The sequence below is a fragment of the Eleginops maclovinus genome, chromosome 5, assembly GCF_036324505.1.
Source record: "Eleginops maclovinus isolate JMC-PN-2008 ecotype Puerto Natales chromosome 5, JC_Emac_rtc_rv5, whole genome shotgun sequence".
In the NCBI taxonomy this organism is placed as follows: Eukaryota; Metazoa; Chordata; class Actinopteri; order Perciformes; family Eleginopidae; genus Eleginops; species Eleginops maclovinus.
In genome coordinates, this window is record NC_086353.1 from 24,964,544 (window position 1) to 25,082,322 (window position 117,779).

The 117,779-nt window shown below is 40.2% G+C and overlaps 8 protein-coding genes across 13 annotated transcripts; 6 read left to right on the plus strand and 2 right to left on the minus strand.

Moving 5' to 3' along the window:
* Window positions 1-5,080: 5,080 nt before the first annotated feature.
* Window positions 5,081-20,031, plus strand: rasal3 (RAS protein activator like 3). Of its 2 annotated transcripts, XM_063883288.1 has the most exons (19): window positions 5,081-5,940; window positions 9,172-9,290; window positions 9,442-9,520; window positions 11,187-11,254; window positions 11,364-11,449; window positions 12,089-12,218; window positions 12,359-12,457; window positions 12,538-13,212; window positions 13,314-13,458; window positions 13,545-13,689; window positions 13,822-14,058; window positions 14,147-14,348; window positions 15,138-15,229; window positions 15,999-16,112; window positions 16,621-16,807; window positions 17,277-17,387; window positions 18,119-18,309; window positions 18,709-18,793; window positions 19,697-20,031. In XM_063883288.1, the coding sequence occupies exons 1-19, from the start codon at window positions 5,337-5,339 to the stop codon at window positions 19,808-19,810; spliced, it is 3,483 nt and encodes a 1,160-aa protein (XP_063739358.1). In that variant the 5' UTR covers window positions 5,081-5,336; the 3' UTR covers window positions 19,811-20,031. The 2 variants fall into 2 exon arrangements, with proteins under 2 accessions (XP_063739358.1, XP_063739359.1); XM_063883289.1 differs by lacking the exons at window positions 5,081-5,940; window positions 9,172-9,290; window positions 9,442-9,520 and adding an exon at window positions 10,409-10,658.
* A 1,468-nt stretch (window positions 20,032-21,499) lies between these two features.
* LOC134864368 (THO complex subunit 4-like) lies at window positions 21,500-24,849 on the plus strand. The gene is made up of 6 exons (XM_063883290.1): window positions 21,500-21,817; window positions 22,571-22,729; window positions 22,812-22,959; window positions 23,042-23,108; window positions 24,076-24,286; window positions 24,399-24,849. Exons 1-6 carry the CDS (start codon window positions 21,617-21,619, stop codon window positions 24,411-24,413), a joined length of 801 nt encoding a protein of 266 aa, XP_063739360.1. The 5' UTR covers window positions 21,500-21,616; the 3' UTR covers window positions 24,414-24,849.
* Window positions 24,850-26,999: 2,150 nt separating this feature from the next.
* LOC134864363 (rho GDP-dissociation inhibitor 1-like) lies at window positions 27,000-41,709 on the plus strand. Of its 2 annotated transcripts, XM_063883280.1 has the most exons (6): window positions 27,000-27,133; window positions 31,570-31,758; window positions 33,422-33,505; window positions 37,333-37,409; window positions 39,052-39,115; window positions 40,032-41,709. In XM_063883280.1, exons 2-6 carry the CDS (start codon window positions 31,572-31,574, stop codon window positions 40,229-40,231), a joined length of 612 nt encoding a protein of 203 aa, XP_063739350.1. In that variant the 5' UTR covers window positions 27,000-27,133; window positions 31,570-31,571; the 3' UTR covers window positions 40,232-41,709. The 2 variants fall into 2 exon arrangements, with proteins under 2 accessions (XP_063739350.1, XP_063739351.1); XM_063883281.1 differs by lacking the exon at window positions 33,422-33,505.
* Window positions 41,710-42,037: 328 nt separating this feature from the next.
* On the minus strand, window positions 42,038-58,243 carry ppp1r12c (protein phosphatase 1, regulatory subunit 12C). 2 transcript variants are annotated; one of them, XM_063883277.1, is made up of 20 exons: window positions 57,893-58,241; window positions 54,848-55,022; window positions 54,622-54,752; window positions 54,201-54,319; window positions 53,918-54,077; window positions 53,661-53,805; window positions 53,433-53,507; window positions 53,284-53,348; window positions 52,417-52,529; window positions 52,264-52,325; window positions 51,735-51,865; window positions 50,819-50,906; window positions 49,641-49,758; window positions 48,272-48,387; window positions 47,166-47,206; window positions 46,812-46,851; window positions 46,118-46,222; window positions 45,324-45,374; window positions 44,439-44,489; window positions 42,038-43,170 (listed from the first exon to the last, which is right to left on the minus strand). In XM_063883277.1, the coding sequence occupies exons 1-20, from the start codon at window positions 58,099-58,101 to the stop codon at window positions 43,084-43,086; spliced, it is 2,082 nt and encodes a 693-aa protein (XP_063739347.1). In that variant the 5' UTR covers window positions 58,102-58,241; the 3' UTR covers window positions 42,038-43,083. The 2 variants fall into 2 exon arrangements, with proteins under 2 accessions (XP_063739347.1, XP_063739348.1); XM_063883278.1 differs by lacking the exons at window positions 42,038-43,170; window positions 44,439-44,489; window positions 45,324-45,374; window positions 46,118-46,222; window positions 46,812-46,851 and adding an exon at window positions 46,554-46,788 and having other exon boundaries at window positions 57,893-58,243.
* A 6,577-nt stretch (window positions 58,244-64,820) lies between these two features.
* LOC134865063 (nicotinate-nucleotide pyrophosphorylase [carboxylating]-like) lies at window positions 64,821-75,132 on the plus strand. The gene is made up of 5 exons (XM_063884456.1): window positions 64,821-64,855; window positions 66,208-66,461; window positions 67,898-68,208; window positions 74,648-74,779; window positions 74,894-75,132. The coding sequence occupies exons 2-5, from the start codon at window positions 66,209-66,211 to the stop codon at window positions 75,104-75,106; spliced, it is 909 nt and encodes a 302-aa protein (XP_063740526.1). The 5' UTR covers window positions 64,821-64,855; window position 66,208; the 3' UTR covers window positions 75,107-75,132.
* A 1,294-nt stretch (window positions 75,133-76,426) lies between these two features.
* On the plus strand, window positions 76,427-95,067 carry zmp:0000001082 (integrin alpha-D). Its single transcript, XM_063884329.1, has 31 exons — window positions 76,427-76,543; window positions 80,582-80,699; window positions 80,898-80,989; window positions 81,149-81,225; window positions 81,304-81,418; window positions 81,546-81,676; window positions 81,784-81,926; window positions 82,070-82,217; window positions 82,945-83,080; window positions 83,160-83,233; window positions 84,207-84,324; window positions 84,678-84,820; window positions 85,355-85,501; window positions 85,596-85,793; window positions 86,031-86,161; window positions 87,288-87,445; window positions 87,539-87,705; window positions 88,727-88,843; window positions 89,329-89,399; window positions 89,483-89,630; window positions 90,989-91,087; window positions 91,256-91,335; window positions 91,455-91,535; window positions 91,690-91,765; window positions 92,293-92,400; window positions 92,485-92,526; window positions 92,620-92,745; window positions 92,830-92,943; window positions 93,036-93,068; window positions 93,570-93,680; window positions 93,879-95,067. Exons 1-31 carry the CDS (start codon window positions 76,498-76,500, stop codon window positions 94,089-94,091), a joined length of 3,561 nt encoding a protein of 1,186 aa, XP_063740399.1. The 5' UTR covers window positions 76,427-76,497; the 3' UTR covers window positions 94,092-95,067.
* A 911-nt stretch (window positions 95,068-95,978) lies between these two features.
* Window positions 95,979-106,091, minus strand: LOC134864969 (zinc finger CCCH domain-containing protein 6-like). 3 transcript variants are annotated; one of them, XR_010165883.1, is made up of 11 exons: window positions 105,607-106,090; window positions 105,414-105,492; window positions 104,564-104,887; window positions 102,579-102,692; window positions 102,298-102,413; window positions 102,070-102,178; window positions 101,266-101,393; window positions 99,732-101,140; window positions 98,138-98,223; window positions 97,957-98,025; window positions 95,979-96,311 (listed from the first exon to the last, which is right to left on the minus strand). XR_010165883.1 is itself a non-coding variant. In XM_063884330.1 (11 exons), the coding sequence occupies exons 1-10, from the start codon at window positions 105,687-105,689 to the stop codon at window positions 98,017-98,019; spliced, it is 2,457 nt and encodes an 818-aa protein (XP_063740400.1). In that variant the 5' UTR covers window positions 105,690-106,090; the 3' UTR covers window positions 95,979-96,311; window positions 97,993-98,016. The 3 variants fall into 3 exon arrangements, 2 of the variants coding, with proteins under 2 accessions (XP_063740400.1, XP_063740401.1); XM_063884330.1 differs by having other exon boundaries at window positions 97,993-98,025; XM_063884331.1 differs by lacking the exons at window positions 95,979-96,311; window positions 97,957-98,025; window positions 98,138-98,223 and having other exon boundaries at window positions 99,779-100,112; window positions 100,744-101,140; window positions 105,607-106,091.
* Window positions 106,092-107,647: 1,556 nt separating this feature from the next.
* LOC134864232 (group XIIB secretory phospholipase A2-like protein) lies at window positions 107,648-112,347 on the plus strand. The gene is made up of 4 exons (XM_063883054.1): window positions 107,648-108,036; window positions 108,892-108,980; window positions 109,821-109,986; window positions 111,897-112,347. Exons 1-4 carry the CDS (start codon window positions 107,757-107,759, stop codon window positions 112,013-112,015), a joined length of 654 nt encoding a protein of 217 aa, XP_063739124.1. The 5' UTR covers window positions 107,648-107,756; the 3' UTR covers window positions 112,016-112,347.
* Window positions 112,348-117,779: the final 5,432 nt, after the last annotated feature.

Sequence of the window (117,779 nt, forward strand, 5' to 3'; positions counted from 1 at the left end):
TTATATCACTGCTTTTTTATTTTGTTTTTATTCGTGGTTATAAAGTATTTATATAAGAGGGTTTTTCTGAGAAATGTCAAATGCTGATGTTTTGGTTAGTGTCAATGTATGCTTGTACTTTGTTTTACAGAGAGCTTGCGTGGGTGTCAGTTGCAGGAATTGCAGTGTGAGTTTGTGTGTGGGAGCGTGTGTGTGTATTCTGTGAGATGCTGCAGGGTCATGTGCATGGTCCGGTGATGTGATGATGTCATGTGGCTTTTTTGTTTCTCTGCTCTTTTCTCTGCTCTTTTCTCTGCTCGGTCAACCCGCTGGCAACCATTTGAGATGTCTATTCATTTTATTACTGCAAAAACTAGTACAATAGGTGGCTTTCTGTGAAAGAGAACTTGCCCAAGGAACAGTGTGGCATGTTAAAATTCTATATTTGCTTTTTTTCCCCTGTCTTTCGTTTTCACTGTGTTTCTTGGATAATGCATATTGAATGCTGTTTCCTGTATTGGCTGTAACAGGACTATTCAGACAAATGACAACTTATCTTTTCATTATCTATTCTGTAGGAAGGAGGAAAAATAACAGAGAGGGACTACTGTACACTTAAAAACAGAGGTTTCTTCCAATACGAAGATTGTTACAGATTTGTAAAGTTTCCTTAAAACGATCCTCCTCTCAAATGTATGCACATAAGATATTCAGCGGATGCTGTTTATTTTAAGGGTCTGATTCAAGGACATCACCCCTGCGTGTCCCCGCGAACACGGCTTCAATCTACGGCAAGCCTTCAATCCGGCTCAAAACCTCCCTCAACATCACTGGCTCTGCACTGTCCTGGCTACAGTCTTACCTCACAAACCGACAGCAATTCATCAACAACAACAACTGCACCTCCCCCCCCGCTCCCCTGCCCCAAGGTGTCCCCCAGGGTTTGGTGCTTGGTCCTCTCCTCTTCATCCTCTACCTCCTTCCCCTCGGTAACATCATACGCCGCCACGGCCTCCACTTCCACTGCTACACTGATGATGTGCAACTTTACATCTCAACTAAATCCATCACCACTTCAACCATCTCAACTCTCACCAACTGCCTCACTGACATAAAATCCTGGATGCAGAACAACTACCTCAAACTCAATTGTGAGAAATCTGACATGGTCATCATCGGTCCCAAATCCCTCACCAAAAAACAATAACAACCTATCCCTCACCATCGACAATACAACGCTGACTGCCTCCCCTCACATCCAAAACCTTGGACTCATCTCCAACAGCAACCTCTCCTTTGAGAACCACATCAAAGCACATCACCAAAACTGCCTTCTTCCACCTCAAAAATATATCCCGTCTCCACCCATCACTCTCCTTTTCTGCTGCCGAAACCCTGATCCATGCCTTCATCTCATCCAGACTAGACTACTGCAACAGCATCCTCTATGGTACACCATCCAGACTCCTCAATAAACTCCAGTACATCCAGAACTCAGCCGCCTGTCTCCTCACACACACCCGCTCCCATGACCACATCACCCCTGTCCTGCAGAACCTCCACTGGCTCCCCGTCCCACAACGCATCCACTTCAAGATCCTTCTCCTCACCCACAAAGCCCTCCAGTACCAGGCCCCCTCCTACCTCACAGACCTGGTCCAGCACCACACTCCTTCCCGCAGCCTCCGCTCGTCAGATGCAAATCTCCTCTCCCATCCTCCCAGGACCAAACTCCGGACCTGGGGGGACAGAGCTGCCCCCTCCCTCTGGAACTCACTACCCAAAAGCATCCGTGACTGCCCCGACCTCACCCTGTTTAAATCCCAGATCAAAACTCACCTTTTCAAAACTGCTTTTAAACTGTAAATGAATATTGTGTTTTAAATATATTAAGTGTGTGGTTTTACTTATGTTTTTATGAATTGTATCTCTGTAAAGTGTCTTTATAAATAAAATGTATTATCATTATTATTATTATTACTATTATTATAGTCTTTGTCCTTCAACTCAGACTCCATTCTTGTCTATGTTGCTAATTGGATTGTAACATTTAGCAGAGCAAGGAAAGCTAGCTACACCAGAACCCCCAACTTCTTGAAGTCAAGTCCATTCAATGGCACCAAGTCATAACTGGCTGTACTATATCATTTTCAGAGATCCAACATAGAATTCCTCCATTAACGCCAGAGAAAACTCCCCTTCAACGGGCAGAAACCTCCAACAGAACTTTACAAAGGGTTGGCCTCAGTCTTTCTGGACCGGTTACGCTGACAACTACCTCATGCTACCCTCAACCATTTGAAATCATTGGATATTTTCCAAAAGTGTTCAAATGTTAACATGAATAAAGTGTGTGCCGGTTCAGCTCTTCCTTAGTAGTAAGTGAAAACATATCATACATCATCAAGGCAAATACGATGGTACCCTAACAAAGCATTACGTGTTCAAACCTCCAACTTTCTTGTGTTCCTTCTCACTTCACTACCTGCACTCTCAACACTACAATCATGAAATAGTAATCTCATGCATTGTGTAATAACGCACGTGTGACCTATTTATTTGCCCTTTATCTGTCCTTGTCCTGTAGTCTTTTCCTTGTTGTTTGTGTTGGAAATAGCTCATAGACTATGACGTCACAGTTACAAGCAGATATTGCTCTAATGAATTATTAACACTTTTTCATTTAGAATCTTAGGGAACAAAAACTGTTTATAGTTGTATATTTTTTCAAAGGATATGTACACAGTGTGATCAAGAGAAGGTTTAACATGCAGTGCCCTCTACTGGCCAGTAGCTGCAGTTACAGCAGATTGCAACTGCTTTGCTGCTGAGACTCTTTTATATTTACATGTTCTCTCCACACAGCAAAATAATAAAGGAAACTATACCCAACTGACATTATACTGTGTTATCAGCCTATTTTCAAGAAAGTATAATTAATATTAAATATGATTTCTCATTTATTGTCACACTGATGTTCCACCGTACCTGTTTTGTTACACTCTGCTTTAATTGTAGTGTTTTTCTCAGCTTTGCCCCTCTACCACCTCAACTCCAGCACTGTCATGACCCTATCCATGCACTCCCTAGCATCTCAGATTGGCTGCTGTATATGTGACTTGCTCTAGATCTATTTAATTAAGGGTCAGCACCAGCTTATGATCATATACAGTTTCTGCATTCAACCAAAACATGGTCTGTCTTTCGTGCTGTTTATCATTAACCTTATGGACCAATTTCTGGATTTAGCTCCACTTAGGTCCAGACATGGTTAAGAGTAAATTGTTAGTACAACTATCGAATGGTATGTCATGACATTAAGTACATATAAAAGTACAGAAAAAAGCTGGGAAACTGTTGAAATTCCCAAGAACTTCTGCTGCAGGCTATGTAAGGTGCTAATAAGTATTACAGAACTAAGGGCTAAAACATGAGGACACCAGGTACATGTTGCTGTTTCAAAATATTACTTCATTCTCACAAAGCCCTGAGAGGCCTCAACCAGATTTATTGAACAAACCTCATATTGCTCTTGGTACCTTCTATAGCTGAGAGGCTATAGAGTTGCTAAAAAGTTGCTCTTCGCTGTGACGCACTCCAAAGAATCCGTAGTCAGATTAAGTTCATGGCGTTTAATGAAGAAACAATACAAACAGTATCCAATTCAACCTCTCTTCTGTGTCATCAACCAAAACTGGAATCAAACAGGTGACCTAAATACCAATAACAACAACCATGTGACAATTACCAGAGGTGTAACCGATAGGAATGAAACGAGGGTTCACCTGAAATGAAGATAATATAAATAGTGAGCTATGGCAAACAAGGATTTTTGGCTCCTACACCTTCCTTAAGATTTCTGGGAGACCAAAACTGTAAACTTCGCCTTTAAAATAAATGTTGAATAGTCTAAACCCGGTTACAAGGTGCTACACAGTAAAGCTGGAACACAAAGAGAATACAAATATAAGGTTCTGTATAAATAAATAGAATTATTATGGTTGTTATTATTATCATTATTATTAATATTGTTGCTCTTCAGTCCCTGCACATTTGCTATAAATGTCATAACTGTTATACCAAAACACAGCCACCAGAGGGCCTCCATAAAACAAGACACAATGAATCTTACAGTGCCTTCCAACAACTGATTCTTCCAAAATTAAATTAAATTAAATAAATAATATTTTTGCATGCATGAATGTTGTCAGAGAAGTTTGTGGACAATACTTTGAAGCTCATTTAAATTAAATTTTGAGCCACATTTTGGCACAAAAAGCAGTTTCAAAGTCTGCAGTAAACAAGTTTACCTATACATTTGAAAATGTAAATGTTGACACAATATAAAGAGTGCTGCAGTCGTATCAATAACTTGCTGCCCACTTTAAATTTCCCAGTCAGGCCACATGACTGTGATGGTGACACAGAAGCATCCTGCAGGTGTGTAAGATCAGAGAGCAGCCTGAGAGCAGGAAGTGGTTTTCACAGTCTGACAAACCCAGAGCACAGGAAGCACAGCCTCTCCTCAACAGGAAACTGATATTAACAGTCAACAGTCCATACACCCACAGGTATCTGATTGCAAATGCACTGTTATTCTATTACTTATGGACTTTCATATTAATCTGGGAATCAGGACAAATCTGAGACGATATTTGTTTTCTATCATGCATAACAAAAATCCCCCCAAAAAACATGTTACATATGAAAAATGTTATCCAGGGTTATGTATGCAATTCAAATTACTTCCCGTATATTTCTGAACACATGAAGTTGCTTTCTCCATCACTCAGGATGTAAAACCACATTTCTCATACTCATAGTGAGACTCGAAAACGGACAGACAAGCACCTTCGTGGTGGAGTCCTACCTCTATCAAATCGCACTTTAACAATCACTCTTAAAGTTTGGTGTCTTTACCAAAGAAGGACTGACATCTGTGCGTTTAAAAAGACATGACAGTTGTATTAGGAAGGAGACCTTAGACATAAAAGCAGAACAGGAAGTGAGGAAGTAGGGAAGTATTGGGTGAAAGCATAAAGCACATAAATAAATTGTGATATTCCTTTTTAAAGGTGAACTTCTCAGTTGCATGTGATGAGGAAGCAAGCGTGTGTGTGAGTGAGATGCGTTGGGCGCTGCAGCAAAGCACACGGAGCAGCGAAGCGCATGTTTACTCCGAATTGTGCAAGACAGGAAACGAGACGCAGAGACATAGAACCAGTGAAGGCACTTAGTCATCCTTAGCTCTCACAACATAGCAGTCAAAAAGAGAGGAAACAGGTGAGGTCTCCTATGAAGGGATTGTGATTTTGATTGATGCATCATAGAGAGAAGAGACAAAAGCTGAATGTGAAATGGGCACAGAGGAGAAAGATTTAGAGCCTGCAGCTCAACAACCACCGAAAGAACCGGGCTCACCAGAGAAGGAAAAGGAATCTCCCTCGGAGGGACAGAACCCTGAGACCCCTGATCCCTTGAACACGTACAAGTGGCACACTGGCTCAAAGGGAACGCTGGATGAAGTGAAAGAAGATGGAGAAGGAGCAGCAGCTTCGTCCACATCTACACTAGACAAGATTCAGAAGGCCTCTACCAACAAATGGAGCAAGATGCAAAACTGGCGCAAGGCCCTGAGTGAAGACCCCGGAGAAAAACAAGGGGGGAAAGGTGGAGAGGCGGCCAAGCCAGAGAAAGGCCCCAGGAAGAACCCCTTTAGAAGAGCTCTGTCCGAGCCCCCGGGGTCACTGTTCGCTGCCTTGTCCGCCTCGTCCACTTCTAGCACCCAACCTCATGCAACTTCATCATCTGCTGCAGCAGAGAGCTCAGGGGCCACTTCAACTGATCCTGCACAGAGAGCAGGCGGGGGGGCCCTCCTGAAAAAGTACCTGAGGACTGTGTCCCAGAAGCTCAAGAGGCCCAGGCTGCAGAGTCGGAACAGCACCCCGACATTACTGCAAGGTAACGCCACCTAATCTGCTAAATTAATTTAACAGTGTAATGTTTGAGATCAGCACGGACGTCAGAATGACAAATCTTGATACATAAAGTGATGTAAAGTACATTTACTCAAGTACTGTAGAGGAGTAACATTTTGAGAAATGTGTACTTTACTTGAGTATTTCAATTTTTGCTCCGTTTACTTATACCCCACTACACTTACATGTATTAAATCCCTTTAGGTACTTTGCAGATCTGGATTAATGATGGGAAAAATAATCAACACTTAAATCTGACTTTAGTTCCACCTGGAGTAAACTCATTAAAACTAGCTGCACTTTTACCAGCTTTGAAAACAGTTTAATGATCAATAATTTTAATCAGAAAATATAATTTATATAAACAAATCTCTGTACTTTTGGTACTTTAAGTATTTTTATTTGAGTAACATTTTAAATGCAGGACTTTTAATTGTTACAGAGTATTCCTACACCCTGGTACTTACTTTTACTCTCCCACCTCTGTTAGCACATCAAATAACGGTACAATGTGATTCATGCAACAAAATGGTTTAACCATGTGGTTAAAGTATGATTTCCTTTTACTGTATGTAGTATCATTCAGTAACATACTAACAGTGGGTGCCGTACGTGTGACTTTTTTCACAACGACACGTGATTCATAAAGTCGTATTACTGTAAACAGTATTTCAGCCTGTGACAGATGTAAGAGAAAAACACAACACACCTTTAAAAAAGCTGACCATCTTTAAAAAGTTATCACAAAAACTCAAATGGAACTACAAGACCTTTTGCAATTAGTTATATACTCCTGGAATTAAATTCTAAGAGACATATTTGACAAATGGAAAAATGACTTTGAATTATTTATTTAAATACTTTCACACAGAAGAGTGTTTGTAGAGTTTAGGTGATACAAGGGTGTCTTAAACAACATACACCAGTCAATGCATTGTTACCTAAAAGAGCTACTTTTTGCTATATAAAGATTTACAGACATGGGTAATATTAAGCTGTCTTTGGCTCTTTTCTTGCTGTAACACATGCAAATGTCCCCTTGGTATGACAAATAAAGATATTCTGATTCTGATATGGGAAATTACATTTCAAAATCAGAGTTCTGTGTAAGTGTGAAGCAAGAGTAGAAGAGACAGGCCAAATTCACATTCAGAATACTTTATTGTCCATCAATTGTACCTATAATGGAAATGTTTTTTTGGCACTGGCATTTAAAACAGCCCTCACCATACAATTCAAACAAACAAAAAGAGGGAAATTGCATCTTAAAGGGACTAAGTGGCAGAGTGGTTTGTTCTTCCTTGGCTTGGATCCATTAAAATAACAGTTGTATTAAAAATAGATAATTTACTATTTATGCATTCAAATTAGTTGATACTGTCCTAACAAGGATCCTTCAGGCCTGGAAAGCGGGCTTAATGCACTGCACTACCATTTTCCATTTCATATACATTTTAAACAGAGAAATCAAAAGTCTTTATGAAGCAGATCATCTTTATAATTGGGTTTTGTTTATGATCTCATTTTATTATAACCAAAGTAACAACTATTTTTCATCAGCTCCACATAACACACAGTACAAGCCATTTAAACATCGCAATCCATGGCCATTTTCTCTCCCACTGAAACAGACTTGAGCAGAACTCAGACTTTCTAAATGACTACTGTCAGACCTTCAAGGTGACATGACAAAAAAACTAAAAATCACTTTCCAAAAAAGGTTAAAACTGCTGAGAAAGGACCCATAATTTACCAACCACTCACAGGAAACATCCTCTCTGCTGAGAAGAGATCAGAGCGTTTAGAAAAACGATATAAGTGAACCACTTGCACTGGTTATGAGGTGTGTGGCTCTATATGGAATCTATGGTGGCTCCTTATTTTAAAAATGGTGGAGAAATCTAACCCTACAGACAAAGAAAATGCATGGTTGAATTAGGTCAATATACCTTTTCCCTAGTGCCAATAACATATTTATCTAAGCCTACAGCCAAACTTATGCTAGAACCCTACCTGCTGTTCATCACAGTAGTGAAAAATAATGTTGACCTTCCCTTTAGTGACATCTGGAATCTCAACTGACGTCGGGATAACTTCAGAAAAATGACACCTTGTCAAATTATACAACAAAATAGAAACACACCACACACAGCTTTAGGTTTAACTGTTATAGAAATGTAATCTTTATTTACATTTTGATTGTATTTAATCTCATCCATTTTTGAACATTCTTCATCTGTCATTTTAAAGTAATGAATGTTGCATTTGCAAACAGTCTTACTTTGACCATAGCTTAAATTTAATTGTGAATTTCCCCTTCCTGTTGTGTCTTATATAGATTTGCGTGCATGTAAATGGTCTGCAAAGGCTAAATACCAAAGTTCTCTCTTCAGGGAGTTTCTCTCCCACTCGCTCCCCTGAAAAGCCTCCATTGGAAACTTTTTCACTTCCTGAAACCTAGCGACATCACTACGTAACACTTGTGCTTCTATTGGCTAGTGCTCAAACACATTGAACGTAATAGGCTAAGGGGGACATCTCTTAGCGGTTGACCACAGAGCCGGCCAGCTAACTAATCAGAGCAGACTGGGCTCTGGTTTCAGACAGAGGGTGAAAAGAGGTGCTGCAGCACAGGCAGTATGAGAACAATAAAGAGCTTTAACATTAAAGCATGGAGACATGTCCCAGTAGAGACACTGAAAAGTAATATGAACCTGAAAATGTGTATGATTGGGCCACTTTAATCTATAGGCTACTAAGTAAAACATCATACCAGTTAAGCGCATTATAAAAGAGAACATTTAAACCTAAAATGCAACTAAAATATATGTTGAAGGACAAAAAAAAAACGTCAGTGGAACCACAGGATGTGCGCAGGCCTCTCATCCTGGTGTGTCATGAAAAGAGAGCGATAGCATCAGTTACCCCGGCAACTTCACTAATGGGAGTGACCGAGTGGGAGATAAGTACCATCATACCATAATTACCAAAAAACACAGAAAAAACAAGAGCCAGCGTGTGCCAGCAATTAAGTCCCTGTGATGTCCTCATTTGATTTTACTGTAGAGTTGGTTTTCCAAAGTGTGAGGAATTATATTCATTTATTAAGGAGAATGGGTCCAGAATGAGATTACAGGGTGTGGGTAAACAACATGCAACTGTGTCAATTTCTATTGTGAAGTACTGTATATCAATGTGTCTGTTTGTGTGCCAGATGTGGGTGAGGTTGAACTCCAAAGACAACCATGGGCCCCGCCTCAGGAGGTGCCCTTATGGGACATTAGCGGCTGTATTCTTGAAGATGGACACATCATCATATCCCCAGAGGAAGAGGTACCAACACACACATACACACATACACACATGATTCACCAAAACTCACTCAACCTGTAGAAAACATGAACATTTAGGGCTAACAGAGAGGTGAAAGCACACACACACTTGCTAACAAATATGTGTATGCACGTGTGTGTGTCTTTGTCAGCCAACGATGTGGACCCGAAACCGTGTCAGCAGCTTCCTGTCGGCACACAGCATGCAGAACCTCGCAGATATGGAAACAGGTGAATACATCACCCCCCCCCCCCACACACACACAAATATTTACAGATTAAAAGCTACTACAAGGTATTCTTATTTGGTGTCGATTTTGGAGGCACCTTTGGAAAAAAGACTGCAACTCCCATGAGCCTTGTGTCCTAAGAATCTGGATCTAGCAGGACAGTCATTTTTTCTTGGAAGTGAGTGAAAAACTTGGGTAGTTGATAGGTTTACTCACTTCAATGGTCTGGCCTCTAAACTTCATACAAATTACTGTCAATATACTCAAATGTAGCTACCGTAAGCTTAATTCAAATAATGTTAGCCTGCCTTGCTTTAGCAGCCAACTTAAATTAATGTATTTTATCTTACGTAGATCATACTTCAGTATCAGCCATAACCACCGAATGTATGACTTAACATTTACATTTTTGGCTTCCTTACTACTCAATAGGAGACTTGACCTGTGGAAATGTAGACAAAGGAAAAGCCTTTGTTTACATTTCCACAGGTCAATACCTTAAATCATGGCATTTGATAAATTCCTGTCGCAGGGAATCAAACCTTAAAGTTTGGTATTAAATATTAATAGCCAATCTTCTAACTGATATCCTTGTTAGCTTATGAAGGTCATATACAGTTTTAAGCATTACATTAAAATGGTTTAATAACCAAGAAATAAACACATTTCAAAAACTTTAAGCAAATTACACAATAATCTTGCATTTTAAAATTTTACATAAGTCAACTATTTGGAATTTGGAAAGGTATGAGCAGCATAACAGCTACTGACATCAGAGCAACACTAAGTATGATGCTGCAGAGGAAATAGCGGAATGTTTATGCGTGCGAGTGACTGTCAAATTACTTCCTCTACGTTTTTTGGGGAAGATAACATCTCACTGGGTGTTGTAGCAGTCCAATGGGCAGCCATTATCAGCTTCCACTGTACTCTGGCTTCTTGATAAGAAGAGTCCACACGGTAGAAGAGACTGATGCTGTATTGTTTTGGGTTAGTTAGCTTGGTGTCCCCATCAATATGTGTTAATTAAAAAAGGAGGGCAATGTTAAAGGGACAGGGATCGAAGTAACAAGACCGTGGCACACCTCTGGACTAAATGATGGGATTTAGACGCTGGATTGTTTGTGGTGGGGCTTTCGGTAAGAAAACTGTCTTGAAATCTGTCTTACAAAACTCTCCATTGTTAACTTCTTTATTGACATTGTTGACTTAAAAGATATACTAACCTTATAAGAGAAGGGTTGCAAAATTAAAGGGAAAATCATGGCAGTCTTTCATTTTCTTATTTCATCTTATTTTACTGCTTTAAATTGGTTTCAATAATAAGAATGTAGAGCCACATAATTCATCTTACTAAGATTGCTGCCGGTCCAGCAGAATACCACATCCTCTATGGCTTAATCTGAATGTGTTTGCTAAGCTTTGAGTAATGTTTTGAGGGTTTAGTCTTTCTCAGTTGAAGTGCAGAAGTGAATACTGGCATTGGTGTTGGGGGAATGACCAAACAGGATTTTGAGAAAAGGGTTTGAACCCAAAGAGTGCCAGTATTGATCATTATCTTCAATTTGGAACTGTATGCATATGTGTATTATTGCCTTGGTCAAACTATAACATGTCGCCAGGAATTAAAAAAAAAGACATACAAATGATCTCTTTCCAATACTCAGAATGTAGCCCTGACCACGTGGGGTCACCAGGTGGCCCTCGACCCAAGAACCAAGATGGTGGTGTCAAGGTGAGTAATGTACACAGATGAGATGCCAATCTTTCTACATCTTATGCATATCCTGTTGATGTTAAACATAATTGCCGTGGTTCATCGTGCTTGCCTTATCTGCCCTCAGGGGATGATCAAGCGACGTCTTGAGAACAGGGCCAAGAGGAATAGCACCACCCAACTGAACCGGATAGGTCTAAACAAAGGAAGCAGGTAATATGCACTGTAATGATTGTGAAAGCAAATAAAGTGAAGTGCTTGGACATTCAAACGTTTTTTATGCCGTGTTGGCTCTGTACTATTAAACTTTATATTTCCAAATTCAAGTGCATAATATTTTGACATTTATTTGTTTTTTACATCAATGTTGGGTTACAGTGAAGTAACTGTAACCTCTTCATTGTGCTCTTGTACTGTCCAAAACCTGACAGGGGAAAAAACAAGAGCCACAGTATACTATCTGTAAGGCTAAGCTTGATGCTAACAACAGCAAGCTAACATGGTCACAGTGTTTAGAAGATATCATGTTTACCATGTCAGTATGCAACAACCTCTGGGGACCATGAATGTCTTCACAAAATATAAGAACTAGCAATGTCATCTCTACTAGGTCTTTTCTTAGCCTAACAGTCTCACGGAGACAAGAGAGACAAGATTCTAATCTATCATTACACACTGTATATCACATAATATATATTCATGTAAACGTTATAGTACCAGCATTTTGTGACAGTTGTAGATAGAGCTAGAGTCCGTTGGCTATTGAAAGGTTAATAAACATTTATTAGCCTTGACAAGTCATGGTATTTGACTCCATTCTGACTGACTTTTTGTACTCTGATTATCTCTAAGGATCTATGGTTCTCGAGAGTCTGTGTCAATTCCAGTAAGCGCATTGGGGACTCTAGATCTGAGTGCAGACACCAGCACTGTCATCAGGCCGGTCCACAGCTCCATTTTGGGGGAGAAGTACTGCTTTGAGGTACACGTTCACTTCTGCATTGTATATTATACTGCTTAAGTATTTTAGGGAGCACCTACAGTGCCTCCAGTGTGTCGATAAAATAAACGTTCTATTCAAGTAAGGCTAACATGGTCTTTATGGCTTTAATGTACTCATAGGTGATAAACTCTGAGAACACCCACTGCTTTGGCTGCTCCTCAGCTGCCGAACGTGATCGTTGGATTGAAGACCTGAGAAGGGTTGCCCAGCCAAACAAGGTAAGGAGTTTGCCTTTGGTTCAGAAATGGTGTCATGATAAATCATAATCCTAAAAAAAACCCTGCATCTTTGTTCACAGGATAACATCGAGCGCACAGAGAACTCCCTGTGTCTTTGGGTAAATGAAGCTAAGGATCTGCCACCCAAACGGAGTTATTACTGTGAGTTGCACCTAGACGGTACCCTGTTCGCCCAGACGAGCACCCGGGTTGTTGATAAACCATCTCAACGCTCCAGCGTAGCAGCGGACAACACTCCTGGGTCTTCAGGAGGCATCGGGGCAAGTGGAGGTGCAGCTGGAGGGTGTCAGTTATTCTGGGGGGAATTCTTTGAGCTAGACAACCTGCCATGTGTCTCCCAAATCACCCTGCACCTCTTCAGAGAAGAAGACCCCAAGAAAAAGCGCCACTCTCGAGACGAAGCCAGCCTGCACCCACTGGGCAGTGTGGCCATACCTCTACCTGAGATCCGAGGGAGGACCTATCAGGAGAAGTGGTATTCCATTACTCCATACAAGTCCTCCGGCACAGCTGGGACCAAAGAACAGCTGGGCCCACAGGCTTCACTCCGCATCAAGGCCCGTTTTCAGAACTTGCAAGTGCTGCCCATGGAGAAATACAAAGAGTTTGCTGAGTATGTGACGGTGGATTATGTTGAGATGTGCCGAAACCTGGAGCCACTTCTGAATGTGAAGGAGAAGGAAGAGCTGGCAGGCGCACTGGTTCATGTACTGCAGAGCATTGGCAAAGCTAAGGTACAGTCTCAAAGAAAATGCATATGACAAATGGCCGCAAAGTTCAATTTAAAAATAATACAGCAAAAAGGTTTAATCAGACGTGTTTTCTTATGTTTCAGGAGTTCCTGCTTGATCTGGGCAGTGCAGAGGTTGAGCGTCTTGGAGAGAAGGAGGCATTGATCTTCAGAGAGAACACATTGGCCACCAAAGCCATAGATGAATACATGAAGTTGGTTGGCCAGAAGTACCTGATCGTCACACTCGGTAGGGTAGCTCAGTGACTTCTCGTATTCGGTACTGATTGGTGTTTTGTTTTTTCCCTGAACTCTGTGCTTTATTTTTCAATGCAGGGGACTTCATCAACCGTCTTTGCACCTCTGTGGAGAACTGTGAAGTTGACCCTCGTAAATGCTCTGCCTCTGAATTGCCTAACAACCAGAAACACTTGATGGAAACCTGTGAGGAGGTGGTGCAGAAGATTGTGGAGACCCATGGGTAAGATAACAGAACTCTTAATAGAAAACGACACAAAATACTGAATATTGAATGTTTAGGCCAGAAGTAGTGTTGGATCTGATGAAAAGTCAAATTCAAAAAGCTGATGCTTGATATGTTTCTTTCCTACAGACCCTTTCCCGAAGAGCTAAACAAGATCTTCTCCAGCTGGGTTGAGCTGTGTGAAGACCAGGGCAGACCAGAGATTGGGCAGCGTCTCATCTCTGCTTCCCTTTTCCTTCGATTCTTATGTCCTGCTATCCTAAGTCCTTCTCTGTTTGGGCTGACACAGGCTTATCCAGAGCCAAACACTTTGCGTACCCTCACCTTAACGGCCAAAGTCATCCAAAATCTGGCCAACTTCACCCTGTGAGTGGCAATAAAAATATAATGATAAAGAATCTTCTTGGTTTACCTGAAGTGGCTCCAATGTATGAAACATGTGTTTCTGATTTAGATTTGGAGAGAAGGAGGAGTACATGCTCTTTATGAATGAATTCCTGCAGCAGCACTGGGATGGAATGAGGGGTTTTCTACAAACAGTGTCGAATCAAGACACAGAAATCCCAATGACTTCCTTCGATGGCTATGTGGATCTGCCTCTGCGCTTGGCTGTGCTCCATGGCCTTCTGGTGGACATCATCTACCAGAAAGACCAGGTAGGACAGAAAACAGATTCATCGAATTGTGTACCTCTTTGTAAATGGCAAAGTATTTCACTTTTTGTGTACAAACTTTGGTTTGGATTGGACCAGAAGCTTTTTCATTATACGCTTTTGTTTCCATAAGAAAATTCTGAGACTCACATACATATTTAGTACTTTAATATAATGGGATGGAAGTCCCAAATTGGCTGCTTAAAAGCTTTATTCAATAATAATATCAATGGTTAGAACAGATTAGGGTAGACCTAAATGCAGACGGACTAATGTTCAACAGAAAAATACTGTAAATCGGTAGCACATGATAAGGCAAGGCAAACAAAAGTCACTAAAGCCTACATAACACTGATCACTTCAACAAAAGACAAACAAGTATCTGACAAGAACTAACAGAAAAGCAGATCTTAAATACATATACGACTAAGACCACAACAAGACACAGCTGGGGAGGGCAGGAAAACACAAGGACAGCAGGTGAATCAGGTAATCAAACAGGAGGGAAAACACCGAGACAGGAAGTAAAAGACATAACACAGGGGTGAAGATTTTTCAAAATAAAACAGGAAACTGTTGTAACCTATCGTGACACAGGATAGTAAGAATGTGATCTGTATCCAACACTTTTTGGATATGGGCTACGTTTTGAACATTTTGTAATTATTTACTTTCAATCAGCCAGATTAGTTGTTGATTGATGTTTGCATAGAGCTTGCTTTACTTTTTCTGTTCCATACAACTGTTCAGAGTACTGTATATGGGACCTAACAAAGCTTCTTTCTTCTTTAGAACACAATAGAAAAGCTGCACCCACTGCCTTCCATTTTGAACCATATAACAGATTCACTGGGTCCAGATGCACATCGGATCATAATTAGCAGGTATGTATAAGGCCTTCATCCAGATTCAGATTATTAGGTAATACAACATGTAAATCCACTAATAATTGGTCCGGCGGTGGATCAGTCAATAGGGACTTGGACTAAAATATGGAGTGTGGACTGCTACTTGAAGAGGTCCCAGTTCACATCCTGGGCCCTGCCGTGATGCCCTTGAGCAAGACACCTGACACCCCCCACTTCCCATTGTTCCCCGGACGATGTACAATAGCTGCCCACTGCTCCTAGTACTAGGTTGGGTTAAATGCAGCGATCAAAATTCACTGGTGTGCTCTGTATGTTTGACAATAAAGAGGGTTTCATCCTCCGATTCTATTCTTCTAAATAACTATTGACATACAACCATAGGGTAATTTATATACAGCTGGATTATGTAAAGAAATTAAAAGAAGTTCCACAGCTCTATTGAACACTTTAATGCATCAATGTTAAAATCCAGGTATTCAAATATATGATCTGAAATGGGTCCTTACGCTTCAAACTTGTAACAGAGTACTTTTATTTAAGTATACAATTTGAGTGATTCTCCTGACTTTTCCAAAAATGTGCCATCTCTTATCAATCCCCCATCTTTGGATTTGTGTTCTTAGGCCCTAAAATACTAAACTACAGATAGCCTAATTTGCTAAAGTTGTTCATGGTGTTTTTAATATATTTACAGCAGCCATGCTTTGTGATGTTGGGTTATAATACATGTTCTTTTTGTAATTTTTATGTTTAATGTTAATTAAGCATGCTTTTTTTCTTGCAGCCAAATGGGACAAATCAAGCCAGTGTATGTTCCTCCTAAAGACTTGGGCAAGTACAGCCCTCACCAATCCTCCCTCCAGCAGCTTGCTGTGGACCCCAAAAGCCCACGAGACGGGTATGTCTGTTCCGAAGCTCAGCCAATATTTATTTTAAGATGTCGATAACTATGAAGGCAGAGGCAGAAGAAGTATTCAGATGCTCTACCTGAGTAAAAGTACTACTACATGACTGTCAGAATACTTAATTATAATCAAAATTGCTTCATTCAAATCCTAATTAAGTAAAAGTAAAAAAGTATTATCAGCTAAATGTATAATTTGTAAAAAGTAAAAGTGATCATTGTGCAGAAAAATGACGACAATGTAACATTTCTAGATGATATTGTTGCATCAAGTAACATCTTAATGTGACTTAAAGAGTTTAATTTTTAGTGATGCATTTTGTTAAAAATATCTATCTATCTATTTACTATATCAGTAACAACAGTGACTGGCAAGTATTCTTTACTCCATTTGATGCATACATTCAGATAAGTTCAGATATACTGTAGATGATTTAACTGCTTAAATTATTTGGAGATTTCATCATCAAATGTCATCATCAGTAATTTATGAATTCAACAGGGAGGGCAGGAGTCGGAGGAGTATGAGAGAGAGGAAGCCGGTCACCAGAACTCAGAGTGCTCCACACAGACGGCCTGGTCAGGCCAAACAAACCCTGAAGAGGCAGACGAGCTCTGAAGCTCTGCCCACAGCTGACAATGAACAGGAAATGGAGACCAACCAGCTGCTTATTTCATCCCCAAAAACTGTGAGTGCAAACAGGGACTGGGAGCCTAGCTCGGCCAATTTGGTCAGCAGGCAGAGGTGGAGAAGTACTCAGATCTTGTACTTGAGGAAAAGTAGAAGTACCAGAGTGTAGGAATACTCTGTCACAGTAAAAGTCTACAAAAAGCATACAAATATTCAAGATAAAGTAGAAATTACGCAATTTACTAAATACATATCCAGTACGGTTAAAGTTATGAGACAGCAGCCATGTGATAGTATTAAAGGTAATACATAAATGTAGTGGAGTAAAAGTACAAGATTTACTTCTGAGTTGTAGTGGGGTAAAATTAAAAGTAGCAACAATTTTAAATACTCAAGTAAAGGAGAAGTCTCATAACATTGAACTCAGGCACTCAGTACTGGAGTAAATGTACTTACAGAGTTACTTTACACTTCTGTCAGCAGTTCATATACTAAATTGAATTGCACTATCTCTCCTCTTGTTTCAGAGTGACAGTATCAAACGCACCCCTGCACCAGTTCCATGGATCAAAGTCATGCACAACAGGGAGTCCAGTGAGATGAAGACTGAGACTGAGCACTTCAACTTGCTGGATAGGGTAATTCGAAGCTTAAGAGATTTTACCGCCTTTTCTGCAACATAAAACACATCAGTAAATACCCCACACCTGAAATTCTGAAGCTTCCATGTCATGTCATATTAATGAAGGATGCTCACAAGTGACTAAATGCCATCACATTAAACATGAACCGCCTTTAGTTTAGCAGCATTGATGTGAAGCCATGCAACTGTGATGTGGTTTGTTTATAGCCTAACATTAGCAATACCTATTGCATTATTGCTTTAACATATCAAATGCAATGAAAAAAATGCTTCAGGGAACAAGTGATGGGTGTATAAAAAAATAAACAGGATGGTTGCTCAGGGGCGCATGAAATCAAAATGGGCAAACTCTCGTGTATAGAAAATAACTTTGAGGAAGCAATGATTTAAATAAGAGCTATTTAAGTGTTTGCAATGAGTATAACCTAGAAAAGAAGTATCCGCAGATATAGAGCCGTGTCTTTCCCAATTAGTCTATTTGCCAGCAGTGTGAACCCTGATATTTTGAGTACTCCAAAGTTTTTTGCTAGCACGTACAAACTGCTATATGCGTACTTCCATATGTTGGCTGATTTGCACAATTGGCATTAGCATTTCTAAGATAAAATATGGCACTTTTGAGTGGGCATTAGTTACACAAGATAGATAGCCCTGTTCCTAAGGATAAGCAGGTGTAGCTAATGGAATGAAATGTTATAACATGTCAAACTGTTATTCACATACCAGCATGCTGAGGAGCTCTCTGAGCTTCGCCTGGGGATAGAGCAGGTGACAGAGAGTGAGCTGGACATGGCAAAGCGCTTGGAGGACTTCATCATCCAAAGCCAGGACCAGAATGCAATGCTGCTGGCTGAGGTGACCAAGCTTCAGAATCAGCTGGCAATGCAAGATGAGCAGCTGGCCAGCGCCGCCTTCAGGTGAGATAGTAGAGCTAAACAGAGATGATGCATGCTTGTTCCATTTTACAGCAAATATATTCAGCTTTTAAGCCAGTGTAGGAATACTCTGTTCCAAGTAAAAGTCCTTTATTCAAAATGTTGCTCAAGCTAAAACCTGAAATACTCAAGTAAAGTATGAGTACCTCAAAATTGTAGTGTGTTTTCAATTTGCATGTATATATAGCCTGCACGCTGTATTTCACAGAAAAGCAGCATGCTGTTGTTATTATTAGTTAATGACTCAAGCATTACAACCCTTGTGTGTGTGTGTGTGTGTGTGTGTGTGTGTGTGTGTGTGTGTGTGTGTGTGTGTGTGTGTGTGTGTGTGTGTGTGTGTGTGTGTGTGTGTGTGTGTGTGTGTGTGTGTGTGTGTCACAGGCTGGGTGTGATTGAGGAGGAGAGGGAGGAGGATGAGAGGAAGCTGAGTGTTGCAATGGCTGCAGCCGAGCGAGTCAACATTCTGGTAAGCAAGACAAAAAAAAAAGCCTTCTTAAAGGAACAGTTCACAAAATAATTCACTTAATCTATTTAACCCCATGTCCGTCCAGCTGCACAAAACACTGCAGCATTATGTAGTTCATTTCTAAACTTTACTTTGAGACAATTTTTGGAGCTTTAAGGTTAAGTGTTGTGAAGCTGAAAATATGTTTAGTGTCTTAGTCGATAGGGACTTGGCTCTGGAACTGAAGGGTTGCCGATTCAAATCAGATCAAAAGTACGGTGTGTGTCCATGAGCAAGGAACAGAATCCCCCAACTGGTGCCAAAAGGCATGTGCACATCTAATCTGTATCAGTCCTCAGCATGTGTGTATTTGGAATCTATGCAACAACAGATTGGAATTGGGGATTAATTAAGGGTCATGTTATCTAATTATTCAAACCCATATAGTGACTGATTTAATCATTCAGGTTCTATTAAGAGCTTTCTCCATTCAGGGACAAGTACTGCTAAAGCATAGAGCGTGATAAGAGACAAAACTCCACCCAACCTACAACACCCAAACATTCTGTTCTTAATGATATACATGGTATAAATATATATATATATATATATATATTCATGTACAAATATAAATAAAAAAAGTGATTGTAAATATCACACATTAAATATGATTATTTACAGCTGCTCAGATTTAGCTTTTGGACTGATTGTGTGATATGATCCCTATTTGTAGTCCTAAAATTGAAATTAAATTTCATTTTATGTCATTAAATGTTTACACTGACATGTGGTGGAATAGAAGAAAAAAAATCTTAATTTTTTTGCATCTTTTTAGCACAATACTAATGTGTTTACTGTGAAGGTATTGTGGAGATTGACAGTATGCAGCACTTGGATTGATGGCTGTTTTCTACGTGTTCACAGGAGGAGCAGTTTGCAGACCTGCTGAAGGACCTCCACCAGCTCAGCGAGGCCAACAACAGTAGCGGGCAAAAAAAAATACAGAATCCTGAAAAGCCACACATCAACAGCAACTGAAAAGATTAAAAGCTGCAATGTCTCATTTTTTGGAAGTGGCTGTTTAGAGTCAGAGTTATGGGTTCTTGATGAGATGTTAGTTTACTTTATGACCTTATTTAGAATAAGTGGGCAACCTTATGTGAAAATTAAACTGTTTCTTGGATTTTACTGTACCCCACTCACAGATTGTATTGATTTGTAAACGTTTCTGATAAATAAACGTAATCTCTCTGAACATACTGCAGTGCCAGTTCAACAGTGGTGGAACACGACTAACAAAGTCTCAAATATCCTAGAAGCAGAGTTTAGTTTGATGGCTCATGACAATCCATCTGTGTCTTGATCACAGGTTTTCAATGTGGTTCAGGTAATTCAAATGTCACGTAACAACAGTAAGATGACACGTCAACGATGAGGATGGTGGAATAAGGATCCCCAGGAAAAGGCTGGAATTATGCAAATGTCTATATCCACGAGCAGGAAAAGTTACTTTAAAAACATATATTGTTACAATTACTAGTTACCTCAGAAAACATGTAAGCAGTAACATTATGTGAGTATCAAAATTTAAAAGTAATGTAACCTGATTACTTTCTGTTACTTTTGGATTACCTCAATATCAAATGCAATGCAAATAAACACAAGATAAAATAAATATCAATATGATGTTTTACATTAAGTGTATTATGTAAGAAAACAGACGACCTAAGAAAAGAAGAAACCAAGATATTTCATATCAAAAATGATTTTATTGATAGGAAAACCTGCCTTTCATTAAGCATATTCAGGAAGTAGCCTGATACACCAACACTGAAACACGTGAGCACATACTACAGTTTAAAAAAGCAGAATAAAATCTGAGAGCTGACAGAAAACGCCCAGTTTTAGTTTAATACATACACACACTATTTTATGAACATATAGATTCCCCTTCTAAATCACGACGCCCCAGAATGCACCATGGTTCTCAATCCCTATATATCATTATCAAGTAGATGAAGGTTTATATACCATACAGTATACTTTTACTTAATTACTGTGACATTTTGGAGTGCTTAAGCCTTCATGTCAGAGTGCAGGTAGATTAAGCTCTGTGGAGAATGTTCAGGTACCCAAAACAATATTCCCCAAATAATTAAAGGTGAATGTTTCAAGTTAATTGTCCATAGTTTGAAGTGAATTACAAGTTTTAAAAAAGTCTAACCAAAGTACATAGTTTTGCAATCTACATAAAACTGAAATACAACAATTGAAAGTACTTATTTCAGAATTAAATATATATAGATATATAAATATATATTATAATTAGAGATACATATTGTGAAGGTATAGCTACTTTTAACTAATTTAATATACTGTCTGGTATTTAAGCTCATAAATGTATTTCTACTGAATTGTTCATTTGTATTTTGTATTAATCTGTGTTTTCAAAGTAATAACTAATGTTAAAAAAATAATGGAGTAAAAAGTATAAAATAGGCTTTTAAAAAGTACTGCAGTATAAAGTTAAATAAAATGGAGATATTTTAGCAAAATATTTTATTATTTTATCCTTTGTCATGGGAAAAGGCACCAACTGTTCAAAAGGTTTTCCTGCTTTCAATCAAAACGTACAGCTGCTGTGAACGTTACTGTTTTAAATAAAGTTTTTTCTTTTGTAAATAAAAGAGGCGGGACTTCTGGTGTATCGTCAGTTCTGCAAAGTATTTGCGTCATTTCCGTTAGTTCTAACACCGCGCCACCCGAGGAAGCAAGCAGATAAACAACAGCGTCTCGACAACGAAAGTTCTTTGTTCATCTTCAGCTCAAACCTTAAACTCCACGATGTCCGACAAGATGAGTATGTCTCTGGACGATATTATCAAGTTAAATAAGAAAGGTGGTGGAGGTGGCGGAGGCGGCGGAGGAAGATCATCCGGGCAGGGTGGAAGTTCTGGTCGGGCCGGTGGCTCTTCAAGGCCGGCGAGGAGTCGACAGAATAACTTCAACCACGAGAGAAATAACAGAACCACACCGTACACCAGGGTAAGAGAGAGATATTATTGAAATGTGGACCGAAATTTAAAATGAAAGCAGCGTGGTGAGGCTTTTCAAAATGCGTACATCGTGGCTGCTTATCGGTCGTTGTTAGCATTACACCGAATGGACTTCCCTTACTAGTGTAGCTAACTTGTAAAATTATCCAAAATGTTCTAAACAACTGACCACAAATGACTTCTAGTGTCTACATTACATTTATCAGGTCGTTCAATTTTAATTTCCAGAAATAATTAAGATGAATGAAGTCAGCGCCATTAAATCGTGTCCCCGTGGTTATTTGCCCAACATGGCTGCTTTGTTTCTGAAGCTGTTTTTTTAGAGGCTATAATCTGATATCTCAGTGAGGAGGAACATTATTTCACTTTGCCCGCTAGAAATTTCTCTTCCACCAACTTCATGATGTTTGTTTTACCTGGAATAAAAAGCTATTATACCGTTTTTGGTTACACTTTTTGGGTATTAACTGGACAAAACCCCTGGCCTGGTTCTTCAGATGTGTAGGGGGAAATCATTTAAAGGTCCAGTGCTTAAGATTTGGTTGAATCTACAAGTTGAACTGGTTAAAACATAATAATAATAATAATAATAATAGTATTTTTATTGCGATCATCTGAAACTAAGATTCACACTGGATTTACGTTGGGAGTAATTTAAATGTACCATGTTTTAGAAATCATTTGCTTTTTGCCATTACATTTGGATCCTAAAGACATTGTATTCTTCGGTTTCTCTCAACAGCCCAGAGAGTTACCAGACAAATGGCAGCATGATATGTTTGAGGAGCATACTGGTGGACGCAGAGGACAACAGAGCGCCGTAGCAGAAAGAAGTGTAGAATGTAACGGCAAGCTGCTGGTGTCCAATCTGGACTTCGGCGTCTCTGACTCTGATGTCAAGGTAACTTAATAAATCCCATCACTCCACTTTCATAGCGTCAACATGTTGTGAACAGTACTGATGTTTCTACTTTGCTCCCCAGGAGTTGTTTGCAGAGTTTGGAGACTTGTTGAAGGCGTCTGTACACTACGACCGCTCTGGTCGCAGTAAAGGAACAGCAGATGTTCACTTTGAAACTAACGCAGCAGCACTCAAAGCCATGAAGCACTATAACGGGGTCCCACTTGACGGTGAGGATTCCATTATCAAGTTGAATAAATATTGTGGTTGTGGCTTTTCAGAATTAAGTACTAAAAGTCATTCTTTTGATAGGCCGTCCTATGAAAATCCAGCAGCTGACCTCAGACATCGACACACAGAGTCGACCATTTACACAAAGGTATGTCATATGGGAATGGATCTGCAGTTTGAGATCAGCTTTTGGGAAGTATTTGGGAGTACCAGAAAATATTCACAATGTCCCAACATGTATGCGTCAGTGATTGGAGATTAATAAGATAACGGGATCTTTAAGACTGTTTGATTTGGGGCTGTAGGAGGTACTTATCCCTTATCAGCGTATTACCTACAGAAGATGGCGTTATGCATATCCCTAGTTTTTAGACGGTGATGGGAGTACCAGCACAGGAACAATCAATATACTGGTGCTGACAGGGGGTAGCAGCAAAATCTATTTTTAAACCCCAAAAAGGGTAAAAATGTGGCATATTTATGATATTTTTGCTGCTTTTCCTTGCTGTGAGCAACCTCTTTCTTACAGGAAACTTGAGCCTTTTTTATTCATTTATATTCTTGCCAAAACAGATCTTCTGTTTTACCAAAAAAACATAATTTTTGCTTTTACAAAGTTTGCTTTACCTTTACCTTGATTGGTAAATTAGTTTTTAAATCTGTTTACTTAAAGTTTGGTGGCTTAAAGGAGGATACAGAACTGTCTGAAAGGGTTGTCTAACAGCGAGGTGAAGTGATAAATACTCCAATGATTACCTTTCCAAGGTTGCTAAAGTATGTTTTGCTGTCAGCCTATTACCCTAAAAATCTGTAACCATTTCAGAATAAAAAGGAGGGGGAAATTGACATTGTTACAGCAAGTGACGAGCCAAAGATAGCCTAATATTAAGAAGCGTGCATCAAATATTAAAGACAAATTGGAATTATCAAAACACACATTATCAGTAACAATATTAATGTTGTGTTAGTGTAGCATGTTTTAAAATAGTGTGCTGGAAACCAGATGATAGTATTTTAAGTGGGCGTATGTATTGCAGTTATTTACAGATTTATTACTGAAATTGAAATGTCTGCAGCGGCCAGTGATGATGATAATAATTATGATCTCTTCGCAGTTCAAACGGATTGTTTGACCGCAGCAGGCTTGGACAGCCCAAGTTTGAAAGGAGTGATAGGAGTGACCGTGGTGAAAGGAGAGAAAGAAGGCAAGGTGGCGGTGGTGGCGGTTACAGAGGAGGACGGGGAGGCGGAGGAGGAGGAAGAGAAAAGAAACCTCAACTTTCTGCAGAGGAGCTTGATGCCCAGTTGGATGCATACAATGCCAAGGTTTGTACTCGTGATGAATTGAAATAATAATTATATATCTTTTTTCTCCCAGTACTGTAAACATTTAATGATGATTTAATAATCCACGTTTTTTCCCTATGGTATGTTTCAGATGGACACCAGCTAAAGGTAGAAGCACCCAGAAAGGATGCTGCTCCTGTGACCCTTTTTTTTCTAAATGCTAAAGCTGGTTGATCGGATACGATGTATCGGACCTCATTACACCTTTTTTTGTTGTGTTTTTAAGCCATTTTATTGTATGGACCATGATATTTTGGTGGTTTTAATATTTCTCAGTATTTTTGTAGCCATGTTTTCTGGAGCAGTTTTATGTTTTGATTTTGTTTTTAGGAGACCACCTCCTGTGCTCTTTTCGAAGTGTATGTAGACCTGAGACATAATGTTTTATTTTTCTTAAATCACTGAATCCTGATTTGGTGGTCCCAAAGTCTGTTTAATGTTATGCGGAAAAAGCTTCTGTTCTGAAGTTCTGTCATTTGGTACTGTATACTTGACACATGGACATATTTCATAGGGTTTTGTACATAAATAATTATATTGAATCATGTTTCTGGTGTTTATTTAGATAAGTCTCTTCCTGTGACACATGCAGTTCCAGTTTTTTAAATTAAAAACAAAAAAATATGTAAATCGGCATCGTGTAAGCCCCATTGAAAGCTATCTCTTTTTTTTGCTGAACATTTAGAGATGCTAACATTGTTAAACAAGTTTTAATCTTTCTAAAATGTTCTTAAATTTCCTACCATAAACTGTTCAGTTAACCAGACCAAGGGACTGCAGCATAACAGCTACATCATTGTGGTCCTTTTTGTTATTACTATTTTTATAAGTCTCACTTTGATAAATGTATCCGGTCAATATTTGGGAGTCTTTCATCACAGATAACAATAATTCAAAATAGTCTAAGTGAATTTGTTGGTTTGAACACGCCACCACCAATTAAGAAGAAAGTAATACCATTTCAATATACTGTGTCAAATAAAATGTTTAAGCTATGCCTTTTCATTAAATTCCATTAAAACATGATCTAAAAAATAAAAGAGTTTCAAACAATAGCATATTATCTGGGTGTGAATGGTACTTCATGGTACTGGAAATTCTGGATATGACAGCGATACGCAATTGACAAGCTAGCAAGATCCGTTGTCAAACCATGAGTGACAAAATGGTGATTTATTTGTATATAAAATATCATTATTCCAGAGAAAGAGTCTTTAACCCTTCTCTTGCGTTCGGTCATACCCCCCCCTACCCATACTATTTTCGGTCAGAATTGGCCGGTGTGATTTGCGTAGTGATATCTCTGGAACCCCTTATCCAATTTTGATGGTTGACATCTCATTTGAACAGTCGAAGCAAGAAGAATCAAGGGGTGACAGACAGAATGACACTGTGGGTGAATTTCATGACATAATTTGGCAGTAAGTACAAAGATAGTGTTTACTGTACATTACTTTATATTATGTATATTATAAAAATGCTTGCCATGTAGGTGTTAACTGGAGATGAAAGTGCTTTAGTTAGTGTTGTAGCTGAGATTATTCCCGTTCCAATGATGTATGGGATGTATTGATTTGATACAAGCAAGGCAGTGTTTCATTGTTTCAACTACAGTATATGGTCCGGACCCACTGGGGGGCCTATCAAGTTCAGCATTCACTCTGTGTGTGTGTGTGTGTGTGTGTGTGTGTGTGTGTGTGTGTTCATGTTCATGCACATAGTTGGCAGAGCACAAATGTAGTGGAATGTTCATTGCAGACATAAGCATTGCATTTCTGGCAGGCCTGGCTAGTTCTTCTGTCTCGGGGGGGGGGGGGCACAGAGCTCGCACCCCTTCCTTTGGTTAGTCTCATATCAAGGATCGCTCCTATATCTCTGGTTCAATCTCCTCTCCATCTGGTTCAAAACATCTCCAGAGCCTCTCTGACAGAAAATCGCCTAATTGGTTGCCTACTTATTGTGTCAATGAGTTAAATGTGAGCAAGGCACAAATATAACTGCATGAGAGACAGTAAGGGCATAACGCATTTAGCGTTAGAAAGTGAGAGCGTTTTCTTAGTCGAGGGGCACAGAGCTCGCACCTGTGAGATATGATGCATTGTGTCATACAGCGAGAGAAAGTGAGAGGTTCCCGTAACTTAGAGTACATTGTTTTGTCTGGAAGGTGTGGGGGGACATAAGCACATGAAGTGTGTGTGTGTGTGTGTGTGTGTGTGTGTGTGTGTGTGTGTGTGTGTGTGTGTGTGTGTGTGTGTGTGTGTGTGTGTGTGTGTGTGTGTGTGTGTGTGTGTGTGTGGAGATGTTTTCCATCTGCAGGATGAACATACTATAGGCTACTCATACCCATTCACCTCTAAGGTGGTCAATTCTGACCGAAAACATCATAGGTGTGTCACTGTTGAATAAATCACTCAAAATTCAGTGCAAGTGGTGATCATCAACTGTGTATGTTCAGAGGCCCATTGTGGAGGAAGACATAAGGTCTTGAGGCAAATGGATGAAAAACACAATATTTATGATAACAAACAAAGTCACTCGGTCAGATTTGACCCGAAACGCAAGAGAACGGGTTAAAGATTGAAATTGTGTTCTATACTCATACTCAATCTTAAGAACTACGATTTTGTCAACTAAATACAACATATTTTGGAGCGCGCCTTTGCATTTGCGTGCGTGCAACGTGCGCGGACGTGTTATCGGAAGCGTGCTGCGGGTGCCCGAAACTCCGGGCGGCGCCGTTCGGTTGTTCGCCATACTTGCACTGGAGCGCAGGACAACGAAGGCACATACTGCAAATACACCTGAAATCGCCCCTTAAATATTAAGGTAAGTGTACTCGGTTTCAAAAGCAGCCTTTAACACATCTTCTAGAATAATCCTTACCGGCGCGGGCTACTAAGGCCCTTTTTTTATGTCCCTCCTGCTCTCGGTCAACTGATGATAACTTGTCAGGCTAACGGTAGCCGCAGCATCCCGTTAGATGGGCTAAAAATGTATTGAAACAGTTAGCATCTTGTCTGCCTCTCCAGTCGCACCCCGTGTGACAGGGCAGACGCCATGAAAAGTTGAGCCCCGTTGTTGACTTTGAATCATTACATTTTTCTCGATAGCTAACTTTATTGCAGCCGCCCTGACAAGCTGTCAAAGCCGGTATTTTAGCCGGTTTGTTGGAAACATGCCAGTCTACAGCAGTGGTAGCATTAGCTAGCTAGCATAACCACAGTGTCATGTAAGGTGGCGTTTTCCTCGATACGGTAGCTGCGGTTAGCCTCTTTACGTTATCTGTTAACGTTACCTATTTGTCGTGGATATTTAAATGATGTGGTTTTGGCAAAAGACCATACTTGTTTTATCACGGTTAACGTCTTTACGGGTTTTATTCAGTCACACTGATTTCTAGAAGGTGTGATTTGTGACATAGCACACAATAGAGCAAGAGCATTCTTTTGTTCACATCTTTTCCTTAAATTGATGTTTTACATGACCGCTAGGAATTCTTCTCATCAGACCAGCAGGGGCACAGAGAGACTGGATGTTTGTGCAGTTGCCCTGCAGTTTGTTTTATACTAAAATAGATTTTCTTGGAAGAAGCCCAGGCCAGACTGAAGAGGTAAACTTCCTAGAGTCAATCTGACTGCAGCCTGCTGTGTATTTCCTCTGTGTCTGTAATGTGCAGTTACTAGTATTGTGCCTGCTGAAGACTGTTCCTGTTCCACTGGCTGGGTGGGGAGGGCTTGTCACATTTGAGTCAAGTACAAACTTGAAATTCCAAATTGTAGATGTTTGACGACATCACGTTTGATATATATTCATAATTCTTGTTTTTTTTTCTAATGATAGAAACAAAGCACACATGTTCAAGCTGAATAGGACCCCAGGACCCTCTTCCGTTTCAAATGGTCAAACTATAAAAAAATCAATCCATTTTCATCACTGCAGCCATGTAGACCACGCCTTTTTAGAAAAAGAGTCCACCAGTAGAAGAGGGGAGAGGATCTTTTTGATTTCTCACCTGAGTGACACAGAGTTGAATGCCAGCACTTACATAATACATTCACTCTGAAGCCCCCTCCCCCTCCAGCACCTCTCTTGTCATTACAAACAGTCTTGATCCAAATGTTTGCCTCCTTCAGATATCAAATTTCGTTATGCAAAACCGTGGAGTGCATTGTGAGATCAAAAGAATATTTAATGAAAAAAGAATCTGGCCTTCTTTCATCGCTGCGGCAGTGTACTGTTTTATGGCCAATCCTCTACACGGTCATTTCTTTAAAAACAAGTCACATAGCAATGATCAAAAAGTACCATCAGTGCTGGAGGAAGTACTGAAATCCTTTACTTAAGTAAAAGTAGGAAATACCATGGTCTTAAAATACTCCATTAGAAGTAAAGAATAATAATTAAATAAACAAATAAATAAATAGGTTATGAATAAAATGTTTACTAGAAGTAGAAAAATGTTACTCGATAAATCAAAGTAAAAGTACTCGGACAGTAATACAATAACAACAACTAAAATAATGATTTCCTTTTTATCCCCAAAAAATAGATGTTCTTGTAATTTGTGATGAGGCCAATACACAATATTTTTTAGATGATAAATAGTGTTATTTTGAATGCACAAAGTGACAGTGAGTTTTTAAAACATGTATTTACAAAGTTCAGTATTTGTTCTAAAAATGTAGTAAAAGTAGCATACAATGGAAATACAGCAGTTATGGGCCCTGCTCAGGCATGTCACTGTGACTGCAGACTGAAGCTCCTCAGTTTGATCCTCAACTGCACACAGACATTCCTCTGACTGCTGCTAGTTCGGGCTGGTCAGAGAAGAAGTGTTGCAGAAGGGATAATATCCTCTGCCTTGCATAGGTTGATAGGATTATTGTTTCATAATTCACAGCTGCTTCTATTAGGGCTGCACAATTAATCAAAATGTATCAGAACCGCAAAACAGACAATGCAATATTCAAATCAAAGGAGGATCAATAATTGTTAAAGACTAAATATGTGTTATAATGCCATTTTGAATTAAATCTGTTCACCTACTTAAAGAGACCCTGTACTGATTCATTTCCCCTTTCCTATAGTGTGTTTATTTACGTTTGTGCATGTAAATGGTCTACAAAGGCTAAAATCATGACATCACTACGTAACGTTTGCGCTTCTATTGGACAGTGCTCTAACACATTGTACGTGATAGGCTAAGGAGCAGGACATCTCTAAGCAATTGAACAATCACAACAGAGCCTGTCTGGTTTCAGACAGAGGGTGAAAAGAGGCGCAGCACAGGCAGTATGAGAAAAATAAAGAGCTTTCTGAACATTAAAGCATGGAGACATGTCCCAGGAGAGACACAACATGCTAATATGAATCCTGAAAATGTGCATGATGCGGCAAACAAACAAATGAACCAAAGAAAGTGAAAGCAGATTCAGACAGTAGGCGTATAGATTCAGACTTAAAGTATAAGCCTACAGAACAGAACAGTTTACAGAGAACACATTAAAACAACACACACTAAATGCTTGTTTTAGTAACATTTGAATCCTGCTAGTTATCCCTAATGTTTAATAATATACTATTATTCTGATCATATCTTTTATTTATGTCACTGTTAAGGAGTACAGTTACCTTTTTGTTGTATCCTGATTAGGTAACCCTTTCACTTGTAATGTGGTTCTCCCCAAGCTTGACCATTTCATATAGTTTTCAATGATACATAGAATAAGGCTTCAATAATATTTAATACCAGCATTATTGTGAATCATATGGCAATTGCAATATCAGCCAAAATATTAGCAATTACTTATTTTTCCCCATCGGTGCTGCCCTAGCTTCCACACGGTGGATGAGTTTAGCTGCTGAGAGCTTTTAAATCCCTCAGTGGTGGCTTTGGTTGTGTAATGTAAACTGATATTCACAAGTAGACATTAAAGCATTATAATTGGCTTAGAGCTGTTTGGAAGATAAATATAAAATTAGCTTTCCTTAAGTGACAATTATGGTTTGATCAAGGTAAGCCATCATGCTGTGTTTTTGCTCAAATGGTCCAATCATCAGTAAAACACTGAGCAAACTAACGTAGTGCCCTCTTTCAACTATGTCCCTCCCATAAAGCCACTGGTGACCAAAACAAACAAACAAACATACATATAGTTGTATAAATAGCTTCGACTATCAAATAATTTAGTAATTGCTTGGTTTAGAACACATTCAAAGTGGCCATTCATAATCAACCCCAGCCCTAAGTTATGTCCTCAAATCTCTTGTTGTAAAATGTAGCACTAATCCTACTGTTGGGATCAACTGCATTGTGTTGCATATCAAAAGATGAAGTGGTGCTATGTCATGTCTTTTGGCACAAAACAAAGCCCTTCCTGCTTTTGTTAATCAATACATTTTATCAGAAGGATTTTTCCAACATTAACCTCCTTTAAAAGGGGACGACCCTGCTGTAGGGCCAAACACAAAATGAGCAAACAAGGCTTTTTATTGTTGAATTGAACTTACATTCATTAGCTTAACTTGAACTTAGCTCACAAATTGTTTTCCTCTAGAGTGATCATTCAACAATTGGAATTGTATGGCCTAGGGGATGTGCCCTAATGTAACCTTGTGTTTGTACTTTGGATTATTTTTTGATAATAATATTTTAGCATACAACTGAAAAAAAAAAGTGGGATTTTGTTGTACAGAAATAGCATACCAAGTAAAGGTGTGGTCCATCTTTTCTGAAACAGCCCTGCAGCTTTTGTTTCTCAACATACCGACCCACACGTAAACGCATAGGGCCTACCTTGTGCTGTACCTAAATGATGTCTGGGCCTGTGAGGGGCAATACCTCCGCAGGGAAAGGCTTCGTACCCTGTGACCAGTGACGGTCTCATTCATGACTCTAGTGGTGATGATGTTGTTTCAGAGAAATTGATACTTGATCTGACAATAAAGTATTATGGTAATGTAAATGTCTTTCGATATAATTACAGCGTGCGGTCATCAGAAGCGTAAGGAGTGTAAGGAGAAAAGCTGCAGCACAACCTCACACTGCACACTTCCCCTCAGCATTCCTCACTTGCACTCTTGTTGTGGTCATCTGTTTGCTCAGTGATTTACAACCTCTTCCCCGAGGAGGCAGGTGTTCATTAGGGAAAGCCGGAGGACTTCTCTGCAAGCTGCCACTTTAAACGCCTTCGTTTTCCTTCCTATTATATTTCAAAACCCGGTTTTTCTTTTTTTCCCTTTTGAACCCACTCTGTCTCCAGACATGGCCGAGGATGATGTGACTGTGGAGCAGCTAGCAGCCATTGCAGCCGAAAACGAAGAGCCAGATGCCGTGAACTACAAGCCACCGGCCCAGAAGTCGTTGAAAGAGATCCAGGAGATGGATAAGGACGATGAGAGCCTACGCAAATATAAGGAAACACTGCTTGGATCTGGGCCCTCTGACGCTGGTAAGTGTGTGTGTGTGTGTGTGTGTGTGTGTGTGTGTGTGTGTGTGTGTGTGTGTGTGTGTGTGTGTGTGTGTGTGTGTGTGTGTGTGTGTGTGTGTGTGTGTGTGTGTGTGTGTGTGTGTGTGTGTGTGTGTGTGTGTGTGTGTGTGTGTGTGTGTGTGTGTGTGTGTGTGTGTGTGTGTGTGTGTGTGTGTGTGTGTGTGTGTGTGTGTGTGTGTGTAAATAACAGATGCATCAATCATAGATCCATGCTGCAGGACAGCGTCTCTGCAATGCTAGTTAGCAAGGATGTTACCTGTTCATAACGAGTGACTCAGATTTTTGATATTTATTAGATGCATTTAATCCAAATCAGTGGCAGGAAAATATATAATTGCCTTTTTTGCAAGTATCATAAATGTGTGTGCAATATTTCAAATGCCAATAGGAACATCTATCGAGTTTCCTCCAGACCCTGCCATGCTAACTTCCAGGCTGGCCCACAAAAACACATCATCACTGCACCACTGTATTGAAAAGTGGTTTCAGACTTGACGTTATTCAATAAACAAAAGTTATTGATCACTTAAGTTGATAAGTGTGTTGATATGTAGTATGTTATTTTAGTTGTAATACAAAGTGGTGGTTCTTCTTGAACAATACCTTCTCCTACACTCTGACCAGTATGATGAGAGCACATTAACCCAGCAGCATAGCTCTTCTTGAGTAACAGAATGAACTTTATTGGCTACAGCTCAGTCAATCAGCTGCTGACAGGGTCAAAATCATAAGCGCCATCTCAACCTTTCCCTATCCTATACAGTAAACAGTTAACTTTTGTGTGTGTTAAAACCTATTTCACAGCAGAATGCTACTTGGATATAAAATGATTACTGGTTGGGCACTTAATGAGACTTACAGGTTGTAGATAAGTAGTTAATAACTTGTTTTTGTCTAATGTTTTTGAACCACGCTAGGCCACGGTGCCACATTATTTGCCTTTCCAGAGTTTCTCTTCCTGTAAGCCAAATAGGAGTGTGTTGTGTGTGTGAATTCAATATGCATGCATTCAGGGCAAGCTATTACTGTGCTTTTAGTAGGCTATGTTGAACCCCTCATAAATGATGATGCTGTCTCTGAGTGAAGACAAAAGGGACTGAGAATAAACTAAAGTGTATTTAATGCAGATGCTGTTCCAACTACAGCACATCTGTCCTAATTTCACTTCCCCTGAGCCCGCTGCACGCACCATGTGAACTTAGGTTTAAGATTTGTGCATAAAAGTGTTTAAATAAGAAATACCTGTCATTAAGGGTTGGGGTCCTGATCGCCCTGAAGGGGTTCTTTTTGCTTTAATGACTGCTTATTTTTGTTCTTATTACACAGCTCCTCACCAAATAAATCAATCATTTCACACAACATATTGCTTCAAACATGATTTTATTCATTCAAGAATGATCATAAGATTTCCTCTAAGGAGAAAATAGGCCGTGTGTAGCTGAACTGAATGCGAGTTAAACAGATGGCAGCACTGGTTGAGGTTTTCTGTAACTGTCCAAGTCTGTTCACCTTTCCTCTGTTAATTCCCTACACACTCAAAGGTGTTTAATAACAAGCTGAAACTGTATACGTTGTATAAATGTCCCATCCCGAACCATTAACAGTTTCATAAATCCAATCTCAGATCCCACTACTCCCAATGTCCAAGTGACCCAGATGTGTCTGATGTGTGAGACCGCCCCGAACCCGCTCATCTTGGACCTGCAAGGTGAGTCCCTCTCCAGGCTGCTTTATTTAAAGGAGAAGGAGATGAATTACCCGTTGACTAAAATATTGGGATCGTCATGATTGTTTGAAGTGGCGTTATATGAGCCTCTTCTCCATAGTCAAGGTGTTCCCTGCAGTAGATGGTAAAGCAGACAGGAGTGATAGCACAGAAGCTAAGCGTTGTACCACTGTGGACAGGGGCAGCAGCAACATGGTTTTAGCCACCTAAAGCAGTGAAAGTGTACACTATATTTAGACATCAAAATCTCTCTCCCACTTTCCTGTCACTCTCCACTGTCCTATCCGTTTAAAGGCAAAAAGCCCCCAAAAAATATCTTACTTTTTTTTTTTTTTTTTTTTTTTTAAATCAATGCTAAATATTTGACCTCACAGAACATGGGGGTTGCGGTCTACTGCTTCCTCGTTCGGTTATTTAGTAAATTTCACTTTGTGAATTTAATGTTTTTAATAGGCCCTACCAGGCCCAGTTTAGCAAAGGCTAAAATCCCAAAGTTCCATCGGGGACGTTTCTCTCACATAATGACATCAATATGTCGTACTCATGCTCCTATTGGCCAGTACTCCAACACTTGTGTTTGAGGGGATGATGGACTTCTGTATGTGATAGGCTATTGGGCGGGACATCTCTAAGCAGACCAATCACCATAACAGCGGCCAGCTAACCAATCCGAGCAGACTGGGCTCTGGTTTCAGACAGAGGGTGAACAGAGGTGCTGCAGCACAGGCAGTATGAGAAAAATAAAGAGCTTTTTGAACATTAAAGCATGGAGACATGTCCCAGTAGAGACATTAGAGACTGATGTGAACCTGGAGATGAGCAGAATATGTCCTCTTTGAAGGCTTAGTTTGGATCCAGTCTGGTGGCTATGATAGAGCATAGACAGTGGCTTCAGTTCCCCTTTGAAAAGGGCTGTCTGACATGTTAAGGCAGTGAATATATTCAAAATATAGTATAAACTTAAACTAATACTAGTATTTATTTTAGGTAGCTTAAACCCTTGAACACTGCCTCCATCCACAGTAGTGGTTAGCTTAGCTTTAGCACCAGAACTCCTTTGGGTTTCTCCATATGCCATCTGCTGTAGGTATACACTGACTATGCACATCATACAACCTCAACGCTAAAAATCTAAACCTGAAAACTGCCGTCCCTGAAAACAGTAGGGAACTTACACACGGGTCAGATCATCTTTATTAAAAAGGAAGTATCCCTGGTTAACCCAATAATTCGTACCTAAACAGATTTTGCCACATTCTCCACACATCCTCTCAACACAGATGTGTTCTTCCTTATATTTTTCCATCGTGACTATACATGGACCCCTGTAGTGATTCTGCCTGACTTTGATTTCCCCCCCCCCCCCCAGACATTGCTGTTCTTCCAGATCCGTCTGTGCGGTTTGTGTCTGTGCATGCTGTAGATGAATATGGATCCTCTGACAGAGGTAGAGAGGCATAGACGAGGTACATAGATTGGATTCTTTTTTTCTGTTTGGCTGATGACTGTAAAAATGTACTTTCGATATTCCCGGTGGCTCAGCAGTTAGGACGTGCCCCAGCTGACCTAGATTACAATCCGTCCAGAACATTCTGTTCTACCTTTCCCTGCATCACTCCGGATTCACCTAGCTTCTCAGCTTGAAATGTCTACTGCCAATCATGTAACTGGAATGGAATCAATTCAGCGTTTGTCGATTGTGGGTTTTGAAAGTCTCTGCCAGTAATCTTAGCCTACTTCAAAGTAATTCAGATTTTCAGCTTTTTAAATCAGACCGTTTTCATGTCCAAAAGGAAGTTTTCCATATTGAAATAACGTCTTGGTGAGGTCTAAGACTTAAAATCTCAAGATTTCTACTATAATATAATATGAATATACTCCACATTGTTTTGGCTCTACGGGGCTTTGAATATGACACACATTCAGGAAGTATTGTGTTTTTATTAACTGCATAATGCATTAGCATTATCAGAAAAGAAGGCTTTATACTGAAATCTGAATAAATATACCTGAGTTAATTAGAAATAAAGGTGTGCCATTCACATAAGCCTGCTTTAAATCATTGTTCTTGCTGAGCTGCAGTGATTTAATTCAAATATCTGGTAATAAAACTGTAAAAACACCTGATGAAGTGAATGCCCCAAAGAGAATGCACAATATTCCTTAAAAGGCTTCACACTACACACATTTCATTTATTTTTATCGATAAATAGTTAACTTTATAAATCAATGATGACAAGCCGTTCTTCAAATAACGTATATGTATATACATATGTTACTGGACAGATTAGCTGTTTGTGGTTGGATTCCTTTTATTGCAAATATAATCTTGCTTTAAACATACTGTAATCAAGCAACAAGGACTTTCTGTATATTATCTCTGCAGAGCAGGCCGACTCACTGTTGCTCAGAAGTGACCATCTCACATGAGCTGAAACAAGCAGACCTGTCCAATGGCAGTAAAGAACAGGTTTTTGAAACGTCTCTCTCATGTGGACTCTTTGTTTGCATCAGATGATGAAAACGCTGATAATTCATTTTCTTCACCTCTATCACCATGGAGTCGAGCCTGTAACCAATCCGAGCAGACTGAGCTCTGGTTTCAGACAGAGGGTGAAAAGAGGTGCTGCAGCACAGGCAGTATGAGAAAAATAAGGAGAGGGACAACATACAGTTATGAACCTGAAAATGAGCAGAATAAGACCTCTTTAATGACGGCAGACAGTTTTTGGTTTCTTCTTAGTTTTGTTTAGGTTATAAATGAACATTTTCTGTGGATCGTTTTAGTATATTTCTATGGTCTATAGGTTTAACATAGAGTACATACATTTGAATATGTTCTGTTCACTGGCATTTTAAATAGATTTGAGGGAAGATACTACTTAGACACTGTCAACACAAAGAGAACAAGCTCTACATAAGAACACATTTTCTGGATGCTGGCTAGGATGAGTCATACACACTCAGTGAGTCAGGTCACTACCAGTAAAGGAGTCCAGGCTGCTTATTGCGGCCTTCATTTGGCCCACTTACCACTACGGTCAGCAGCTTCAGCAGCAGCACATGGAGGCACTTAAGGTACTTTAAAACTCTTGCATCAGAAACCCATTTTCTTCTCAGTCTCTTGACCAGTTTAACCACCAGGACAGCACGCACTTCCTACTTACTCTTCCTTTGGATATCAATATGAATGTCCATCATCTATTTAGCTACATCGCAAATGAATGTCCATAATATGCTTGGAAATCATATAAAAGATGACACTCGGCTATAGAGTGGCGTAGGAATCAGTGCTTAAACCAGGGAAATGAATGCCACTTCTGCCTTCCTTTTTATCACCCAAGCTTTGAAGTTGCGTGAAGTGTCTTAATGAGACTACTAAACGCCATCACGCCGAACATTAGCCGTCTGTAGCTTAGCGGTGGTGACGTGAAGACGTGACCTTGATGTAGTTTGTAATGTTAGCTTTTTACTTCTGCCAAGTGCGTTACCGCCTCCTGGTGTTAATACGTGGAAATGATCCTGCTGAACAACACGTGTAAGTATCATAAACGTGTGTTTGCAATTACTTTATTTTCTGCTATTTGCAAAATCCAATGGAAAAATAACCTTTTTTTTTAGGGAGCCCTTATGATGCTAACTTCAGGGTTAGCCTGCAGAAATACATCATCTCTGCACCCCTCTAGAAATATAAATAGATTCACTCAATGTAACACAGTTTTTTTTTCTGGGCACCAATGGGTACAATGTGAACCAGAACTGCTAATGGATAACATGAAGACACATATTGTCTTTGTTGTTTGTAACAGGAGACCTGGAGGCCTTTAAGAAGCAGTGCTTTGTTCTGAAGGAGGGCGTGGAATACAGGATAAAGATCAGCTTTAAGGTGAGAGCCGCGGTAGATATGCAGGAGATATGCTCAGAGGGTATCTTCCCCTGGGAACTACTGCCATTCTGAAAATGGAACCGTCCTAATACATCAGAGTTGATTACATTTCCCCTGCTAATATTTGAACATTTCTGATATTTAGTCCGTTGAAGCTGAAGTTATTAGGAGTCTTTGTCAGTGAAGACAAAATAATCGGGTCAAACCGTTTTACTACTTTCATCAATCATAAATACTGTGTTCGACATTTGATTGGCTCAAGGCCTCGTGATATCCTCCAGGCGTCTGAACATTTAACATCGCTGATCACTCTCATTTCATTTTGAGTGGTTTAATCAACCATGATGTTCCAGATTATGTTCATCCTTCAGAGAGTAAACACTTCCAGAACATATTGGTAAACCAGCAGTCTGAGACATTGTTTACACCTTAAAAGGGAGGTAAATAATATTTGGTTGGATTTATGGTTTTTGTGTGACTGGAACAGCAGTTAAAACAGACCAGTCACATTCTACAGGGAACACCACAGTAAAGGGGGAGAATCAAACACAACGGGAAGGTTGGAAGCAAACAAATGCACACTTTGAAGTCAGTAATGTGACAATACCTCTTAATGTTAAAGCTGAGAGGAAACATGAGACAGGGCAAAGAGACAATAGGATTTTAGGACCAGGAAAAAAAGTTACATCCAAAACATCCTTGGAAATATTCAGTCAGGGGATCAAATACAGCACTTATTGTTCTTAATTAAATGCAAATCAATGTATATCTTCTTTTTAATCTACATTTCTGGATTGTTTTTATATTCTGTCTCTCACTGTTAAAATAAACCTACCATGAAAATTCATTTCTTTATAAGTGGGTAAACTAACTTAATTGGCAGGGGACCAAATACCTATTTAGTCCCCTGTATACAGCTGCGGAAAAAATGAAGAGAGCACTTCAGCATCATCATTTTGTTTTGTTTTAATATTCATAGGTTTGTCTTTGAGTTCAATTATGATATTTTTTTATTGTATTCTCTAAACTACTGATAACATTTCTCTGTGTTGGAATTCAACACACACTGGAAGGGCTGCCATACATGTAGAGATAAAGATTTAAGAAACTTTTGGAGTGGGCTCTTCATTTTTTCCGGGGCTGTAGCTCCCTTCAAGAGAGAGGTGGGTGCGTGTGTAGAGCGAGTGAGAGAGAAGTGGAATATAAACAACGTCGGAATGCCTTTAAAGTTACGGCAGACAGTAATCCTTTAAAATGATGCCCTGACTTCAGATTTGGTCCGTCAGATTTAAAAACAATGACGCTAACGTGACTTCTCCAGGTCACCAAGCAAAACATAAACATCGACGACTGCCATCGGTGCATGTCACCTTATTTACCGATGTGCCGATGGTGATGTCTCACCGTTGTATCGGTAGCTCCCTCTATCTATACACTGTGTATCAATGCTTAGAGGACGAGGAGAAAAAGAGTGATACATCTAGGAGTTATTTTGTATCTAATATTAGTAAATGTTAGAGGATTCCCTGCGTTTCCACACTTTGACTTTTTTATTTCTGTGTTTCAAGCATACCTTGCCTCCAGTATTTTTTATATAACCCTTGATATGACCCTGTTTGTAACAATGTGTGTGTCTCCTCAGGTGAAGAAGGAGATAGTTTCGGGTCTGAAGTACGTGCAGCAGACGTACAGGAAAGGAATTAAGAGTAAGTGACGAACTTCTGATGACCATGTCTGTTGTTCTCATGTCAATCCCATGATTCCCAGCCCAATATGCCTCCTGCGCTGAAAAATCTGAAACGTTGACTTTAATGAAATGTATTATGTCAGCAGATGTCACATAACTGTATTAGATTTAGTCAGTTGATAATATTAAGTTCAACCAATTTTTTATTCAAACTTAATATTATTATTAGTATATTCGTAAAAGTAATGAAAGCCAAGGGGGTTCAAAACATAAGTCCTACAGGATTACTATAAAGATTTTGGCCAGTAAGCTGGCTTGTAATTGATTTGTATTGGTTCTTATTTGTATCTGGTTTTTATTCTTATATTGCGAAGCACTTTTTGTTACTTTTTGTGTATGAAAAGTTCTGTATCAATACAGTTTAGGTGATGGATGGATAAAAGTGTCATCATAATAAAGTAATAATAATATTAAAGCTTTATTTGTATGAAACGTTTCATCTCAAGGTGCAGACGTTAAAACCTTTTGCAGCATAAAAACACCATTTAACAGTTTAAGGGACAGAGGATAAAAGGTATGATTTAAATACAATACAATAAATAATGATCCCTCAGTAAAATAAAGGAAGACAAAATGAATACATAAATACAAATAAAAACCTATAAAAGAAAACCAAACAAGCTAATGATAAAATAAAACAAAATGAATAATAAAGGTTATAAAAAATAGGATGTCACTAACATCATTTTAAAATAAAACAATATAAAATGAAAGATTAAAAGACCATTTAGAAGGAGGGTGTCACTAATAAAAAGCTTATCTTGAGCTGTCGTTCAAAAAGGTCCACTGAGTCGGCCTCTGTGAATGGCTCTCGGTTCAGTTCCACACAGGTCCACTTATGTCCTGACACTAACATCCTCTCTCTGTGTTTCCAGTTGATAAGTCCGACTACATGGTGGGCAGCTACGGCCCCAGCATCAACGAATACGAATACCTTACCTCGGTGGAGGAGGCCCCTAAAGGCCTGCTGGCCCGCGGCAACTACGTCATCAAATCCAAGTTCACCGACGACGACCAGCACGACCACCTGTCCTGGGAGTGGAACCTGAACGTTAAGAAAGACTGGAAAGACTAAAAGAGGCCTTTGTGTTTTTTCTGGGGGGGGGGCGAGGGAATAATAATAATAATAATAAAAAAACCTGTACATTTCTCAGCCCCCCCCCACTCATCCCATGTCCTTCATCCACCATTTCTGCCTTCCTCTGTGCATTTCATGCCTTAGTTACTGCCATCGCTGTCTTAAACCCACCACCACCACCTATGTCAGCATCTGTAGCAGCATTCGTAGCAACCCCCCCCACCATCACATCCCTCCGTCCATCCTCCCTATCTGCACTTGCCCACCTGCCACCCTCAATCACTCACCCCCCCCCCACTGAGCTGTGCCATGTAGCACCTTAAACCCCTCCCTGTTTTTCGTTTGTCCCCGGATCTTTGCTGCTTGAAGAGATTAACCCCCCCACCCACCCCTGCAGAATGGTGTCTTCCTCTCTCAGTGCGTAGTACGAAGCAACTGTACAATCAGCTTTAGTTTGTTTGCCTTCTTTTCTATATAATCGTATCGATGGTTGTCCTGTGACTGTATCCATAACATCACTGTTAATCAGCTGTTATATCCATAGCGGGGCCCCACCACATCCACCTGCTCCCCCTTCCACCTCCTATACCTTTCCTTTGCTTGCTGTCTTTTGATGTGATTACCAATACCTGCCTTGTAAGAAGAGTTAATTCAGAGCTCTCCCTTCTTCCCATGATGTATTCACCCACTCCCCCTCAAATGGGGACTGGGGCCAAAGTGACCAAGGGAGTAAAAATATTAGGGTAAGAAAAGCTGCCTTATGTCTAAATCTAATTTAGCATGCCTTGTCAGTACACGCAGCGCTCACTGTTAGGTAATCTGTACTTTAAGGGCTTACCAAGCTACCAACCAGTTAGCATCTGTAGCCCCAGTTACCCAGATACAGGCTCTGCCAAATAAACTCACCTTGTGATTGGAGGAGACTGAATGTTGAGAATTGGACCCAGTGAACTATTGAACTTCTCCTTCCTTTTAAGCCATGAGGCCTTAGCACTAACTAGGATCATGTGGCGACAAACAAACATTTCTAATTCAGCCTTTTTTAAGATTTCTCATTTCTCTTTGCCTTAATGTACATCATTCCTTATACAAAGCCCCCCCCCCCTTCCGTTACTTCAGTCAGCCGACCCCAGGTGGAGGAGTAAAAGCAGAGAAAGCGCAGGAGTAGGTGTCAGATGCTGGTAGTGAAGAGGAAACCAGTGAAAGGAAGGGTCAGGTGACACGAGCAGAGAACACGCACTCCATATTTAATGAGGGGTTTGGAACTGACCGGAAACATTTGTTGAAATCGACTCTTACTGTACCAGAACATATGGATGTATAACTTTTTATTTCGTTTTTTCTGATAATGTGTTCCTGCTCCATACATTCCTTCACATTGTACAGTTTCTATGAAAATGCTGGCATGCTGGTGGGGTTGTATATTCTATCATCATGTGTTATTGCTCTTCTTGGCCAATAAAGATTTTGCTCAACTCGGCCTCCATCACGGGTGTTGTGTGGATAAGTAGCACTGCTTCTACCTGGGAGTTCTATTTTACTGTGTCTTAAAAGGGACATTAAGTTGAGTTTCAGTGTTTACTGAAATGTGTCACTTATAGACAGGCCCCCCTAACAGGCCTATAGTGCAAATGTCAATCCACTTATGCTAGACAGAATTATTTTCAAGATAATGTTTTATAAGTAGATCATTATAACAAAGCTGTGTGCCCGGTGGGACTTTAGAACAGACATTTACAGAGTCAGATTATCCGCTTTTAAAAGAGCATTTTGGCGGGAAAAACAAAGAGAAACAACGAAGCCTTAATGTATGCCCATAATGTCTTTTATACTTAACAGTGTACGTTTGCCAAAGCAAAATAGAAATATGACTTAGAAATGTATATCGAAAGGCACAGCATCAAAATACAATTTGACATGCAAGTTTTTTCTTTAAAATTTGAGTAAACATTCGAACGTTGACCCATCCGGCCTGTCTGTTGAATCTTAACAGCCGTCCGTCACAGGGTGAATACTTAGCTTAGCATAGCTGAGGGGTCGTTGCTTTCAGAAGCGTCCAGTCAAACAAAAAAGGCTAAATCACTACTACTAAGGATAGGGCATGCATTCTCCTAACGCTCATGAAAGATCTGACGTTTGTAACAAAACATTTTCCGTAAAAATCCCTCTGAACATGACTTCCATTATTAGCACCCAAAACTCTCCACTCGAGACTTTACATCACTGTCAGGACAGATGGCCCCTGTACATAAATATACATATTAAATATACATTCAGAGGAGCAGGGAGGAATGAGCATGCAAAATTTGGTCCACCAAGAACAGAAAGCATCGACCCGAGACTCACCCTGAGAAACAACACTGACCTCAGGGAGTTTCCCCCAAAGGACACACAAAACTGGGGCTGGTTTTTGGCACATTTACGGTATTTTTTCTCTTATTCTAGTAACCACACCCTACACCTGGCTGGCAATTTTATTTCTCCACCCCTTCAGGGGTCAAGAAGGCTAAAACCGTGAGCTCGCACTGTGCATGGCTTTTAGGTCTCTTAATACAGATTTTACACAAAGTATCAGAGGAGCAAAGCACATGAGAATATTCCAGTTAAAAAAATACAACAATAAAGACGTAATAAAAAAAGTGGATGTGAGTCCACAGGAGGTGCAGTTCAGCTTATCATACAGTAGATCTGCCAAAACAAAAAGGCCCAAAACACTAAAAACCCTGAAATCTAAACAATGTTCCAGTTACTGTCAATGTGCTGTGTTGTGGCTGCCCTCTCTTCCTGTGGCGTCTGAGTTGGGCAAAAGAAGATTCTGTAATACTTTTTATCTCCATGTTTTTAAAGGTTCATCTTGAGAGTTTGCTGATGACTCGAATGAGGGCGGCGTTCTCGTCCTTCAGCCTCTGGTTGTCTGCTCTGAGGTCCCCCAGAACCTGCAGGAACATCAATAAGCGTTACCATCAAAGAAAAAGGTTGACTCCATAAAGTACTATCACTTTTCTGAGAGCAGACGATGATGCGAGTTACTTTGATAACACTGCAGACTACTTTGCATTATCTTCGGAACTGGTTTTACCAAACATCCAGTACATTCACTGTGTGTGTGTGTGTGTGTGTGTGTGTGTGTGTGTGTGTGTGTGTGTGTGTGTGTGTGTGTGTGTGTGTGACACACCCTTAAACATAACTGACGCGTGTCCTGGTTGCTGTACTCGGCGTGTGGCAGTGCAATATCACATTGGAGCTAGAAGTGAACCCTTCAGTTTTCAGATAAGAACCCAAAATCAGACAAATGCTTTCTTTTAAATGCAACTACACAAAATACCTTTCTGTTTTTAACCATATGATAATGCATATGTGGGATCATGCATGGTGGAACACTTTCCGATATCACTTAAAGGAGAAGCAGCAGCAGTTATAGCAGGTTTGACTTAAATCTCTCTGACAGTGACCTCTAGTCAATCAGGGACTTCTATAGGATACACTGTGCGGGCATAAGTGGTGTGCAGACTAAACCATAAGAGCCTTTATGATTGTTGCTCATGGGCAAACTTCAATGGAGGTTTTTATTTTACATGTCTGTATATTTTTGTTTGGACCTGGTGGATCAAACTGTACAGTTATAGATTAAATTACTTTCTGATTCTTAGAATCACCTGAAAAGATCTTAGTCCAATAACTCCAGAGCGTTGAAAAGATGAAGATGTGATTATTTCCTAAATGAATAACATGTATATATTAAAGCAAATGTCCTATCTCAATCCATATTGACACTTAGCCTTTCAAAAAGTATATTTTTACTGCGCTAGAAAAACAGTTTGCTCTCCGACATGTACATAATTATGTAGACGAAAGTTATATTTAATAAAGGAATTTGATTGAATAAAAATAACTTGTTTAAGCTGAGTGATCACTTAACTCAATTTCTGAAATGAGTTTTAGGATTTTTCATTTTATTTAAATATGATGACTCAATCTGAAAACCAAATATAGAAGCTTTGAATTTATACAAAATGCCATCGGGTGTTTTAATGATGCTTCCATGTACTGCTGCTTTCACACGTCAAACTAACAACATTTATTTTCTGTTTTTGGAGACGTTTCCATGAGAGAGTGGCATCACATGTGCAACTCTTCTTCACCGTCCGCTGGAAATAGGCGGTCAATGTTAAAGTGTTTATCAGCGGGAAATGAACCACAGTACCTTCAGCTCATCCTCCAGCTCCACGGCCTTCCTCTGGAGGGACAGCTTCTCCTGTGGGACGGTTTGAGCATCATTTGACCTGACAACATTTCCTATTGAATCAGCATCTATTGTTTCTGACACCTCGGGCTAAAGGACCTGCTAAAATATTTCATCACATATCATAAAGTAAATGTAGATAACGACAACATACACAGTTCAACTTAAGGAGATACATGTGTTGTTTTATTTACTTCCCTTATAGTCTAGTAGCCAGCACTCTGAAATGTTGAGTACCCCACAGTTAGAAATGTATAGTACGGGTCCCAGAGGATGCTAACCTGCATATGTGTGGACATTTTCACAATTAAATAGCATTATAAGAAATGGCCTGGCAGATTTGGACATTTTTGTAGTGGTGTTGGGTGTTTTAAGGATGCTGAGTCCAGCTCTGACATTTTCGGGATAAAAAAAAAGGCAGTTTTAACCAGAAAGTGGCAATATTTGCACTCTCGGTGGGCTGATTTTGTCTACCATGAGTAGGGTTGCGACCATTGGATATAGAGAGCAGAAGATGAAAATGATTACCTCTACTGTGGACAATTCTTATTCATATTAAATAAGCATTCCAGAGTCCCTAAAACTTCAGAATCGTCCCAAAGTTCTTTAAAATCAGTCCACTTTCTGGTAAAAACTGCCATTTTGGATCCTGAAATAGTCAGAAATGGATTCAGCATCCACTATATACCCCTAAACTATTATACATTTGAACATAAAACTCTGGGGTACTGATCAGGACTCTATGAGCTGTCCAATAGACTATTAGTTGCCATGGTTTTTATAGCTACAGTACAGGAGGTTTGTTCCCAGAGATAGAGACGCAGTGAAAAAAAAATGAAGACTTACGAATCTCTCCAGTTCCAGCAGGGCCGGTCTGTCAGTGCCGCTGTCTTGGTTCTGCCACAAAGAGACACAGTGTTTCACCCACTGAGGATGCCAGGTGTTTTTCTCTGTTTTTTGTCTCGCTCAAGTCTAACGAATCCATTGCTTTCAAAGTTGTCCCTCTAGGTTGTCTTGAAGTGCACTAAAAGATGCTCCTAAGTAATGCTGTTTTTTTTTCATGTGCCAGTATTGCGACTATTTTCTAAATGCTGTAGCAAACCTATTTCATAAGCTCTGCTGGTACCACCATGTCTTGATATCTTGCCTGGCAGTGCCTTTAAGAGGCTCCAAAGTGAGGCGTTTTTCTCTCAAAATCAGCCCTCTAGCTCATCTAGAAAAGATGCTTTAGAGTTACGCTGTTTCACTGAGAGCTCAATTCTTAAGATACAGTGCAGATCCTGATATCTATGAACCTATAGATCAGAGGAATCCACTGGTACCATGTAGGGCAGAACAGACAATCCAAAGTTAGGCTATTTTCTGTCTAATTAAGTTGGCCAAAAAGTAGGCTAAAATGTGAGTCAAAGTTTCCCAAAACAGGATCAATACTCAGACTTTAGTACACACACTCTGTACTTGGTCAATTCGGGACTGGAACTGGTGACATTTCAGTTCACAAACCCAAGTCTCTACAGACCGAGCTACTGCCGCCAAGAGAGAATCCAAGCCGTAAAGTCTCTAATCGCAATTCCAAACAGAAAAAACTGTTGTTCCTAAATACAAAAATAAAAGCTGTTGAAGGAGGATTTTCTTTCTACCTGTTGGAGTCTCTCCAGCTCCACCTTGTTCTGGCTGAGCAGCAGCTCCTTCTCCTGCAGCTTGTCCTTCAGAGCCAGGTTCTCCTGCAGGACCTTTAGGTAGAGCTAGAGGAAAAAACACACACACACACACACACACACACACACACACACACACACACACACACACACACACACACACACACACACACACACACACACACACACACACACACACACACACACACACACACACACACACACACACACACACACACACACACACACACACACACACACACACACACACACACACACACACACACACACACACACACACACACACACACACACACACACACACAACACACACACACACACACACACACACACACACACACACACACACACACACACACACACACACACACACACACACACACACACACACACACACACACACACACACACACACACACACACACACCCCCTTTAGACTACAACACCCTGAAGAGAAAGGGATCCTTGGTGCAGACAGAAGCAGCTTGGTGCTACAGGTGAACCTGGCAGGGGTTCCTGCTAATTCCTCATTAGAGCATGTTGGGTAATCATTCCTGCCCTGATGTGTCTGCACTTCAGATATCATTCAGTGTCAGCCCTCAGGTATGTTTTTCAGGAATGTGTGATCTTTTCTGTAAGAAGGTGAGAAACGTACCATACTGTAGTCAGAGGACGAGTCTCCCAGTAGGCTCTCACTGCAGAGACAGACAACAGATTTAATCCTCCACAAATCACAGGGCTATACATTTCCAACGTAAAATGCACATTCATGAACTGGAAATAATACATTTCTGTTCACTACAGGGACAAACCCACAGGTTCGTATACAATATAACACGGTCACACTCTTCTCCAGCTACCCTTTCAATCCATCCAAAAATAGAATAAGATTTTTTATTAAACAGTTTGGGAAAGAAAATTAACTCAAAATAAATGATTCTGCTTTCTTGGCTTGTCTCTGACCATATGCAATATCAAAAAGAAATTAAGAATAATTAAAGACACTTACTTGGAGTTCCAATCGTCCAAATGAGCGTCCTCCTCTTCATTCTGAAAAACAAAACAAAGAATTCACACTATCTGCACAGCACTGGATTAATTAATACATGCTACAACGAAGGCATTTCAGACATCTGTGTCTTCTTCCCCACACTTTATTCAGTACATTTGTTACTAAGAGTCTCTGACACACAGTATTTTATACAATCTGCCTCAGCTTGTTGTGGCATTTCATTTACAGCAGTTATATTTAGTTTAAATGAGGTCCAGCAAATGGACAGAATATGATAATGTCAGACTTGCTTGTGTTTTATTAAGAGTGTCAAATCCAATGAAGCACAATTTAATATTTTACAAACATTGAACTGAAAAGTAAAAAAAGGTCTGCGTTTAAAATAAAATGCAAAGCAGGAAGCCTTTGTAAAACGTGCAACATAGAAAAGAATATATCATTATAGCTTGATATACCCTTATATACTTATTTTTTAAAACTTCTAACAGTCTCAAACAATTGTATAGTATAAATATTGAACAGCTTTAAACTCTCTTTTTTTTGTTCTTTCAACACTACATATTCCACGCCCCCAATTCCTCTTCTTCACTGAACTGGACTTTGTCCTGCCTGGATTTTAAATCTGGGTCTACATGGAATTAGATTTCTTCTCATCTATATGCAGCTGCTCTTTTATGACCTTGGAACCATATTTAAATAACCTTCACAGTGGAGAAAGCTGCCTCGAAGGCTGTATGTGAGACATGTTCAAGATGCTGTGTACAGAGCTGCCTACGGTCCCACAGACCAACTGGTTTTGTCTTAAAGTGGCATTTCACCTTAGCTTTCAACAGGTTTATCTCCAGGTTATCAGAATATATGTTTGGAACTACCAGTGGGGAGAATGAACATGGAAAATGATTGATTAAACCTTCTCAAAACAACCTAGATGGATGAAGAATATGTATAGTTGGTGTTGGTGTGCCTTTAAAGGGATCGTACAGCATTGTGTGGGGAGTGTGCTCTTCAAGTATTCGGTTACATCACGACGAAGAGGAAGTGCTCTAGTTGTCCTTCCCCCTACTTTCCACATCGCTGCAAAAATCAGTTGATTAGATTGTTACCTCTGCGTCTGGCAGAACGATGCCAGTGGAGCGTCTCTCCTTCCTCCCTCTCCTCCTGTCCTTCACCCCCAGACGCTTCTCTCCCTCCAGCTCCACCTGGCTCACTGGCTCTGTATCTGAAACAGAAGCAGGCCCACAGGAAACATGTCAAAAATCAAACTACCACTAAAGACCTGAGCAAATATGCAGTCATCAGCAGAGGGTAACTGAGGACGTTTACTTAAACAGGCCTATTGTGCTTTTTGGAGTTTTCCCTCTCCTGTAGTGTATTATATAACACATCAAATAATAATACTTAAATAAAATATTCAATAAAAGATCAAATAATAAAGAATACAATATTTTGTTTATAGATTTAAGAAGTAAAAGTAAAGTTGTAAACATTGTACTATATATAAGATATATACTTAAATATATGCAGTGGGGTATAGGTATAAATAACATATTAAAACGGCCCTATTCTGCTTTTGGGGCCCTTTCCTGTGGCGTGTTCTATAGGTTTGGTGCATGTAAATGGTCTGCAAAGGCTAACATGTGTTCCCTCCACATAGTGACAACATTATGTTACACTTAGGTCTTTATTGGCTAGTGCTCCAATACATTGTACGTGATAGACTAAGGGGAGGGAGACCGGAGACGGGACAGATAACCAATCAGAGCAGACTGGGCTCTGGTAGAGAGCTTGTGTTACTCGGCATTGTTCATAAGGAATATAATGAACACATCCAGTTATACTTTAGTTACATTTAGAAGCTACCAAGCAGTCAATAAAACAATTACGAACAAAATAATGTGAGCTGCTATTACCAGCTGCAACAAAAATAATGCATCAATAATCACAATCCAAACATAATATTAAATACTTCATTGATTGATTTGCCAGACACAGATTGATTCTGCTTGTCGGTACGCTTTGGACTTTGAGTATATTTGGATGCTAATACTTTTTTACTTTTACTTAAGTAAGACTTTGAATGTAGGACTTGTCACAGAGTCTACCTACACTGTGGTATTTCTACTTTATTTAAGTACTTCTTCCACCTCTAGTCAACAAGTACCCAAATGTAACTATCTGTTTGACAGGAAGCTCTCTTGTCCTTGTCACATCTCTGCAAGGTGAGTCATGAGTCATTAGAAAAACCAAACAAGGGTGGAGTGTGTAGGAAGTGGCGCATAAAAACCATAAAGAGGAAGATGTACGCAACTCCCCTATGACTGTATGGTAAACCACACCTAATGGTCACCACAAGCAGCAGAAGCCTGTGCGAAAAAAACTTGATTTCCTATCTGCCAGGGCACCCCACCCAAAACATACATCATGTTTATATTTAGCACTCTGATTAACAGTGAGCATTTCATCGGTGCGCACCCCTTTCAGCAGGCGTGATGGTAACGATGGGGCTGACAGGCTGGATGTTGCGAGGGGGGGGCTCTGCAGCTTTAGCCACCGTCTTCTCCGCTTCCTTGAGGTCTGTCAGAGTCACACCCTGCAGGCACACAGCAGAAAAAAAAGATCACGCAACTGTTTCACAGAAATGTATTCTGCCTCTCAATAAGATCAGGGTGTTAATGCTTGTGGACCAATATTTAAAATTGGCTAAAGCTACTCAGTCGTAATTTTACATTTACGCCTTTGAACATTTGTTTGGGGTTTGCGATGAAAATGGCTAATAAATACAATTATTGGGTTTGGTAAAATACATATTTTTATGTCAGGATTGCTATTTTAATTTCATTGAACCTGGTGCAATGACAATAAAGGACTTCAAATCTATTCTAAGGAGTTATCTTAAGTAAGGGTTTCCAAGAAATACATTACAAAGCCAATTTCTCTTGGAAGACATTATTGCCACACTATAAGTCACTTGTAAGACGCTTTTATCCTACGGTGGCCCTGAAGTGAAAGTCGAAACGACATTTCACAAAACAATACAACAATTCACAAAACACAACAATGTTGAGTAGTACCAAACAGGAAAGACGTAGCGCTGTCAAACCACCAATCACAGCAGTGTTTCTCCAGCTAGCTCTGTCCAATCACAAACAAGGAGTGTTCTCCCAAAAGGAATACCCTTTCCGTAATCTTTGAATTGTTGTTGTGTTTTTTCAAAATGTTGTAGTCGTTTGTGAAATGTTGTTGTGTTTTGTGAATTGTTTGTGAAATGTTGTGTTTGTTTGTGAAATGTTGTGTTTTGTGAATTGTTTGTGAAATGTTGTGTTTGTTTGTGAAATGTTGTTGTGTTTTGTGAATTGTTTGTGAAATGTTGTGTTTTGTGAATTGTTTGTGAAATGTTGTGTTTTGTGAATTGTTTGTGAAATGTTGTGTTTTGTGAATTGTTTGTGAAATGTTGTGTTTTGTGAATTGTTTGTGAAATGTTGTTGTGTTTTACCAAATGTTGTTGTGTTTTGTGAAATGTCGTTTCGACTTGCAATTCAGGGCCACCGTACCTCCTCTACCACACACTTTTAAACACAGAAGGCAGTAGGGCAGTAAAGAGAAGAGATGCCTCAAAGATTAAAAAAAAAACACAAGAAGAAAAGCGGTACCTGTGTGGAGCGTCGAGACTGCCGCATCAGCCGAGAGCGAGCTTTCCTCTGAGACTCAGACTCCTCGTCTCTAGTTGGAGCCTGGAACCTAAACACATCGACAAATCATGTTACATACAAGGTATTACGGCCATTTCCCACAAACAAGCACTTACACTCACTGGCTGGCTTTCTCTTGATAGAAATATCCATTTTAGATTGAATAATAAATGTGTTGATGTTGTTATTATGTGAGGAAGTCCCGTACTGAGGAAGCCGACTTATTCGTTGTTTCACCCTTGCCATAATGACGAAACACACTCTGAAAGCCCTTTACAGGAAAAAACATACGGGTCTTCCCTCCATGCCACATGAAGTTAAAATATTCAGAACTAGCAATTCAATATTTAGAAGAAATTCTCTGAGATTGTCTTAAGTGGGAAAGGTTACATGCAGCATTGCATCCTGGGAAAAATACTCTGCAGAAGTAGATACATCAATCCGGTACAAAAAAATAACAGAAAGGCATACTTGATAGTTTCTAAATAGAAGGATCTTGTAAATGAAATCAATCGAAATGAAACATTATTAATGATCCTCCAGTAGGAAAAGCTCTCTCTGATGTTTTGAATATGTTGGTTATTATTTTAGCTATATCTGCATCTCATGTTGTGCTGTATGCCTTGTTACCATTTTTTTAAATGCAAATATAAAAAAGAAAAAAAAGGAAATCATACTTGTCTTCTGGCAATGGGAAAAGAGGCTCTCCTAGTTGAGCAAGTTTTCCTAGGGTTTAAATCCTGCATATATGCGCCAGTTTTGTTACAAGGAGTGGATTGAATACACCCTTATCATGTACCAGACATGAAAGCTTGTTGGGTACAGCATAAAGTAGAATGAAACGGTATTAAATGAGTGTTCCTGTGTTGTTTCTTACTTGCGCCTGTCTGTGTTTGGGGTGTTGGGGCTCTCAGCCGCGGCTTCCCTCGTCTGAGGGGTCGGTTGGACTCTGGCGGTACGGTTAGCCTTGTGCTGCTCCTTCTCCTGCTCATCTCTCTCCTCTGGTGTCTGAAAAACACAAAAAAGAACACCAGAAACTTTACTGTAATTAACTGTTCCAAATGAAAATGCTATGGCCTTGGGGAAATGTATTAAATGTCAATGTACTGTTCAAATCTGTCTTTCTAGATGACAGAAGAAGACCAGAAGAAGTTTCTACACATGTCAGAGGTGTGTATAATACCCATGTTAGTATTGTTAAGTCGAACCCAAACAAGCTTTTTCTAATGCCAACTACTAATTGTAGAGCACAAATTAACCAAGATCTCCAGAGAAATGTTAAAAATGATTACAATACCATAGATGTTTTATTACATTTCTTCTTTCCAATCCATTACTTTACTAAGACTTGGCTGAAGGAAGCAATTTGCGTGTGACATTTTGGACTTTTGATCTGTGGTTTTTACCTTGTCCGCAGGGCTAACTGTGGATGTGGTCACACTCTCTTGACTGGACACGGCAGAGCTTTCTGAGAAAAGAGAGACAGCAAAGCTTTGAATCAGCATGCCAACAGGTGTGTAGTAGTCCTGGTCAAACTGTCAGAAGAGCAGCTGTCCTACCGGGGCTGCTCTCTTTCTCCTCGCTCAGCTCCAGGCCTCCTGACACGCCTCTCTCTTTCGACTGGTCCTGCACGTTCATCTTGTCTTTACTGCTCATCCTGCACACTGAGCTCCTGGAAAGGGGACAGAAGTTAGATATGAGGGACCTCATTGGGTAAGAAACAAGGAGAATTATTTAGGTCTCCCTGTGGTTATTACACGGCACTGTTTATTTTGCCGTAGTATAGGTTGTTACAAAGAGTAAGGCATTTAATTTTGGTTTACACCTAATACATTGGTGCATGAAAGAGTCCTTAAACCTGGATATTAGTTAGCATTTACCCATTTCCGGTTCTTTTGCCTTAAATTCAATGTTTTTTTATGTGTTTGTGTTAAGAGGTCTGGTGTAAGGTCTGTGTTTAACACAAGCTGAAGATTTGTATATGTTTTGTTCCACAATTGTAATAACATCAGTATATACCCCACTGGTGAATATCCAAAGCTTCCACTGTATGTGCCGTTAGCAGTTGCTAACATGTGACTACACGAGACTGCTAAACGTCATCACGCTGAACATAAGCCACTACTCTACATCAGAGAGTAATTATGTATAAAAGGTGATTATCTGAAGTCACATGAAGTCATGTAGTTAGTTTACAGCCTTACTTAAGCTTTTTACTTCTGACAATTGCATTTTGGCCTAAAATATGAAGTGGTGTCAATATGTGTCAAGATAATCCAACTGAACAAAACATCTAAACCAAATATCCCATTGTTTTTTTCACTGCAGCACTCTATACCTATATAAGTGTTCTCAGGAAGGAATAAATGTTATGTTTTCAGGGGAGGAACACATGTAATTCAGTTAAGTTGAATATGGATACTAACCTCCGCCGTTTGTTTGGTGCGTTTGCACCAGCAGAGCCTTGTTGGTTTAGCTTTTCGCATATAGACTGTGGAGAGATAGACAGGGCTGTGAGTGATCTTTTGAATCAGCTATAATGCATGTAATACTAGGAAAAGGCAAACTTTCTCACATTTGCTTGTTTCTGTGATAATTCTTCCAATAGCTCCTCAACGCTTTCATCAGCCACATCAAACGGTGTCTGACCCTACAAAATAAAGAACAATTAAAAACAAACGTATAATCACAAGTGATGTTACAGTTAGTTCCCCTATGAGTCACCTTAATGTCATGATAAATGTTCTTCCTGTAAATTTAAAAATGCACATAGAATTTATTTCTACACTCTTTCGAGCCTCACCGCGTTGCTGCGGGACTCCATATTGCACAGCTGCTCAGCTAGAATGCGACAGGCCTCCCCCTGACCCCAGTGTGCTGCCGCATGGAGAGGCGTCCAGCCGTCAAAGTCCTTCGCTGACACGTCGAGCCCACACTGACACAGGATCCTGGACAACACAAGAGCAAGGTTATAACAAAACTGTATAACAAAAGAGTCTTCCTAAATTAAAATATAGCAATGAAATATTACATAAATCAATCATTAAAAACGTTTCTTACTTGAGGGCCTCTTGGTAGCCTTTGGCAGCAGCCACATGCAGTGGGGTGGCCCCGGTTCTGGGGTGTCGAACATCAGCAGGTAGTCCCTCAGTCAGCCAGGTCCGGGCATCTGCCATGATCAGCTCCTCCTCCAGACGCTTGGCTGCCTCCAGGTCCACACCTGGACACAGAAAGACAATATAAAATGTACGCCTCTTTTGTTTTATCATTCTAATTCAGATTGACTGGGCTTTATTGGAATGAATGTTACAGGTAACAATGACCATACCCCCTCCTCACTCACCAAGTCTTACAGTGTAACTCTGAAGGAGGGAATCAGTGGCCTCATCCAGAGCAATGTCCAGAGGAACGTCCCCGTCACAGTTCACAGCAGAGAGAGACGCACCTTGCTGCAAAAGAAAACTGACAGAACAATCCTGTTCAGATCCAAGTCTACACACAACAACATTATAAATAGACAAATCTAAGCCTATCACATCTTAAAACAAAAGGCATCAATTGTTCAATTATTTGAGCTATTTGTGTGCCAGGCCAGCCCACTCATGCTTTAGCTGACTTGTTTTCCTGCCAAACAGGACAACAATGTTAGTATTGTTGAATGAACAAATGCTCTGGCACCCACGCTGCATTCTGACGTCCCCGAAGTACCAAAGAGCACTGTTTTATACAGCTGCTTCTGCTAACTATAGACATATACTACACACTCTGCAATGTCAGGGTAGCCGCAAGAGGCGGCAACATGCAGCGGTGTCCATCCCTCACTGTCAACCTGGTTCACGTCGGCGCCGTGCTCCAAAAGGAAGGACACGATGTCCATGCTGCCATCTATACAGGACTGTGAGGAAGAGAGGAATATAAAGACAACTGTAAGCATTCAGTCTCAGCATCACCAACAACCTAAGTTAAACCTCAGGAAGAAAAAAACTTTACCTGGTGGAGTGCAGTGATTCCATCAGCATTGCAACAATTGATAATTTCTAATACTTCTTCCCCGTTTCTAATTTTGGTTTCTTTGGCCTCCATCAGCATCACCTCGGCCTCCTCCGTGTCTCCGCTGGCACAGGCAGCCAGGAACTCCGCAGCCCTGTCAAACCTCACCCTTTTCCTAAAGACAGAGGACACAGGCAGGTTGTTGAAGGTTCAAAGATTTGAAGGCTTTTGTCATGTGCAAAATAGCAATGGCGTAGTTTTGACCAGAAAAAACTTCAATCCAGGCTCTATCACAATGCATCATACAATATACTATAAAGTAGTGCAAGAAGAAAAGTAAATAAGAAGAGGTTAATCTGTTTTACCCAGGTCGATGGACCCTTTTGAAATTAAACAAAGTGTTCTTATGTTTGTTCTTATTCCTACAATGAATAGCAGATTTGAAGGCGCCACCTAGAACACAGCCCCTACATATTAAAACACATATATAACTTTATTTGAGGTATAATGTAAACCCAGAAGAAATTTGGTCATGTTCTATTTTATATTAACTGTATATAATAAGCATGCCTTGTAGCACCAGTGTGTTTTATACAGGAGACAGAAATTAATAAACACATTACAAACAGTTACAATAGACTTGTACGATGAGTTAAAGGGATGGTTTGGGTTTTTTAAAGTGAGGTTGTAATGAAGCACTTACAATAGATAATGTTAAGTGTCTAAATGGGATTATTGAGATTCAACAAAGTCACAAATTACCATCAACTCCTGTTTCATGCAAGCTAAAATTACTGATGTTGATCAAATAAGTCTTGTAGCTCACAAGAGATGGTATTCATTTAAAACAGCTGTCTGACAGCATGATAAAGTGGGAAAACAAATCTGAATACAGCATTCACTTAAACTGATATTGTTTGCTTTTGAGGGAATTTTTTAGGTAGCTAAAATCTGTCTTGCTGCTGCCCCTGTCCACAGCAGTAGAAGAAGAAGAAGAAGGCATACTTTTATTTTATTGAAATTGCTTTCTCTACTCTGTTGTGTTGACACACATTACACACACAGGATACACATGCACATACACAGAGGAAATACATGCGCACACAACCACATGCAGAGGAGAGGTGGCGCAGCCAGGTACCCAGCGCCAAGGGAGCAGATAGAGGTTAGGTGCCTTGCTCAAGGGCACCTCGGCAGTGGCCTAGGAGGAGAACTGGCACCTCTCCAGCTACCAGCTCTTTTTTTTTTTTTTGGTCCGATCGGGACGTGAACCGGCGACCCTTCGGTCCCAAGACCAAGTCCCTACTGACTGAGCCACTGCCGCCCCTACATTCTCTAAATATCCCTTTAAAGAGGTTTCTTAACAGGATAAGGCTGGCAATGTTCTCTTGATTTGTTCCTGTCAACAAACCTCATGAAACAGCCAACAATGCCTTTTTCCATCTCTTAATATTTTCACAAATCCCTATTCCGTTTGTGTAACTCATCCCCAAGGACATTTGGTTCTAACTTCCTACTGAAGACTTACATTTTCAACAATGTGTCATAAGGTAAAATATCCTTATTGAAAAAGGACAAGATGACATTCTAAAGAAGCTGGGCTCTTTTCCAAACAAAAATACTCAAACAGGATGAGGATTATTGTAAACTGTAGAATTGGTGTTCTCATGACAAATAAAGGCAGCAGGAAGGTATATGTGCAATCGACCTAAAATGAACTACAATGAACATTAAGGTATAGTACTTAAGGAATATGTCACCCACGGCAGCAGTGTGACTTACTGATGTGTTTTAAATAGTTTCTGGGTACAATGGAAGTCTTTGTAAAGACACAAACAAGACCATGCCTTAAATACACAGACAATACGTATAGAATACAATAGTATGATCAGTTAATGGGTGGTAAGGGTCCGTTTGATCTTCTTGTGGGACTTGTTGACAATAAGAAAAATATGGAATAACACGAGATTTAAAAGTTGTCTTTTTGAATCCATATCTTATTTGTTTGTAACACAAATGTCCCTTTGAGGGTCTTTCAGACACTGAAAGACACAACTGAACACAGAATTTCAGTGAGGTATGTTTCATCTTAAAAAGATATAGCCACTGTCCCACTACTTATGGCTGTCCAGTGATTTAAATTAACTAAGTACAATTACTCAAGCACTTTACTTAAGTACAATTGAGATACTAGTACTTTACTTGTGTATATTTATTATTTTCTTTTACCCAACTCAAATTCAGAGATAGATCATGTACGTTTACTCCACTACATGTATTTACACCTTCAGTTACTTTACAGATCTGGATTAATGATGGTAAATATAATCAGCCCTTAAATCAGACTTTAGTTCACCTGGAGTAAATCCAGCAGCTACCCTGCAGTATACAAAGCCATTCAAACTAGCTGCACCTTTACCAGCTCTGAGAACACTTTAATGATCAATAATTATTATGAAAACATATAATATATATTATTATAAAATATCCAATCTGCATAATGAGTACTTTTGGTCATTTAAGTATATTTTGATGCTAATACTAGAGTAATATTTGCTTTGCAGGACTTTAGATCGTATCAGAGTATTCCTACACGGTGGTATTGCTACCTTTAATTAAGTACACGAAACGAGTACTTCTTCCACCTCTGTGGCTGTCCCATAAACCATAATATAAGCACCACAGTGCTGGACAAGCAGACCCCCACCCGGACTGACCGTATGACACTTTGCTTGCAAGCTAGCTAGCTAGCTGGCTAGCCATCCAACACAAACACTACAAAATATGGCCTAAAAAAACCATTGACCACTGACAGTTTTAACCAAAATAGGACATTGTTGTGTTAATTGACGTTAAGCGTTTTCCAGCAGAATGAAACCTAGTATAATGTACATAAGGACATGTATGTTATGTTATTTTGTCTACCCCCTGTCCAAGCCCACGCACAACATTCCTCCTTTAGCATATCTTCAGATGTTGAGCTAAGCTAGCTGGCTGTTAGCTAGCTGTTATTGTTAAGCTGTTTGTCAGGAAACGTTTCCTCACCGTCTTTTGAACTGGGGACTGGTTTCATCTCTGCCTCCACACACTGGCTGCTCCCTCGGCGGCTCGCTGGGTTCGGCCTCCGGGTCCACTGCTCCGTTCTCTGCATCGCCCCGCCACCTTCGCCTTGGCACGTCTGAAGCTTTGTTGGTGCAAGAGCTGGCCCAGCGCTTCAGCTGCTCCCTCCGCTTGCTCCTCGCCGAGTCCCCCATTATTTATCCGAGGAGGAGGACTATGTTTTTAAAAATAAAACATTTGCTAACAGGGAACGACACACCCTCCATGTGTACACTTTCACTTCCTGGTTCTTGCTCTCTGAATGTGGAGGAAGCCTCGGCTCGTGCTCGTTGGCGTCGGGAGCGCACAAAACTGCTGCTCAGGCTTGTATGTCTGACGTCATCGCCGCTGTCCTGCAGCAGAGTAGACCCCAGAGGGCAAACCAACTAAAACAGCTCCGTGGCTTGGCACTGTGCTCATACAGTTAGCACTGCACTTCCTGTTATTGTGGTTCTAGTTCGATTGTGGTCACTTTTCGATTAAAATAATATCCAAACTGAAGGAAAGAGAGCGACCAAAACAAATTGTCAACAAGGCAAGGCATAGCAAGTTCATTTATATAGCACATTTCGACAATAATGCATTTCAAAATGCTCTAAACAAAAGATCAGAAGCATCAAGACAATGCCCAGAGAAATACACTAAAGGACATTAAAATGCATTAAAACATTAAATAAGCCAATATACAATTAAATCAAGCTATATCAAGCTACAACATTTAGAAAAATATCATAAATGTATTTTAGTCTTTCTTTGGCCTATAGCCTACATATTTCAAAACTGGACGGATGTGACCCACTTCATTGGTCTTACTGAGGAATCAAGCAGCATTGTTTTTGAATCAGCTGCAGTTATCTTATTGATTATTAGGGAGTGTTGTAAAGAGGCTGCTACAGTATTGGAGTCTAGTATAGATAAAGGCATGAACACATGTTTCTAAATCCTGCTGAAACAGGGTTAACAGGGCCATAGAAGCCATTAATTGTAACCTTTATAAAGGGTGTCATACAGTGAGACTTAAGAATAACTCATCTGAGAAGCAGAGGATTTTGAGCAAGCATGTAAAGAAGTTCCTCATATTTGCTTCCCCATATGGAGACAAAGGGACATGTTTATTGAGATGACAATAAGCAGCACATAATGTATCCCATTCCGTTTTAATGGTCAAATATGCAACCTCCTGCCTTATGGCAGAGAAGTGAGGCAAAGCCCTTCCACTTTTTAGGAATGTCTCCATTTAAAACTGCTCATCCTGATCCATGCAGTGGCTGCTAGCCTGAGGCTGAGGTAACCTGTGCTCATAACAGACGTTTTAAAGGGTGCAGTTTGTAATGGAGTTGTGACCATTACACAAGTTTACCATAAACGCTTGCACAATGTCAGCAAATAACAAGCTTCTCAATGTACAGGAAATTGGTCAACAGACATAAACCAGCTAGCATTGAAGAAATGGTGGCAGAAAATGTGTTAGCAAGGCCATACAAAACAACGTCAGGCACTCTTAACTATACACAAGACAGGAGAAAAGAGGAGAAATGGCAGTGAATCCCTATGGCTTTCTTAAATTTACCAGGGCTGTGAAATATGATGTATTGTATTTTCCTAACTCATCTCCTTGACCTCCATGGAAAATGTAATGAGATCAAGGAAAAATATGAAGGAGAATAAGGATTTAGGAAAAGACAATCCCACGGCACTCACACAAGGCTATTGAATAATGCAGCTTTAAATGTCACTGCAAGGGATTGTTGGATGGCATTATCTAGTTTCCGTTTGTAAAGTACTGTAAGGTGCCCTATGCAAAAAAGGTAAGAAAGGAAGCATTGATAACCTCTTCTTAGCATTAAGAGCAGTGCTGTCCAAACTAAGGCCCAGGGGCCAGCTCTAGCCCGTTGTCCATTTTTTATTGGCACTCGAATTCAAAAAGTATAATGAAATACGGCCCACACACAACACTTGTTATTTTCTTATATTGCACAAATATGTATACATATATTTCACAGTATTAATGTGTTAATAAGACCTATGTTCAAATAAATTCTGTACATTAACAAATCTTACTTGATAAAGGAAAGTGAAAAAATAACTTATTTGCATCTGAGGCTTCTGTTTTAAGGAATGAACTGCCAACATTTTCTGTAACAAAATGAATGAAACAGGCAAGCATACTCAATTATCAAGCATAATGTTAGAATGATTACAAATTAGAAGGATGGGTTACAAAGCACTGTATCAAGGTAAGCTATGATCATAGTCTCTCCAATAACAAACCCAACAGCAGTACCGGCCTAACAAACAGCTGAGTGGCAGGACATAGTGGTTCTTGATCTATCAAGTGATCAGGGGCGTGGCCACGTGGTGGCCAGGGGGGGCCACGGCCACCATTGGTCAGAGTATGGCCACCCTGCCGGCCCCCCCAACCTCACGGCACGAAAAAAAAAAAAAAAAATACAACAAACCCTCATGAACAGAAATGGTATAAAGCTGAAATAAATGCATTAGTATTTTTTTTTTATCAAGTCGTTTTATATTGTCATTCGTCACTTCTGCTACAAGCCCCATATTCGCAACATGTTGGGCCACGCCCCCTCCAACGTGCCTGCATTCTGACAGCGCTTCAGTGGAGAGACTAGCACTGGAGACGAACGCGCTGGATATACCACTGTAACTAACAGGTGAGTAAGTTGGTGATACTTGAAAGGATCATTGAAATGATAAGATCATTTAGTTATCTTCACACTCAATTAAATGTGTAATGATGTCTCGACATTAAGGATTTGTGGCAGAGTGAGTTGAGTAAGGCTGCTGTTGTTATTTTTGCAAACTTGTAAAATGATCTATGGCTAGCGAGCTATCGCTAGCTAGTTAGCTTAAGTCCATTCCCAGGTGTCACTAAGTCATAGATAACGCACTGTCGCTAGTTTACACTTGAAATGGAATAAAAGCAATCTAAAGTTAATGTTGTGTAAAACTTTTCTTTAAAAAGGACACAATGAAAAGGATAAGTGCCTCAGGGGGAGACAGAAAAATCAGCGCTTTTTTTGCCAGCACCAGAGACCAGCAAGCTAGCACGACAGAGAATGTTGCAGACAGAGAAAGGGAAACAGAAGGAGCTAGTTGCGAAAGCATGACAAGTACAGAAAGGGAAGCAAGTGGCAGTGAATATTCAGCAGACAAGTTGACAGAGACAGAGCAGGAGGAGGAGACTGATACTAGGAGAAGAGAATTTAATTACAAAGTCTGCCCTCCAGGTGAGTGGTTATCAGTAGCTGAATAATGGGACATGTTCGGTCGGGTTATGGCAAACAACAATAATTTAAAGGCTGGCCATATAATAAACATGTATTTATTAAATCTGTAAAATGTTAATGATTGCATGTTTAGTCTTAAAAAACAACTAAAGAACAACATGTAATTGGAAGTGGATAGCATTTATGTTAAAAGCTGATATTAATGGGATTCTTTGGTGTTTTACAGACATTTCCAAGTCCAGGGGTGAAGCTCCAGCTCAACCTAAAGTTAATTTCCCCAAGACACTCCAGGGAGACAGAAGCAGGAGCTTCAAGGGTGAGTGGTATGAAGTTCACCCCTGGTTGGAGTACTCAATATGTGAAGACTCCACCTTTTGCTTTGCCTGCAGGCATTTCAGCTTACCTGGCCATGAGTCTACGTTTAATTCAGGTTCCGGTTTCAAAAACTGGAAGAAAGCTACCTATACAGACGGAGGGTATGCTGCACATAGTAGATCTGAGCATCACAAGAATGCCATGCTAGCATGGAAAGAATACCAAATTGCAGAAAAAAATCAGGGATCTCTAATGGGGCAATTAAATAAAGAGTACAACAAAACTGTTGAAGAGAACAGGGGGTACATCAAAACTCTTGCTGAAGTGGTTCTTCATTGTGCAACCGAGAACATTGCTCTGCGAGGGCATCGTGAATCTGAGGCCTCAAGCAGGAAAGGGAACTTTTTGGGTATGTTGAATATCATAGCAAACCATGACGACAAGATTTTGAAAAAGATGGATGGTCCCAGGAATGCTAAATATACAAGTCCTGACATACAAAATGAGATTTTGTCATGCTTAGCAGAGATGGTGCGCACATCAATAATCAAAGAAGTCAAGGAAAGTGGTGCTTTTAGCATACTTGTGGATGAGACTAAAGACAAAAAAAAAATGGAACAAATGTCTTTTGTTTTGAGATACTATTACAATGGTGAAATCCTTGAAAGTTTTCTGGAATTCGAGGTAGCAGAGAAGCTAGATGCGGAGAGCTTGACAATAAAAATAATTCACCTCTTGTCCAAATATGGTCTAGAATATAAGACTAACCTTGTTGGGCAGTCTTATGACGGGGCTGCAGTCATGAGTGGCAAGCACAGTGGTGTGCAGGCCCGAATTAAGGAAGTAGCGAAGCTGGCTTTCTACGTTCACTGTAATGCGCATTGCCTTAATCTGGTGCTGGTGGACACTGTGAGAGGGATCCCAGAGGCTGATTGCTTCTTTTCCTTATTAAAACAGCTGTACGTCTACATGTCTGGATCGGCAGTGCATCCCAAATGGTTACAGGTGCAACAGGAGATGTATGCAGGTGCACCCAGAGAGTTGCAAATGTTGAGTGACACACGGTGGGCCTCCAGATATTATGCTTGCCGTAATTTGTGGGATAGGTTGCCAGCAGTTGTGAAAGTTCTTGAGGAACTGGGTGATGAGAACAGTGGCGAGAGGTCAGTAGGTGCCAGAGGCCTTTTGCCTCAGATTGATTTCCAGTTCATTGTGTTTCTTGCCATATTTAAGAAACTTCTGGGAGATGCAAAATTACTGTCAGACATGCTCCAGTCTTCCTCTCTTGATTTGGCCAAAGCAGTGGATCTTGTGGAGGCACTTATTAGTACTTTTGAATCTTACAGGAGTGAGCAGCAGGTGTTTGGTGATTTGTGGGACACTGTTTTGGAGCTTGCAAAGCAATGTGATGTCTCTGTAGACACTGCTCCAAAACGTAAGAGAACACTAAGTTCAAAGCTACAGGGATACCATGTTCTGTCTACTGTGGGCAGACAAGAAACAGGCGATGGCAAAGATTATTACAGGACAGGAATCTTTAATCTGGTATTGGACCGGATGCTCATTGAGCTCAGGAACAGATTCTCCAATCAGAATTGTGACATAATGCGTGGAATACAAGCTTTAAATCCAAGTAGCAGAAGCTTCTGTGACAAAGATAGCCTTTTTGCATTTGCCAAATTGTATGGGTGTGACCTTGTGGACCTTGAGCATGAGCTCTACCAAATTAAAAGAGTTTTAGATCGTAAGATAAAGCAAGGGATGCAGAGACCACCTACAATTGTAGAGCTGGCAGCTTTTATTGAACCATACCAGGATGTCTTTGATGTTTTCTCCAGGCTTTGTAAAATTGCATTGGCAATACCTGTCAGCACAGCTGCTTGTGAACGCAGTTTTTCCTGCTTGAAGCTTGTCAAAACACACCTGAGAACTACAATGGGAGAGGATAGGCTGAGTGATCTAGGGGTGTTGAGCATAGAACACAGGAGGGCAGCGTCTTTAAATTTAGATGAGTTTGTTGATCGATTTGCTAGAAATCATCACAACCGAAGAATACAGCTGCTGTAAACTAACAGCTAAGTAACCAGCATCTGTCTGTTATACCTGCCAATTCTGCATCATTAACAGCCCCAACATTCTTTTGTTTTTCCTAAAGTGTATTATGTGACATGGGTATTGCAATGTTAGTACATGTCTGTTCTATTTAGACTTATCTGGTCAGCTTCCCAGACAGACACTCTCAGATATGTTCTCAAGAATTACAAAAAAGACAATTGTCAAATTATTTACATGGATCTACCTACACTCACTCACTCACTCACTCACTCACTCACTCACTCACTCACTCACTCACTCACTCACTCACTCACTCACTCACTCACTCACTCACACACACACACACACACACACACACACACACACACACACACACACACACACACACACACACACACACACACACACACACACTGTTTGTAGTGAAACAGTTCAATGTACATGTTCTCACACACACACACACACACACACACACACACACACACACACACACACACACACACACACACACACACACACACACACACTGTTTGTAGTGAAACAGTTCAATGTACATGTTCTCACACACACACACACACACACACACACACACACACACACAATTCAATGTACATTTTACACATTGTTGATATTTGTTTTTCTTTATGTTTTATGGGACATGTGTGTGTGTGACGTTTATTTTTTACTCTTTATATATACATATGTTTATTATCGCAAATAAAATGAATATTGCACTTAAAAGGCTACAGTTTACTTTAATAAATGATCGCCTAAAATGACAATTCATATCGTGTCTTTCTGTCATTTGCACTAAAAGCTTCCCCTTCTCATGTTAAAGTCCTGAACCCCCTCACATAATCATGACACATCGCACTCGCACATTATCTAAGCACCCATTCCAATAACATGGGATTATCAGTAACAGTAAGACATCATTAGTGTCCATAAGAAGGTTCAATCCATTGTTTATGGCTAGATGAGCTGTTAGAAAAACTGCTGCTCTGAGTGATGCAGTGCGTGAGTTTTAAAATAGTAGTTTTTGACAATCAAGTGCCACCCCAAATAAAAGACTGGCCAGAGCTGGCCCCCCCAGAAATAATGTCCTGGCTACGCCCCTGCAAGTGATCAATGTTGGACCTATAGAATGCTTACCCTGAGATAGCTTGTAAACATTCCAACACAGGTTAGGGTCAAATTCCATGTCACATTTCTCCTGTGACTGTGTGTTCAGCATAACAACACAACAGCCTGTGACCAACAGACACAGCAGAGCAATCGGCAGAAGTAGGTAAATGTCTCGTTTTTATTGTTTCATTGTCTTTTGATATTCTAGCTTTGGACTAGATATTTACATCTGGAATATTTTTTGTCTACTTAGGTGTAGGATGCAGTACTAACTTCTTCAGTGGAAGTGAACGTGTAAACTATTACTGCAGGCTGCAGACGGATTGATGAAAGTAAAGCTTATACTGTAGGTATATTATGTTTAGAGATGAATCACAGAGTAACACAAAAACAACATGTTGTATTTATGTTTATGGACCATCAAAAACCTTATTGATTCTTCAATTGTCTTAAACTCAAGTTAACGAAGATCTGCATTCCTCTGATGTTTTTTTTCGGGGCCAGAGAGTGCCTTTATTGGAGATGCAGAGTTGAAAGGGGCAGGTGGAGGGGATGACATTGCCTGAAACCTTCCGTGAGATCGTTTGATTACATATTATATTGATTATTTGCACAACTTTACAATATATGCCAATATCACATTGCCTGCCTCGCTATGATTTCATTTGCCCGTGGTCAATAGGAAACAAAATCACATACCCATTTAATAGAATCAGTTTCATTAATATCAACCATCAAAAAGTGCACGAAAATATGATTAGACAATTTCATTATTAGGCACTGTAGGAAGGAGATGATCATTAACTTATTGGTGACTGTGAAGGCCATAAAAGAGATTTACATCATTTTCATATCGAGCAAACCATTTAATGGATCCGTCATAACCGAAATGTGGGCTGGCAACGTCCCACCCACGTGACACGTCCCAACCTATGGTCCGCAACAAATAGTCGTGAGCTGAATCCCCTCCGCAGCAGCTCTGTGTGTGTGTGTGTGTGTGTGTGTGTGTGTGTGTGTGTGTGTGTGTGTGTGTGTGTGTGTGTGTGTGTGTGTGTGTGTGTGTGTGTGTGTGTGTGTGTGTGTGTGTGTTCAGCAGTTTGTCTGCAGGAGGGGCTTAGAGTTGTTGTTTATATAATACATATAATGTCTCTGTTCTAGAAGTAAACACTGAGAAGTGTTTCTGAAATAATGCTGGATGGGGTTTGGAACATCATATGGGGTTTAATCACGGCAGCGTTTAGCTGAGTTTCTCCCGGGCGAAAATTCTCATGACGCTCCAAAGGGGCGTGGTCAGCAGCAGCTCCAAAGGGGCGTGGCCAGCAGCAGCTAGTTCATTTGAAGCCACAGTCACAGAATCAGCACCCCCCCCCCCCCTTGGGTGCTTCGAAACCGATTTGTTGAATGTTCTCAGTGTGTTTGTTCTCCTTTTCTTGCTTTTTACAGTAATTGTGAGACAAGAAAGCACCTTGAGAATTGTTTCACATCATTATCAGAGTTCCATTTCATTTTCCACAGAATGTCTCTGCCCTCACACAAAGCTGCATACTGCATCCCGCCTCACACCCTGACCCGACTGGCGCGAGAATGGCTGGCAGAGGACACACCAAACTTTGACCCAGCGGGAGCTTGTGTAGGGTCACAGGAGGTGGAGGCGAGGTTGCTGTGTAAAACCCCGCACGGCGTCCTGGCAGGGAGCTCCTTCTTCACAGCAGTGTTCACGGAGGTCGGCTGCACTGTGGACTGGGTTTACCAGGAGGGGGATGAGATTGGTAGGCATCACACAGTGTCTTCCAAATCACCGATTTATTAGATAAGATGTAGTTACAAATCCCATAGTCACAAATAATGAAAGATGCAGCAGTAACAGCTCAGACCAGTTATGATAGAAATCATTACATTACACTCATGAGTCATGTCACAAACTAACACATTTTTCATCAGTACATTGAATGTTGCTTAGGAGCCAACCGGCCTAAAAATAAAAAGGCAAATCCTAAGTGATGCTTCTGAGAAGGACATCAATCAAGCAGCTAAAGACTAAGACTAACTTGTCTATGCTCCAACACATTTCCACATTACGTAAAATGTTTTAGAGTGCTAGCCAAGAAAAGCATGAGGGTTACATAGTGATGTCACTATGCTACGGTACTAAACAACGGCGTCCATTGGAGGCGTTTCAGGCAGTGGGGGGTGTTTGGGAGAACAACTCCCTCTGGAAGGAACTTTGGGATTTTAGCCTTTGCACACCATTTACATGCACATAAACCTATATAGCACGCTGCAGGAAAGAGAAAACCCCAAAAAGCATAATAGGTTCTCTGAAATATCTCATTTAGTTCTATGCACCGCTGTATTTTATTATACATCTTATATACAGTATAGTACAATGTGCAAAGTTTTACTCTAACTTCTTACAGTTATATAAAATATAGTATCTTTTTTTTTTCTTATTATATATTTTATTTGATCTTTTATTATATATTTTATTTGATCTTTTATTATATATTTTATTTGATCTTTTATTATATATTTTATTTGATCTTTTATTGTATATTTTATTTGATCTTTTATTATATATTTTATTTGATCTTTTATTGTATATTTTATTTGATCTTTTATTGTATATTTTATTTGATCTTTTATTATATATTTTATTTGATCTTGTATTGTATATTTTATTTGATCTTTTATTGTATATTTTATTTGATCTTTTATTATATATTTTATTTGATCTTTTATTATATATTTTATTTGATCTTTTATTATATATTTTATTTGATCTTTTATTATATATTTTATTTGATCTTTTATTGTATATTTTATTTGATCTTTTATTGTATATTTTATTTGATCTTTTATTATATATTTTATTTGAGTTCCTTTGTTTTGTTTTATGTTTTTCTTACACTTCTCACTTTCCTTTATTTTGTTAGTATTCATATTTTAATTGTATTTTGTTTTCTTTCTTTCTTTAATTCTAAAATAGGACAACAGTCAGAAAAACAATTTCACTCGGGTAGATACATTTTGATTCTGATTAAAATCTTATGAGGTTAAGAGGTTATGGATTGCATTTTAAAGGCCTGTCTAAGGAGGAGCATTGCAAATAGGCTATACATGCTTTGGTAAGTGGCATCGGTTTAAGCAACATTCACTCTAAAACAATATGCACTGTCAATCCTCTACTGTTTCTATCCCTCTGCAGGTCCAGATGCCATCACGCTGACTGCTGTTGTGAAAGGCCCGGCAAGGTGCCTCCTCCTCGGCGAGCGGCCGGCTCTGAACTGCCTGGCCCGGGCCTCTGGGATCGCCACACGCTGTTCTCAGCTCCAGGCAAAAGCAGCAGAGAGGGGCTGGCGTGGAGAAGTGGCTGGCACACGCAAGACCACCCCAGGCTTCCGTCTGGTGGAGAAGTACGCCATGCTGGTTGGAAGTGTGTCCATGCACAGACAGGACCTGAGTGGAATGGTGATGCTGAAGGACAACCATGTGTGGGCATCAGGAAGTATCACCCAGGTGGGCAGCTGCACCACAGATCCAGTTATCACTGGGACACAGCGTATATGTTCCTACAGTTCATTAACAAATACCCACCACAAACCTCTCTAGGAAAAAAATATCAAGCTCTTGAAGAAAAAGCTAAAATTCATTGCAATGGTATCACTTAAGGTGAAGAAATACTCAGAGATTTTACTGAAGTAAAAGTAGCTATACTACAGTATAAAAATACTCTGTGAAGTCCTTCAATCAGATTTATAAAACTACAAATGTATTGACACCAAAATATACTTACATTTCCAAAAGTAAGAGTAACCAATATGTAGTAAATGTACTTAGTTATAATCCACCACTCGCTTGAGGCCAGTAGCGGTAAATGGTGGGGGACAACCTTCCCCAACTTCCTTCCCCATTCTTCCTGCACATCTCTAAACTCAGCCTTCAAAGGGATTTCATTTACAAAATCTGACCACAGACAGATATACTGAAAATAACTAGTACAAAGAATGGAAGTACACAAAAACCTCCTCGGTGATAGTTCAATATCCAAATATATTTTTAAATATAAATACCATTCTTTATTTAGCATTTCATTATTTATTTTTTAAAGTATCTATTTGAATTGATGCAGTTACAACTACTAACTTTTTGAAGAAGCCCTATTATGCTTTCTTGGGTTTTTCCCTTCCCTGTAGTGTGTTCTATAGGTTTTTGTGCATGTAAATGGTCTGCAAAGGCTAAAGGGCCTGTGTTCCCTCCAGAGGGAGTTTTTCTCCCAAACTCCGCCCCTGCCTGAAATGCATCCAATTTTTGTTTACTTCTGTAAAATAGTGACATCACTATAACACATGCGCTTCTATTGGCTAGCGCTCCAACACATTGTACGTGATAGGCTAAGGGGTGGGACATCTCTAAAGGTTTGACCAATCACAACAGAGCCGGCCAGCTAACCAATTAGAGCAGACTGGGCTCTGGTTTTAGACAGAGGGTGAAAAGAGGTGCTGCAGCACAGGCAGTATGAGAAAAATAAAGAGCTTTTTGAACATTAAAGCATGGAGACATGTCACAGTAGAGGCACAACATAGAAATATGAACCTGACAATAAGGCCCCCTCTGAATGCAATTTCCAAAGCATTGGTTTTGTATTTATTTATTTACAAAAATCCAGCTTTTTGAAGCTATACTCATTAAAGTCACACAGCAAATACATGTTTTTTCTATTTCATTTTTGTGTATTAAAGGAACAGATACAGTTGAGAGACTTTCAGTATTGTTCTAAAAAACACAAGGTTAAAAGGTAACAGTCTTCCTCTTTGCAGTGTACTTTTGTATATTCACTGTCATGTGTATGTGTTGCAATCAGATATATATCAGAAGTTTGGTTTCTATAAATGTTAAAGCATGAAAAGGGAACCCTATGCAGCAAGATTTTATAGTTTCGGTTTTTACATTTTTTTATTATTCTTATGTAAAGCGTCTTTAGGAAAAGCGTTATACACTGCCTGGCCAAAAAAAAGGTCCCACACTGTAATATCTTGTTGGACTTTCTTTAGCGTTTCCACAAGCTCCTGGCATTGTCATCTTGGAACATGCCCGTGCCATCAGGGAAGAAAAACTCCATTGATGGAATAACCTGGTCCTTCAGTATATTCAGGTAGTCAGCTGACATCATTCTTTGGGCACGTTGTTGAACCTAGACCAGACCAACTGCAGCAACCCCAGATCATAGCACTGCCCCCACAGGCTAGTGACCTTTTTTTTGGCCGGGCAGTGTATACATTGTACATCTTCTTCTTGTTATTATTATTACTAAGGTAATGCCCCTTAACTCTAATTATGGAAAGTTGTTTTGCCATGGGCAAATTCTCATCGCACACACAAAATGAATGAAAAGATGCCACCAAAGGCTGATGAAGAACAACTTGAGAGAAAGAAATATTGAGATGTTTCATTAAACAAAGTTAACATGTGATAGTCCAGAGCATCAGAACTGGCCTCCATCCATCCATCCATCTTCTCCCGCTTTTCCGTCAGGGTCGTGGAGGTAACAGCTCCAGCAGAGAGCCCCAAACTTCTCGTTCCCTGGCCACATCAACCAGCTCTGACTGGGGGATTCCAAGACGCTCCCAGGCCAGCGAAGAGATATAATCCCTCCACCTGGTCCTAGGTCTACCCCTCGGTCTCTTCCCAGCTGGACGTGCCTGGAACACCTCCCTAGGGAGGCGCCCAGGTGGCATCCTCACTAGGTGCCCGAACCACCTCAACTGGCTCCTTTCAACGTGAAGGAGCAGCGGTTCTACTCCGAGTCCCTCCCGGATGACTGAACTTCTCACCTTATCCCTAAGGGAGATGCCAGCCACCCTGCGGAGAAATCCCATTTCGGCCGCTTGTATCCGCGATCTCGTTCTTTTGGTCATGACCCATCCTTCATGACCATAGGTGAGGGTAGGAACTAAGATGGCCCGGTAGACGGAGAGCTTTGCCTTCTGGCTCAGCTCCCTTTTCGTCCCAACGGTGCGGTAAAGCGACTGCAGTACCGCTCCCGCTGCTCTGATTCTCTGGCCCATCTCAAGCTCCATTGTTCCCTCACTCGAGAACAAGACCCCGAGATACTTGAACTCCTTCACTTGGGGTAAGGCTTCATTTCCTACCTGGAGTGGACAGTCCATCGGTTTCCTGCTGAGAACCATAGCCTCAGATTTGGAGGTGCTGATCCTCATCCCAGCCGCTTCACACTCGGCCGCGAACCGATCCAGTGAGTGCTGAAGGTCACAGACCGATGAAGCCATTAGGACCACATCATCTGCAAAAAGCAGTGGTGCAATCCTTAGCCCACCGAACTGCAGACCCCCTCCCCCTCGACTACGCCTAGAAATCCTGTCCATGAATATCACAAACAGGATTGGTGACAAAGCGCAGCCCTGGCGGTCGGACCCTCCTTTCCAGCACCTTAGAGTAAACTTTCCCGGGGAGGCTGAGTAATGTGATGCCTCTGTATTTGGCACACACCCTCTGATCCCCCTTTTTAAAAAGAGGAACCACCACCCCGGTCTGCCACTCCTTCGGTACTGTTTCCGACTTCTACGCAATGTTGATGAGACGTGTCAACCATGACAGTCCCTCAACACCCAGAGCCTTCAGCATTTCTGGGCGGATCTCATCTCATGTGGAGCTTTTTTAACTACCTCAGTGACTTCCCCCTGTGAGATTGGAGTTGATCCCCCTTCATACTCCAGCTCCGCCTCTAACATAGAGTGCGGAGTTGTCGTATTCAGGAGTTCTTCAAAGTGTTCCTTCCGCTCTAACACACTACCAGTTGAGGTCAACAGCGTCCCATCCTTACTGTACACAGCTTGGATGGTTCCCTGCTTCCCCCTCCTGAGGTGTCGGACAGTTTTCCAGAACAACTTTGGTGCCGACCGAAAGTCCTTCTCCATGGCTTCTCCGAACTTCTCCCACACCCGCTGCTTTGCCTCGGCCACGGTTGAGGCTGCTGCCCTTCGGGCCCGTCGATACCTTGTAACTGCGTCAAGAGTACCCAGGGATAACATATCCCGGAAGGCCTCCTTCTTCAGTCGGACGGCTTCCCTGACCACCGGTGTCCACCAGGAGGTTCGAGGGTTACCGCTCCTTGAGGCACCTAAGACCTTGAGATCACAGCTCCCCGCCGCAGCTTCGGCAATGGAGGCTTTGAACACCGCCCACTCAGGTTCAATGTCCCCAGCCTCCACAGGGATGCCTGAAAAGCTCCGTCGGAGGTGTGAGTTGAAAGCCTCCTGGACTTGGGACGTTCCCAGTTCACCCGCACTACACGATTGCGCTTACCAGGTCTGTCCAGAGGCTTCCCCCGCCACTCGACCCAACTCACCACCAGATGGTGATCAGTTGACAACTCCGCCCCTCTCTTCACCCGAGTGTCCAAAACATGCGGCCTCAGGTCCGATGATACGATAACAAAATCGATCATGGACCTTTTGCCTAGGGTGCTCTGGTACCACGTACACTTATAAGCATCCTTATGTTCGAACATGGTGTTTGTTATGGCCAATCCATGACTAGCACAGAAGTCCAGTAACAAACCACCACTCCGGTTCAGATCAGGGGGGCCGTTCCTCCCAATCACGCCCCTCTAAGTGTCTCCATCATTGCCCACGTGTGCGTTGAAGTCTCCCAGCAAGACTAAGGAGTCCCCTTCAGGAGCCCCATACAGGACTTCTTTCAGGGTCTCCAAGAAGGCCGAATACTCTGAACTGCTGTTTGGTGCATAAGCACACACAACAGTCAGAGTTTTCCCCCCCATGACCCGAAAGCGTAGGGAGGCGACCCTCTTGTCCACTGGGGTAAACTCCAACAAAGCGACACTCTTGTGAGTATCCCCACACCCGCTCGGCGCCTCACACCCTGGGCAACTCCAGAGAAGAATAGAGTCCAACCCCTATCAAGAAGTAAGGTTCCAGAGCCGACGCTGTGCGTAGAGGTGAGCCCCACCAGATCCAACTGGTAACGCTCCACTTCCCGCACAAGCTCCGGCTCCTTCCCCCCCAGAGAGGTGAGATTCCACGTCCTCAAAGCCAGCTTCTGTCGCCTGGGTCTGGTCCGTCAAGACCCTCTGCTTTCACTGCCACCCTTCTGGCAGTGCACCCGACCCCATCTTTGTTTCCCGTAGGTGGTGGGCCTGCGGGACGGGGAAGCGGAGGTGTTGCCCACGTTGCTTTTTCGGGCTGTGCCCAGCCGGGCTCCGTGGCAAGCCTGGCCACAAGACGCTCGCTGACGAGTCCTCCTTCTGGGCCTGGCTCCAGAAGGGGACCCGGGGTTTCCTCCGGGCCGGGTATCCTCGCTTTCATGTATGTTTGCCATGAGGTGTTTTGAACCAATCTTAGTCTGGCCCCTTACCTGAGACCAATTTGCCATAGGAGACCCTACGAGGAACACAAGGTTCCAGACAACACAGCCCCCAGGTTCATCAGGGCACACAAACCTCTCCACCACGATAAGGTGCTGGTTCTCGGAAAGGATCAGAACTGGCACTACAGGAAAATCTAAAATAATTTAAGAGCAGAGAGTAAACCTTTCAGAATCTGAACACACCCAATGTCATTCTCAAAAGTATATTATTGTCTTTATTAGGACAAATGAGCACATAATATTTCCTTAGGCTGCACACATAATCATCTTGTCATCCAAATCAATTCTAAACAAGTAATTATCTTCATTTCTGTATCTTTCGTTTGTTGGACAAACCATTTGATGAAAGTGACATTTTGTTGTCTTATCTTTCATCCAGCATGAACAATGGTTTGGCTTATCCGAAGCAAATATATCAGATTTTCCTTGTTCTCAGTTTTTAATGGTTTATTTTACTTATATTAAGTTGCTTTATATAGAAACGCAACCTAAAAGAATTGTAATAAGGGTTGGAAGGGTTACTCTGAAAAATGTACTCCAATACAATTACCAATTATCAATAAATAGCTTTTTAATTCAGTTTAGGAAGATAACAGAAGAATTAAACTGTAAAAGAGAAAAATAGACATTTTAGAACATTAAAGCATGTAAAGATTCAAGATTTAAGATTCAGCGGTTTAAATATCATATGCACAGAAGCTAAAGTGTAGAAATGGCAATGAAAAATCCCGAGCTCCTCCAACAATGCAACACAGGTATATAAGACATAAAACAGTAAAACAAATTCAAAAATAAAAACAAGGCAAGATGAAGTCTATATACACGTAAATAGAATATGATTTATACAAGAACAGAATGTAAAATTAAATACTGTGCAGTAAAATGAATTGAAATACTGTTTATTATAGTGATAACTATTTAGATAATAAATTGCAAAATGCAAACAGATGAATACTTATGGAGGCACTTTACAGAGCTCAGGTGTTTAATAGCCTTTTGGCCTATGGCTTAAACATGTCAAAATACAAATACGAACCTGAGAAAGAACATCATTTAATGAATCATGTGTTCACCTATATTGCATTTAAAAAATATGTATTTGAGGAAAGAAAATGTAAAGGATGAAATCCAGAAAGAAATTGAAGGCAGTAGGTCTAACTATAAATCAACAATCTCCATTTTAAATGTATTGTTAAATTGTTATCCATTTAGGAAGCCCCATTTTAATTCACCACTAAATAGATTACACTTTTTTTGTGATGTATCTGTAAGGAAACACTCCCTCTGCCTGAATCTCATATAAGGTTATATTGGCAAAAGTGTGTCAACAACATGTAAAATGTTCTATTAGCTGAGAGAAGAGCAATTGGTGTGTCCCAAAATTCAATGGCTATTGCCATTATTGGAGGCTATTGGAAATTGGAACAATAATAAGAGGAAATGTGTCCGTTTACGGCTTCCTGCATGACACCCAATGTCTGACCTGTGACACGAGTCATGAAGTTGGGTATGCCCACAAGACGTTCAACACAACAAATGTGTGTTTGTGCAGGCTGTGAAAGCGGCCCGCTCTGTGTGTGGCTTCAGCAGTAAGGTGGAGGTGGAGTGCCGCTCTGCAGAGGAGGGCCGAGAGGCAGCCGCAGCGGGAGCAGACATCGTAATGCTGGACAACTTTCAACCTCAGGTGAAGAATATTAAACTCACACACAAGCCTTTGTCACTTTGCATTTTCACTGCCATGTTTCCACTCACCCTGCCACTTCATCACACCCCTCTTCCTCCCTTTTTCTCATCATAGGAGCTCCATGTTGCAGCTCATGCTCTGAAGGAGGAGTTCTCAGGCCTGCTGATCGAGGCCAGTGGAGGAGTGACTCCAGAGAACTTAGCAATGTATTTCTCCCCACATGTGGACATCATTTCTCTTGGCTGCATAACACAGGGCTGCCCAGTTGTGGATTTTTCACTGAAGGTTCAAAAGCCTGCTACACCCCCAAGCCTTCTAGAAAGATGAACACAATAAGTGTGATGTACTGACAGTCCCACAATGATTAAATATTGGTGTATATGGTTTCATCTAATGCATAGAGACTTTCTTCAGTGTGTTCATTTATTTCCTTTGACACCTGCATAAGAGTGGTTTACTGTTGCTAAAGCATTACAAGTAGCTCACATCCTGTTTGCTCACTGTGTCATATGATAAGCATCATGGTTTCTAAGTAATATTTGATAATATTTGTAATGTAATTTGTTTAAACAAGGTTTCAATACATACACCATACATACATATGGTGTAATACATACACCATAGTTACTTGATCATCAGGATAAGAACTAACTGATTAAACAGTGCAGAGGCAGACAAAAGGACAAAAGTAACTCATGGTTTAGACCAGGGGTGTCAAACTCAAATACACAGTGGGCCAAAATTAAGAAATTGCTACAAGTCAAGGGCCGGACGGGTTCAACGTTTATTCAAGATTCAAGATTCAAGAAGCTTTATTTATCCCGAGGGAAATTGAGGTGCAACAGTTCAATACAAAGAAGGAAGGAGAAATATACACTCAATATAACTAAACTACTAAATATACACTAAATATACATCAAATATTACTAAATATAAACTAAAATAACTAAGTATAACTGAATATAAACTAAATGTATCAACAATAAGAGCAGCTTTGCAAATATGAAATAGTGAAATAGTTACAGTAACTACGTAGGTATATACAATATATATTATGTTGTGATTATTGTGTCCAAACACAATGTCGGTGGAGGTTTCAAACCTTCCATTTTTCACTGCCGACTGACTGGAGCGTCCTCTTCAACTCCCGCGATTTTCTTGTTAGCCGGCCCGCTAACGTTAGCTAGTTAGCTGCACCGTAGAAGTCCGTTTTTCTGCTCCGTCCTCTTTAAGTTTCCGCTGCCACCATGTTTCATTCTGCCCTGTCTCTACCCGACACAGAATGGACGATTAAAGCATATTCCATATTCCAAAATGTACGTGGTGTGTGGTTTACGCCAATTTTGTATTGATCATATCCTTCCCATGTGTAACCACAAACATGTCTTGAGCCACATGTGTTTACCCAAGTGTAACATCACATACTCTGCTGTGAATCAATGTTTATCAATGAATCCCTCTATCTTTATTCTGGGGTACCTTTTTTCTGAAAGGCACAAAACTAATCATGTGATAAGTGCAACATGATAGCTTTAGGAATGACACAAAAAAGAGGAAGCACAAGGGAAAAGACACATTTGGCTGACAACATTACTGTTAGAGCAGAAGTGTCACCACCTGTTACGGAAACACCCTCTGAAAGCACACAGGATGTCTCGCACAGTCACATGTCTCAAGAAACACCAGCAGCACTGACAGCAGAGCGAGAGATGTGAAGGATGCATGGGCGACACTGCATCTTCCTCACCTACTTGGTGGCTGTTGGTAAGATTTAAAATGTTGCTTTTTATTAAGGAGACAGTATTCATCCAGAAAAGTGTAGATTAGGGTTCGTTTTTGTGTGGGGGAAGACAGCAGTTTATTTTAAGACTTAAAATACCTTGAAAATGTTGCTTTATCTTCTTTTTCCGGGAGAAGTTTTTTTTGTTAAATTGTTTTACTTTATAATATATACTTGTATCTGAACTATACAGATTTATTTGATTACATTTCATTTATCATAATATAATTTTCTCAGTTTCTATCCTCAGTTTGATGTAAGGAAACAGTGCTGATTGCAAAAGATTATGAAACCGTAACGGTTACACTACAAACTCAAGCCAGGCCCAATTCAAATCTTTCATTGCAGCTTCATGATGAGACATTTGCAGTGGCGTTTTTATATGTACAAAATTGGTGGGCCACAAACAACTTATATATTTATAAATACCTATAGTCGAGACAGCTCGCTGATCGTCATATACAAAGCGAGAGAGGTTAAGAGAGAGGGGCAGAAAGGGAGCAACAAGCTACATACAGTGGGGCAAAAAAGTATTTAGTCAGCCACCAATTGTGCAAGTTCTCCCATTTAAAAAGATGAGAGAGGCCTGTAATTTTTATCATAGGTATACCTCAACTATGAGAGACAAAATGAGAAAAAAAATCCAGGAAATCACATTGTAGGATTTTTAAAGAATTTATTTTCAAATTATTGTGGAAAATAAGTATTTGGTCAATAACAAAAGTTCATCTCAATACTTTGTTATATACCCTTTGTTGGCAATGACAGAGGTCAAACGTTTTCTGTAAGTCTTCACAAGGTTTTCACACACTGTTGCTGGTATTTTGGCCCATTCCTCCATGCAGATCTCCTCTAAAGCAGTGATGTTTTGGGGCTGTCACTGGGCAACACGGACTTTCAACTCCCTCCAAAGATTTTCTATGGGGTTGAGATCTGGAGACTGGCTAGGCCACTCCAGGACCTTGAAATGCTTCTTACGAAGCCACTCCTTCGTTGTCCTGGCGGTGTGTTTGGGATCATTGTCATGCTGAAAGACCCAGCCACGCTTCATCTTCAGTGCCCTTGCTGATGGAAGGAGGTTTTCACTCAAAATCTCACGATACATGGCACCATTCATTCTTTCCTTTACACGGATCAGTCGTCCTGGTCCCTTTGCAGAAAAACAGCCCCAAAGCATGATGTTTCCACCCCCATGTTTCACAGTAGGTATGGTGTTCTTTGGATGCAACTCTGCATTCTTTCTCCTCCAAACACGACGAGTTGAGTTTTTACCAAAAAGTTCTATTTTGGTTTCATCTGACCATATGACATTCTCCCAATCCTCTTCTGGATCATCCAAATGCCCTCTAGCAAACTTCAGACGGGCCTGGACATGTACTGGCTTAAGCAGGGGGACACGTCTGGAACTGCAGGATTTAAGTCCCTGGCGGCGTAGTGTGTTACTGATGGTAGCCTCTGTTACTTTGGTCCCAGCTCTCTGCAGGTCATTCACTAGGTCCCCCCGTGTGGTTCTGGGATTTTTGCTCACCGTTCTTGTGATCATTTTGACCCCACGGGGTGAGATCTTGCGTGGAGCCCCAGATCGAGGGAGATTAGCAGTGGTCTTGTATGTCTTCCATTTTCTAATAATTGCTCCCACAGTTGATTTCTTCACACCAAGCTGCTTACCTATTGCAGATTCAGTTTTCCCAGCCTGGTGCAGGTCTACAATTTTGTCTCTGGTCTCCTTTGACAGCTCTTTGGTCTTGGCCATAGTGGAGTTTGGAGTATGACTGTTTGAGGTTGTGGTCAGGTGTCTTTTATACTGATAACGAGTTCAAAAAGGTGCCATTAATACAGGTAACGAGTGGAGGACAGAGGAGCCTCTTTAAGAAGAAGTTACAGGTCTGTGAGAGCCAGACATCTTGCTTGTTTGTAGGTGACCAAATACTTATTTTACCGAGGAATTTACCATCTTCACTATCTTTGCTATCTTCACAATAAATAAAATCTTTGTTCAAATGACTCGCGTCCCACGACCACCGACCAATCATAAGCAAGATAAACCACAGCGCGCGCTTTTTTTACCCATCGGTCCCTCTTGGAGTGGAGTGCTCAGTCGTCAGCGAGTGGTTCTTCTGGACAATTTTCGGGATACTTTACAGATACAAGTTTTGAGGTAGGTCTAGTTGCAGCTAATCTGGCAAAAACATTGTATGCTGTATCATTTTAACTTTGCTGAAGTAAAATTATTTGAGCCAAATAAAGTGTATTAACATGCTTAAGCTGATCAGCTTGTTAGGTTGCTAGCTAACCTCAGTGAATTGTGTTAAAGTTAGCCTAGCTAGACCCGTTCTACGTCACCTCGTTCAATGCGAACAGAAGACGTTTGTGAAGGCTGATCTCCACAGCATCCGTCCTGTTACCTGATATTACTGGCGGCTATGTCATTGTGGTCAGATATGAGAGGGATGAAAACGAACACGTAATGAACAAAAACACATCCGTGTGTGGTTTAGGGAGTAGCTGGTAGTGGTGCAACGGATCATCATTGATCCGTGATCCGTTCGGATCAATTATTTCGGTTTCGCATTCATCAACTTTTTAGTAGCTACTAAAAAAGTTTGGAGTTACGAACAAAATCTACAAACGCTGGCGACCGTGTGTAGAGTTAGTTTACAGTAAGCACATATAACGCTTCACTGTTGGAAATGACAGTATTCATATTGCGCTGTGTTATGTACACAAGACGCAGATGCCTTTGAAACACGCGATCTAAAAACGAAAACATATTTTATATGTAGTTGTGGAGATCGTATTGAAACGCAGGAGACGTTCATTAAAGTTGAGCACACGAATGCGTGTCTCGTTTAATCACACAGTCAAAGTTATAACAAAACAAGATGGCGCTGTCCTGTAAACCAACAAGCATGGGGCTCCACGTCATCGTAAACACAGATTAATTAAAGGGACCACGATCCCTTTTTACAGTTGTACTTTTAAGCATAAACCAACGGTCATACTTACAGGCATGAAACAACAGTGTGTAGAACCACACTTAAGAAGGAGGTGAATTATGTATATTACATTCACTACATAGTAACAATTGTTGGCAATTGGCAGGTTTAAGATCCAGATTAGGTTCATGGTTGTGAATTATCTATGTAAATCGACTCTATAGATTACACGTTCATTCTACATGTTGAATGATGATAGCGTAATACAAATATAGGCTATACATACAATGACAAAACTGCCGTGGGCTATATGTTATCCGTATCCTTTGTTAAAATTAATGTTCAATAGTTCTATGCCAATGGGAACAACAGAACGTGCGCATTACATATGGACCAATGCGACACGTTCATTACGGCCGTGGACGATAAACACTCAGTAACGTACGCACACCGACCGGCATGTGCGTGTTTAACACCTTGTTTAACACTGGCGTTACCGCCGCTTAACTTCAATAATGAAGAACAGCTTTTAATTACGACTTGGCCGAGATCTTAACGTGCTGTTCATGCGTTTCCCATGAATAGCCTACTACTATAACTCGGAGCGGAGCAGGATATAATGCGCATGTGCGACGTTGCTAGGCAACGTGTACAAAGGCTGGGGGGGTGGGGGGGCCCCCAGACCCCCCAGACCCCCCAGACCCCCAGACCCCCCTACAACGGTTTAGTTTGTCACCTTTTTCAGCCCTTCTGAGTTTGCAGGTATGTGCCTGGGACATTTGCAACATTAACTCAAACTGTTTTAACCTTAGTTAAAATAACTAAGAAAGAACTCTTAAATGTGGAAATTGTCCAGACCTGAAATATATAAATATAGTACATCACTTCTTAACTATATTGATGAATGCTGTTTAGATCCCTTACCCATCTTTTAAATATAACATTATTTGTAAAAAACTAATGTTATTTTATATTTGTTATTCCTTTTTATATCACTGACTAACTAATTGGCCACCATCATATCTTATTTTATGTTATAACACTTCTACTAATATGGTTTTTCTTTTTCTTTTTACAAAAATGCAGCCACCTATGTTTCTATGGCTTTCAACATTGACGTGGCAAAACCTGTTGTCTATGTTGGGAATCAAAAGGATTACTTTGGATATAAAGTACTTCAATATTCATCCGGCACAGACAAAGGGTGAGTTTATATTTGCTTGGTGGTTCTGTTTTTCAAAGCTTCTGAGAAATGCTCTTGTGGTTTAACACATTGAATGACATTGCAGCCTATGACTTCCTGTTAGAAGAGAACACTTGGTTGCACAGCAAAAGCATTTTTTCTTTAAAACCGTGTTAATGATGTCACCCTGGCCTCTGCTTTGGTTGAATACACCCACAGGATAATAGCTACAGCTCCACTGTGGCTAAACGGATCAGGTGGAATATGCAAACCCCATCAAAACCAAACTATTTGGTGCACCAACCCTCAAGGTTTTTATTTCAATATTAAACATTAAATCATACCAAAACAAAACTGAAAACACACAGTTTCTGACAATGCAGACATTTTCAATTTTCAATGAAAACACAATAGCTGATGAATGTTATGTAATTTCCTTTGAAATACTAATTCATTGCTACTGTTTGCAGATATGTCTCTAACAAACACAACTGTCAAGCACCTTGGCCTGTCGATAGCTAAAGACCCCAAACAATCCCAATTCACAGTAAGAAAATCAATTCATTGAGCAGTGTAAATCAATATGATGAACATGACATTTATTTAATTTCATGTGCTGACCTAGGTTTGCAGTTCAAGTGTGATCCACGAGTGTAATGAGAACCTCTACATGAACAGCGTGTGCTTCAACATCACAGATAATCTTCAGCAAATATCCTCTTTCACGTCGGCTTTCCAAGGTAAAATACTTTTAATGCAAACTTCTCTAACTATTGGGTTATAACACCTTCACCTTCCTGAACTAAAATAATATTCTCATAACTTTTGTCTAAAACAAATGTTCTTCCAATGTTAACTTTTTTTCAGAATGTACAAAAAAGACAGTGGATCTTGTCTTTCTGTTTGATGGATCCGGGAGTATGACCGAAGCAGAATTCAACAAAAATAAAGATTTCATAGTGGATATAATAAACAGCCTTAAGAACTCATCAATCAAGGTTACTGTGCTACAGCTACATTAGGGTGTTAATGGCATTTATTTGTGAAATTTCAAACATATAATGTTGAATAATGTATACTCTTGTCTGCTTTTTTTTTTTTTTAGTTTGCAGCAGTTCAGTTCTCCAGTACTTACAAAGAAGTTTTTAACTTCAATGACTACCAAGCTGGTACTTATCTGGAAAAACTCAAGAGTGAACCCCATATGATGAGTCTCACCAATACACACGCAGCTCTCACATTTGTGATGTAAGTTCAGTTACATACAAACTGTTTTCAGACTCTTAATACCAAATAACAGCTGATGTTGCATGGCTGTCAATATTACGTTTTATTTGTTGAAGTAATACATTTAGTTTTTTTTCTAAAGGCAAGTTTCACATTTGTTTCAGGAAAGACATTTTGAAAAACCCGCAAGCAGGCGCCTCTCGTGATGCAACTAAAGTTGTGGTACTTATCACGGATGGAGATCCCAGTGATAGAGACAAAGGGATTATCAAAATATATGATGATCAAAGCATCATTCGCTTTGTCATTGGGGTAAGTTATAATGTTATAAACAGGTCTATATATATTTATATAAAACTGTAACACCAGGGATAATTTATTTATCATTTATTATTTATACATTTCATCACTATGCAGATGATACAGAACTACTTCTCAGAAAAAATTAAAGTTTAGACATGTTTCATTAGTGCTGTCAATCATCAAAAAATGTGATGTTAATCATAAAAGTACTCTGTCATACCTCAGAAATGTAAAATACTAGTATTTTGCTGTAGTTACCTGTGAGATAAAGCAAATACATGTGTGGGTTTGTAATAAACAAATGCATGACAAACTTGTGAGACAAATCAGAGAGTTGTTTACTTTATTACAACATGATTTCTGAATTATTGGCATCAAGTCAGACAATTTTCCAACACTAAGCTAAACCATTGTCAAAGGTGACATCACAGAGAGCTGCAGTGATTTCCCCTCTGTATAAGGTGTGCCACTACATTGGTGAGCCTATCCGCTATCTCCCGCTCATGTGCAACTTCAAGACCCTGGCTAGCGCATGGTTAGACAATATTCCTTTCCCACACCTTAAGCAAATGAGCATTAATATTGACAGCACTAGTTTTAACCTGCATGGGAACACTAACAAGATTTTGTCTAGTGCGATCTGGAATGATTCAAGTTTTGAGTTCAAGATTGTGCAACTTGATGTTGTTTGTCGCTCTGGTGTAATTCTTAATTTCAAGCAGCTTTTTGGTTTCAGGTCAAAGGTGCTGACCTGGACAAATTCCAAAAGATTGCTTCAGAACCAAAAGAAAAATATGCCTTCAAAATTGAGAACTATGACGGACTCAAAGGTGTACTGGAAAAATTTCAAAAAAAGATCTTTCAAATGGAAGGTGATTTTCATTTGGGTTTTTCCTTACTTTGGTACAATATTGTTTTTAAAATGAAGAGCTAATGATTTTTTTTGTTTAGGCTCCAAAGTGTCTCGAGCTGGAGAACTGACCAATGAAATGTCTCAGAGTGGATTCAGTGCTGTATTCTTCGACGTGAGTAAAGGCAATAAGACAAAATCTAGACGCAATGAAAAAATCAAATTTTTTATCCCAAACTGAAGTCAGCCATCACAGTGCTAGATAACCATTCATTCATAGGTAGGCCTACTGGTCAACAGAAATAGTTTAGATCAATAATTAGATCAATCTCATAAAAAGAGGGTATAATGACAGTATTATAAATGTAGTCTGTTAGCCAATTATAGTAACAAAGTAAAGTAAACATATGAAATATACAGTGAATGGTAATTAAAATAGCTTAACAGCTGACTATGATAGATGTGGCACCCGTCCAGTATTTCATTTCTTTTTGTTCCCTAATTACTACCGTGGCCCCGAAGTTCAAAAACACAAAAACAAAAAACACATTTCACAAAATACAACGTTGCAAAACATTTAATTACAGAATAAATGAGTGTTTGATGTTCAATCCATTTTGTTTTCATTACAGAAAGAAGTTGTTTATGTTAATATGAAATGTAAGAATTACACATCGATTTGTCTTAAAGAAGAGAGTGTAACCATTACTTTCATTTTTCCTTAATGGACGTGATCATGCAGGTTAATCCTCATTAACAAAGTGGCTCTTGGATAGTTCTCCAACACATCGTAGAATTGGCCAGCTAACTAATCAGAGCAGACTGGGCCCTGGTTTCAGACAGAGGGTGAAAAGAGGTGCTGCAGCACAGACAGTATGAGAAAAATAAAGAGCTTTCTGAACATTAAAGCATGAAGACATGTTACAGTAGAGACAATATATACAAAATATGAACCTGAAAACATAATATGTCCTCTTTGAAAACCTAATTTCTGCTGTTATGATATCTTTGATTTTGGGATGTCGCTGACGCTTATTTATTTCTTCTCTGAACCAACCAGCTGCAGTCACAACAGTCTTCATTCTACTTCCAACATAGCTAGTGGTGGTAACACTTCTCCTCTCTGACCTGCATATTTCTGTCAACAGGATAGTTTGATTCTGGGTTCAGTGGGATCAAACACCTGGCGTGGTTTTCTCCAAGAGCGTCGTGGAGAAATAGAAACTCAAATTAAAGATCACCAAATGCTGAATGACTCATACCTTGGTACTGAACATAAAGCTGTTTCTTTCTTTGCAGATGATTCATCTCTCTATTAAGATATTGTTTTATATTGGGATGTTGATGTTCAGGTTTCTTTTTATCTAATGCTTGGAAAAATAATTTGCCTCATTCAGTTATTTCTTTCAGTTTTCAATCTGATGATCTTTGTATTTTAAATGTAGCAATGATGGATTTATAAACTGAGTGCTTTTCAAGACTCAATAGCAGTGGGATTCTGAAAAAGGAAATTATTTTAGAAACACCCTTCTATTAAACCTCTTACATGCAATATTAACCTTTTCAATATGAGTGAACATTAAGTAAATAATGTCATAATGTGTCTGGCTTTGTTGCAGGATACTCTATTTCTGTTGGAAAGAAGAATAATGCTCCTCTATATTTCGCCGGGGCACCAAGATTTAATCACACAGGACAGGTCGTACTTTTCAGACTTTATGGCAAAAACTGGACGGCATCCGAAAGAGTAAACGGGGAACAGGTTGGTAATTATCTTGAGTTGAGTTTGTTTCTAAAATCCGATTTACAATACATATTCCAGACAAAAAAAATGTGTTTATTTCTGGCTAAGTTAAACCTCAATCTACTAGCATTGCCTTTTCGTTATTCCATTATCCATTCTCATGAACCTACTGAAAATGGGAACCTGTGAAAGAGGAAGGTCTATTTTCCAAATGTAAGATAACTTTACTCAGTAAAACCTAAAAAACCCTCACATTTGCATCTGCTCTAAAAATTAAGATGTTTTATTTTTTCAATGTTACTCAGAAAACTTAATAAACATGCTTCTTGGAACAGACAGCTGGGTCCTTATTGTGTCATACTGATTTATTTGATAGAATATATTGAGTGATGCTAAAGGCTGCATGTTGCAAAGGAGGATCTTTCTGCGGTTGCAGAGAGGAAACTAGAGCACTTCCTTGCAGGTGCACCTTGCTTAACATGAAGAAAACTGTGAGAAAGTTATGTCTGTTCAAAGTACAATAAATGTCTTTATCCCAACTTCACTTTTCAGATTGGTTCTTACTTTGGCGCAGAGCTGTGCTCAGTAGATACAGATTCAGACGGAAACACTGATTTCCTGCTGGTGGGAGCTCCACAGTTTTACGAGCCTCAGGAGAAGAAAGAAGGCCAGATCTACATCTACACACTGACTGATGAGGTGGGCTGTGATTAAGATTCACAATCTTAGAGTTTTAATCAAGTGAAATAATGCATTTATTATCTAAATAAGTGAGCGTCTCCATTTCCCTTAGATGCAACTGAAAAGTGAACCAACTGTGACTGCACCCTCCATGGGGAGATTTGGCACCACCATATCCAGTCTTGCAGATCTGAATGGAGATGGACTGCGAGATGTTGCTGTTGGAGCTCCTCTAGAGGATAATTACAGGGGGGTTGTGTACATCTATCTTGGTGACAGAATCAAAGGGATACGCAGCACTTACAGCCAGGTGAGATGGAGAAAACCTGACAAATGATATGTTTTTCTCAGGGTTGAAAAGTTTAACTGGTCTCTCCCTTATTTCCATTGTAAAACTCTTACTAAGTTCCCTAAAAAACCTGTACCCGTAACCTGCCCACCCTGGGCATCTACTCAAACTACTAAACATGCATCATCCTCTCGTATATGCACATTAAGTATGTGCAAACCATTCATCATTTTAATTGTCCAATTTCTATCATTACAGAAAATAATTGGTCATAAAATAAATCCTGGGCTGAGATTCTTTGGACAGTCCATTGATGGGGACATTGACCTTGGAGAGGACCTACTCCCAGATATTGTGCTGGGATCACAGGGCATGGTTGTTGTGTTAAGGTAGGAGTACAACCGCTATCTCATTAACTCTGAATGCCAGAATACGCCTCGGTTCCTCCTCAGTTTCAAAACCAAGAGTTTAGAACACATTGCCTGAAAAATCTATCATGTTAATATTATATTTTTTTTTTAAGGGGCCATATTCTGCTCATCTTCAGCTTCATATTTGTATTTAGTACCTCTACTGTGACATATTTCCATGCTCTAATGTTCAAAAAGCTCTTTATTTTTCTCATACTGCCTGTGCTGCAGCACCTCTTTTCACCCTCTGTCTGAAACCAGAGCCCAGTCTGCTCTGATTGGTCAGCTGGCCAGCTCTGTTGTGATTGGTCAAGCACTCAGGGAATTATTCCCCTAGCCTATTGCCTATGATTGTGTTGGAGCGCTAGCCAATAGAAGCTGGAGTGTTGGGTAGGGATGTGACTATAAAATGTAATAGGGCCTCTTTAAATTATCTGTCAAGAATATACTTGGAAAGATGCCCCTAAAGAAAAGTGTAAGAATATACATAGCAGTGGTGAATTTAAGATACCGTTAAATGAAATCAAAGTAAACAGGCCAACTGTATATCTTTATCTGACCAATGTATTAATCTAAGCATTATAATTACTATAAAACATAGAACGCTCTACTCTGATTTGATGATTTTTATGTGTTTTTTGATGATCTTAAAATGTTAAACGTATGCTTCCTTTGGTTGGAGAAACAATTTGTCGACATGGAAATTAGAGGGTTTTTTTCTGATCTTGGTTAAAGGGCGTCACAACTCCCTTGAAATATTTTTTCTAACCTAAGCTAACAGCATCAACAATAACATCCTAGTTAAATTATAAGAGGACATTTGTTCTAAGGCATCATACATTTTTCTTGCCCAAATAAAAATAATCCAAAATGAGAATGTGAAATTGGATGTACCCATAATAATTGTCATACAAAAAAAATGACAGACCGTGGTATAAGGACACTTATTAATGTCTGAATGAGGAAAGAACTGTCAATCACCTCCTATAATTAATCATGGTACTGGTGTGTTGTTGACAAATCCTTTTAAATGTGTACAGAATTATACCATCGTGCAAAGTCTGACAACCACTTTTTTTTTTTTTTTTTTACAAATGTCTTTCAGGTCCAAGCCTGTCTTTAATGTCATGGCTTCTCTTTATTTTCAACCTAAAGAGATACACACTGACAAAATTGAATGCCTTGGCAACACAGATGGAAATTTGCCAATGGTAACCCTAACAGCCTGCTTTAAAATGGTAGAAACAACAAAAAGTAAAGCAGGTACGAACTTAACCAAATACTGTGATTTATTAAAATATTCTCATTCTTCACACCATGTTAACATTATTTTAATCCCTCTGTTTGCCGTTGCAGTGGAAATGAGCTCCACACTGAACATCTCGTACACGATCGACGTTGATCCCACGAGACAAACGTATCGGGGGTTCTTCAGTCAAACCGACAGGAAAGCTAGAAATCTCACCTCTACCTACGAGCTGAGGGATAAAGACATCTGCTTCAACCACTCCATCTACATGCAGGTAGGGAGAATAAGTAAGGAATAATGTGCAGTGAGACGATGAAGAAGAGGAACAGTGACAGGGTGAGCAGGATCTTGACTCAGCCTGGTGTTCTTTCTTCATTAATGACCGCCTTGTTGCACATTAACCAGCTAATTAGATGTCTACATACTAAATAAATCAACGGCTTGATGCAGAATATTGATATCAAATGGTTTTATTGATAAATAAAATCATATTGCTACCGCTAAGAATAAATAATCCAAAGTTAAACTAATGGCAGCACTGATTGAGTTTTTATTTGCAAGTCTGTCCACATTGTTTTTTCCATTAACCAGTCTCTAAACACTGCTGGAGCCTATACCGTGTTCCCTTAAGTGTTTACGTCCTGTCTGTGTTCATCTGCTGATCCGTTTATCATTCACTACCTCTGCCTTCTACTGTTCATTTCTCTGATGGCCGGCATCCAATCTTTAAACGTCTTTCCTTCTATTGCGTTCTTATACAGTTTAGCCATCTTGAATCCAAAGTTTCCTTCTCTTCAAAAATATAAAAATGAATATTCAAAAGTATTCCGTGGTGTCTTCTTATGGAGAAGACTAACGTTTGTTGTCTACAGCTAATGTTAAATTGAACCTCTATAAATGTCTCCCATACCTCTATGGGCTAGTTACCGTCCTGTTTTCATTTTACCTAAACTCAGACTTTGAGTCTAACAAGGGTTTATATTTTTTGTTGTTTGTTTAAATGAATAAGAGTTGTGGACCATATCCTTTGGGCATTTGTCCAAGGCCTCTTAATTTCAGTCCTTCAAAACTGTCTTTAAGTGATGATTTGTGATGACTTGACTTTAATCAAAATCTGATTATAATTTACAATTGTAAAAACTAAAATCCTCTCCGACCCAACTACCAGTGTAGAAACCTCCTTTCTGTCACATTATCATAAACTTAGTTTGTAAAACTATAATCCCGAGTAATTGTTTTAAATTATTTGTCTGCACTTCAACAATATACAGATGACTCTTGTCTTTTTCTTGCAGAAATGTGTTAAAGACACACTAACACCCATCAGCCTCAAAATAAATTTTTCTCAAGTTGACAGTGAGAACGCGAGGGCCGTCCTGAATGTGGACAGCAAAAGGCAGGCCACTGTTGAGGTATGTGCGGATTCAGCTTTTCTGTGTGCATTTGACGAACTCAGTTGCCAGTACATTTACGTATACAATATAGAAAAGGATCTGACTTATGTACACTACTATGCACACACTGGGATTCGAGGGTGAATTCTATATTAAAGATGTCATGATGTCTTCTGTTATAAAAGATTTGAACAAACTAAAAAAAGTGATGTTTTTTTACCAGATTAGTATGGTGGCCGAAATGTGCAAATGCGCTACCATGGCCCCAAACACTTCCAGTAGGAAAACGCACTATTTAAATCCCCGGGTTACTAAAATGTAGAGGTTGAGTTCGAAAATTCCGCGGGTCGAGTAACGACGCTGAAATAATGCGGGTAGGAAGTGATGAAGCATCTCTTGAACTAACCCCTTTACTCTCCTGGCCTCAAATGAACATGACGGCATTTTAGGCTTGCTTTATTTTTTTCAAGAATGACACAAAGACATATTTCCTTTCGTCACAGGTCCCATTTGAAAAACATTGTAAGAAAAATGACACTTGCGTTGCGGAACTTGAGGTGGATTTCAACTTCACGTATGTATATAAGTCATTTTGAGTGCAGCAAATGTATTAATAACACCATATGACCACATGTAAGCATAACTCTCTTCCTTTAGGACCACAACATTATTGGTGGCAGAAGATAACTTCCTCAACGTGTCTTTAAAACTGTCCAATCATGGTGATGACTCATATTACACCATCCTAACAATGCACTACCCTCAAGGCCTCTCCTTCTCCATGATGGAGATGATTCCTGAAAAGGTAACGTAAAAATGTAACTTCTATATCATATCCCATTCCGTGTTAACTTTACTATATATCCATCTGTTCATCTTCTTGTTAAAAGAGTCTGCATCGGTTGCTTGGGTTAGATGACCCATTTTAAATGAAAGAAATCTAGGTATGTGCTTACTTTTCACATCTGTTTAAGGCTAGCAATGCCAGCTACATTAGCCGCTACTAGTTTGACACTCCAGATCATCCGACTGAACTGTTGCTGGTGAAGTTGGATTGTGGGTAACGTAGGCTCCAGGTTTCTTCAAGGAAATGAATTGAATAAAAGAAGAATGCTTCTGTTTTTTAAACTTTGATGGTGTAGTGCTCTTTAAAAATCCAAATGATCAGCCATTTGACACGTATGAAGACATTGTAAAGAGGTTAAATTTTACGGATCAACAAAATATGAAGGAAAAGTGATCTGTGACTTTTGCATGTGGATTAATAGCCACTGATCTATTTTCAACAGACTTGATAATATAAATATTGGGAACATTGGGCCAACGATTCATGCTGCTGCATGGTTTAAGTGACATGATAAGAGGGATATTTTTGCACATATTATACCAAATGAGCCCTGGCGCCCTTTATTGACAAGCCGCCACTGCTAATAGACAACTTCAAACTATGAGAGCTTGTGCTGTTTCAAGGGGCCCAATAATGCTCATTTTCAGGTTAATTTTCGTATTTTATATACACATATATATATATATATATATATATATATATATATATGTGTGCACCACTTTTCAACCTCTGTCTGAAAGCAGAGCCCACTCTGCTCTGATTGGTTAGCTGACTGTCTCTGTTGTGATTGGTCAGCTGCTGAGCCCCTAAACATATAAATTGCAATGTGTTGGAGCACAAATGTTTCCTAGTAATTTCATAATATTACAAGATAAAGAGTCAAATAGAGGAGAAACTCCCTCTGGAGAGAACTTTTAGCCTTTGCAGACCATTTACATGCACAAAAACAAATGTAAAACACTACAAGATGGGAATACCCCAAAATGAAGAAAGGGGCCTCTTTAAGACTTGCCTGGGTGTATTAAAGTAAATCCATCAAGTCTTTGCAAGCTCAAAGTACTTTTACACAAACCAGGATTCACTCATTTATTTATAGAACGGCAGAGGCTTCCCAACAAGATGGCTCATGCTCACCAGGAGAGACTAACATTCACAAACATTTAAAAGCAATTAAGGTTCCTTATCTTTCCCAAAGACAGATTGACATGTTGATTGCATTGTTCTCCGATTAAGACTTTTGAATAGTAAACAGTATTGAATTCATAAAAAAGCTGGACGTTCTCAGTTAAAATGTTTGTTTGTCTTCCTTTAAACAGTCAACAAGACCAACGCTCCACAGTTGTAATGATCTAGATGGAGTACTCAACAAAACTACATGCGTTGTCAGCCGGCCTGTGTTCCGAAGCAAATCCACTGTGAGTCATACTGCACCCAGACACCCTCACACCAGAGAGGTGTTACCTTCATAAACCATGAACTGTGACCAACTGCCTGGAAGCTTTGACATGCACTGGGAACTTCCTTCATGTAGATGTTTTATCTTTCGCTTTGACTCACATCTACCATGTTTCCTTTCTGTCAAGGCAACATTTAATGCTTCTTTCCGCATCATAAATGAGTATGAGTGGAATGATACCATTTTGATGACCATAACTGGAAAAAGGTAGGGATTCTCTTCAAAAATCAAACACAGAGCAAAACAACACATTTTCTTTGAATGTTCTAGTACCGTTTTGTTTTTCATGTTTAATATTCACATTAAATGCTTTTTTACATTCCTAGTGAAAACTCAGACTCCAACAACAACAATACCCTGACCAAGAGCATCCCAGTACAGTTTGAAATCAAAATGGCAGTAACAGAGTAAGTGGTAATATTTTATTTTGTATCTATAGTTTTGACATATGCCTTGTCTTTTTTATGTTATTTGAATTATAAAATATTATCATTATTTAAGTCAGTAATTTGATTATCCCACAACTATCTACATATTGTGATCATCTTGTATTCTTTTTAGGAAAGAAGATCTCATGAGGTATCTGAAGTTCACAACAGAGGACACTGGACCTAAACAAATAATTGCTTCATACAAGGTGAGACCATAAATCACGCTGCAACATGCAACCATCTAGCCTCAAGGCACAATTCAACCAACCGTTAGCGCAGAACAAGCTGCCATTTTAGACCAGTCAGAAGATTTAGTGGCATCTAGTGGTGCGTTTGCACACCGTGTTTCTGTTTACCTGACAAATTTAAGTCCTAAATATTCACAAGTGTAAATTATTTTAGAGAGACTGGGGACACTTGTCCCCCAAAATGGCCATTTCAAATAGTGGTGGGTACTTACCCACCACTATTTGAAATGGAATTAGCTGCTTCTTGAGATGCTAAACATGGGACTCAGGCTTTAAATGTGCTTGTAGACAATTTTTGCATTTGGACAGTCAACCTAGCGTTTGCCCCCTTGTTTAAACTGTTGCTAAGCGCAGCTAACCACTTTAGCTGCATATTTACCTAACACACAATCTTATTATCTTAGTCTTAGCAAGAAGGCACATTTGATTTCAAAAGATATTCAAATGTTCTTTAAAATGAAACAACGTTCTCTCTCTGTTCGCAGATGGATAATATTGGTTTCAAAGACTTTCCTGTTAATGTGTCAATGTTCTTCCCAACTAAACTGGAATATAACTTGGAATTGACAAATTATCAAGTCATTGTCCGCCAGGTAAGGAACACAACTTATAATGACTTTTACTGCATCAGTTTATAGAAGTATACAACAATTAATGCAATTAACCATTTTTTAAAGAACAAAACTCAGTGCTCAAGGGTAACTGACAAGGATTCGAAAGTAAGTAACACATATTTTCTATCACAATATTCTAACTGAACACATTGTTGAATAACAAATTCCATAATAAAATGAACTGCTGCTGTTTTACAGTACTGCTCGACACAAAAACAGTGCAAAGTGATTTTATGTGACAGTTTCACCCTGGAGAAAGATTCACCCACTGAGATTACATTGATAGGAGATGTACAATTTAGGGATCTCAAAAAATATGCAGCGGTACGTAGCGACTACGCACACCAAATAAACCTTTAAGTGTGTTGAATACACAATATAATTAATTGACATGCTCTTACTTTGCAGAATATTGCTTTTCTTAAACGATATACTGGAGATGCTGCAGAGGTTACATTTACAAGCTTCATACAGGTTGACTATGACAACCAACGATATGTGCTCAGTTCTTACAAAACTATGGTAAGCTGACCACAGTAATGTAATTTCAAAGGTATGGCTTTTCTTACCCAATTGTTGGTTGTAATTAACTAAATACATGTTGTATCACACAGGAGAAGACTGACAACGATCCAACAAAGAAATTGGTACATTCGGTCTACACACCAACAGCCAAAACTATTTTATTTATGAGTCTGTGTCATGATCCTTGTTTCGTATCTGTCATGTCTTTGTGTTGTGTGTTTTATTTTGAAATGTTTTCCCCTCTTGTGTCACTCGTTAAGATTCACTTCCTGTCTGCGTTTCCCTCCTGTGCCTGATTGTGTCATTGTGTTCACCTGTTGCCCTGTTTAGTCCCTGTTTCCCTTTTGTCTGTTGTTCGGTCGTCCCTGGTCTTGTCCATGAACCTGCTTGTTCCTGTCGCCCTTCATGTCTGGAGCTAAGTGTTTTTGTTGTCCTGTGTTCCCCCTGCTTCGTGTTTTCATCAACAGCTTTTGAATAAAGCTCGCTTTTTGTTTGGACCCTTACCTGCTTCCCCTTGATTTACTGCACTTGGGTCCTGTTTCCCCAACCCTGACAGACATTTAGACCGTCATTCAAATAAACGCAAACCCCACTTTGTAAACTTGCATTTTCTCTGCCAACAGATGGAATTTCGAGTTGAGTTTATAATCCCCCCAGATGAAATGCTGATCATTTTAACTGGATGTGGAGTTGGACTCTTGCTTCTGATCATCATCACAGTCATCATGTTTAAGGTGAATTCCCAAATACAGTGTTTCATTCTAAACTACAGTCATACCACATCAAATTTGTGTCAAAGACCAACATCTACCTTAAAATTCAGAGTTGAAATGTTAGAAACTGAAACAAAAAACATTTAAATAATGCTGTACGACTGTACAACAGCCTCCCTTGTGTTTGGTCTAATTGGTTCTTCTTATGTCTCTCATAAGTTGGGTTGTTTTAAGAGGAAAATGCTCAAGGATTACCAGGAACAGGAGGATGAAGCTCTTCAGGCTGCCCCTATTGTGCCCACCAATGGGACATTCAACCAATCAGAGATCGATGATGAATCGGACTACCTGGAAGAGGAAAAAGTGTTTCTCAATGACGTTGAGGTGAGCGGCAGCTCCTCACCCACTGATACAATGGAAGTACTTGAATAATTGTACCTGCACAAAGCCTTCCAGCAGGAGCAGAAGGCTGTTATCATCTCCTTACATGCTTCATCCTCAGTAAAGATAAAGACGTACAAAAAGGTGGTTGGGCTGGGCGGTAGGGTAAAATGAATACAGGGCTTCACCCTATACACAGTTTTGGTTAAATTGATCACAAAACTAAACCAATTGTTTTCAAAACTGAAATGAGCTCAGTTTTATTTATGCAACTTTGAGAATTGGCATGGTGAGCAGTGGTCCTTGGGTTGGTATCCATACAATACAGTACAACAAATTGTAAGGATCAAGTGAGGATCAGATCAATGCCTGAAACTATTAAAATAGATTTTAGCCCCCCTCAGTTTTTTCTTAAACCATCTACGCCATTTATTTTCTCTTTGTGTTAACATGCAGTGTTATGAATACACTTAAATAACATATTATGATTTGTGGCCTTCCATTTTTTGTGTATATATTTTTCTATGAGGTTGTTTTGTAGGTGCAATGTTCACGCAAACTTTTTTCATTGTGCGTTGAGCTTGAACATTTAATATCATTGTCTTCTGTTTGCAATAAAATGTACAATATATGTTCAAGGTAACATCTTCCTCGTACAGTTTTATATTGTCTGGGTTGCTTTATTTAAAGTCTTTTACTGATGTTGTTGTTGTTGATGTACCAATGATTATCTTTTAGTATGATCAACGGATACATCTACGGAAAAAATTAAGAGACCACATTTTTTCTTAAATCTTTATCTCTACATGTACGGCAGCCATTCCAGTGTCTGTTGAATTCCAACACAGAGACATGTTGTCAGTAGTTTATAGAATACAATAAAATAATAATAATTTAACTCAGACTAGGAGTAAATGATAACGCTGAAGTGGTCTCTTGTCTCGATATAAACATGTCAATATGTATTTGCTGTACAATGTATTTTTATGTTTAAAATACGATAAATAAAAGACATCTTTTGGTATCATTTTATTGTGGGTTTTGTACTTTCTAAAACTTTTGAGGTGTCTTCAGTCAAACAGACAGAAAAGCTAGAAATTTCACCTCTACCTTCGAGCTGAGGGTTAAAGACATCTGCTTCAACCACTCCATCTACATGCAGGTATAGGGAATTTTCAAAAGCATATTCCCTTTAAACACTTCTGTGTTTTATATCATCTGCCTGTCTTTTTATCCAGAAAGGTATGGCCATCTGATATACATGCTAGTCTATGTGAAAAGCTAAAATCTTTACCAACAGCATGTCACACCTTTTGTTTCACATCACAACTCAAGACTCCTGAACTACAACTGAGCTTCATCATCCAAATTCAAACAGTGCGTTGCCATTTTAAATCAGTAGTTGTCTAGATGCAATAACTGCACAAAACACAGTATGCCTTAAATAATCAAATTAAAGACTAAATGGCTCCTAATATATGAGCCTTACTTGTGAGTGACCACTAACCTTAATACAGAAATTTCTCAAGGATTACATTTCTATTGTAATATCTCCATTTATATTACAGCATAAGTAATACTTGTGACATGTCTCCAGGCTTTAATGTTCAAAAGTTCACCCTCTGTCTGAAACCAGAGCCCAGTCTGCTCTGATTGGGTAACTGGCAGGCTCTGTTGTGATTCGTCAACCGTTTAGAGATGTACCGCCCCTAAAAATCACGTACAGTGTGTGGGAGCGCTAGCCAATAGAAGCACAAGTGTTACCTACTGATGTCACCATTAGAATCAGATTAAGACTCAGAATTCCTTTATAATACTATGTTACGGTAATAAACAAAGGATTCAAATGGAGGGGTCTCAGGCGTTTTTTCTAGGAAACAGTGTCAGTTTATCGGATTCAAATTTTCTTTTTCATATACAAGAGAACAAAGACTTAAACATGTTTAAAATATTTTAATGTTCAACCCTTACACTTTTGACGGGGCACAAAAAATAAGTTAAGGACTGCACAAAAAATTTAAAATGATCAAAAAAAAGGTCCAAACGTTGTAACCACAAGACACGATTAATCCATGTTAAGGTGTGGTTTCACATATTAGTATTCCAACGTTGATCTAAGAAAACAAGGGAGTCTCAGAAGGTCCTTGAGTGATTTTGGCAACACGTCAACATTTTCTCCTTCCTTCTTGGTCTACAAGTTGATGTTGGAATTAATGGCTGGAGCTCTGATGATCGGCAACAGATTTTTCAGTTGCCTGTTGGACTGGGAGTCTAAGGAGAAAATAGAAACAATAACATGAATGGAAGGACTAAACACAACTCTGACTGAAGAGCCCGACAGTCCAATGTGTCCAATGGAAATTACCCAAACCAAAACCCACAGAATAGGAAGTGTGTGTTTACAATAAAATGTCTAGCAGCATTCTCGATTTCTCTTATGGTCTATAGTTATTCATGAAATGACCAACAACAAGTAAGTGATCTGACTAAAACGTAATGTGTGTGCGTCCAAATGATCTAAGGCCATAGACATCTTTTTATTATTTTTCAGTAATGTGAGAATGTACCTGGGCACTGAAGTTCACTTTAAGTTTCCCCCCTCTCACCATCATGCTGTCGTAAATGCTAACTATAGCACCTAGTTTGATTCGACAAACTGTATACTATTTGTGGACTTGACACCACCCATTGGTTGTTGGGATTACCGTTTTGAAGCCTTGAATTTTGGTGACAATGAATTTGGATTTCGAGGCGTAGTTGTGGGGGAGGGGGTCTGCAGTTCGGTGGGCTAAGGATTGCAACTCTGCTTTTTGCAGATGATGTGGTCCTAATGGCTTCATCGGTCTGTGACCTTCAGCACTCACTGGATCGGTTCGCGGCCGAGTGTGAAGCGGCTGGGATGAGGATCAGCACCTCCAAATCTGAGGCCATGGTTCTCAGCAGGAAACCGATGGATTGTCCACTCCAGGTAGGGAATGAAGCCTTACCCCAAGTGAAGGAGTTTAAGTATCTCGGGGTCTTGTTCTCAAGTGAGGGAACAATGGAGCGTGAGACGGGCCGGAGAATCGGAGCAGCAGGAGCGGTACTGCAGTCGCTTTACCGCACCGTTGTGATGAAAGGTGTGAGAAGGTGGAGCTAAGTACCATTAACGCTGGACAAAACATTCCCTGGCTGATAAGGTTACATTGACTTCCATGAACAGAAAACCTTTGGTGAATTGGTTAAGGTTGTAATTCCAATACATTTCACTCTAAATAGGAACATAATAAAAATGAATAATCGTGCTGTATTGACGCACATTTTAGACTAGAGCGTAAACTTGTCAGTTAAATGTTTACCAAGGGAAATAATTAGAGGTAGGTAAGAAGTATGGTCATTTTCTCAGACTTCTATCCTATCCGACTCCTTTTTGGAACCAGAGGATTCGCCCCCTGATGGCCATTACAAAGAATGCAATGCCATCTGGATTTACAGTATCGGACATCCGTGCATTCCAGGAGTACAAAGCCAAACTAAACTACAAAATATGGCTGACCACAATAGACCGATGTTTTGTTGCTGAGAAGATCACCTCCACATATTGTTTTCTGCAACATAGCAATCCACCCTACTGTCTTTTGGATATTTTAGTTGGACTGAAGTGGTGAATCGACAAACAAAAGCGCAATCCATTGATCCGTGCAATTAGCACATCTTTAAATTATACTTAATATTTATGACCAGCTTTTACCCCTTACCAATAGGCAATCATCTGCGGTTTTCATGGGGTATGACGGCAAATAATAAAATATATACAGCAACTGACAACTTTTTACATAATTAAAATGTGATCAAAGTCATAAAGCTAAAAGTGGAACAAAGTGAACAATTACACGTGTACAAATAGTTTCCCCATACAGTACTTAAAAATGTCTACCTTCTTTTTCCATAAAGTTGCTTCACAAAGACACACCTCTTTCCCGTTTTGTCCATCTTTTCACTCTCCCTTAAGCAAGAAAAAACATAAGAGATTATTTTTAAATTCCACCCAGATTAAAACATTTATATGTATGGATAGTGATGTTAAGGTATTTATCAGCAATAACTGAACCACAAACCTGTGGCTCTGCATCCTGCTGGTACGGGCTTAGGCTCAGAAAGAGATTCTTTAGAACTGAGCTCGCAGAGGATGCTACTGCAGATCCTAAAATGATACCATGACAACATACAGTGGAGGAAATAAGTATTTGATCCCCTGCCAATTTAGTTAGTTTACCCACTTACAAAGAAATTAACAGTCTGTAGTTTTTATGGTAGGTTTATTTTAACAGTTAAAAATCCAGAAATGTAAATTGAAACAAAGCTTTAAATTGATTTGTGTTTAATGGTGGGAAATAAGTATTTGATCCCCTTGCAAAACAGGCCTTAGTTCTTGGTGGAGAAAGCCTTGTTGGACAGCACAGAGGTCAGATGCTTCTTGTAGTTGGTCACCAGGTTTGCTCACATCTCAGGAGGGATTTTGGTCCTCTCCTCTCTGCAGATTCTCTCCAAATCCTTCAGGTTTGGAGGCTGATGCTTGGCAACTGAAAGCTTCAGCTCCCTCCACAGATGTTCTATGGGAAGGAGGTCCGGAGACTGGCTAAGCCCCTCCTTCACCTTAATGGGCTTCTTCTGTAGCCACTCCTTAGTTGCCTTGGCCGTATGTTTTGGGTCATTGTTGTGCTGGAAGACCTATCCATGTCCCATTTTCAGTGTCCTGGCTGAGGGAAGGAGGTTATCAGCCAATATTCTACGATACATGGCCCCCTCTATCCTCCCAGTGATGCAGTGAATCGCCCTGTCCCCTTAGCAGAGAAACTCCCCCAAAGCATAATGTTTCCACCTCCATGCTTGACTCTGGGGATGGTGTTGTTCAGGTAATACTCAGCATTTCTCTTCCTCCAAACACGATATGTGGAGTTGATGACAAAGATCTTGATTTGGTCTCATCTGACCACAGCACCTTCTCATAAGCCTTCTCTGAATCATTCAGAGGATCACTGGCAGACTTCAGACGGCCTGTACATGTGCATTCTTGAGCAGGGGACCCTTGCGGGTGCTGCAGGATTTGAATCCATTACGGCGTAGTGTGGTACCAATATTTTTCTTGGTGACTGTGGTCCCAGCTGCCTTCAGATCATTAACAAGTCCCTCCTGTGTAGTTCTTGGCTGACCCCTCCCCTCTCTCAAGATCATTGATCGTAGAGCCGCAGTTTGAGGGCGATTGATGGTCATTTTGTGCTTCTTCAATATTCTAATAATCAAACCAGTTTTCTCTTTCTCACCAAGCTGCTTGCTGGAGGTCTTGTCTTCTATTAGTCTTGTGCTGGTCTACAATCTGGTCCCTGCGGTCCTTGGACATTAGTTCCACCATGATCACAAGACCTGTCTCTGGTCTGTCCCTCGGTGAGAGGTTGTAATCTGTTTTATTGACTGTGGACAGGTGTCTTTTATACTGGTAACGAGTTGATATCAGGAGTACTTTCTGAAAGCTAGAGGACTTATTTAACCGGTCCGTGGGAGCCTACCATAACAATGAAAGACTGTTCATTTCTTTGTAAGTGAGTAAACTAACTAACTTGACAGGGGATCAAATACTTATTTCCTCAACTGTATTTAGCAGTAAATCATCATTTCACACTGATATTTGAAAGCTGTGCGGAATGTACTTACCTTTGTGGGATGAGATGGCAGGCAGCTGCTGACGAGCATGGGTTGAATTGGACACAAGGCCGCAGACAGGAGCCAGCTTCTGCTTCGTAGGCTGATCAATATGCGCCAAAGAACTGTCTTTCTTTTCTAATTTAGGATTAGGTGATCTTGAAACATCAGGGATTTCTTTGACCGCATTTATAAACTGGTTTAGTAGATGTTTCTTTGATTTAAAAGTGCTTTGTTTGGAGTTTGTTTCATTATTAATTGTCTTTTCCGAACCAGAGGAAGTCTTTACATCACCTGTCTGAGCAGCACCGAGAGGGGCAGCAAAAAGGCTGAGGAAGGACCTGGCAGAGGCTTTTTCCATCTCAAACACACTTTTAACACGATCTGCAGACTCTGGAGGGGAAGATTGAGGACAAGAGGAAGTTGTTACTGTGATTGTGCTTTCGGAAAGGCTGTGAAAGGGTCTTCTCAGAGCCTTCTTACATCCGACGTCCACATCAGTGCCATGTGACATCTTACTGCTGCACTCAGCTGTGATTTCAGTGGAACAATGTGTGCCACGTTTGAGGCCAGATTGAGTGTTTTTGGAGGGCAGGGGCAGATGTTTGGCTGCAGAATGACCACAGACAGAATTTGTAGAATCAGTTGTGTAAATGGAGCTGGTGACAGGTGGAACTGTAGCAGCAAATCCAACTTTAGATCTGGTGAAACTTGAAGAGGGTGACGACCTAACTGAGGCTTGTGATTCAGGCGTCAGAACAGAGATATGTGGCCTCAACTGTGCAGGCTGTTTGGGAGAATTATTAGAAGGTCTTGGCAAAATGCTTTTGTGACTAGTGCTTCCATGAGCAGTCCTGTGAGCAGGTTTCAGAGATTTTTGCGTATAGGCACCTTGCTGACTGTAGTCCCTGTAGGCCGGAGTGAGACTAGGGCAGGTCTTGGAAACCAGGCCAGTGTGCACGTTGAGGCTCTTGAACATTCCTGATTTGTTTACTTCATTTCTGGCATTTTCTGAATTCAATACCTTCTTATTTGGAGTTTCTGAGCTGAGCAGAGGATAGGTGATCTCTTCGCGGTCAGTTTTTGGAGTGTAGGATACAGTTTGTACAATAGGAAGGGTTGATTTACAGGCACTGAGAACAGCATTCACAGAGTAAGGAACCTCCTTTTGGTTTGCAGACCCAGACTCTTCAGGAGTAGTAAAGAGGCGAGGGAAAGGTTTGAAAAGTTGAGGTCCAAGAACAGCTTCAACTGAATGACAGACTGCTTCCGCAGGATTCAAATAACTTGACTGGGCCGGGTGATGCTGGGCAGCTTCCGGTGCATATGGTGGGACAGCTGCCTCATTAGCCAGTGCTTCAGTCGCACATAACGTGGTTTCCTTCTCGGTATTGGCTTCTACGCTGTTGTAAAAGAAAAGTCTGAAAGAAAAAACATCAGCATACCGGAAGCTAAATGTTAATTTGATTAAGTACATTTCTGTGGAGGAATTATACTGGTTTATTAACAGAGTCCAGATGACAGGGTTGAGTTTGTATGTGCTTACTTGAGTGGTTGCAGGGGTATATCTGGGGTCCCCTCTGCTTCTATAATTTCTGAATCTTCTGTCGGTCCCAAAGTCTCCTGTTCAGATTTTTTAGTTTGTTCCCTGAGGTCGTTTTCCTTTTGTAATGCCTGTATTGAGAAGAAGCAAAAACACACATCAGTCTTCAGCAGAAAGCAAATCCATATGAAACTATTACAAGAACATTTTGTACCACTTTGTGACTCCCATGTCTATAATACACATTAACAATGCTTTGAATGCATACCACAGCGCTACTAAACACTCAATACTGCTTTATAACAAGTATCATAACACTGTATAAAGTGAAATACAAAACCTATGGACTCCAAAAGAAACCGATTATGTTATAATGCATTAAGACAGTCATTATAATGTAATATAACAACAACTATGTTCATTTTAAAAGGGACCTTATTCTGCTAATTCTCAGGTTCATATTTGTATTTTCCTCTACTGGGACATGTCTCCATGCTTTAATGTTCAAAAAGCTCTTTATTTTTCTCATACTGCCTGTGCTGCAGCACCTCTTTTCACCCTCTGTCTGAAACCAGAGCCCAGTCTGCTCTGATTGGTTAGCTGGCCGGCTCTGTTGTGATTGGTCAACCGCTTAGAGATGTTTTGGAAATGTCCCTCCCCTTAGCCTATCATGTGTAATGTGTCTTATTATTAGCCAATAGGAGCGCAAGTGTTGCATAGTGAGGTCACTATATTACGGAACTAAACAAAGGGGTCTAATGGAAGCGTTTCAATAACTTTTAAATTGGTTCATAATTAAATACACACCTTATCCAACAGTTTGGTTGTGATGTCATTAAGGGGCTCATGGGAGAACCTGCATTGTTCTTCTTGAGAACATCTTCCTCTTCTGTGGAAGAACTTGCAGGGGAAAGACTGTGCAGCTTGGTAAAGGAAATATTAGATATTCAACAGCCTCCAGTTTCTGAGAAATAGCAGTACAACACGTATACATTTATGAAAAAGATGAACATATGATTGCTTAACCAAAGGATATTATGCATGTATGGGCAGCTCTCTCCTTTTGTGCAGGATCCTTGGACGTAGAATTTGCACACTTCTTTGACGACATCATTGTAACCCTGAATGTGTTCCAGCTGACAGGTGTCCCCCTGTGTGCAGTAAAGGGAAGAAATTAATGCGAGGGCGTTGCAGGACATATTATAAGGACACTCAATAAAGTTGTGAACGTGAGACGCTTTGCTATCCTGCAAGTCACTTTGGTATTATATCACTCCAAATGTGTATATTTTTTGCTCATAGTAAAAAAAACCTGCCTTGATGCACCTTCCGAAGAGGAAATGTCGACAAACTAAGCGCCCATTCACCAGCACACCATTGTGGTCCTTGAACTCATCAGTCATGAACCTTGGACGTTGCACATGGTCCTCCTGAGAGGAAAGATGAGTGTTACAATGGGTACTTCTCACTTCTCTTATTTGTACTTTCCTCGCCCCTCTCTTTCACCGGAAGTTGATTTGTGTGCGCCATCTTAAGGAGCGTCCCATGGCGCTTATTTGTGCCGGAGGACCGAGGAGCGAGGAGCAATAACCGAGGAGCGATAACCAAGGAACCACCAGACCATCCTCCGGTGAAATCCTCAGCCACTCGCCCCGCCCCCTTACTGTGCATTCGTCACCGATTTGACGCTACAGCGCATGCGCTGATCTGATGCTTCTTAACATGAGAGCAGTTCAACAGCGGAGTGAAGACATTAAACTAAGAGAATCACTCCTCAGTTTATACAGTGTTTTGTTTCAATTAATGTATCATATCTGAACAACAAAGTGGAAAAAATCTGTTTATTAATTTATTGGCAACCTTTTTCATGATCTCCAATTCATTTTTACTATGAAAACATTCAAATTAAAAGAGACGGATTTAGTATCTGTCTGCAGGAACAGCTTTTCTGTTTTACATTTTTAAGAATGGCTTTTATATTTTTTTTAAAATGAGTTCTTATTTCATTAAATGTATTTGGGTTTACAACAAATGTGAACTAACAGAGGCGTCAGATGGGGGGGGTGTTCGTGTTTGAACAGGGACAGAGCTGGCTGCTGTCAGACGATCCAGCTGTACCTGTGTCATCACAAACGGACGTCGCTTCACGTGACGCTCCGAGGAAAGGAAGTCCCATTGCTCTTAAAGCTCATTTCCTTGCTTCCTCCTTCGCGTGGTTTCCTTGCGTGTCTCTGTGCCTCCCTGGTGGGAGGGACTAATAATGCGCAAGAAAAAGACGCAAGTGAGGGACGCAGGGATGCAAGTTAAGAGAAGTGAGAAGTACCCCATAGGGTAATAGTAAATATGTTGCCTAGGAAATGCTACTGCCACACTAAAACACTTGTGTAACTTTAATTATTATTTTGTATACGCTATTTTATTGTTCTATCTGACCTCGTTTTATCCGTATTCTCTAGGCTTTTTAATGTATTTAAATGTAATTGTACAATGTGTTTCTGTTGCATTATGTATTAGTGCTTTCAATGTTTGTTTGTGAAGCACTATGAATTGCTTGTTGAAATGTAATGTATACATTTATTTGCTTTGCATTTTAGGTGGCACATCTGAAGTTGCTATAGGGGACTTCCATCAGTATACACATTCTTTTAAATGTTAGACCTCTTCCAACAGCAGCACTTTGTTGCTTTATCAATTTTATAGCTATGAGTTATGACTTATAATGAAAGTGTAGTGTTATTATAATGAGCCTGATTTATGGGACTTTGTATGCCCTGTCCCTTTTGGCTCAGAAGGAAAATAAATTTAAATGTTGGCAGTTTGAAAGACAAAGAAAGGCATCCCTACATGTCATACTATTTTAAGGTAACTTACTAGTCTTCTTAAATCTCTTCCTTAAGTGCCAAAAGCATGATGTCCATTTATTATCTGATGAAGAAACGTCTCTAAAAGGGAAAATGATCCCAAAAAAACATTTTTCCCCTCTTACCTGTAGGGCTATTTAATAATCTACATTGTTTTGTGTAAATTGCAGTGTTCTTTCTCTACAATTTAGTGGAACTAGATACCACTTGTTCTGAGGTGCTCTAAGCAAAACACGTTTTGCAACTCGAATCCATGAGTAGATGCATGCTTCATTCGGCAGAAAAATACGGTGGGCAGATGAGTCTAACCTCTACCACTACAGGTAAGAGGAAGAATTTAGATTTTGGGATGAAAGCAGGGGCTAAACGCAACTCAAGCAGCTTCAGATAACAGGCTGGTGATGGATAATATCTATCCTGATGGCCACAGTGAAGCTTACCTGCTTATTATTTTTATATTCACCGTCTCCTCCACCTTCTCCCCAAGCAGGTCTAGACTGATGGCCTCCACCTCTGTTAGCAGCGGTCCATCTGTCCCTCTGCTGGTGCTGATTTGTCTGGCTCTCCGGCTTCTTTTTCTGCTGCTGCTGCTGCTGCTGCTGCTTCCTCCCATTATGGTTATTTTTAGTTCTGTAATTCTGACCTTTGGTGATTTGGTTTTCACTCTGAGTCTTATGCATATTGTAGTGCATGGCCTTGACGCCTTTGTCTCTGAAGGATGTAGCATGATTACCTCTGGGTGTCTGGGCTTGGTGAAATTGCTTCTGTGGAAAGAAAATGCAAAAATATGTTCGTTAACATTTTAAGATGAATCAAAACTTCTAAATACAAACTACACGGGTTCATGAGCTGCTGTTTGATTGTCCAACACTAGGAGGTGTTTCTATTATTTTGTTCAGTACACAATGTCAATAACAGAACACTGAATAAAGTTGTCGGAATTATTCAACTTTTACATCCAAATTTTGACATTTAATTTTTTACAGAAAATCCCATATATAAAAGTAAAACCTACATTGAGTGTACGTCTTAATGGGTTTCTTGATTAAAACCATTAAAAATATGAATTTGATGTACTTTTCAGCATAACAGAAAAATACAATTTCTTATTCCTGCATTTCCTTAAATGCAACTGATCTTGACTCAATGCAAACATCCTTTTGTTTTTACTAACTCATGTTCTTACATAACATATAAGTTAAACACAACTACTAAACATTTGCTTGAAAAGCTACAAAAATTGTACAAAATAAATTCTTCTAAAAATTATATAGTTCAAATTCACCTGACCTTTTTATAAGGGCCAGTCTGCTCAGCCTGGGGCTTCCTCTTTCTGGCATTGCCTCGTTTTCCATTCTCTGGCTCGTCCCTTCAAAACAAAATGAGTTTGTAATGAGTATGTGGATTTAGCCCATTAAAACCATCTGCTGCCTTAAGAAGCATATCGAAGCTAAAGGCTAACTGTCGTTTCAAATCCAATTACCTGTGTTTAAAGGCAGCCTGGCTAGGGCTCCTGCCATCCTCTACCACAGCAGACAGTCTCGTGAACAGGTTTGCGAAAGCCATTTTATTTGTGTCTTTTTGTGGAAATAGTTAAATGGCAACCATAGCCAAGGTTATCACCATCCGGTCGGAAGATATGGAAGGAAAAACTAACTTTTAAACAGTGCACGTGGGGATGATCGTGATAACAAACTCTGCCTCGCGCCCATAAAATAAAAAACTAAACAAAGCTTCGCAAGTCTTTGAATGGTGTCCCAAATAACGTTTATGTCCAGGCCTACCGTGCCAAATATATTTCACGTTTGGTGACTGAATTAAGGTTCACATGGTTCACTCATCTCTCTCCAGTCCCTGCAATCACTCATGCCGTCATTCAATCGCCCGGTGGAGCCGTTCTTATTATATATCCATGCGTGGAGAACCTTTCATCTCTACTTCCGTATTTGCTACTGACGTTACGGACGCAGCTTTTCTCCTTCTTCTGCTTCTTTTTATTCGGCAGACTGTACAATGCAATGCTGTATTGCTGCCCTCTATTGTTCCTGTTGGTTAAATTATCATTTTAACAAACCTATGTTCAACATATTTATATTTATCTAATATAGAGTGTATATGTATACCACCAGTTTATTAATTGTAGTCCAATGATCCAGGTCAATAAGTTTACACAGAGTTGCTTTGAGCTTTTAACAGGGAGGCAGTGGTGCAGTGGGGTAGTGCGCTGATCTTCGGATCAAGGGAGAGCTGGGTCCAGTCCCACTGCAGTCAGCATTACATGTCTTTGTGTCCCTGGGCAAGATACTTCAACCCAAATTGCTCCTGTGGAGATTGTCCACAATATTGAATGTATGTAATGTAAGTCGCTTTCGATAAAAGCATCTAATAAGTGACATGTAATGTAGCAGTCCTTCTTTGAAAAGAGTGTTTCTTTCACTGGATGAGGACATGTCTTACTGTCTCTGATTGCCCACACTCACATTAGTCATCCAGGTGATCAACCCACTTCTTAATCAACAATGCCCAGCTTTAACCTTTATTTTATGACTGTACATCTTATCTTTTGCAGATCAAATGTCTTTTTGCATTCCCCTTCTGTTTCTGTTCCCATGTATTCTACCACAACTACTTTACTGACTTTACATTGTATTCTGATGGGCCATATTGTAGGGCAGTTTCATGTGCAGCAGTATATTTTTGCCAATTTAGTGACCATATAATACTCACATCTGATCAAAAATGTTTCATTAGGTAATGGTTAATCTAAATGCAAGTTTCCTACTCTCTGCATCCTCTTATCCATCTTTATTAACTCTTAGATACTGTACACCCTCATTTCCATTTAAATGGGGTCAGTTTAACTTTCTTGACTTCATCAACACATTTATTTTCTCTTTGTATTAAATAAACAAAGGTCAATTTAAGGTTCTGGGATTAGCCTTGATAGTACGACTTGCAAACAGACTTGGAGACACACATTAAAGATTTTAGTTTATTTCCAAAGTTTTTCTTGGCATTTCTCGGTCTTCCCAGACATTACCAATGCTAATTTAGTAGGCATTTTGTCCAATCAAACAATGGAAGGCCTGCACACCAGCATGAACACCAGCTCATCTCCAGCGTTTTACAATGTTAACATGCTTTTATGATAAGAGAAAAACATGTTTCAGGAAACATTTGTTATCTGCTGATAATCCTTCATACTTTAACTTTAGTTTGACTTCAATGTAGACTATTATTTGTAGTTGTAGCACCACAGATATTACAAGACAATTTGTAGATGAATTGACTGTCTATTTAGAGAAACCAAGCAGCAGAACACAAGACGGATGCTGTCTGCTTTTATAGCAAAACCACATCCATTTGCTACTCTCTACAAGAAAGATTAACTCTTAAATAAATGGGATTAAAATGAGCACACTCCGCCTCTCATTAATCAGCGAGTGATAAAAGCGCAGACGAGTCAAAACGAGGAGATAGAGGCTGGACTTTGTTCCTCCACATATGAGGCCATCCCTGTGTCTGGTTCAAAGTTCGGATCTCACACACACACAGTTTCAGGACTGCCTCTGATTGTGTTTGTGTTTTCCCTCAGTCGCTGAACTCTTGCTATTGAGCTTTCTGAGTTCCAGAATGACCCGTTGGGCCCTCTTTGCTCCCCTCCTACTCCTGCTGGGCCTGTGCCTCCACAGTGCTGTCAGTCAGGATGCTGAGGAGCCAGCTGCTGAAACACCACCACCACCACCACCACCACCACCCCCGGCCTCTGATGGCACGCAGGCGGAGGAAGAGGACGGTGACTGGGGAATAAACTCCCTGAGAGGCGGCTTTGAGTCGGTCGGTGGATACTTTGACTCCATGCTGGAGTTCATGGGTGGACGTGATGGAGTGTGCCAATACCGCTGTCGATATGGTAAGTGGATTCAATGGAAGAGAAAAATCCCACTGTATCAAAATAGAGAGGTTTACAGTTTCCCCTAAACACTGCTTGATTGCAGGGGAAAGGGTTGGGTTAGTTTAGGGTTGGGTGTCCTATACTATGTGGGGTTTTCACTACAATAACGTTATTGGGGAACTTAAATCCTTTTTTTATAGATATTAAATATTGACAAGGGTCTGCATCTTCTAAGATATACATAAAAAGAGAAGACACAGGTAAACTCCAATTCAAGTCTTTTAATTGCAACGTTTTTCAGAATAATAACGTTATTTTATTTTACTCAAAACCCTTATCCTGTTTACATGTGTGTTTTACTATAAGTGGAGCAAGTACAAAATAAACTGCAACAGATTGTTGGTATATTCAGTTTTTTGTATTCAGTCAAAACAAAGCAAACTGTTTAAATTAGTTCAGAAACGTAAATGTTCATCCCTTTCACTTATTTCTCCAAATAAATATATTATGTTCCTGTTATATCATCGAATGTGGAAAGTTGCTATAATGTCGTGTCCTGTAAAGAACAATAGCGCAACAAAGCAAACCAACAGATAGTAATGTTCTGATACACATGATTTTCTTTGACTTATCATCTTTGTTATCATCTGGAAGAGGGCCTGGAATCGGACTGTGACCCAAGCATGATAGGAGGGGTTTCCTGTCGGGGCCTTGAAATGTGTCTAATAACATGGATATGGATAAACCTAATAATTGACCTTTGTTCATCATGTGCAAACATGGATCTGTTCCTAAAGCCACATGGTTACCAAACCAGCCAGATTAGCATGTTTCCACTGGCCTGATGTGAAACAATAACCACATGTCTTAAAGGTAAAGCTCCTCTTCCTCGCCCGGACTACCAGATGCCTGAACCTGACGGCTGTGGCTCCTACTTCTTTGGTCTTCCTGTTCCAGATGGGGTATGCTTCTTCTGTCTCTAAGGCCAAATATATGTGGATTTTGGTTCTTTAAAATGTCATTGATATGGCTATCAAAAGTTGAATCTGCATAAGGGACTGTATACAAATGTATTGTGGGTCAGGACGAGGGATATGTTTAATGAATTTTCAAAAGCAAGGCTCCACCCAGAAAATACGTCTTTGGACACTCGTATTATTTGACAAAATTGCAACATCCTTTGCCCTAATGTCTCAATATTGTCCCACTTTTAAACAGGACATGATAATAGAACAATACTTTTGACCTATTTGCACATAAGGAGTGGACTAATAATAGCTAGAATTATGGAAAAGATAAAAAACATTTTAATAAACAGTAAAACATACCTGTATTTTTTAACTAAGAGCTGAATGAGCAAACAGGACACTGAAGTTCTTAGTGTTGTAATATTTTGCTTCACACATTAGTCGAACAACTTTGGTTGTTCTGAAATAGCTTTACATTTTATTTAACTTAAGTTAAGTCAACTGTTGGATGGCAAAATAATGTTCTTCTCCTTAAGAATCTAAGTCCCTTCTCAAAACTGACTATTTGTTGATTGTGAAGTCCCAATTCAAGAAAAATACTTGCCAGAACATACCTTTATGAACCATGGAACGCAAAAAAGCATAATTTGGACGTAATTATTTTATTTTATCAAAAACAATCCTTCACTGAAAGAAGAATAATAGATAATGCCCGCCCATGGTCATTTTCATACGGTCCCTTAATATTCAGAGAAGTCTACATTTGGAGAACTAACCACCTGTTAATCACCAACACAGCATATAAACATGTTTATCAACTGTGCTGTGTACCAGGTGGACATGGGCATCCCCGCCATGACCAAGTGTTGCAATCAGCTGGACATGTGTTATGACACCTGCGGCTCCAACAAGTACCGCTGCGACTCCAAGTTCCGCTGGTGCCTCCACAGCATCTGCTCCGACCTCAAGAAGAGCCTCGGCTTTGTGTCAAAAGTTGAAGGTTAATAAATATTTAACCTTTCTTTTCATCCAGGGCAGCGTTATTATGCCAGGCGGTGTTTTTTTTCTCACCAATCTGGCTAAATTTCACCTTTAATAACTCAAAAACTAGTTTAGGGACACACTCTTCCATACAGAACTTAATCAGAATCAGAATACCGTTAATCGTCCCACAGAGGGGACATTTTCATTTGTACAGCAGAAAGAGCCAAAGACAGCTCAATATTACACCCAAGATACAAAAAATATATACAACAATCACACAATTTACAAAATACACAAAAATAGACCTCAGAAACCATTCTGAGTATAGCAGCCAGATATGTATTGCACAGTTATTAACACAAAAGGGGGTGACCGCTGCAGGAAGGAAGGACCTGCGGTATCTCTCCGTGAGACACCGCGGGTGCAGCAGCCTGTCACTGAAGGAGCCAGTGCAGACAGGGTGTCCTGGAGGGGGTGGGACACCTTGTCCAGCAGGGAGGACAGCTTGGCTGCCATTCTCCTGTCTCCAGAGGACTCCCCAGGACAGAAAGTCTGCAGGAGTGCCCCCTGAAACCTGCACCCTGCACCCCAAAAGACCTCAGTCTCCTCAGCAGAAAGAGTCTGCTCTGTCCCTTCTTGTAGACAGCAGAGTTAAAACTGGTCTATGGCCTGAGTTGCCTTACATAAACCTCTTATTTGACTACTGAAAATTACATAATGATGACCAGTTGGGATACTTAATTGCATTTTCAGAACCCTACACCTCCATCACGTTTGATATGTTATATAGATGGGTTTATTGTAATGGATAAAACCGCTTCTGAAGAGATCTAAATGTCCCCAAACTTCCAGCTAACATTTTAACTGAAATAATCTTGAGATGCCAATACGAATGATTAAAATGCTCCAGTGCTTAAAGGGACAATTCCCCTCTAACATCTTGAAATACATATCATTTTCGCTGGGATTTGCCAAATGAATGAGATGTTAAAATGTCTGCCTTCTCTCAAATGTAACAAACTACTTTCCAAACACTCAAAAGCAATGGCTATGACCAGAATAACTACCCTGTTACTCAGGATATTTCACTATCCTTGTTGTGAAGAACTGTTTGTAGGAACTATAGCAAGACTTGATGTTTATACTGTATATGGTAATGTAGCAAGCCTCTTGTCCATTAGTAGAAGAATGCTTCATTTTCCAAGACGATACCGAACAAAAAATGGCTTCTTTAAAAAACTGCTCACAAGATCCTTGGATTATCTGAGTAGTTGATTATTTATGACATTGCTGATGAATTTATGCTATCTTCAAAGCATGTATATTCAACACCAAAGACTGTGTAGACTGATAAGTCTCTACAGGTATTGTGTGTTTTTGAATTTGTGCGAACAAATGTGGTGTTCGGGTCAAACCGTTTTACTACTTTCATCAATCACAAATATTGTGTTTAACATTTGATTGCCTCAAGGCCTTATGATATCCTCCACAGTAGCTGAACATTTAACATTGCTGATCACTATCACTGAATTGTGAGTGGTTTAGTTAACTTTGTAACTGATGTTTCCGGATAACCCTAGATTAAGTTCTTCTATCAGATAGTACACACCCAAAAAATCCACAAAATGTTCATTTTTGAATAGCTTTTCAGTGTTTATTCTTTGTATATTCACAGCAGTTATTTATATAAAACAGTAGTTCTGAGACATTGTTTACAGCTTTAAAGGGTGGTAAATAAAATGTGTTGATGATTAATAGTTTTTGTGTTAATGTAAGAACAGACAACACCAAGGTAACGGGGGAGAATCAAACATGACAGGAGGGTTAAAAACTGCCACGTACTGATAAATCAAGAAAACGTCCTTCTCTCGTACATAATGCTCTATACTGACTGCCCTCCCTGTTTCTGTCCCTTCCTCTCCTCAGCATGTGAAGCAGTAGCAGACACCTTTTTCAACACGGTGTGGACTCTGGGCTGCAGGCCCTACATGAACGGCCAGAGAGCAGCATGCTTCTGTCAAGGAGAGGATAAAGATGAACTTTAGATTACAGCATAAGCCACTCTCCTTTTTATAACAGCACCAACCCCAGCAAGCCCTCAGAAGATGAGGGGGTTATGGTGTTGTGAGGACTGCTGTGTGACTACTTGAGTAATTTATTTGTTTTGAGTGCGTTCTGGTTTTGTTCGCTCATTATTTTACCTTACAGCAACATTTAGATGTTATTTTCAAATGTTTAACTGTGTTGCAATTCCAAACTGTATTTGTTAGAAGAGCTCTGTGCTGTGAACTCCACTTTACAACACATAGATAACCTCTTGTGCCCATGTCCTACTTAGGATAGTCCACCGTATGAATAAATGTTATTGACACATAAATGATCGTGATTTTTTTCATTTCATGGTACAGTACACTACTGAAAGTATTTCCTCATAAATCTTCAGACCATTGCTTTAGGATTGTTACAGTATCAGTTCAAAACACAACGTATAAATGATGGCTACAAAAAGATAATTGGAATGAATGAAAATAAGAGAAATCTATGCTTTTCTTTTAACTTGTGAACATTGAAAGGTCCTGATACTTTAATATTAGTTTGAGTAAAAGTTTAAATGAAGTTCAGAGCATGTAATATATATATAACTGTATATACTGTGTATATATATATATATATATATATATATATATACAATCATAGCACAAAAACTAAGCAAATGTGTTATGTACATTATTTCTTTAATGTAACAATGCTTCTTGGCAATTAATCCTATACCTTTGGAAAGCCTGTTTACTACTCTTTCAAATGGTGCCACATTTGTGAGGACCATGCATTTGTAGGAGGAGCAGCAGAGCTGAGTATGTGGGTTGTACCCATGAAAAAAATTTGCCAAATCGTCTCTGCCAATGCCAATTTTAACCATTTATTTATTTGAGGGCAGTCACGGCAGGCCTATGAGGCCGGTGATTGGCTGTGTGCAGTCTGTTCCAGATTGTACGGGCAGAGAGCCATATCTTCCTGCAAACCTTGACTGCAAATCTGTAGAAGAATACCTACGGTTCCGAAGTTCTGACTGGATGACGAAACGGTCTTCTTGGGACACCCACTTCGCAGCCTGTCTGACATCCCCAGTTCAATGGTACTTGGCCTTCAGTATGCAGATCATTGCTCACTCCAAATAATGCCACTACTTGGTTCCGCGGAACACCAGCTTGAAGTTGCCCTATCCAGATCAGTCAAACGTGGCATGCCGATTCTTGGAGCAGACACTAATCACTGTAGCAGGGCCCATAGTAACAGGGGCTGACAATCTGGCAAGTGACTGTCAGCACCTGGGGTAACAGAAGCTCAAAACTAGAGTCAAGAGCAACAGTAATAAAAAGCTGTTTGGCATTGGCAGAGAAGATTTGTCAACTTTTGGGCAAAAAACCACATATGCATGTTCCTTGGAAAAGGGCACCATTTAAATGAGAAATAAACAAGCTTTATATATTGCATAGCTTCATATTTGACTTTCTTCTTGATCCTTTGTCTGATTCCTTGCTCTGCAATCTGTTTACAGGAACAGGCTTTCCCAATGGGTCTGTTGGCAGTGCAAGGTGGGAGCGTTTCTTCTCTATTTAAAAAGCACTATATCATCTCTACATCCACAGAATACTACAGTAGATTGCCCTGAAGCAATGACAATACACACAGCCCAACCCAAAATAAGCAACTTATTGTCTTGTTTTTTCTCTTGTCATGTTCCTCAATGTACAAGGCTCTCTATGCTTAGTCTTACTCTGTTGTGAATTTATTTGTTAGGAAGAGAATTTATTTAGAACAGATGATTTAAAAGGAATAGTTAAAAGCAACATTTAATAAGTTAGTCAATTTATAAGTAAGTGTTAAGAATAACAGTTCATGTTTCAGATATGGGATTAGATTAAAAAGGGACTTTAGGTCATTTAAGTTGGGATATACTTAGGAAATGGACTTGAAATGGACTTCATTACCCATGGGACATTGTGCGTGTTACGTCACATACGCAGTGTTGTAAGTCGTACAGCGGCCATTGTTTTATGTTGTTAAGGATGCTGACAATTCAAGCCAACCACTCGCTGTAAATATGTTAAGTTCTTTATTTTAGTAAACATCTGAAATGAACGGACGTCTCCCTTCGTTATTTTAGTAGCCATCAACATTAGTTTCAGAACATTTTTGGTGCCGAAACCCGGGAATTAGAACGAGATGGCTGACGACCCGGCTGAAGAGAGACCACTTGTAGCGGAGCAAGGAGAAAGGGCGAGAAGGAAACGTCGGACGATTCGTAGCTCCACTACGCGAGTGATCAACCAGATTGATGTTGAACTGCGAAAGGAAGACCAACAGAGGGATCTCAACCGTGTGCGGGAGATGTAAGCTTATGGCAGGAATTTTGGAGCCAGTATGAGACTGCTATTCATAACAACAGTGCACTCTGCAAGAAAGAGAAGTTTACCTACCTGAAAACGTATCTTACTGGAACAGCTGCAAAGTCAGTAGCAGGGCTCACACTGACAGACAGTAATTATGATGCTGCAATCGAATTACTTCAAAAAAGATTTGGAAGGAAAGATCTCATTGTAAATGCACATATGTCAAAGCTACTGAATCTCACTCCTGTAAAGAGATCATCTGATGTCACTGCCTTAAGACAGCTGTATGATGAATGTGAAGTTCAAACCAGAAGCCTACAATCATTAGGAGTGGTATCAGACACCTATGGTGGAATGTTATGCCCAATATTGCTCCAGATGATGCCAGATGACATGGCTCTTGAATACAGCCGTCAAAGAGGTGACAATGATGAGTGGAAAGTGGACAATGTGCTTAAATTCCTCCAGACAGAGGTTCAGACCCGAGAGAGAACTGTACAGATGATGAAATCATTTAATCAGAGAGAAAGCCAGTTCACTAATAAATTCAGCAGCAAATCACATTCAGCTAGTGACATGAAAATAAAGAAACCAAATATGACATCTGCAGCTGCGCTACACATTACTGAACAGAAAGTCAACAATTGCTTGTTTTGTGATAGTGCTGAACACAAATCCGAGAAATGTCCAGACCACGATGTGCCAGCACGCAAAGAAAAACTGAAAAGGCTAGGCAGGTGCTTTGTGTGTCTGGGATCCAAACACATTGCTAAGTTTTGCAAGACGAAGGGTGTGTCATGTGCCACATGTGGTGGCAGGCATCATGCAGCCGTGTGTGAGAAAAATCTGGCACCCCCACCTGATGTGTCAACCAACACAGACACACTTGTAAGCTCAGTAATTCCTAAAGCAGAGAACACAGTGCTGTTACAGACCACCAAGGCATGGGCCGTAGGGCCCACAAGCAGGAAGATGGTCCGCTGCCTGCTAGATGGAGGCAGTCAGGGGAGTTTTGTGCATGAGAATGTAGTGAAGGAGCTACAGCTACCTGTTACCAGACAAGGAACGCTTACTCTTCACACATTTGGCTCCTCTGCTCCAACAACGGTGAGTCGCAACATAGTGAAGCTCAGCTTGGAGAATGTGTGGGATAAGCAGCAGAGAATTGAAATAGAAGCTGTTGTGACCCCACAAGTGTGCACAGCACTGATGAGGGTTCCAGGTGAACACATACAGAAAGAGATGAAAAGAAGAGGTCTCCAATTAGCTGACTGTGATGGAGATTACAAACCAGAACTTTCTGTGCTAATTGGCTCTGATTATTACTGGCAGATAGTGTCTGGCCGAGTGGAAAGACTGACCAAGAGCCTAGTGGCACTAGAGAGCACATTTGGATGGGCAGTGCAAGGCCCAATGGCAGTGTCCAGCATGACGGAGTCAACATGCATGAACATACTGCTCAGCAACGATGCACAGATGGACAAACAACTGCATGCGTTCTGGGAGCTCGAGTCCCTGGGCATCACAAGTGAGAAGCCTGAGAGCCCAGAGGATGCGGAAGCATTGCAGCGGTTTGAAGAAACCTCCATTCTCAAGGACGGGCGTTACCAAGTGGAGTTGCCATGGCGACAAGATCATCCACCACTTAAAGACAACTACCGCATAGCCAAAAAGAGACTGGAGAGTTTGAAAAGGAAACTGAGCAAAGATGTCACTCTGTACAGCAGATACAACGAAGTCGTGGAAGACTACCTAAAGCAAGGAATGGCTGAGGATGTGCCAAAGGAGCGTGCATCACCGCAAGACACTCAGACATACTACTTACCCCATCATGCTGTACTGAGGGAAGACAAGGCGACAACAAAACTGCGAGTCGTATTCGATGCTTCATCTCACGAAGATGGAAGTCCCTCACTGAACGACTGTCTCTTAACCGGCCCCAATCTGAATCCAGATCTGATGAGTGTTTTGATCAAGTTTAGACTGCATGAAGTTGCTTATATGGCAGACATCAAGAAAGCATTTCTGCAGATTTCACTCACAGAAAGAGATCGGGACGCCGTGAGATTCCTGTGGTTCACAGGTCCACCAACACTGGACAAGGACATGAAGCTGCGCATGCTCAGAATGACGAGGGTGGTGTTTGGAGCTTCGTCAAGCCCATTCCTACTCGCAGCCACCATTAGGAAGCATCTAAGACAGTACGAATCAGAACACCCAAAGGTGGTAGGAATCATCAGCTCCTCACTGTATGTCGATGACTTTATTTCAAGTTCAAGTGAGGTGACAGAGGCCTATACAGTGACAAAAACGGCCAAGAACATAATGTCTGAAGCAGGCATGGAGCTATGCAAATGGATGACGAGCTCTGCTGAGCTCAAAGAGAAATGGCAGGAGAGCTCGATGGATTGCGTTGCTCAGCCAGAACCACACGGGTCCATTCTCAAGGTGCTGGGCTTGGTGTGGAGACCGGCCACTGATGACTTCGTGTTCAACCTCAGAGGGCTGCTGGATATCCTGAAGGATAGAGAAAACACAAAACGAAGTTTTCTGCAGTCTTCTGCTCTAATCTTTGACCCATTGGGATTCTTGACACCCTTCACGATTAGGATCAAGATCATGTTCCAAGAGATGTGGGAGAGAGGGCTCCAGTGGGACGAGGAGCTGCCACCCGACATGACAAAGAAGTGGCAACAGTGGTGTTCAGAGCTCCCTCAACTGCATGAGGTGTCAATCCCACGATGGTACAAAACGCATATGCCACAGCAGAACAACCAAGAGCTAAAGCTGCATGTATTCTGTGATTCGAGCGAAAGAGCTTACAGTGCAGTCGCTTACATCGAAGGAAAAACAAGGGAAGGAGAAGTGACCATAAGCCTGGTTGCATCCAAGTCAAGAGTGGCCCCGCTTAAAAGAATGACTCTGCCACGCCTGGAGCTGATGGGTGCCGTGATAGCAGCCAGGTTGGGGGACACACTCATGAAAGCGCTGCAGCTAGACAAGACACAACTCAGACTGTGGACAGATTCAATGATAGTTCTGCACTGGATCTGCGGCTCTGCTCATAGGTGGAAACAGTTCGTAGCGAATAGAGTCACAGAAATCCAGACCCTAACCGACCCACAGTCCTGGTCTCACTGCAAGGGGAAACTTAACCCAGCCGACCTTCCCACCAGAGGCCTAACTGTACAGGACCTGAAGCAGAGCACATTGTGGTGGAAAGGACCTTATATGTTCTAATGACAGCTGATCACTCACAGAGTACTCAGGAAGATGTTCAGGAAGAGGAGGTCGGATCTGAACTCCGATCCAAATACCAGATTACAGTACAGGCTGTTCAGAAAGAGCCAGACTTCCTAAGTCCTGTCTTATGTCTAGAGAAGTACAGCAAACTAAAAAGAGTGTTCCGAGTGAC

Bases quoted from the DNA above. Each gene is read 5' to 3' on its own strand.
- rasal3 (XM_063883288.1), top strand. From the start codon at position 5,337: ATGGGCACAGAGGAGAAAGATTTAGAGCCTGCAGCTCAACAACCACCG. The intron at 11,450-12,088 runs GTAATATGCACT...ATTATCTCTAAG, and splicing joins GGTCTAAACAAAGGAAGCAG to GATCTATGGTTCTCGAGAGT. The intron at 17,388-18,118 runs GTAATTCGAAGC...TTCACATACCAG, and splicing joins ACTTCAACTTGCTGGATAGG to CATGCTGAGGAGCTCTCTGA.
- LOC134864368 (XM_063883290.1), top strand. From the start codon at position 21,617: ATGTCCGACAAGATGAGTATGTCTCTGGACGATATTATCAAGTTAAAT. The intron at 21,818-22,570 runs GTAAGAGAGAGA...TTCTCTCAACAG, and splicing joins GAACCACACCGTACACCAGG to CCCAGAGAGTTACCAGACAA. The intron at 22,960-23,041 runs GTGAGGATTCCA...TTCTTTTGATAG, and splicing joins TAACGGGGTCCCACTTGACG to GCCGTCCTATGAAAATCCAG.
- LOC134864363 (XM_063883280.1), top strand. From the start codon at position 31,572: ATGGCCGAGGATGATGTGACTGTGGAGCAGCTAGCAGCCATTGCAGCC. The intron at 37,410-39,051 runs GTGAGAGCCGCG...GTGTCTCCTCAG, and splicing joins GGATAAAGATCAGCTTTAAG to GTGAAGAAGGAGATAGTTTC. The intron at 39,116-40,031 runs GTAAGTGACGAA...CTGTGTTTCCAG, and splicing joins GTACAGGAAAGGAATTAAGA to TTGATAAGTCCGACTACATG.
- ppp1r12c (XM_063883277.1), bottom strand. From the start codon at position 58,101: ATGGGGGACTCGGCGAGGAGCAAGCGGAGGGAGCAGCTGAAGCGCTGG. The intron at 54,078-54,200 runs GTGAGTGAGGAG...TTCTGTGTCCAG, and splicing joins GAGTTACACTGTAAGACTTG to GTGTGGACCTGGAGGCAGCC. The intron at 49,759-50,818 runs GTACCGCTTTTC...GTGTGCCTGCAG, and splicing joins AGTCTCGACGCTCCACACAG to GGTGTGACTCTGACAGACCT.
- LOC134865063 (XM_063884456.1), top strand. From the start codon at position 66,209: ATGTCTCTGCCCTCACACAAAGCTGCATACTGCATCCCGCCTCACACC. The intron at 66,462-67,897 runs GTAGGCATCACA...ATCCCTCTGCAG, and splicing joins CCAGGAGGGGGATGAGATTG to GTCCAGATGCCATCACGCTG. The intron at 74,780-74,893 runs GTGAAGAATATT...TTCTCATCATAG, and splicing joins TGGACAACTTTCAACCTCAG to GAGCTCCATGTTGCAGCTCA.
- zmp:0000001082 (XM_063884329.1), top strand. From the start codon at position 76,498: ATGCATGGGCGACACTGCATCTTCCTCACCTACTTGGTGGCTGTTG. The intron at 80,700-80,897 runs GTGAGTTTATAT...ATACACCCACAG, and splicing joins TCATCCGGCACAGACAAAGG to GATAATAGCTACAGCTCCAC. The intron at 87,706-88,726 runs GTAGGGAGAATA...TTTTTCTTGCAG, and splicing joins ACCACTCCATCTACATGCAG to AAATGTGTTAAAGACACACT.
- LOC134864969 (XM_063884330.1), bottom strand. From the start codon at position 105,689: ATGGCTTTCGCAAACCTGTTCACGAGACTGTCTGCTGTGGTAGAGGAT. The intron at 105,493-105,606 runs GTAATTGGATTT...TTTGTTTTGAAG, and splicing joins CAGGCTGCCTTTAAACACAG to GGACGAGCCAGAGAATGGAA. The intron at 104,888-105,413 runs GTCAGGTGAATT...TTCTTTCCACAG, and splicing joins AGACTGGCCCTTATAAAAAG to AAGCAATTTCACCAAGCCCA.
- LOC134864232 (XM_063883054.1), top strand. From the start codon at position 107,757: ATGACCCGTTGGGCCCTCTTTGCTCCCCTCCTACTCCTGCTGGGCCTG. The intron at 108,037-108,891 runs GTAAGTGGATTC...CATGTCTTAAAG, and splicing joins CCAATACCGCTGTCGATATG to GTAAAGCTCCTCTTCCTCGC. The intron at 108,981-109,820 runs GTATGCTTCTTC...GCTGTGTACCAG, and splicing joins GTCTTCCTGTTCCAGATGGG to GTGGACATGGGCATCCCCGC.